General features: G+C 52.7%; 1 protein-coding gene across 3 annotated transcripts; it reads left to right on the forward strand.

The window, feature by feature from the left end:
- The first annotated feature begins 41,691 nt into the window (after nucleotides 1–41,691).
- On the forward strand, nucleotides 41,692–102,708 carry KMT5B (lysine methyltransferase 5B). Of its 3 annotated transcripts, none has more exons than XM_058662716.1 (11): nucleotides 41,692–41,825; nucleotides 59,501–59,733; nucleotides 67,130–67,277; nucleotides 71,759–71,827; nucleotides 75,219–75,384; nucleotides 86,927–87,036; nucleotides 88,320–88,486; nucleotides 88,714–88,733; nucleotides 88,815–88,951; nucleotides 94,215–94,411; nucleotides 101,209–102,708. In XM_058662716.1, exons 2-11 carry the CDS (start codon nucleotides 59,577–59,579, stop codon nucleotides 102,687–102,689), a joined length of 2,652 nt encoding a protein of 883 aa, XP_058518699.1. In that variant the 5' UTR covers nucleotides 41,692–41,825; nucleotides 59,501–59,576; the 3' UTR covers nucleotides 102,690–102,708. The 3 variants fall into 3 exon arrangements, with proteins under 3 accessions (XP_058518699.1, XP_058518700.1, XP_058518702.1); XM_058662717.1 differs by lacking the exon at nucleotides 41,692–41,825 and adding an exon at nucleotides 43,412–43,507; XM_058662719.1 differs by lacking the exons at nucleotides 41,692–41,825; nucleotides 94,215–94,411; nucleotides 101,209–102,708 and having other exon boundaries at nucleotides 88,669–88,733; nucleotides 88,815–88,869.
- Nucleotides 102,709–116,411: the final 13,703 nt, after the last annotated feature.

Consider the following 116,411-nt stretch of genomic DNA (forward strand, 5'->3'; position numbering starts at 1 on the left):
TGACACCTGTGCAAGTGCAAAATGTTTCCCAAGCCCGGGAACTGCTGTCTGCTCATTGCTACTGAGCTAAAGATACTCCTAGCCATGCAACAGGGTTACCAGCCTCCCCAGTATGGTTTGTGCAGCTGCAGCAGGCAACACATTGAATGGCAGCCAGTGATGGGTAAGATGGACCGGGCACTGACCAACCTAAGACAGGGGCTCCGTCATGCTACGGAGATTCCCGATGACGGGTAAGGCTGATAACCTGAGAGTCCACAACAGAAGTCAGGCACATTCAAGTCTGCTTTAAAACAAAAAAAGGAGGACCTGTTGTGGGCTAAGGAGTTGATTAGGACTTGTTGGGCTGGGCAGGAACAGGAACTGGGCTTGTAGCTAAAAACACCTGGACTAATTGGACTCATCTGTACCCAATACTCTACTAAATGAGGATGTGGGGGAAGAATATATAAGGAGAGGTGAAGGAGCAATAGAGGCTTCGCAGGGACCTCCACCATCACTGGTCTCCTGTGGGTGCTTCATCCAGAGACCCTCTCTCTGTCCACGTTACTGGCTGTGCTGGCCATAGCAGATCACTATTACCTCCAGTGAACTGAGGCTCCATCACCAGCCTCTCTCCAGCAAAATGATAAAGTTGGCAGTAGCTGGGTGTTGTTTTAAAGTAAAATGGAAAAGCAGAGTGGATGCAAAGAAAACCATGATGTGGAAGCTATATTCTCTTGTTTCCAACAGGCTGCAAAAGCAGCCAGCCCCAGGGCCTTAGCACCATGTGTGCGTGGCTAGGACGGAGCTGGGAAGCTTCCCAGGTCCCCACAGCATTCGCTGCAGACTTGGGCGACACAACTCCCTTGTCAGAAAGCAGCTAGGAAACAGCCCAGAGCCTGCAGAGTGGCCATTTGACACCACTTCCTTCACAGGACCAGGACCGTGGGGAAGAGCTTGGTTCCCAAACTGCAGTTCTGTGCCTTTAAGGCAAGTCTGCTCCCATGGTCTCTGCATCTCTGCCTGGACACTTTGCCTCCAGGGTGCAGGTGGAATGTCCTGGATCCCACATGCTTGTGGCCAAGAGTGTTTCTTACTACAGTTCACATTTTATTGTGGGGTCCTCGCCCACAAGTCAGAGATATCTTGGTAGCTTTGTTTCATGCGGTGGTACTCTGCAGGACACAAGCATGGGAGCCGAGCAGGAGCCTATTAGCCAAGCATGGCAACAGCAGCCGCAGCTACACTCCAGGAGCCACTGCACTGCCTTGTCGAGAGGCGGAGCGTAACCCATTTGGTTACTTCAGAAATAAGACAAAATGGGGGCTGCCATGGTGGCACAGCACGTTAGGCTGCTGCTCTACTTCCGATCCAACTCCCTCTTAACATCACACACTGGGAAAGCAGTGCAAGGTGCCCCAAGTCCCTGGGCCCCTGCGCCCACAGGGGAGACCCAGAAGCAGCTCCTGGCTGCTGAGCAGCTGCTGATCAGCTCAGCTCTGGCCTTTGCAGCCTTTCCAGGAACAAGACGAAGACCTCTCTTTTCCTTCTCTGTGAAATCTACTTTTCAAATAAATAAAATTTTTTAAAGATTTGTTTTTATTGGAAAGTCATATATACAGAGAGGAGGAGAGATAGATTCACTCCAGGTGGCCGCAATGGCCAGAGCTGAGCCAATCCAAAGCCAGGAGCCAGCTCTTCCTGGTCTCCCGTGTGGGTGCAGGGTCCCAAGGCTTTGGGCCGTCCTCCACTGCTTTCCCAGGGCACAAGCAGGGAGCTGGGTGGGAAGCATGGCCACTAGGATAAGAACTGGCACCCATATGGGATCCTGGCGCATACAAGGCAAGGACTTTGGCTGCTGGATTACTGCGCCAGTGCCTCAGAAAATTTTTTTTCTTAAACCTCCAAGTTGTGTGCATGCGAGGAAACATGCTGACCATAGGTGACTGAAGAGTCCCTGGATTGTCTCCCGGAATCCCCAAGGCCCTGTCCCACTGCCCCCCACTCCTTGTGGCTTAGCAGTCCTGAAGCCAGCACTGCTGGCTGAATCCCCAAGCCCCTGTCCCACTGCCCCCCCCCCCCCACTGCAACCTCTACAGGTTTTGGCATCTCAAGAAATACACATCTCACTAATGTAAGCAAAAAAACCCCTTGGGGTCTTTTTATTGAAATGGAAAAATTAGGAAAAAAAAAAAGAAAAAAAGAAAAAAGTGCCCATGGAGTCTGTAGCCTGGATTGGTCCATTTCTTGCTCTGACTTCATAAGGGCCCACTGTGAGGGATTTCCGGGCTGGGCTGTGATGGGTCCATCTCTCGCACTGACCCCATAAGGCCCCTCTGTTATGCATCACAAAGATGGGCGAGGCCCAGGCTGGGCAGTGATAGGTATGTTTGTTGCCACAACTTCATGGCGTGCCACTCTTGTGATATTCTTGTGATACAATCCCCAAAGTGATGGCTGCTGTGTGGGGCTGGCTGCCGTCCGCCTCGTCAGCAAGCTGCTTTCAGTGACCTGTGCAGCAAGGACTCGCCAAACTGCAAGTTAACCCGCTGCTGCCAGTGCCTGGTTTGTTTCTTGTTTTATTTGGTTTATGCTTGTCCTCAATTTTGTCTTTTTTCCCCCTCTTGGTTTTGTCCCATTGGTATTCTTTTGCAGTTATGTTGGTTTCAAAGCACACAGGAGGGAATGAGTAGCGTTAGCAAAGTGGGGCTGGCTTCTCCTTTCTCTCGCTTTGCTCGGGGTCGACCTGCAGTGGTCAGTGCCCTGGAGTGTTCCTTCTGTGTTGCTAGTTAGTGCAGTAACGGCCCAGCAGGTAGTTAACACGCATTCTGAGCATTGAGGGAAATGTCACCATGTCAGGCCGTCACGACTATGAACCAGGATACATAGGACTTCCGGGAGGACACAGCCCAGGGCACCTACGGTGTCATGAAGCTGGCTGCCACTTCACCACAGACAAGCAGGTGACTTAACATCATGATGAGAGACAGTGATGCGAGGAGATGGCGGCCTCCGCGGTCTGGGGCATAAACGCGTCCTTCGTCCCATAAAGCGAAGGCCCAAGAGACAAGCGCTCGCCGACACGCTCACCCTGTGTGAGTATGTGCTGAACAAAGGCCAGGAGGCTTTTCGGAGAAATCCTATCAGCCATAAGTTACTGTCATGGTCGATGGATAGCTCACAGAGACTTGAAGCAACATGCTTCTAGACAGCCACTTGAATTGCGATTCAGGCAGATTTGGGGCTGAGTTGCCACCTGTAGGAAGGAGAACTAACGGAGGGCTTCGGTGGGACCCCTGAGAACGGTGCCCCCAGAGCTCTTCCCCGAGCCCTGTGATGTCTTTAAGGCCGACACATGGAGCTTAGGAATGAGGCTTTTTGCCATGCTAACTGCCACACCACCATTCTGTGAGAAGACGCAGGCGAAATCCTAGACAACATACACTGTGGTTGCCACACCTTGCCCTGAGAGCTACTGTCGTGGCTACTCACACTGGACGCCGAACAAAGGTCCACCGCTCACACCGCCTACAATCAGTGGTGGTTTGGTCCCCAGCCTCAGGATGCAAGGAGGGCCAGGTCTCCCGGGTGCAGCCACTGAGTGTTCCCCAGGACATAGAAGCTAGTCAATACCTCTTAGGCCTAGATGTGCTGCAAAGCACAGTTGTGTTTCTGCTATCAGAGACCTCTGAACCAGAGCAGGATGTGGGTTTGTTGTCGTCCTCTGCCCAAGACAGCCTAAATGCTGGCTGCAGATCCTCTGGGTCCAGGGGATGTGGTAGGCTGGCAGTTAGGGTCACAAGCGTGGAAGCCACACTTGCCCCATCTGTGTGCTACTCTTCAGCTGCCCGGGCGGCCGTTTTGGCAGTTGGTGCCTACCCATCATCACCTGGGACTTGGGTGAGGGGCGGGCTGCACTGTGATTGGTCACTCCCCGCTCAAGCCCTGCCTATCACAAAGCCCTTTGGGGTTTTCAGCCCTTTGGGTACAGCTTGTCCCTTGGGCTTTTTCTTTCCCCTCCTCCGCCTCACTGCCCAAGTCCCAGGTAATGATGGGTAGGCACCAACTGACAAAACAGACACATGGGTGGTTGAAAAACTGTTACACAGTGGGGGAAGTGTAGCTTCCAGGCTTCTGCTGACCCTAGCTAACCACCTGCCTGCCTGGGCCAGATCACAGCGGCCACTGCCAGCAGGGCAGAGAAGCGGCGGGAACAGCAGAGTCTCCCTGCAGGCCTTTCGTGTCATGCTGGCCCAAAGGGCAGCGTTGGCCCCATGACAGAAAAGAGTGGCCACTCCCCACTCCCGCCCAGAGCCTGAGCAGCTTCTGTTCTGTTGTTTTTTTTTGAAGATGTACTTACTTTTCTGTTTTTTCAAAGATTTATTTTTTTTTATTTTTTAAGGATTTGATTTTTTATTTTCAAGCGTTCCTAAGTGTTTCGTGAATAAAGATCATGATTGTGTGCGTGGATTGGGTCCCTTGTGAGATGACGGTGTTAAATGGAATTGGTCCTTTCAAACGAGCATCATTGTGGGAAGATAAATGGTGCCGATCTGCCCTGGGTGGGAGGTTCCAGATGGGTCACAAGTAGCGAATAGGGGGTGGGAGAGGAGGGAAGTGGTGGGGAGGAGAGGAGGGGAGGGAGGGGTGGGGAGGAAGACAGGGAGGGGTGGGGGAAGACGGGCCTGAAGCCCATGCAGCCGTGTGTCTCACAGCCCATTCAAGAAGCCTGAGTTTGGCCGAGGAAGGAGGTGAGGCCGAGCACCTGGGGGTTCTGTGCAAGGGGTTCAGGACACTGGGGCTCCTGGCAGCTCCCTGGGCTGCCAGAGCGAGCTGAACCCAAGGCTGGGGTGGCCGCTTGGAGAGGAGAGAGTGCCTCAGGCCCTGCGTGGGGGAAGCTGGAGAGATGGGGCCCTTCCCCTACCCGGTTCATCTTGAGCACTTCGCGGGGCTGTGGATTGCTGAGCAACATTACGGAGAGGAGTGACTTCTGAGGGACTTGCACTAGGCTGCTGCACTTGCAAGTAAATGAGGGGCTGAGACCGAGTGGCTTACAAGAGGGAAACCGGAGGAACTTTCTGGATCAGGTCAGTGAATCTGCCCATGTGGGACACCTGAACTGGCCTAGTTATCATCAACTACACCTGCCTGTGCGCACAAAAGCTAGAGCTGGGGGCCTGCCTGGCAGGACTAGGTGACCTGTCAGTAAGTGTTGAGGTAGTGGGTGGACCACCATGAGCTGGGCCATGTCACTAGCCAGCATGTGACAGAGCTGAATCTGGGAGAAGATTCTGTGTGGGGTCTGTGGGCTGACCCCTGTGGGACTGCAATATCCACTCATTTGCTGAAGAGCTGGGGGTGGTGACTGGCCTAGCTAGGCATGACCATGGAATCCCCTGACACTCATGGGTCCTGGGGTTGGGACCCCAGGTTGGGTTTGTCCAGGCTGCAGCACCTTTAGGTGCACCCAAGAATTCGGTGAGAAGTGGGATAGACTGCAATTTTCATCGGAACACGTGCAAGCTAACTGGGGGCAGACAATGCCGGGCGGAGGCCAGTATCCACTGACCTGCGTGCAATTCCTTTCTTCTCTTTTCTCCCAGTCCCAAGCCAGCAGCCCGGAATTTGGTCCAGCTATCCTTGATGAGTGTTCAGAGCCCAGGACTTGAGCCTCCTTATGCTGCTTTCCAGGCCATTAGCAGGTGGCTGAGTCGACAGCAGAACAGCCAGACTCATAACCAGCACTCCAGTGTGGGACGCCAGAGTCCTAGGCAGAGGCTTAACCTGGCCTCTAGACTTCAGAGTTGATCATTCTAAAAGATGGATGATCTCCATGTCACAAGGGCCAACATTTCTAACTTCAAATGGTGCTTTCAGTGACTTTGGCACATTTTTCTCCTAAACCTAAGAAATGGCCCCAAATGTCTATGTTTAAATAAATCCTCACCTTGCATCCACCAGGATCCCATATGGGTACTGGTTCATGTCCCGGCTGCTCCACTTCCCACTCAGCTCCCTCATTGTGGCTTGGAAAAGCAGTAGACATGGCCCAAAGCCTTGGGACCCTGCTCCACATGGGAGACCCAGAAGAAGCTCCTGGCTCTTGGCATTTAATAAGCTTAGCTCCAGCCATTATGGCCACATAGGGAGTGAACCAGTGGATGGGAGATCTTTCTGTCTCTCTTTCTCTCTGTATATCTACATTTCCAATAAAAAAATTAATCTTAAAAATCTTTTAAAAAGATAGAAGAAATGACCCCAGATCGGATTTCCCTAAGACATGGTTAATAAAGGCAGGTTTGCCCTACAAGCCAGGTGGTAACAGAACAACACACTGACAACCCTTATGTCCACCCCCAAGGTGGGTCAGGCTCAGGTTAGGGCACAAAGCAAGGTTCTCCTTATGCAAGTGAGGGGAAGGACTGTCTCCATGGCTGTATCTTCCAGGGGGCTGTAGCTTTGCTGCTTCCTGGGGAAGTGAAATGGGAGAATCACGAGAGCTGGGTGTAAAAGTTGTAGCTCTGATGCAGGTCAGAAGCGGAAGCACAGATGGCTCTGTCCTCCTCAGAGAACTACCGGAAAGAATCTTTGTCCCCCCGGACATAGCACAGGCCACCTCTGAACAACAGTGCTCTGCACATTCCCAGAAATGCCCCTGGCCCCCTGACCTGTCCCTGGGGAGCCCAGCTGCTACCTCTCACCCTACACTCAGTGACAGCCAGGGCTCTGCTGCCTCCCAGGATGCCCCTTCTGGGGATGGACACCGAGCCCCTGGGAGTCCCCAGGTCCACATCTGGATGTTTTTCAGCTCCCTGTACTGTTGACACCGTGGGTGCTCAGGCCATGCACGCAGAGCGGAGGGAACAACGGATGAGCTGGGTAGGGAAGCGCAGCCTGGCTCTGGGACCCCGCGAGCTCCTCACTGGGCAAATGTCCTCCTGTGGAACTGACTTTGTTTATAGTGGGGTCTTTTGCCTAGAAATGTCTCCTATACCCAGCCAAGCTGTCAGGACCCAAGCCTGCCCCCTGCCCCCTGCCCCCAAGCACCCCTTTTGCTGGTCCCCGCTACTTGATTCCATGCGAATGCATGCTTGAGCCAAGGAACAATGGGCACGAGGTCTGCTACAAGTTGTGCATTTGTGACGGACACACAGCAGTAGCAGGTGCCCGATGGGATGACGAAGATGATGAAGTTACATGTTTCCTGATATTTCCTCTGGTCCCGTAGGAGGGAACGCGTGCACTCCAGTTCAACCTCAGCTTGATCTTTTTTCATGGAAAACAGGCACACGGGTGTGGCCTCCGCAGCGTTTGCCCAGCCCTCGGACAGCAGGGGAGTGGATGGATGGGGGAGAGAAAGTGCACAAAGTTGCACTCGGGTCAGAACGACTCAGCTGGAGCTGTACGGTACACGTGGGCGCTGTCCCGGAGGTGGCCTGAGGAGCTCCTAGACACTGCTACAAACACAGAACCAGGTGAGTATGTAGATGGCTGAGCGCCTTTGCTGGACTGCAAACCACTTTAGTCTTGCTATGTCTCAAATTATCATGTTGGCTCTTTCAAACACAGGCACTGCAGTTGCATTAAAATCAGAAACATTCTATACAAACAAAAAAAGCCTTCTGAATTTCCCTTTTATTATTTTTTAGAGAATTATTTTTATTGGAAAGTCAGATATACAGAGAGGAGAGACAGGAAGGAGGAAAATCTTCCATCCGATGATTCACTCCCCAAGTGACCACAATAGCCAGTGCTGCGCCGATCAGCAGCCAGGAGCCAGGAGCCTCCTCCAGTTTTCCCACAACAGCGGAGGGTCCCAAGGCTTTGGGCCATTCTCGACTGTTTTCTCAGGTCACAAGCAGGGAGCTGAATGGGAAGCAGGGCTGCTGGGATTAGAACTAGCGCCCATATGGGATCCTGGCGCGTTCAAGGTGAGGACTTTAGCCGCTAGGCCAGACCGCTGGGCACCCCTTTTATTATTTTAAACTCTAAGAGAAGTCATCTTGCCAGAATGCATGCCTACCTGTGTGCACTTCTCAGGAAACAACTGGAGAAATGACTTTTCCAGTAACACGAGAGACCAGAACATAGACAAGTTAATAAACAGCAAAAGGGAGTCTCCAATTCAGAAAAATGTGGTGTCTGGAGCTCATAAGACAGGTCCCATCCTGCCCCAGGACCAGCAGAGAACGAGCAGGTGACCAGGAGCGAACAGAAAGTCACATCCAGCCAGGGCAGCCCCGACCAGTTCAGACTAAGGTTTCTCGCCTCCTACGGGGTGGGACATGGAAGCCTGCCATGGATGGAAATGTTTGCATGGGTTCAACAGGAGCTGCAAGGATCCCTAGCAAAGATCTCACCAACTAGTCCTCCCATGAGCTTCAGTTAGTCCCCAAACTGAAGAACTCCAGACTTGGCAGTCTCTGATTTAATTATTACAGCGCAGATTCCAGAGCCATTGCTGGAGAGTTCTAGACTCATCGTGCAAGCTCTGCAATGCCTTTATGTATCCAGGTGGAGACTTCCCACTAGGAAGCAAGCTTTAGACTTCTTCCAGAGATCTTTCAGGGACATAAGGGCTGTGGATGCGCCCTCTGTATCCGAATCGAGAAACCAGCTGGGTGGTAGAGCAGCCAGGACTGGGGTATGCTGTTCCAGGTCACGGGCCGCAAGCTAACCTGTTGCTATGGCAACACGAGGCCCTACTATGAGAATGTTAGTAGTTACATGTGAATTTAAAACATTCCAATTTTTAACAAGCAACCTGGTCTGGGCCTTAATTCATCAGAACATGCTACAGGACAGGGGTGCTGGCTTCAGGACTGCTAAGCCACAGGGAGTGGGGGCAGTGGGACAGGGCCTTGGGGAGTCCGGGGACTCTTCAGTCACCTAGGGTCAGCATGTTTCCTTGCCTGCACACAGAAGATCTCAAATAACTTGGAGGGTTTTTTGTTTGTTTGTGTTAAGATTTATTTATTTATTTATTTGAAAAGTAGATTTCACAGAGAGAAGGAAATACAGAGAGGTCTTCATCCGCTGACTTGTTCCTGGAAAGGCTGCAAAGGCCAGAGCTGAGCTGATCAGCAGCTGCTCAGCAGCCAGGAGCTGCTTCTGGGTCTCCCCTGTGGGTGCAGGGGCCCAGGGACTTGGGGCGCCTTGCACTGCTTTCCCAGGTGTGTGATGTTAGGAGGGAGTTGGATCGAAAGTAGAGCAGCAACCTAACGTGCTGTGCCACCATGGCAGCCCCCGTTTTGTCTTATTTCTGAAGTAACCAAATGGGTCACACTTTGTCCTGATGGGACAGCCATCTCAACCTGTGATAACTCATTGTGTTTAGTTTCCCCAAAGTGAGTCCTAGGATAGTCCTAGGATAGTAGCGAAAGTAGTGAATTAAGGAAGATGGGACAGGGCCTGGCACATTAGTGCAGCAGTTAAAGTTCTCACCTTGTATGCACCAGGATCCCATATGGGCACCATTTCTAATCCCAGCAATCCCTCCCCATCCAGCTCCCTGCTTGTGGCCTGGGAAAGCAGTCGAGGACGGCCTAAACCCTGGGACCCTGCACCTGCATGGGAGTCCTGGAAGAAGTTCCTGACTCCTGGCTTCAGACTGGCTCAGCTCCAGCCGTTGCGACCACTTGGGGAGTGAACCATCGTACGGAAGATCTTCCTCCTTCTTGTCTCTCCTCCTCTCTGTATATCTGCCTTCCCAATAAAAATGAAGAAAAGAAAATGAAAGAAAATCCCAAAGGTTACAGAAAATTGTAAGGAAGGGAAGGAAGGAAGGAAGGAAGGAAGGAGAGAAAGAAACAAAAAGGAAAAAAAAGAAAAGAGTTGAAAAATCCTGGAGAAGGCCGGGGCAGCCGGGGCAGCCGGTGCAGCAGGTGGTTTACCCACCCTGTGCAGTACGTAAGGACTGTTTGTAGAGGTCCTCTTCAGACAAGAAAGTGGTAGGAGGGAAGGAAGTTCGCCAGACATAAGCAAAATATCTGTGATGACCAGGCCCTGCCGTGCCTCCAAGGCTGAATCCTCACACTGGTGTCTCACGTGGGTGTTTGTTCATGTCCTGGCTGCCCCACTTCTGAATACAGCTCCCTGCCTGTGGCTGGGAAAACAGTAGAGGATGACCCAATGCCTTGGGACCTGGAAGACCCGTAAGAAACTCCCGGCTCCTGACTTCAGATGGGCTCAACTCCAGCCATTGTGGCCCTTTGGGAAGTGAACCAGCAGATGGAAGATGGTTTTCTCCTTCTTTCTGTTAATCTTATCTGCTTTTCCAATATAAATAAATAAATCTTTAAAAAAAAAAAATTGTGAGAGTTTTCCACGCCCTGCCCGTCTTACCTTGGCTGGATCCATTCAAGTTAATTGAATGCATGCTAAATCAACTAGGAGGTCCCGCCCCTCCTGCCTCCTCCTGTTACTCTACTTAAGTTAATTGACCACGTGGAAACTTTGGGCTCCCACAGCTCCCTTACTGTCACTTAGTTAATTGAATGCGTGGAAACTTTGTTCTACAGGCCTCTCAACTGAGGGAGGATGAAGTTGAAAAGTCCCTGACTTCCTGGAGTGTAGCAGGAGCTGCTGTCACCAAGCTGGAGTCAGTAAGCACTGCTCCTAATACCCTACTGTGTTGGGTGGGCTCTCGCACTCAGCAACACTCTGCAGGCCCCTGCAAGATGGAGGTCCCCAGTCATAGGGCAGCCAGGATTTGATGTAGGTAGATAGTCCACCATTCAGTTCTGCCTTGAGGACCCACTGAGACTGTAAGGAGGCTGGATGGAGCCCCACCTCGTGAGTCAGGGGCCGTACGAGACGTCACTTGGGTCCATCAGGTTGGGCTCCTGTTGGGTTTGGGTCGTGTGAGTGTTATTGGGCCTGATGCCGAGTTCTTGGGTCTATGATTCATAACCTTCCACTGCTTCTGAAAAACTTCTAGGACACTATTTTTTTTTTTTAATCCATCTGTCCAGTTCTCCACTTCTGGGTTTCTCTTTACACACACACCAGATGGAACAAAGTGTTTAACTACAGCAAGCTGACTTAGGAAACATACATCAGACAAACACATCTACCCTTTTAAATAAGCTTGCCGTTACAGGAAAACTCTGAAAGCAAGTTCACAATAAGCAAAGGATGTAACATTTGCTGACAGGCAAACACAGGCAATAATGCATGCTAACAATTTTTGAAATTTTCCTAAATCCACCCTGGATGTGAAAGTGTGGCGTACAAGTAAGTTCTATTTGGGGCCATTCCTCACTTAGTCTCAAGGGGCTGAGGCCAAGCACTGTTACCGTAAAACAGCACCTTGATTTTGCAAAAGACACCCTAGGGGGTTGTTAGAATAGAACTCGGACTAGCAGTTGCTGTCTTGTAACTGGACCAGTTGCACCAGATTGGTGGTGGTTGTTTTTAAACATTTAATTTTTTTCATTGGAAAGTCATTTACATAGTGAAGGAGAGACAAAGATCTTCCATCCACTGGTTCACTCCCCAAATAGCTGCAATGGCTGGAGCTGAGCTGATCCTAAGCCAAGAGCCAGGGGCTTCTTCCAGGTCTCCCACACGGGTACAGGGTCCCAAGGCTTTGGGCCATCCTCGACTGCTTTCCCAGGCCACAGGCAGGGAGCTGGATGGGAAGCAGGGCTGCCGGGATTAGAACCGGTTGACCATACGGGATCCGGGCGTTCAAGGTGAGGAGTTCAGCCACTACACTATGGCACTGGACCTAAACCATGTAGTTTTTTTTAAGATAATGAACAGAATAGACATGACAAGTGGCTGCCACACTCTCTCAATCCAGGACCATGTCAGGAACCCAGATGTGACAAACAAAACCCAAACCTGACAGGCGGGCCGGTGGGAGGCAGGGCCAAGGGCAGGATGCCACGGGCCATCCCAGCAGCCCAGCGCAGGCACTGCAGCCATCCAGGAACTGTGGCAGGCAGTGACAGGGGGTCTACCCAGAGAAGGCCAGGGCCTTAGGGATGTGACCGGGGAACCCCACAGCAGTGGCCAGCAGGGCGGCGCTGGGGGGGATTGGGACAATCATGGGAAGAAGGTGCAAGAGGTGGGATTTCCCAGTGCATGCAAGCAGGGGCTGCTGGAGCTGGGCGGGTTGGGAAGGAGTGGTTACAGGGAGACAACATGATCCACTCAGCAGATAGGTTTCTTACCTGGGAGAATCGGGGTACCAGTCCAGCCTGAAGGAGGTTTAGAAGGCGTGCTGGGGTGGCGCCAAAGGCCCTGAGGTGAAACACCAACGTTCTGTCCACTCACGCCTCTGCAGTTCATCTGTCACGCCGCACCGTCGCTTCTTTTCATGGTAGAGAAATCTGTTTTAGATTAAGAGGAGAAACATCTGTTGCGTCTGACTCCAGCCGTTGCCAAAAGCGCCTCTCCAGAGTCCCCTCCAGTGTTTCCTGGCACGCAGGTCTGCTAGCAGAACCTCCCTATTCCCGGACTTTACGAGAGGTCTTCACCATGAACGATGCAGTCTTACCGATGTCATTTTTATCAATGTTCCTGATAGCAGACGTGTCTTTTTTCCCCTATACTGTGGTCAGGATTTTTTCTTCCCTGTGATTGGCTTTTTGGTAGTGTGAGTATGATGTGCCCAGGGAAGGGTATGTGTAGTGTGTGTGTGTGTGTGTGTGTGTGCATGGGTGTGTGATGCAGCCTGATTCTGAGCCCCTTGGATCTATGGTCCACTGCCCCTTCCACTGCTTCTGAAAACCTTCTAGAACGCTATCTCTAAGCCTCAATCCGTGAGCTCTCCCCTTTCGCAGCTCCCGTCCTACGTGTGTTAGACCGCCCCACACTTCTGCTCTCTCCCACGCTGGTTTCTCTCTTCAAGTTTCACTTCGTCATTTCTGGGGCCAGTTCTTCAAGTTTGCCGGTTCTCCCCGAAGGACAAGGAAATCTTCCTGCGTGGGACCATTGGTCCCCGTTCGGTGCCTACTGTTTTCACTCATTGACGTGTTTGTGTTTTATCTGAAAATGCAGAGAAGATGTTACATCCCAAAAAGCCCACAGCAGCCAAGACTAGAGCAGCCAAAGCCAGAAGCCGGGAGCTTCATCCGGGGCTCCTGCTCGGCGCCACCTGCTGCCTCCCAACACATATGTTCGTGGGAAGCTGGGATGAAGAGCAGAGCTGGGGTCCAGTGAAGGCCCTGCCATGTGGGATGCGGCAATCCTAAGCAGCATCTTCCCCCGCCCCAAAAAAATTAATCTATTTGAAAGGCAGAATTGAGAGAGACCTCCCGGGCCCGGCAGCGTGGCCTAGCTGCCAAATCCTCGCCTTGAATGCACCCGGATCCCATATGGGCGCCGGTTCTAGTCCTGGTAGCTCCACTTCCCATCCAGCTCCCTGCTTGTGGCCTGGGAAAGCAGTTGAGGACGGCCCAATGCCTTGGGACCCTGCACCCGCGTGGGAGACCCAGAAGAAGTTCCTGGTTCCTGGTTTCGGATCGGCATAGCATCGGCCGTTGCACTCATTGCGGCTCACTTGGGGAGTGAATCATTGGACAGAAGATCTTCCTCTCTGTCTCTCCTCCTCTCTGTATATCTGACTTTCCAATAAAAATAAATAAATCTTTAAAAAAAAGAGAGAGAGAGACCTCCCATCTGCTGATTTACTCTCCCAAGTGGCTACCACAGCCAGGGCCAACCATCTGAGCCATCTGCTGCTGCTTTTGCATGCACATTAGCAGGGAGCTGGGAAGTAGAGCAGCTGGGGCTTGAACTGGTGCCCATACGGGATGCCAGCACTGCAAACGGTAGCTTGACCCACTTTACCACAGCACTGTCACCTAAGCAACATTTTTACCACTGGGCCAAACGCTCACCCTTAAAAATATATATTTATTTTTATTGTTTTTTTTTAAAGATTTGTTTTTATTACAAAGTCAGATATACAGAGGAGGAGACACAGAGAGGAAGATCTTCCGTCCGATGAGTCACTCCCCAAGTGAGCCACAATGGGCCGATGCGTGCCAATCTGAAGCCAGAAACCAGGAACCTCTTCCGGGTCTCCCACACGGGTGCAGGGTCCCAATGCACTGGGCCGTCCTCGACTGCTTTCCCAGGCCACAAGCAGGGAGCTGGATGGGAAGTGGAGCTGCTGGGATTAGAACCGGCGCCCATATGGGATCCCAGGGTGTTCAAGGTGAGGACTTTAGCTGCTAGGCCACTCTGCTGGGCCCTATTTATTTTTATTGTAACAGCAGATTTTAGAGAGAGAGAGATATCTTCTATCTGTTAGTTCACTCTGAATGGTCACAATGACCAGAGCTGAGCCAAGCTAAGCCAGGAACCAGGAGCTTCTTCTGGGTCTTCCACATGGATGCAGGGTCCCAAAGACTCCAGCCATCCTCTGTTTCCTAAGCCATAAGCAGGGAATTGGACGGGAAGTAGAGCAGCTGGGACATGAACTGGTGCCCGTACGGGATGCCAACGGTAGCAGACAGACAGTGAGCCTGCTACGGCATCACAGGAATAAACGCTGGAGGCCGAGCAGTACTTCCTGTGCGTGGTTGGAGTGTCTTGTCTCCTCCCGTGGGCCTGCAAGTGCGGTAAAGCAGCGTGCTTCTGTGTTGTTAGATCCGGCTGGCATTCCTGGAGTAACATGACCTGGTGGTTTCTTATCCACCTAGTTTACCATCGAGCTCCATTCCCCCGCGCCTGTTGAGAGTGCGTTTTCTGGGGGATACAGGAGTCCAGTGGTGGCTTTGCCCTCATACGATCACTCTCTGAGTGGACTCTGGGGCCTCATTTTCTTCCTCCCACTGCATCATCACCTGACCTGACGGCCAGCAGCTGTGTGAGACCTTGACCTCTTCCTGAGGGAGTCTTGGTGTTGCCAACTACGTCCACCCACTCCTGTGACCCTGAGGGTCACGCGTGGTGTCCCCCCTCGTTCCCAATGAGAACACTCAGAGGCCATCAGGCTACTCTTGAATTCCTTGCTTCTTCTCTACTGTTTTTGTTTTCCGTTTCATTGGCTGCCCATTTGGTCTGCATCCTTTTCCTGCCTTATAGGGGAGTCCTCAGATGGGGAGAGACCCCAGTATTGGGTGGTTGGTCCGTCCGAAGTTGCAAAGCCAGCAACGAAGCCAAAGCTGAACCTCCACAGCACACGCTTTATTCAGTGGCTGAAGAGTGAAGTGGAGCCTGACGCGCAAGTCACTGTCTCCACCTGCTGGGGTCGGGGGGCCCAGACAGCACTAGAACGAGGCAAGGGGAATAGTGATTTTTCTGGGAAAGGGGCTAGGCTGTTATTGGATCTGCAAGCTGCCTTCCTCTGGCCTTTTTTTTTTCCAACCTTCTTTTTAAAAAAGAGAGATTTATTTATTTTTGTTGGAAAGTCAGATTTACAGAAAGGAGAGATAGAAACAAAGATCTTCCATCCACTGGTTCACTCCCCAGGTGGCCACAATGGCCAGAGCTGAGCTGATCTGAAGCAAAGAGCCAGGAGCCTCTTCTGGGTTTCCCACGTGTGTGCAGGATCCCAAGGCTTTGAGCTGTCCTGCTTTCCCAGGCCACAAGTAGGGAGCTGGAAGGCAGGTGGAGCAGGCAGGACATGAACCAGTGCCCGTATGGGAAAGCAGCGCATGCAAGACAAGGACTTAGCCACTAAGCTACCATGCTGGGCTCTCTTCTGGTCCTTTTGTGGTGTATTCTCAGAGTTGTCAAGGTGATTGTCACAGCATCGGCGGGAGGGCACTGAGCAAGGTATCTGCAGGTGGCTTAGGCAGCCATGTTTCATCTACTTAGCTTGAGGGGCAGTACTGACCGCCTGGTCCCCTGTTCTGCACGGGAGATAATACAAAGCTGGGAGACAAATTTCACTTTCCAGGCAGGCATTGCCATAGGTAACATTGTGCTTACCTTTATCGCTTTAGAACAATATTTATTTGAAAGGTAGAGTGATCAAAAGAGAGAGAGAGAATTTTCCATCTGTGGATTCATTCCACCAAACGACTGTAACAGCTACAGTGATGGTAACAGCGACTAACTCAAAGCTGGTAGCCGGAAGCGCCATGCAGGTCTCCCAGCGTGTAGCAAGAGCTCACACCGAGAAGCCAGAAGCAGGAGGTGTGATGCAAGGCAGCGGTGGGGCCCAAGCCCAGGGCCCTGCATGGGACTGTGGCTGCGCCACGGCGCCAGCCGCCTCCGGGCCCCTCCAGGACTAGCATAGGACACTTTCTTCTTTGCTTTAGCTTACATGTTTTTATATTTCAAGTTAATTTCACAGCAAATGGGCAGTTGGATCACTTTTGCAAGTTTTTATTTGTTTGTTTTCACTTAATTTGGAAGGCAGAGAGAGAGATTAACAAACATCTTCCGTTAGCAGTTTGCTCCATAGAACGACCAAAGCCAGTAGCTGAAATTCGCCTGGGTTTCCCGTTGAGAGCTGACCACTTCCATCCCCAAATGAAGCAGAGGCAGACTTTTTTTTTAAGATACTTATTTTTATTTTGATGATTTTTACATAGTTGGTCAGAGTGAGAAGAGTCGGGGCTGCAGGAAGGGGGTGAGACCGTTATTTCCACATTCTCTTATTTACTTCCTGTGTCTGGAGGAAGGGAGGAGGAAGGGGAGAAGCCACACCCAGCCTCCCAACTGCCTCTGTACCCTGGGGTGCAGGACAGCCCCAGGGTCCCCGATGCGGGGCATGCTCTGAGGGTCCTGCTCATGAGGCTTCAATAGTTCAACGGTTCTGAATTGCTGCCGATCTTGCTGCTCCAAGCGCGATGAAATCTCTCCAGAGTCCACTGGCTGACATAGTCCATCTTAAGAGTGTCCGTTCGCCCAGATACGCACTGCCAATATCTGGCTGGGGTAGGTGATCAATTTGGTCCTCTGCTATGGTACCAGGTGTCCTCTGCAGGCTCCAGTGTGCTGCCATGTCCTCCGTGTGCACCTGGACATGCTGTCCACTGCTCCGTCTGAGCCACTGAGGAGGCCCAGCTTCGACACATGCACTCCACGGTCAGACCATGGAACCTGTAATTATCTCCGTGTTTGGAATAGAATATGACTTTCAGAGGCCCTGCCTGACAAAGAAAAGTAAGATCCCTTCCTGGAATGAGAAGTTTTCTTGAAATAATACACTTTCACCCTTGCAAGGAACTCCTCTAGAACGTGAGGTCATGGCAAGAGTCAAGTTATGGATGCGTCAGAATATTTTTAGAAGGTCCGGCTTGACTGTCACCCAGGGTTGCCACATTTCCCACATGGTTGGCAGGGATCCAAGCACTTGGACCCATTATCTGCCACCTGCTATGGCTGCACATCAGCAGGGAGCTGGATTAGACATGGAAGAACTAGGCACAGGATGTGGCTATCCCAACTGTCACTTCACCACTGCACTCAGGACCCACCTCCAGTTGGCTCACTTTAAAGAGTATGATTGAGGGGCTGGCATTGTGGCATAGCATGTAAGCCATGGCGACAGCAGCAGCAACCCACATGGACTCCAGTTCGTGTCCCAGCTGCTCCACTTCTAATCCAGCTCCCACCTAACAGGTTGGGAAGAGCAATGGAGGGTAGCCAAAGAACTTTGTGCCCCTGCCACCCAGATGGGAGACCCAGATGAAAGGCCTGGTTCCTGGCTCTCGCTTGGCTCAGCTCTGGCCATTGCAGCCGCTTGAGGAGTGAACCAGCAGGTGTAAGATCTCTCTCCCTCCTTTCTCACTCACACTTTCAAATAAACAAATACCTCGTTTTAAAAATATGGTTGAATAATTTCTACCTTTTAGTTGTAGTGTTTAGGCCACTTCAATTTAATATAGTTATTGGTAGAAGTCCTAAAATACTACTGTCTGCGTCCTTCTTGGCCAAACTTTTGGGGTAGTTATTTTTGAGAGTTTCACTGCATCTCTTCTGTTGGCTTATGAACTGAAACTCTTTGGGTTTGGACTAGAGGCTTTCTTTAGAGTACACACCTGTAACCTGCCCGGGTCTGTCCCCGTGTACTCCAACACCAGCTGGGCAGTGTGCAAGAACCGCACACACACTGGCCTTTCGCCCATCCAGTGCTGACACAACCACTGGCATACGCTTGCTTCCACGTACATTTCACAAGAGGCTCTGATTGCCTGTTTTAAAAAAGATTTAATTTTATCGGCAAAGCAGATTTACAGAGAGAAGGAAACACAGGGAGGGAGCTCTTTAGCCCATTGGTTCACTCCAGTGGCTCCAACATCCAGGACTGAGCCGATCCTAAGCCAGGAGCTTCCTCTGGGTCCCCCGTGTGGGTGCAGGCACCTAAGGACTTGGGCCATTTTCTGCTGCGTTCCTAGGTGCATTAGCAGGGAGCTAGATGGGAAGTAGGGAAGCCAACCCATGCACCGGCGCCCATACGGGATGCCGGCCTTCCAGGTAGCGACTTGACGCACTAGAGCCCCCGCCCAGCCCCCGTGTCAGGCCTTCAGCACCTTGAGGTTCAGTGTGTGTCTTGGCGTGGCAGCACAGCCGTGACAGCCGCCACAGCTGCCTTGTCTGCAGTCATGCCTGGCTTGTCACTTTGACTCAGTCTCTCCCACTGAGCTGTTTTGCACGCCTGGCGACAACATCTCCTAGGCAACCGGTGGTAAAATCGCATGAGCGTGCTAGCTTCCTGTTCGCCTATCTATTCCTGAACTTGGTTCGGGGACACAGCCACAGCCCTTGGAAACAGTTTTGCTCTCTCTTGTCTGGCTTTGGTAGGCAGGACCAGGGCAATGTTGTCCACAGCGCCAAACCTAGTGTAGTGCTCAGTCCCCCAGCTCGATACGCGCGTGCGCACACATGCACGTACGTGTCCTAGATGTCTTCCTTTATTTATAGGCCCCGTGTGATCGTTCTGTTGGCTAAATCCTCCCCTTGCAAGCACCAGGATCCCATACGGGTACTGGCTCATGTCCTGGCTCCTCCACTTCCCACCCAGCTCCCTCATTGTGGCCTGGGAAAGCAGTCAAGGACAGCCCAAAGCCTCGGGAGCCTGTACCCATGTGGGAGGCCCAGAAGAAGCTCCTGACTCCTGTCTTTGGATCAGCTCAGCTTTGGCCATGGTTGCCACTTGGGAAGTGAACTATTGGACTGAGATCTTTATCTCTGTCTCATTTTTGTAAATCTAATCTGCCTTTTCAATAAAAACAAATATTTTTAAAGATTTATTTATTTACTTTTATTGCAAAGTCGGATATACAGAGAGGAGGAGAAACAGAGAGGAAGATCTTCTGTCCGATGATTCACTCCCCAAGTGGCTGCAACGAACGGAGCTGTGCTGAGCTGAAGTCAGGAGCCAGGAGCTTCCTTCAGGTCTCCCACGCAGGTGCAGGGTCCCAAGGCCACAGAGAGAGAGCTGGGTGGGAAGTGGAGCTGCTGGGATTAGAAATGGTGCCCATATGGGATCCCGGCACAGTCAAGGTGAGGACTTTAGTTGCTAGGCCACGGCGCCAGGCCCTAAATCTTTTTTTTTTTTTTAAGACTTATTTATTTGAAACAGGCAGACAGAAATCTTCCATCTGCTGGTTTGTTCTGTCATAGCTTTAGCTGTGGCTTCCCAGGCTAAAGCCAGGAGATTCACCCAGGTCACCCACATGCGTGCAGGGACCCAAGCATTGGGCTGTCTTCCACTGCTTTCCCAGGCACATTAGCAGGGAGCTGGATTAGAAGCACAGAGTATCCAATGGTGTGGGCAGCGAATATTCCATTCGTAAAACCAGAGATCTTGTCTCCTCCTGAGACAGAAGTACCAGGTGGACTGGTATTGCCTGCAAACGGAACCAGTCCCCAGGGAGGGAATAAATGTTCATTCAAGCAGGAGTGTCGACTGCCCTGTCCAGAGAACTACTCAGCGTGAGTGGGCCAGGAACAAGAGATGAGGGGAGACATGAAAGGGCAACCATAACCAGGCAGCTCAGCCAGGAGCGTGCACCTGCAGTGCGGGGGACTGACTCCCGCTGCTCCCTCTTCCCACGAGGGACGGGGAGGGCGGCCTTCCTGGGAAGGCAGGTGTGTCGGATCAACAGACACAGCGTTAGGATCTCACGATGCACGGTTGCCTATACTTCCTCTAACTAGTCACACCGATCACCGGGACTTGAATCAGACACTCTGAATCCGGATGGGGGACCCCAAGTTGTACCTTTAGCTGCTGAACCATGCCCACCCAACACATACATGTATCATAAGATGAAAATTCTCTCCAAACTGATTTGTAGAATTCACTGAATTCTAAAATACTAGCAGAATATTTCTAGAGATATCTATAAGCTGATTTTCAATTTCATATATTTTTACAATTTTTAAAGATTGATTTATTATTTGAAAGGAAGATTTACAGGGAGAGATCTTCCATCTGCTGGTTCACTCCCCACCAGAGCTAAGCTGGTCTGAAGCCAGGAGCCAGGAGCTTCCTCCAGGTCTCCCACGTGGGTGCAGAGTCCCAAGGACTTGGGCCGTCTCCTGCTGCTTTCCCAGGCATGTTAGAGGGAGCTGGATCAGAAACGGAACAGCTGGGACTCAAACTGGTACCATATGGGATGCCGACACTACAGGCAGAGGCGTAACTTATGCCATAGTGCCAGAAGAAGAAATAAACAAGATGTAACGCATGAAAGTTACCAATGATATACAGAAACACACCAACGTCCAGTGAGCTCCCAGAGACCTGCACATATTATAACTTCTGGAATACAGAGTGAATAAAAGCAACAAGAGAGTCATCATGTACAGGGGCGTCTCAGTAAGACTGTCAGAATAGTTCTCATCAGACTGTAAGATCATAGACAGTGTTCTCCATCGACAACCCTATAGCCAGAGGCAGCAAAACTCCCCCTCAAAAGTGAGGGAGAGGGCCCGGCAGTGTGGCCTAGCTCCTAAAGTCCTCGCCTTGAACGCACCGGGATCCCATATGGGTGCCAGTTCAAATCCCAGCAGCTCCACTTCCCATCCAGCTCCCTGCTTGTGGCCTGGGAAGGCAGTCGAGGATGGCCCAAAGCCTTGGGACCCTGCACCCACCTGGGAGGCCTGGAGGAAGAGACTCTGGGCTCCTGGCTTCAGATTGGCATAGCACTGGGCATTGCAGTCACTTGGGGAGTGAATCATTGGATGGAAGATCTTCCTCTCTGTGTCTCCTCCTCTCTGTATATCTGACTTTGTAATAAAAATAAATAAATCTTAAAAAAAAAGATTTATTTTTATTGCAAAGTCAGATATACAGAGAGAGGAGGAAAGAGAGAGAGGAAGATCTTCCGTCCGATGATTCACTCCCCAAGTGAGCCACAACGGGCCGATGCGCGCCGATCTGAAGCCGGGAACCTGGAACCTCTTCCCCGTCTCCCGCACGGGCGCAGTGTCCCAATGCATTGGGCCGTCCTCGACTGCTTTCCCAGGCCACAAGCAGGGAGCTGGATGGGAAGTGGAGCTGCTGGGATTAGAACCGGCGCCCATATGGGATCCCAGGGCGTTCAAGGCGAGGACTTTAGCCACTAGGCCACACCGCCGGGCCTGCAATAAAAATAAATCTTAAAAAAAAAGTGAGGGACCTTAATTTAAGATGATATGATGTTATGTATAACATGTTATGTTTTGAATGTTATATGTTGTGTATAAACTAAAATTGAAGTGTAGGTGAGGTGGTCACAGAAGGTGGCTGGGAACTCGCATTTATCTTTAACATATTGGTTACTCATTACTATGTCAATTAATTCCATAATGATGTAAATTTTTGCTGATGGTATGTTGAAGCTTTCAATTGACTGGGATGATACTCTGCTGGCTCTGTCTTCAGACCAGAGAGGGTATACCTAAGAAGCCGTTGAACTTGACTGGACAATAAGATGCTGGACTCTATGTTTGGTATACGCTTGCAATGGGGGAATCTCAACTGAACTTGAGCTGTGGTTATGCAACAAGGTGGAGGAATCCACCATGGTGGGAGGGTTTGGGGAGGGGTGGGAGAACCCAAGTATCTATGTAACTGTGTCACATAATAAGATGTAATTAATGAAGTTAAATAATAAATAATTAAAAAAAAAAGTGAGGGAGAAATTGGGGCTGGCACAGTGGCGTAGTGGATGAAATCCCACCCCACAGCACTGGCATCCCAAACAGGCACCAGTGCCTGGCAAAAACAGTAGAAAATGGCAGAGGCCTTCTGCACCCACATGAGAGACCCAAAGACACTCCTGACCCCTGGCTTTGGAACTGACCACCTGGCCATTGCAACCATTTTGGCAATGAACCAAAAGATAGAAAATCTCTCTGTTTCTGCTTTTTCCATAAATCTGCCCTTTCAAATAAAAATAATTTTTTAAAAAGTGAGGGATAAGGCCCGGCACAATAGCCTAGTGGCTAAAGTCCTCACCTTGCAACCACTGGGATCCCAAATATGTGCCTGTTTGAGTCCCAGCTGCTCCACTTCCCATCCAGCTCCCTGCCTGTGGCCTGGGAAAGCAGTCGAGGACGGCCCAAAGCCTTTGGACCCTCATCTGCTTTTGGGAGACCTGGAAGAAGCTCCTGGTTCCCGGCTTCGGATCGGCGCGGCTCTGGCCATTGTGGCCACCTGGGGAGTGAATCATTGGATGGAAGATTTTTTTCTCTGTATCTCCTTCTTTCTGTGAATCTGTTTTTGCAATTAAGAAAAAAAGTGAGGGAGAAATTAAGACGTTACCAAAATACACAAAAGTTGAGTTATTCCACTCCTGCTATGCCTGGCCTGAAAGGTATGCAGAGAGCAGTCCTGGGAAGTGACACAAGAGGGCGCTAGACTGCATCGTGAAGGCACCTGAAGACATCAAGCTCCAGGAGGCGGTGTTGTGACTCTGAGCTGAGCCACACCTGCCATGGCAGAGCACCAGTTGGAGTCCCGGCTGCTCCGCTTCCGATCCGCTCCCTGCTCCCTGCTCGTGCGCCTGCCTAGGCAGCAGGAGGATGGCCCACCTGCCTGGACTCCCTGGCCTCTGCCTCGAGCAGCCCTGGATCGTGTGACCATTTGAAGAAGTAAGCAGCGCACGGGAAATTTCTGCTCTTTCTTCCTGCTCCCTCCCTCCCTTTTTCTTGTTCTTCCTTTCAAATAAATACTTTTTTTCTTAAAACATAAGTGAAGACCCCATGGTAGGCAGTGGGGCACAGTGGGTGAACCCACAGCTTGGGACACCCTCACCCTGTTGGGGAGGACCGTTGGAGTCCTGCAATCTTCTGCTTGGGCTCCAGCTTCGTGCTAACGCGTCCTGGGAGGCAGCAGATGGCGGCTCAGGTGCACAGGCCCCCCGACGCCCAGGTGGGAAACCCGGATGGAGTTCTGGGCACCTCCTTGCTTCAGCCTGGCCGTTGTGTGTTTCAGGGAAAATCGGTGCGTGAAAAGATAATCTCTCTTTCTGCCTTTCAAGCAGATATAATTTCTTAAAAGACTGATCCATTTGCATTGGAAAATCTATACAGAGAGAGGAGGAGAGACAGAGAGGAAGATCTTCCATCTGCTGGTTCACTCCCCAAGTGACCACAAGGCCAGAGCTGCGCCGATCAGGAGCCAGGAGCTTCCTCCAGGTCTGCCACACTTGTGCAGGGTCCCAAGGCCTTGGTCAGCTCCACTGCTTTCCCAGGCCACAAGCAGGGAGCTGGATGGGAAGTGGAGCAACTGGGATACAATCTGGCACCCTTATGGGATCCCGGGGATTAAAGGTGAGAGATCTTTCTCTCTGTATCTCCTCATCTCTGTATATATGCCTTTCAAATAAAAACAAATAAATCTTAAAAGAGTTGTCAATGGCCAGTCATGGTAGCCTAATGGCTAAAGTCGTCACCTTGCACAAACCAGGATCCCATATAGGCACCAGTTCATGTCCTGACAGCCACACTTCCCATCCTGCTTCCTGCTTGTGGCCTGGGAAAGCAGTCGAGGACGGCCCAAGGCCTTGGGACCCTGCACCCGTGTGGGAGGCCTGGAAGAAGCTCCTAGCTGCTGCCTTCGGATTTCCTTAGCTCCAGTTGCTGAGGCCACATGGGGAGTGAAGCAGCAGATGGAAGATCTCTCTCCTCCTTTCCACTTATTTCTGCAAATATGACTTACCAATAAAAATATATTTAAAATTATTTTATTTTTATAATCTTTAAATAGTTGATTGGTGCACAAAGTGTCAAGGATTACAGGAAAGTAGGTAAGACCATTGTTTCCACATTTGTGTGTGTGTATCTGGGCTAAGGAGGGAGATAAAGCAAGAAGCCCCATCTGGCCCCCCACCCCATCCCAGGGTCCCCATGTGGGGAATGCTCCGAGGGCACTGCTCAAAACTATCACTGTATCAATAGTTCAGCAGTTCTGAGTCGCTGCCAATCTCACCACTCCAAGCATGATGAAATCTCCAGAATCCGCTGGCTGCCGTGGTCCACCTTAGAGTCTCCACTTGCCCAGATCTTCACTGCCGACAATGGCTGGGGTAGTTGATTGATTTGTTCTGTCTTCAGTCCTCTGTTGTAGTACCAGGTGTCCTCTGCAGGTTCTGATGGTCTGCCATATCCTCCATGTGCACCTGGACATGCTGTCTGCTGCTCCGTCTGAGCCTCTGAGGAGGCTCAGCTTTGACACATGCACTCCACGGTCAGACCATGGAGCCTGCACTTCTCTTCATGGCTGGGGTTCTGAGTCCAGCAGTTCAGTTGGGGGGATTCCCAAAGAAACTTCGTCTGAGGTGATCCCAGACCTGATTCTTGTGTGTGCATGCCAGTACAGGGTCCAGCACAGTCCGTCACCCCAATCAGCTCATGCACATGCTGGTGGTCGCATTTGCTGGGTCAGTTCTGTTTCCAGCCCTGTCTTCCACATGTACTAATGGGTGTTGAAGTCAAGCCTGATCCTGCCTACCACACACTTGGCCCTCTCGCAAACCAGTGGAAGCTACAGCTTAATTGGGGCGACTCCCAATAACCCCCACCAGTTCTGCCCCCTACCCTGGTTTCCATGCTTGCCAGTATGTACAGCAGACTTGTTCAGTCCGTCCCACATCCCATTCAGCTCTCATACATGTCAATGGGCATTGAAGCCTACTTCAACCAACCAGCCCTACTTTCCAGCCCACACATGTGCTGGCGGGTGCCATTCTGTCTAGTCACCCTTGCCCCAGTCCTGGTTTTCATGCTGTCCAGTGGGAGTGGTAACCCAAGAGAGAGGTATCCATTTTTCCCTACAAGGCCACTCCCACTCCTGGATCATGCGCTCTCCAGGTGGTTCTGCAGTTCAACTTGACAGAATTAGCCCCCAGTGCCAGCCTCTGCCAGCTGATGGTGCGGCTAAGCCCAACCATCCCTCACCCACTCTGATTTATGCTTGCGCCAGTAGGAACAGTCAGCCCAGCCTGGCTTTTCCCTGATCTGGTCCGCATGTGGCGCACAGATGTTGTAGCCCTTCCTGGTCTGTTCTGCCCCCATCCCAACTCACGCTCTCCAGTGGGAGTGGTGGTCCAACAGGGGAGTTCTCCCTATTCCCCCTACCAGCTGTTCCCCCTCCCCTGCTAGTTCTCACGTGTGCTGGTTGGGTGCTGCGGCCCAGTCTCGCATGGCCCCCCTCACCTCGGCATTTGCCAGTGAGTGCCGTAGCTTGGCCCGGCCCACCCCCAATTCCAGCTCTTGCTGGTGGGGCTTACAGCCTAGCCCAGCCCAGCCAGCACCTCATCCTAGCCGTAATGTGTACTGGTATGTGTTGCGACCAAGCCTGGCATGACCCACACCCTGTTCTGGTGCTCGGATTCACCAGCGGATGATGTGAACTGGTTCAGCCTTGTCTGCCCCCAACCTATGTCAAATGTATGCTGGTGAGTACCATTCACTGGCCTGGTCTGGGATGCTCCCTACCATGTTTCTAGCGCTCACCTGCAGGGACTGTGTCGTGACAAAGGAGTTTTCCAAGCTCCTCCATCAGAATCTCTCCTTATGCCAGATCTTGCACACACTGGTGGGTCCATGGGCCAGCCCTACTTAGTCCACCTCCTGTTCTGGCAGGAACAGTGGCCATTCCTGACTGGTTCTTACTGTTGGATGTTTCAGCCCAGCCAAGGCTCATCCATACCCAGACACTACTCACTCATGGCTCAGTAGGGACAGAGACCTAGCCTCGTCCATCCTACAACTACCCTGGTCCTCCAGAGCACCAGGTGGTGCTGGAGTGTAGCCCGGTTTGGTGCACCCAGCCCCAGTCCATACTTTTGCTAAGGGACATTGCACCCATATCCAGACAAGAAAACAGCCCCCACTCCAGCCATTGCACTCACCAGTGGGAACCCCAACCCAACCAGGTGTCCTCTTAGCTCCCAAACTGGGCCTGTTCCCAGCCATAGGTCATGTGCATGCCAGTTGTTGCTCCAATCCAGCTTGGCACAGCCCTTCACCTGTCTTGGCCTTTGCCTTCAGTGCTGTGGCCTAGCATCCCTGGCTCACGCAGACCAGTAGGTGTGAGAGCCTAGTTCGGCATGACCTGTGCTCCATCCTGATTTCTGTTCTTGCTTGTGAGCTAAGGCCTGCTTGGCCCTGCCCAGTCTGCCCCCTTCCATAACCAATCCACACATTAACCAGACATTGGACCTACTTTGCCCAGCTTGCCCGACCCCTAGACTCAGACCATGTGATCATCAATGAGAGTTGTAACCCACTAGGGGAGTTTCCCAAGTTCCCCCAGTTGACCCACGCCCAGACCCAGATCTGACACATGCCAGTGGGTGTTATGGTTAGGGCATAGTCTGGGTTAGGTTCAGCATAGTCTGCCCTTCTGTTTTGGCTTTATATGAGCTGCTGAAGATTACAGCCAGGCATACCCCACACCCTGTTTTAGGATGCACATTGGGGTGCTGCTGCCTTGACCTGCCCAGACTATTCTTGGTCCCGGTACCTGTGAGTGATGGCCGGTTCCATGGTCACACCTAGCTCAGCCCATCAACAGCCTGACTCTTGAGCAAACGAGTAGGACTTGTATTTCCACAGGGTTTGGCCCACACATCCCCCACAGAATCCACCCCCGGACCTGGTTCTCTCACGTGCTGGTTAGTGTCATGGCCCTGCCTAATGTGAGCCGTCCCCTGTTCCAACACTCAGTCAGGTACTGGTACCTAGCCCTGCCAGACGGGCCCCCAGCCATAGCTTTCATGTGGACTGGCGTGTGGCAGTCAGTGATGCTCTATGCTAACAGCCCATCTCAGGAGTCCCATGTGGGCTGCTGAATCAGTCTGGCCCAAATAGATCTTATGGACTCTCCACTCCAAACCACCAGGTCTCGGTCCCCATGCTAACCCTAGCCATCAATTACATACCCTAAAAACCCTAGAGCTCGCCACCGGGTGGCCCGCAGGCAAAGTGTGGCACACAATGGGCGCACTGGCCCCCCAAAGCCTAGAACTCGCTCACTGTGCCAGCAGTGACCATGGCCTGAGTCCCAAGCATTGCAGGGGACTCCATTCACCCCAGCCAAAAATAAACATGTTTAAAATATGTTGGTCAAGGGACCGGCACGATATCATAGTGGTTAAAGTCCTCGACTTGCACGCACCAGGATCCCATATGGCTGCAGGTTCTAATCCTGGCGGCCACACTTTCCATCCAGCTCCCTGCTTGTGGCCTGGGAAAGCAATCAAGGGCGACCCAACGCCCTAGGACCCTGCACCCACTTGGGTGACCCGGAAGAGCTCCTGGCTGCTTGCTTCAGATTGGTTCAGCTCCAGCTGTTGTGGCTGATTGGGGAGTGAGCCATTGGACGAAAGATCTTCCTCTCTGTCTCTCCTCCTCTTTGTATATCCTCCTTTCCGATAAAAATTGATAAATCTTTAAAAATATATGTTTGTCTAGCAAACTGATTGGAATTATATACTACCATAGTTTTAATGACTTTGTGACCGCCTTGAGCTTTCTATGCGTACAGTGCAACATCTTCCATTGGATTATGGCTTACAGGTCCTGCCTGTTTTCCTGTTGGGACGTTATCTTCTTACTTTTTGTTTGTTGAATTCTTTATGTAACAGAGCTCTGAGTCCTTTGACTATAATGTAAATAAAAAATATATTATCTTGGGGCTGCATGCAAGGTGCAGTAGCCTAGTGGCTAAAGTCCTTGCCTTGCATGCACTGGGATCCCCTTATGGGCACCAATTTGTTATCCTGGCTCTTCCACTTCCCATCCAGCTCCCTGCTTGTGGCCTGGGGAAGCATTCAAGGACAGCCCAAAGGCTTGGGACCTGCACCCGCGTGGGAGATGTGGAAGAAACTCCTGACTCCTGGCTTCAGAGTGGCTCAGTTCCAGCCGTTGCGGCCACCTGGGAATTGAGTCAGCAGATGGAAGATGTTTTTCTCTGTAAAATCTGACTTTCCAATAAAAGTAATAAATATATATATATATGTGTGTGTATATATATACGTACACACAGACACACACACACTCATAAATAAATATAAAATCTTGTAGCCGGCACCGTGGTGTCGTTGAATAAACCTCTGCATCCCACACGGGCACCAGTTTGTGCTCCAACTGATTCAGCTGCTACCCAGCTCCCTGCCTATGGCAGCTTAGAACGGCTCACGTCCTTTGGATCAGCTGTGGCCATTGAGGCAATCTGGGGAGTGAACAAGTGAATAGATCTGTGCCTCTCCTTCTCTTTGTTCATCTACATTTCAAATAAAAATAAGTCTTTTAAAAATATATGCGTTATTTTGGGGGCTGGCACTGTGGCCTGAGCGTGTAAAGCTGGCAACCGTGGTGATTGCATGCCATATGGAAGAAGTTCCCAGCTCCTGCCTGCAGCCCCGCCCCACTGCTGGCGGTGACGGCCACCCCAGACCTGCCTGCAGCCCCGCCCCACTGCTGGCACTGACGGCCATCCCAGTCCTGCCTGCAGCCCCGCCCCACTGCTGGCGGTGACGACATTCCCAGTGCTGCCTGCAGCCCCGCCCCACTGCTGGCGGTGACGGCCACCCCAGACCTGCCTGCAGCCCCGCCCCACTGCTGGCACTGACGGCCATCCCAGTGCTGCCTGCAGCCCCGCCCCACTGCTGGCGGTGACGGCCACCCCAGACCTGCCTGCAGCCCCGCCCCACTGCTGGCAGTGTGGCCATCTGAGGAGTGAACCAGCAAAACGATGCTCCCTCTGTCTCTGTTTCTTTTTCAAGCTCCTTCGCTCTTTCTTTTTAAGTTGCATTCCGTTAATCTTTTCTTCCCTCATTAGTTGAAAGGGACAGAGACAGAGCTTCCATTTCCACATGCCTGCCACAAGCTAGGGCTGGACCAAGCTGAAGCCAGGCTGGGAACTCCGTCTGGCTGGAGCCCCAGCCACTGCTGCCTCCCCAGTGAACACTGGCAGGAAGCTTGACTTGGCAGCAGGGCAGGGATTGGAATGCCAGCACCTCAGGCAGTGTCCTCAGCCCGACCCGAGCCCTGCAGTTCTTACAGGTGGAGAAACACACCACTTGGGGCCTGGCTATTCCGCTTCTGTGGCATTCTAGAAGCAACAGAACTTGGCTCACTGATGGGCATGGGTTGGCAGAGGGGCGGCTGGGTGGGCTGGGTATCAAAGGAAGCTTGGGGGGTGTGAAAAGGCTTTTGTGTATAGCCACAGCGGCAGTGGTGGCCTGTATGGGTGAATGCTAAACTTAGACATGTCTGCAAAAAAAAAAAAAAAAAAGCTACGTTTTTAGAATCTAATGTTTTAGAATCTCAGCTATGCATGGAAATGACTTTTGATTTATTTTTATTTTATTTGAAAGGGAGAGAGATTTTTTTTCCCATTCCCCAAACCTACAAACAGCCCAGAGTTGGGGCAGGTCTAAACTAAGAGTAAATAACTCCATCTCCTAAAATAAGAGTAACTTGGGCCTCCCACGTGGGTGGCAAGGATCCAGGTATGTGAGCTGCCCTGCTGCCTCCCAGGGTGGGCACCACCAGGAAGGCCTGGGCGTGAAACTGGGCGCTGCCAAAGGGATGCTGGTGCCCCCAGCGGTGTCTCGGGCGCTGTGCCAAAGGCCTGTGTAGAACAGGTGTTTTTATTGTGCTTTTTTTTTTTTTTTCTGCATTCCTGGCAAGCTAGCAGAGGAGTTGTTAGGGTTTTGGACCCTGCCCCCTTAGCTGGAGTTGGGTAATCAGGGGGAACTTTGACCTTTGTCTCCAGGGACCTCCTCCTCCCTCCAGGTTCAGCTACCCACACCCGCATGCGCACCCCAGGCTCTTCTGCTGCCAGGAAGTGCCCAAACTCAGAAACCCGTCCCCATTCGCACTAACCACTGGGCCAGTGTGATGTCGGCCCCACCTGACGGGCCACGTGGCCAGGTCTGCGGACATTTAAGGAGGGACCAGGTGAGGGAGGGCTGTGCTGCAGGCCTCCGCTGGCTGCAAGCCAGGGACACCCAGGCAGTAGGCAGGACGGCCCCCACGCCCAAGGCGTGTCTTGGACTGTGGCAGGCTGAGCTGCTGTTTGCAGTGGAGTTCCAGATGCTGTACTTCCAACCCTGCGCCGCCATGCTGGGCCCTAGAGCAGCTTTACGGAGAGCCAGGAGCTGGCAGGGCAGCGCTCACGCCCCTACGCTTCCCTCATCCCGGGTGAGTGAGCTACTCCAGGTTCCAGCTGGTGGACCAACAGCAACACAGAGGCGTGAGCTGAAGCCCTAAGTTCCCTGGGAACACTCACTGCTTGGGACGGCCCGGGTTTATGAACCCCTGCTACAGTGCCCGCCGACTTCCCAGCCCCCAAACCCTCCAGGCTCACCTGCCCATCCCGCCTCTCCCCCAGTCGTCTGCACATGAGCCTGCACCGTCTTCCTAGCATGTCATAGGACAGGCTGGGCAGTGCAGCCTTCCCACACAGCTGTTGTCTCCTTAGCGGTAAGCCTTTCAAGTTCATCCACGTTTATTTGGGACTTGGTAGCCACGTTTCAAAAACAAAAACAAAAACTCCTGAAGGACATCCGTGATGCAGTGGTACCCGACTTGATTTATTCTCATTCATCAAGGGATATCTCGGTTGCTTCCCATGTTGGCCCTCATGAATAAAGCTTCAAGTGTTTTTTGTAGAATTTCTTTTAATTTGAAAGGCAGAGAGACCAAGAGCAACACTCCTCGACCGCTCCCAACAGCCAGGTCTTTCATAGGTATGTGACAGGTCTCAGTATTCACACACAAATCCTTAAGGACACACCATGTCGCGTTTCCCCCGCGTGCAGAGCTGCCATCTGCGTATCGTTCCGCAGTGCTATCGGTGTTATTTGCCAATGTCACAGCTAGGTTGAGGGGCCAGCACCAGGGCCCCGCAGTTAAGCCTGTAATGCCAGTGTCCCACAGTGAACCACTGGTGTGGGGCTACTTTTTTTTTTTTTTAATTGAAGGCGGACGAGCAGTATCAGAAAGTCAGAGTAGAAGGGGATTGCCCAGTTTTTAAAAAGTCATCTGCAAAGGAACACAGGTTCCATTCTGCTCCACAATGACAGGTGGTGTGTTCTTGTCCCAACGTCGGAGCAAGCGAGACTGACCACAGCCTTCTTACTCAGCATGACTCAGTGGCCCAACTCCCTCCAAAACAGAAGACAAACACTGTCAAAATTGGAGCGGAGGCAAAGCTCTCCCTACTGAGCCACAACGTGATTGTTCCGGCCAAAAACAACACATCTCAGAGTCCACACCTGCAGATAGCAAAACCGTGGCATGCAAGGTCAGGTCACAGTGCCATCGGCAAGGCTCTACATGAGCAACAAACGGGAAAGGTCAGGGCCTGGTGCGGCAGCCTAGTGGCTAAAGTCCTCACCTTGCACGCTCCGGAATCCCGTATGGGTGCCAGTTCATGTCCTGGCTGTTCCACTTCCCATCCAGCTCCCTGCTTGTGGCCTGGGAAAGCAGTCGAGGATAGCCCAAAGCCTTGGGACCCTGCACCTGTGTGGGAGACCTGGAGGAGACTCTGGGCTCCTGGCTTCGGATTGGCTCAGCTCTGGCTGTTGTGGCCACTTGGGAAGTGAGCTAGTGAATGGAAGATCTTTCTCTCTGTCCCTCCTCCTCTCTGTATGTCTACCTTCCCAATAAGAATAATATAATAAAATAAATATTTATAAAAGGAAAGTACGTTTTGATTAATGTCATCTACAGTAGCATTAAATACATTATTCAGGACCACATTTAACATGAGCCATGCAAAACTCCTATAGTGAAAATATCCAAACATAGCTATGAGAAATCAAAGACACAGATGGAGAGATCTACCACATTAACAGACTGCAAGAAAATGACCCATTAAAAAAAGTTACCTGAAAGGCAGAGTAAGAGAGAAGAGAACAAATGGCTCTTCTGTCTACGGTTTCGCTCCCAATTGGCTGCAACAGCAAGGGCTGGGCCAGGCTGCAGGCAGGGGCCAGCAAGTCCATTTGGGTCTCCCGTGTGAGTGGCAGGGTCCCAAGCACTTGTACAGCACCTGTTGCGCGCACGCGCGCACACACACAGGTGTGTTAGCAGGAAGCCGGAAGCTGCATGGGAAGCAGAGTAGCAAACCTAACATGGCACACAGAGACAGTCTGTCGTACCTCAACGCTGCCTGGGTTCCGGGGTGAACCACCTTGTTATCACACAGCTTTATCCTGACCTCACTGCCAGCCTCCATCTGCTAACATTCCATGGAGGACTGCGGTATATCTGCCACGAGAGACGCTGCTCCATAATCTCGCTTTCCTGTAGTATCATCTTCAGATTTGGCAAGGTGAGGCGAACCTGGCAGAGTTGGGAAGTGTCCCCTCCACTTGTGTTTACTGAGAGAGCTTGTATAAGACTCGGATGACTTTTCCTTTCTATTTTTGTTAAAGATTTATTTATTAATGCATCAGAAGTAAGGGAGCCAGGACTAGCACCACCCATGGGATCCCAGTACTGCAGGTGGAGGATTAGCCTACTATGCTATAGCACAGATCTCAGTTCTTCCTTCAGCAGCCAAGCTTCCAGGAGTGTGCGCACATGTGGGAATCGCCGCGTGTGAGAACGAAGGTGCTTCCAGGATGGATTCTAGCCGCGTCCTGGACGGTCACCAAACAGATATGCCAACATGCGCCTGCACGGAGGCCGGGACTGTCAGGTTCACAACCGTGGGCAGCGTGAGCCACACTCCACAGGGGACCGCGGCCGTGAGCCCGTCAGGTGGCGCTGCAGAGGAGGGCGATCCCCGGCGAGGAGGCAGCCAGGTAGGCGCGGCTGCGTGGAAGTAATGTAGGCATTTGTGTGTGCAATCCATCGCGCGTGGGTGTGCTATGTGTGTCCCATCTACTCCCGTGCCTGACTACCAAGGCAGTCGGGCAGCAAAAGGCGCCCCATGGAGATGGCCGCACCTGGCACCAAGGTCTTCCTTCCAGAAGAAGGAAGACGACTCAGAGATGTGAAAGATGCCAGAGTGGGCCAGGGCCCTGCCGAGAGTTCGCATGGCTTCAGAAAGTAAGAAATGTTCGGAGAATCAGAGGAACACGTCCAAAGGACAGAGAATTGCACTGGAACATCTGAGCACCAAAATGAGTCAAAGTTGGAGCCGCCACGATGGCTCGACTGGCCAATCCTCCGCATGGAGTCACTGGCGTCCTACATGGGTGCTGCTCCGGTCCTGCGCCACCTCTGGTAAGCTGGAAAACCTGGAAGGAGCTCCTGGCTCCTGGCCTCGCATTGCTGTCTCCCCATCTATAGCCAGTCTGAAGCCAGGAGCTTTTTCTGGGTCTCCCGCACAAGCGCAGCGTCCCGAGGCTCCAGGCCGTCCTCCACTGCTTTCCCAGGCCACAGGCAGGGAGCTGGATGGGAAGTGGAGCTGCCAGGACATGAACTGACACCCACATGGGATCCCAGAATGTGAAAGACGAGGATTTCAGCCACTAGGCTACTGTGCTGGGCCCATAAATAAATTTTTTTTCTACTTTTTTTATTATATTTTGGACAATCTTTACATAGTTAATTAGGGTTAAAAAGGTTCAATGGTTATAGGAAAGTGGGTAAGACTATCACTTCCATATTGTTTCCCTCATGTTTAAACGGGGGTATCAAGGGAGAAGGCCCACCCAATTTCCTACCCTCCCCAGGTCCCGGATGTAGGGCATGCTCCAAGATTCTTGCTCAAGTGGTTCTGATGGTTCACCAGTTATGAATCGCTGCCAGTCTCGCCACTCCAAGCACGATGAGGTCGTTGAAGAATCCACTGATTGACATAGTCCATCTTAGAGTCTCCGTTTGCCCAGTATTTCACTGCCAACATAGCTGAGGTGGTTGATTGACCTATTCTGTCTTCTGTCTTTTCTTGGTTAGGGTTCTGAGTCCAGCATTTCGATTGGGGAGATCCCCAAAGAAACTTTGTCTGAGGTGTTCCCAGACCAGATTCTTGTATGTACTAGCAAGTACAGGGCCCGGCACAGTCCATCGCCCCAATCAGCTGGTGGTTGCAATTGCTGGGTTGGTTCTGTTTTCAGCACCAACTTCCACTAGAACCAATGGGTGTTGCAGTCCAGCCTGGTTCTGCCCAGCACATACTCGGCCCTCACATCAACCAGTGGGTGCTGCAGCCCAGTTGGAGCGACCCACAATATCCCCCACCAGGCCTGCCCCCTACCCTGGTTTGCCAGTATGTGTAGCAGTAGTCCAGTCTGTCCCACGCCCCGTTCGGCTCTCGTACATGTCAATGGGTATTAAAGCTTTGTTCCATCTAACCAGCTCCACTATGCAGCCCACACAGATGCTGTTGGGTGTCTGTCTAGCCACCTCAGCCCCTGTCCTGTTTTCTTGCCCTCCTGTGGGAGTGGTAACCCAAGAGGGAGGAGCCCACTATTTCCCTCCCAGGCCTCTCCCACTCCCGGATCATGCACTCTCCAGGTGGTTCTGTGGTTTGACTTGACAGAATTAAACCCCAGTGCCAGCTTCTGCCAGCTGATGCTGTGGCTAAGCCCAAACAACCCTAACCCACTCTAATTTTGTTTGCACCAGTAGGAATAATCAGCCCAGCCTGGCTTTTCCCTGATCTGGTCCTCATGTGGCGCACAGGTGTTGTAGCCCTGTCCAGTAACAGTGGCTGAGAGCCTACCAAACAAATGAAGAATCCTTGACTACAGCAACACAGAGGTTACCGAGTGATGCACAGAGATACATAGACGAAACACAGAAATACATAAATACACAGACACATAGCTACACAGATGCTGGAAAGATGCAACCGATATGGGAAATGATAGAGGTGGTGATTATACAGTATAAGAAATTATAGTTAAAAAAATTATGTGATAAATACAAGTGTATAATAAATAGATGATAAATGCATGAAAATGAAATCTGAACTCAAAATATGTGGTGGTGGGAGCTGACTCTGATGTGCAGGTAACGTTGCTGTCTCATTTGGGCGCCAGTCAGGGCCCGGGCTGCTCCACTTCCTGTCCAGCTCCCTGCCCATGAGCCTAGGGAAGCAGCAGAGGACGGGCCACATGCTCGGGCATCCTGTACCCATGTGGGAGAGCAGCCCAGCTCTTGGCATTGATGCCATTTGGGGAGTGGGTCAGTGATGGAAGATCTCTCTCTGTCTCGCCCCTCTCCACCCGTTACTCTGCCTTTCAAATAAATAAAATATTAAAAAAAAAACACAATGTTTGTGGCAGTGTGCTGAATCCAATTAGAATGAGTCCAACAGATCCGAAAAGAATGATGAAGTTAGAAACCGGGCAGAGGATCTACAGCCAGGGGCCGAGAGCTTGATGAGAAATGGTACGTACATCCTCTCAGAGCGTTTGCCTGAGCCATGAACGTGTCTCCCAAAGTTCATGTGCTGGGCATGTTAGGTCCCAAACTCATGAGTTAATTGTGTTTCGAGTGGGACCTTTGGCCGGTAGGAGGGTGAGGAGGTCGTGGGGACCGCAGAGCCTTTACAAACCAAAGGTGCCCCCAAGCTGGCTCCACCTCGCCACCCTGCTCTCAGCCCAGGCCCTCGCTGGCACCACACTCAGGGCAGCAGCATGTTCTCAGGTTCCTAACTGTTGCGGGCTAAGGAGCTGATTAGTGCTCGTTAGCCTGGGCAGGAACAGGAACTGGGCTTGTGGCTAAAAACACCTAGACTATTGGACTCCTCTGTACCCAATCTCCTGCTAAATGAGGACGTGGGTGAAGAGTATATAAGGAGAGGAGAAGGAGCAATAGCGACTTCGCAGAGACTTCCACCATCGCTGGTCTCCTGTCGGTGCTTCTCCCCAGACCCTCTCCGTGTCCACGTTACTGGCTCTGCTGGCCGGAGCACCTAGCTGAATCCATTTCTCTTTGTGATGCATGGCCTCGCATGGGATAGCAAAGCCAAATGGACTCAGACACTCCCTCAGTGACTCGTGACTCATGGGGGACGTGGCACCTGTATCCACCATCGGAACCAAGTCGCCAAGCCTGACGCCGCCTGCTCTGGGGCAAGCAGCCTTGGGGGCCTGTTGAGAAGGCCACATCACTTCCGGATTTTCTTACCGTAACCGCTCACGTTTAATCACAGAGGGACATTAGGGAGTCCAAGTCGTAGCACCTTCGGCAAAACGGGGTCCCAGAAGACAAAGCATGGTTGAGACATGAGAGGTGGTGCAGCCACATACAAGGCAGGGCCTTGGAGCTTCGGCTAGGCTGGGGAGGGAGTTAAGTCAGTGCCTGCCCGTTCTAGATTTTTCCCTGGCTTCCACTGCGTGTTTTAAGACTATAGGATACACAGGTGCAGCGTTTCCAACAAAGCTTCCCATGTGTCAAAAACCAGACAGCCAAGTGGACAGAGGAGAGGGCTTCAGAACGCTTCTGGAAATGTGTATTTAACAAAAACAAAACAAGGGGCCTGGCGTAGTAGCCTAGCAGCTAAAGTCCTTGCCTTGTGTGCACTGGGATCCTATATGGGCACTGGTTTGTGTCACGGCTGTTCCACTTCCCATCCAGCTCCCTGCTTGTGGCCTGGGAAAGTAGTAAAGGATGGCCCAAAGCCTTGGGGCTCTGCACCCGTGTGGGAGACGCGGAAGAAGCTCCTGGCTCCTGATCAGCTCAACTCTGGCTGTGCAGCCAGCTATTTGGGAAATGAACCAGCGTTTGGAAGATCTCTCTGTCTCTCCTTCTGTGTGTGTATGTGCCTTTTCAATAAAATAAAACAAAACTTGAAGACAGAACAACAAAACCCTACACATTGGTGTCAGCGTTGGTCTTCAGCAAAGTACCTCTACCTTGTAAGTCAGTGTCTAACAATCGAAAGACCCACCCTGTGCACACACATAACTGATTCTCATTTTTCCTGAAATTTGTATTCAGCATTTGCCTCTAGCTAAATTTATTAAAAATATTTATTTATTTTTATTGGAAAGCCAGATATACATAGAGGAGGGAAGACAGAGAGGAAGATATTCCATGCACTGGTTCACTCTCCAGATGGTTGAAATGGCCAGAGCTGAGCTGAGCTGCAGCCAGGAGCCAGGAGTTCTTCCCAGTCTCCCACGTGGGTGCAGGGTCCCAAGGCTCCAGGCCGTCCTCGACTGCTTTCCCAGGCCACAGGCAGGGAGCTGGATGGGAAGCGGGGCTGCCGGGACTCAGGACTGGAACCAGCGCCGTGTGGAATCTCAACACCGCAGGCCGAGACTTAATCTACTTCAACTCAGTGCGGGCCCCCTCCCTCCTCCTTTTTTTTTTGTCGATTGCTGGTTTCTGCGTCCAGCCATCTCCCACCCCCATTCATGATGTCCCGGGTGTGGGGGAGGTCACTGAATGGTGCCCACCCTCATCGGCATGGGAACAGCCTCCTGCACCCAGTCCACTGGTCCAAATGCTAATCTCTTCCAGAAAGATCCTCACAGACAACTCAGAAAAACGTTCTGAGGGTAGGTGCTTGGGTCAGTGCTCAAGGTCACTACCAGCGGCCTGTACCCCATATTGGAGTGCCTGGGTTAAGTCCTGGCTCCTCTGGTTCTGATGCAGCTTCTTGTTAACCTGGGAAACAGCTCAAGTGCTTGGGCCCTGGCACCCACGTGGGAAATCAGCTCCTGGCTTTAACCTGTTCCAGCCCTGGCTCGCGTGCGGATCCGGGGCATGGAGCAGCAGAGTATCTCTGTCTCTGCTTTTTTTTTTTTTTTTTTAAGATTTACTTATTTTTATTGGAAAGTCAGATACACAGAGTGAAGCAGAGACAGACAGGGAGATCTTCATCTGTTGATTCACTCCCCAAATGGCTACAACAGCTGGAGCTGTGCCGAGCCGAAGCCAGGAGCCCAGAGCCTCTTCCAGGTCTCTCACGTGGATGCAGGAGCATACAAGGCGAGGACTTTAGCCGCTAGGCTACCGCACCTGGCTCTCTCTCTCTCTTTCTCTCTGTTTTTTTGAGTAGATTAAGAGAAATAGCATCCGGTGCAATGGCTCAGTGGCTAAATCTGCACTTTGCAAGTGGTGGGATCCCATATGGATGCCTGTTCTTATCCAGCTGCCCCACTTCCCTTCCAGCTCCCTGTTGTGGCCTGAGAAAGCAGTAGAGGACGGCCCAATGCCTTGGGACGCTGCACGCATGCGGGTGACCAGAAGCTCCTGGTTCCTTGCTTCAGATTGGCTCAGCTCCGGCTGTTGCAACCATTTGAGGAGTGAACCAGTGGATAGAAGATCTTTCTGTCTCTTCTCTCTGTAAATTTGTCTTTCCAATAAAAATGAATAATTTCTAAAAAGAGAAACACTGTTCAGCCAGCTGTCTGAGCTTCCTCGAACCAAAGCTGGCATCTTGCATGAGCCATCACATGGACAGAAATCAGCCCGAGACCCTCTCATCCTCCCCTGGCCAGCTCCTCAAGCCTGGCACCCAGGCTGCTGGGATGATGCCCCATCACTCTGCCTGGCCAAGCAGAATCATCTAGAGGAGAGGCAGGCTTCGTGGTACAGTGGACTAAGCCTCCACTCGTAGTGCCAGCATCCCACAAGGTGTCAGTTTAAGTCCCAGTTGCTCCTCTTGCGATCCACCTTCCAGCTAACGCACCTGGGGAAGCAGCGGACTATGCCTCACGTGCTTGGGTCCCTGCTGCTGCACGGGAGACCGAGGTGGTGCCACAACTCTGACCATTCAGCCACAACCACTCTGCCTTCCAAATAAATATATCTGTAGGGAAGAAGAGAATGCTGTGGAGGAAAACCATCTCGCCTTTCGACTCTGGAGACACTGCCCCTTGACATTCACCAGCCCAAGTCGGTCTAAGAGTCATGGCTCGGGGGAAGAGTGATTATGAAACAGAACAAAAAAGCTGACTCCACACCGTGCACACACGTGGACTCCACACCGTGCACACGCGTGGACCCCACACCATGCACACACGTGGACCCCACACCATGCACATATGTGAACTCCACACCGTGCACACACGTGAACTCCACACCGTGCACACACGTGGACTCCACACCATGCACACACGTGGACCCCACACCATGCACACACGTGGACCCCACACCATGCACACACGTGGACAAAAGAACGCGTCACTGATGCATCCTGGGAGAGAGATCTCCCCCACCACACAGTCCTGGAAGGCTGAGCTCACCCTGCTCCAGGGCTACAGGTCAGGGCCTCCAGCCAGGGTCCACGGGATGGGCCAGGGGCTGCAGGGACAGTGGCAGGAGCCAGGCCCACCCAAGCCTCTAGAGGAGGGTGCCCCAAGCCACACAGAAGTAGCAGCTGTGGGAGTCTATACGGTTCCTTCCTTCACCTTCCTGCTGCTACACCACTGAACGTCATGCATGCTAGACTAAGCCTGCACCTGTAGTGCTGGCATCACATGCGGGCTCTTGTTCAGGTCCCGGCTGCTCCAGTTCCCATCCGGCTCTCTGCTAATGGCCTGGGAAAGCAGTGAAGGACAGTCCAAGGCCTTGGGACCCTGCACCCACATGGGAGACCCAGAAGAGCTCCTGGCTTCGGATCAGCTCAGCTTGGGCTGTTGCCACCATCTGGGAGTGAACCAGCAGATGAAGAGGCCTCTCTGTAACTCTGCCTTTCAAATAAAAATAAACCTTAACAGAGAGAGAGAACTGACTTGGAAAGACACTGAAGAGACCATCAGTCCTAGAAGTTCAAGTTCAAGCGGGGCCCACGGCACGCCCCCCAACACACACACACTGGAGGACTTGGCATCGCCAGAGGGAGGGTGACGTCACGAGCCGAGGTGGGCTTTACAGCAACTTCCCCTCAGGCCCGTCTTCTGGGGGCCGCTTGCCTCCCCACAGTGCTGCCCTGCAGGTCACAGGCCTCTGGGGACCCCTGAAGCGGGATGTACACCCCCACTGTATTTTGTACTAATGGCAGGCAACGCAAAAGCCACTGTGGGGGAGGGCAGGAAGAGGCTCCCCCTGGAACACGAGGGAACAGTGTCTGTGTCCTCGATGTGGTTGTTTTGGGGGACATGACATTTCAAACAGCCAGTGAAGGCTGGAGTGGTCCCATTCAGACTGGCATAGGTTGGAGACAGGAGCTGGGGAGCACACAGCAGCAAAGCTGTGAGGAACACTCCTGGGGGCAGGTCCCGGGACAGGCGCCCGCATGTGGTCCAAGGCCCAGATCGCACAGCTGGGGAGCTGCAGAGCAGGGATTGAAATCCGGGTCAGACCTCCACGGGCACCTCGGGTGTGGCACCCCAGCGTGCCAAGACGGTCTCCTAGTCCATCAGAGGGTGGCACAGGGCTGGGCCTGCCAGCTGCGTGGAGTTGCCCCTGGAACGATCCAAGCCCGCCTCCTGTGTCCCCGCCCCAGGAGGTGAGAAGTGACCCATCTGGGTCTAGAATTTGGGGATTGGCATGACCTGTGGGCCCTCCTGGTAGGCACAGGATCCCAGCAAGCACACGGTGCCAGCAGGGCACTGGGGGAAGCAGGAATGGGAGCAGGGCAGTGTGGTGGCACCAGGCTGGGTAGCTGAGGCCTGGCTGAGGCCTCGGCCAGTGCCCTGCCAGAGGCACCTCATCTGGGATGGGCTGGCATGCACCTCCAATGACCAGCTTCCCTTACCATCATTCATCCCTTCCGATCTGGCCCCCAAGGTTTCAGCTCCCCTACCCCAGGCCATCCAGAGCCTCTCCAGGTAAATGCCTGGTGCTCCCATCAAGTGGGGATTGGCAGGTGCACTGGCCTACCTCTTCCTGTGTCCCTCCCCCATTTGCCAGCTGGCAGGAGTTCAGTTTCCCTCAGCGGTTCCTCCCCCCGCCCCCCCCGCCCGGCTCAGGCCCCCCACTAGGCATCCCTGCAGGAGCTGGAGAGGGCAGGATGGACCCGAATGGGGCTGGGGGAGGGGGTCTCAGCTCTCCCTTCTGCCCCCTCACAAGACAGAGCCCAGAACCCCGCGCCTGGCACTGGACAGTGTGAATGACCATGCCAGGCTACCAAGAGCCTGGGGGGTGGGGTCTGTGTGTCAGTCAAGGGGTCTGCGGGTAAGCACCGCTGGGTTGGGCGGGGTATAAAATGCTCCTAACGGGGTGTTAAGGGCTGCGTGCTCGCGCCTGGGCACCAAGTCCCCAGAGGTGCTCACGGAGTCAGGTGGTGTTTCCCAGGTGCGCCCACCGGCAGTCTCTGCTGAGATGCCAGCGGAGCCCTGGAACCCAGCCCTGTGGGATCCAAGCAGGAACTGGAGCGATAGACACGAGGGAGACAAGGCAGTCGTTTGTGAGCTCCACCTGCCTGGAGGAGGAGGAAGGACGGGCGGCCACAGGCTACCTGCCTCGGCCGGGCAGGCTCTGCCACCCCGCAAACCCTCATCGGCCGCAGGGGGAGGAGCCAGACCCAACAGGTGAAGGCCTTGGGAGGCGCCCTGCGCTGGAGGAGCCTGCAGCTGCCCCCACCCTCTGAGACGCACCGTGCCTCAGTTTCCCTCTCTGTGGATCAGGTAACGACTGTCCTGTCTCCCAGCCAAGGTCGGGGGTGGGGGCGCCTTCCCCTCTTTCCGTCACGGGTTCCGCGCACCTGCACACCCGGGGCGACCTCTCTTCATCCGACTGACGAGGTCACCTAACTTCCCCCTCCCTCACTTTGCCTAGGCGTAACCCGGGCCCCCACTGCTGTCCCCCGGCGCAGCCTGGGAACTGCAGGCACGGCCCTCTCTCAACTGTTATTTGGGGCTCTTGAGTAGCAGATGGGCAAGATCCGAAAGAATGGGGGCGACGGCCGGCCTCCGGGGCTCCCCGAAACACAACCGCGTGCCAGGCTGCCCAGCACGGAGCGCCAAGCCTCACCCTCACACGGTGGCTCGGGCCGCTCTCGCGACCCACCTGCCGCTCACCCTGTCCCAAAGCCAAGGCTGCCCGCACGGAGTACCAAGGGTGCTTGTGCCCACCCCCCGCACACACACACACACCCCGGCGACACCCAGCCCCACAACAAAGAAAACTCCCTGGCTGAGGCCACCACCCCCGGCGCGAGCGGGAGGCGCGTCCCTCGCCCCTCGCCGCCCCCTCAGCTCGGGGAGCTGTCCCTGGTAGGTGCAGGTGTCGCCGGGGGCCTGGGCGTGAGGGGCGGCCGGCCGGGGCCCCGCAGCGCCGCCGCCTCAGCCTCCCCGGCCGCCTCGGCCCCGGCCGAGCCTAGGTGGCGCCCGCGAGACGCCAAGCGGCGCCGCCTCCAGCCGCGATTTAAAGGGCAGCGAGGGGCGGAGGGATCCCGGCCCGTCGCCGTCCCGGCCGCGATCCCTCCGCCGCGAGCTGAAGCGACGGCAACGCCGCGGCCCCGTTCTCGCGTTCCTCCCACCCCCCCCCTCCCCGAAAAACAAAACAAAAAAAGAAAAAAGGCTGTTTGTCCCTGCGCCGTCGGGAGCGGCCGGTGCGGGACCCGTCGGCGGGGCCGCAGCCCGTGGGCGCCGGGCCGGGCGGCGGCGTGCGCGGCGGCCGCGGCGTGGTGTCCCTCCGCCGTCGGGTGTCCGCGCGCACTCCTTTTCGTATCCTTCCACCGATCCCGGGCGGCGTCCGGGCGGCTCACCGGGGGCGGCGACGCGCGTGCGGGGCGGCCGGCGGGGCTGCGGGGGGCGGGGGGCCCGGCGGGGAGGACGCCGCGGACAGCGGACGAGGCGCGGCGCGGCGCGGCAGCCCCCGGAGCGGCGGCGGCCCGAGAGCTTGGCGACGCCGCGGCCGCGCGCCGGCCGAGGAGGTGAGGGCTCGGGCGGGCGGGGGCGCGGCGGGGCGGGGGCGCCCGAGAGCCGCGGCCGGAGCGGGGGCCGAGCCCGCCGGGGAGCCGGGGGCGCGGGCGGGGGGCGCCGCGGCTTGGCGGGGGCCCCGGCGGCGGCTGGGACTTCTTTCCTTCCCCCCCCCGGCAGCGGATGGAACGGGCGGTACTGCGGCCTGCGCCGCCATCTTGGATTGTACTCTCCTTTTTTTTTTTTTCCCTCCCCTGTGGAAAAAAAAATTTTTTTTTTTTGGTGTGTGATTAATTCTTTTGGAGGGGGCGGGGGGCGCGGGAGAGCGCGGCCCGGCGGCGGCGGCGGCGGCGGCCCCGGCTGCCCGCCTGCCCGCCCGCCTCCCTGCCCCCGGCAGCCTCGGAGCGGCCGGACAGCGTCCTGAGGAGGAGCCGGGCGGCCGGGCGGTGAGTCGGGGCGGCCTTGCAGTGGTGGCCGCGGCCGGAAGGGAGCGGTAGCGGCCGGCGGGGCGAGCGGGCGGGCCGGGCCGCACGAGGGGAGCCAGCCCCGCCGCTCGCGATTGGGGGACTCTGTTTTCCCTCTTCTCCAATGGGCAGCCGTGCGCCGGCTCGGCCAATGTGCGGCGGCGGGCGCGCTCCACCGGGCGCCGTCGGTGTTGGGGCGAGAGCCTCGGTGCCGCTGGCCCTGCGTGATTCGGGGGGCGCCCGCGCGTCTGGGGACCCCGAGGTCCCCGCCGGCAGGCTAGGGGGCAGGAGGGAGGACGGCGTGGCCGTGAGTGACCTGTCGTGTCCCCGGGCTGTCGGGGCCGAAGGGGCGGCCGGCCGCGAGTGGCTGCGGTCAGCAGCGCGCCCCGCAGCTTGTGCTGAAGCGACGCGGGCTAATGACAGGTGACCTGCACCTGTTGGGCCGGCCGCGGAGCCACAGGTGTGGGCCGTCCCCGTCGCGGCTCCCCGGCTCGGTCAGCGCTCCGAGTGCCCGGTGCTCCGGGCCGCCGGCGGGTGCGGGCGCGCACGGCCTCGCGCACCGGGGTAGGGGGCCACCGTCCCCTTGGCCTTCCTGTGAGCCTGTTGCGTCTCCTGGCCACCAGGGTGGGGAGGTGACGGGCAGAGCCCTGGGGAGTGTTGGGCCCACGCTGTCCAGGTCGCAGCGCGTGCCTGCCCGTTCTGGTGGAGTGAAAGAACTGGCCCGCGGCCCTCGGAGGAGAGCTGGGCTTGGTGTGGGCACAGGCTCTGAGCCAGCCTGCTCACGCTGTCCTGCCCGTGCAGGTGCCGCGGGTGTGGGAGTTCTGCACTGGGTCCTGGAGTTCTGCGATTGCATCTGAGTTGCCTTTCTGTGGCTGCTCACTTGGGTTATAGGGCGGGAGTGTGTGGCCAGGGTGGTGTGACAGAGTGGTGGGGCGGCGTCTGCCCCATAGGTCGCTGGTCGCACTTCCGGGAGCTGCCCCTTGTTCTCCAGAAGGGCCGCCCCGTGTGAGCCCGGGCGCTGTGGCCAGGAGCCCTCGGTGCACACAGGGGCGCAGTGGCTGCCCGGACCCGTGGTGGCCTTGGCCATGGCACAGGTGTGAGGAGCAGGGGCGAGCCAGGCTGGCAGGGTCAGCTGCAGACAGCAGAAATCAGTGTTACTGCAGAGGTGTAACTTTACTGCCCTGGGTTTTGGTTTTTTGTTTTTTACTTTTTGGAAAAAATTACTGCTTCAGAGAGATAGCTTGGCATAGAGTGGCTGCAGTTGCTGCAGGAACCACAGAACTATTCTAAGTGTACGAATAGCCAGTGAATGTTAAGTTGCAAGCATTGGCACATTCAGAAGGAAGGCAGACTTCTACACAAATCCTCCCTTGGGCCACCTTGACCGCGACGTGTGCGGGGCTCTGGAGCAGAGAGGCCCTCCACGCAGTGCGGGCTCAGCCCGTCCGTGTCGGTGTCTCACGCGAGCAGTGGTTTCTGGTCACCGTGCTGTCGTGGAAGTGCTGTTCGTTGTTGAGGACGGAGCCAGGAGCCAGTTCCCTCCTGTATTGGCTGTCCTCTGTCTCCCAACAGGAAAGCCTTGGTTGACTAGGTCTCTTCTGCCGCTTCCCCTCTGGGTGCCGGAAGGCCTGGCCATTTGGCCTGGTCCCCCACTGTCCACGGCTGGGCAGCTGGGGTCCTGTGTCCGGCACAGGCAGTGCTGCCCGCTGTGTGTCCCCATGGTACCGGGGGTCTGGCTGTGGGAGCCAGACCTCACTGCTGCAGGCCACGCACAGGGCCACCTCTCGGGAACCAAGTGTTGGTCTCCCAGCCACTTCTGATCCTAAGTCCTTTGTCGTCTTTTGACCACACTGCTTTCTCACATGTAAGAGCTCTTCAAATGCTGTTTCGGCAGCCGATTGACTTAATCAGTTCATCTGAATGGATCCTGTAGTTTTGCCACTCCCCTTTTAAAATGGGCTTAAGTTAATGGGAGGTGGGGCACAGTTGGTTGGGTTCTAGAATTGAAAGACCAGGGTATATCCTTGGACCCTGAAGCTTGACTCCTGTGTTCCTGTTGGGTCTCTGCAGCGTGTTAGGTTTGGAGTTCACTAGGCACACTGCGTGGTTCGTGGAAGCCCCGTCTGTGGGCCAGGCGTTGCAGTGGGTTACAGTTCCCAGTTTACACATGGGGCTCTAGGCGGTGACTGGCCCCGCTGTCATTCTCAGACCTTAACCTTCTGGGTTGCGGTGATCATCCCCTCCTGCCTCACCGAGAGGTGGAGCTGCCCAGTCCTTAGTCTGCAGGGTGCAGGCAGGGTGAGGGCAGCTGCCTGCTGGGAGCCTGCGGTCAGGAGGCTCTGGCCTGGTGCTCCGCGCCTCCCCGGCTCCTGCCCTCACCTCACCACCCGCTTCCCTGGGTAAGGGCTCTCGGGCGCCCTCTGGTGCTCCCTGGACGCAGGCCACTTTCCAGCACCATGAACAGTGCCCTGGTTGCGAGGAGCTGCTGCTGAAGGCACAGTGAATCCAGGGTGCCGTGGCCTGCAGGTTGTCATCTCATCTGACTCCCATGGCAAGGCTGGGGTGTCGGTGTGTTTCCCGAGCTCTGAGGGTGTGTTTGGTTTCAAGAGGTTTGTTGTACGTCCTGTGGGGAAGCACACTGGTTTGCAGGAAGCCAGCCTGCTCTTGGCAAAAGGGAGCATCTGGGGGGCCAGTGGAGAAGTCTGAGCCGTGGAAGTTGGGGGGACCTCCTTGTTTCCCCCCTTAAAGAGCTGGACAGACCTCAATCCTGGTCCTGGCAAGCTCCCATGGCGCGCCCATGGCTGGTCACAAGTGCCAGCAGTGTGGACGGGCAGCAGTGGGCCTTTGGCGCTCATTTCGCCCGGTCATCTGGCTCATCTCTTACGCAAGACCCTGCTGGCGTGCTGCTGGGCTCCCTTAGCGTGTCTCAGCAGAATGGCTGCCTCTGTACCCGTGCCCCTCCCCAGCCCACGTTACGTTCAGAGCTCTGAGCTCAGGAGCTGCATGTCCCGTCCTGTTGCTCTTCAGCTTTGGAGCAGTCTGTTGGGGAGAGAACTGCATTGGTTGATGTATGTGCCGCTGCGCCTGCGGTCCCTGTCCCCGCTTCCTAAGACTGTTCTTGTGTGTGCTGGGCGGCGGCAGCGTGGCACGTGTGCTGCCGGGTGGCCATGCAGACTCCTGCCCGTCTCTGGTCACAGCGAGGCAGCAGTGGGCTTGGCCAGCAGCTGGCACTGCGGTGCCCAGGCAGGGTGCTCCCTTGGCAGACTCGTCCGTCCCCTACAGTGGTGCCCGTGCCTGCCTCCTGTCTTTTTCTTTGCTTCTCCGTTCCCTGCCTTTCCTCCTTTCATGTAAAGGCCCAGGGAAGAAGCGCAAAATGCTTTCTTGGTTCATGTGTTGATGTAGTCCCGTCTTGTCTGAGCGAGTGAGTTATCTTCCTGGGCTTGTTTCTTTTCAAAGTCTAAGAGTTTCTGCTGTGAGTGAAGCAGGCAGGGCCCTTTCATTGTGTGGCTCTCCTGCCAGCCCCTGGTTCCCTCCTGACGCCCCGCGCCCCGCTTTAGGGCCCGTCCAGGCTTCCTCCGACTCACTTCCCCGTGGTCTTGTTGTCTGGTCTGACCTTCATCTCTCCTCCTCCTTCTCGTCGGACAGTTTCGCTGTGCCTCTGCTTAACACCAGCGCTGCTCTCTGCCTCTCCCGCTCTGACTACGTTACTGTCCTAAGGCTTGCCTGGTCTCCAGCCGCCGGTCTTCCTATCACAGTTCAGGACGTTTTCCAGCCTATTTTATTTACAGCTTTTTTTTTTTTTAAGTAAAGTGTAAAAAAGCAAGGTGTGAGAATTAACTGACAGATGAGTACAGAAGGCACTAAGTTCACGGTGCTGTTACCTGTTGGTTTAAGACGATCAAGGTGTCCTGGCCGTGTCTGATCCGCAGAAGCATTTGATCTGTCCCTGCCAAGGGGCCTGCAGGGGGCGGGGGCTGGAGAGGCAGCAAGCTTGTGGCAGGCCAGGTGTTTTCTGGTTTTGTTTTTTAAGATTCATTTTCTTAATTTGAAAGAGTTCTGATGAGGGAGAGGTCTTTGCTGTGCCAGGTCGCCCTGCAGATGGCCACGGCAGCGAGGACGAAGACAGGAGCCCAAGAGGCCCCAGCACCCGAGCTGACTTCCTCTGCTTCCCCAGGCACATTAACAGGGAGCTAGATCCAAAATGAAGCAGCCAGCACTCCAACCGGCCCCCTGGCAGGGTGCCGCAGCTGCAGGGGCAGCTTTCTGTGCTGCGCCACAGTGCCAGTCCACAGCAGGCTGAGGATTCCGTGTGACCTGCTGCTGTACAGCCCCCAGATGGCCCACGGCAGAAGGCAGAATCCCCACAGCTGGCTCAGGTGGGCAGCATGGCAGTTAGCACCCCACAGCCAGTTGCCTGGGGTTCCTGTCTGGTCTCTGCTGGCAGTTCAGCTTCCTGCGGCTGGGCAGGCTCCCTACCTCCCACAGGGGACCTGGGGTGAGTCCCTGGCCCTTGGCCCCAGCCTGATCTGGGAGCTAGCAGGAGCACACGCTAGGTCCCCTTCCTTCCTCAAATGAATATTCATGGGAAAGAGAGCTAAAAGGGTTTTTTTTTGTTTGTTTTTTGAAAAAAGCATTGTCCTGTCAGCAGGCTGTTTGCCTCTGCAGGTTGGTGTGAGGTGTGGTGTGATGTGGTGTTTAGTAATACATGTTGTCAGAAATCACCTTTTAGGAGCAGGAGGAAAAGCCAGCACGCCCGAACTCTGTGGGGTCACTGACCCTCTTGTCCTTCCCATTTTCGTTTGCACGGATGGTACTATTCTTTGTCCCTCGTGGAGTTACAGGACTGCAAAGGACATCTCCACAGGGCAAGTGCCGCCTTCCTTTGCTTTAGTCACTTGGATAGAGGAGGCAGACCTTGTTAGTGAGTTTGGTAAGTTTCCAAGTGCGATGTTAGGAAGGTCAGGTGGTGAGTGCAAGGGATGCTGCCGCAGAGCCCTGGGGCAGCTGAAGGGCCTGGGCCTTGGCTCTGGTGCCACATCCTTAGCAGATGTGGGCTTAAAGATCCAGACCTAGGGCCTGGTACAATGGCTCAGTTGGCTAATCCTCTCCTAGCAAACGCCTGGATCTCATGTGGGTCCTGGTTCGTGTCCTGGCTGCTCCACTTCCCATCCAGCTCCCTGCTTGTGGCCTGGGAAAGCAGTAGAGGATGGCTCAAGCCTTTGGGACCCTGCACCCGCATGGGAGACGGAAGAAGCTCCTGGCTTCTGTTGACTCAGCTCTAGCCTTAATGCCCATTTGGAGAGAAAACCAGCGGATGGAAGATCTTTCTCTCCACCTCTCATCTCTCTCTGTTTTTCCAATAGAAAGAAAGAAATTGAGAAAAAGACCCAGACCTAGGCTCAGCCCCTTGAACGTCTCCCTTGCCGTGGCACAGGGAGATCACCCCAGTGGGCTGTGCTTAGGTCAGCGGGCACCCCTGGTGGGCTTGCACTCGGGCAGCATGTGCACAAGTATGCAGTAGGTTGTTTTGTTGCAGTTGGGGGAAGGTGTGATTTTTTTTGTGAAATTTTCCTCAGCTGTATCAGCTGGACTTTTGTCTTGTGAATTTCTGCAAAGATTTATATGCTTTTATATAAAATCCATTATTTTAATGTGTAGAGAGCATATATATATATATATAATAAACTATAAGGCAGTGGTTTCTTTAATGAAGCAGTCTTCCTTAGTGCAGGGTGAGGAGTTACCTTTGTGATTGACAGGCCAGGTTTCTTTGCAGCATCCGTGTGGCTCTGTACCTGTGTCCATGCCTGCATTTAAAATGGCAGAGCCCTTGTTGGGTTTATTTTTTAGTTTTTAATTTTCTGCTTACTGTTGTTTATGTAGTCAAGAGGGATGCACACCTCTTTGGCCCTTTTGTAGGGTGGGGGAGCATCAGCCCCAGAGGGAGGGAGGGGGGACAGATGTCTGTGGGGGGTCAGCCCCAGGGGGAGGGAGGGGGGACAGATGTCTGTGGGGGGTCAGCCCCAGGGGGAGGGAGGGGGGACAGATGTCTGTGGGGGGTCAGCCCCAGGGGGAGGGAGGGGGGACAGATGTCTGTGGGGGGTCAGCCCCAGGGGGAGGGAGGGGGGACAGATGTCTGTGGGGGGTCAGCCCCAGAGGGAGGGAGGGGGGACAGATGTCTGTGGGGGGTCAGCCCCAGAGGGAGGGAGGGGGGACAGATGTCTGTGGGGGGTCAGCCCCAGAGGGAGGGAGGGGGGACAGATGTCTGTGGGGGTCAGCCCCAGAGGGAGGGAGGGGGGGGACAGATGTCTGTGGGGGGTCAGCCCCAGAGGGAGGGAGGGGGGGACAGATGTCTGTGGGGGGGTCAGCCCCAGAGGGAGGGAGGGGGGGGACAGATGTCTGTGGGGGGTCAGCCCCAGAGGGAGGGAGGGGGGACAGATGTCTGTGGGGGGTCAGCCCCAGAGGGGGGGAGGGGGGACAGATGTCTGTGGGGGGTCAGCCCCAGAGGGAGGGAGGGGGGGACAGATGTCTGTGGGGGGTCAGCCCCAGAGGGAGGGAGGGGGGACAGATGTCTGTGGGGGGTCAGCCCCAGAGGGAGGGAGGGGGGACAGATGTCTGTGGGGGGTCAGCCCCAGGGGGAGGGAGGGGGGACAGATGTCTGTGGGGGGTCAGCCCCAGAGGGAGGGAGGGGGGACAGATGTCTGTGGGGGGTCAGCCCCAGAGGGAGGGAGGGGGGACAGATGTCTGTGGGGGGTCAGCCCCAGGGGGAGGGAGGGGGGACAGATGTCTGTGGGGGGTCAGCCCCAGGGGGAGGGAGGGGGGACAGATGTCTGTGGGGGGTCAGCCCCAGAGGGAGGGAGGGGGGACAGATGTCTGTGGGGGGTCAGCCCCAGGGGGAGGGAGGGGGGACAGATGTCTGTGGGGGGTCAGCCCCAGAGGGAGGGGGGACAGATGTCGGGGGGGGGGGTCAGCCCCAGAGGGAGGGAGGGGGGACAGATGTCTGTGGGGGGTCAGCCCCAGAGGGAGGGGGGACAGATGTCGGGGGGGGAGGAGGGGCGGAGATGCTGCTGTCCAGCTGTATTAGCACACAGGGATAGAGGACAGCCAGTGGATGAGGCCTTAGAAACCCAGTGAAGGAAAGAGTGCTCCAGGGCGTTACTTGAGTGGTTTTGATAGTTCTGAGAAGTTGTTGGTTTGTTGCTCTAAGACATGACCATGTCTACCCAAGTGCATCTGTAGATCCAGGAACATGCTGCCGAACTGGCCAGAACTGTCCAGCCTGTTCTCTCCAGCTTCTGATGAGGCAGTTGGCGCCCCCTGCTGACCTAGAGATCCCTTGTGTGCGTCTGGACATGTCAGTGCACAAGGATATCTTGTTTGCAAAGGTGACATAACAAGCCAAGCTGCCGCCTGCAACAGCAGTGTCCCATGTGTGAACTGGTTCGAGTCCCAGCTGCTCCACTCCTGATGCAGCTCCCTGCTGATGATAGCCTGGAAAGAAAGCAGAGATGGGTCCAGGTGCTTTGGACCCTGCTGCCCAAGTGGGAGACCTGGAAGAAGCACCTGGCTCCTCCCAGCTGGCAGCCTTCTAGGGAGCAAAGTAGCCATTGGAAGATCTGTCTGTTTCTGTGTGACCCTGGTTTTTGAATAAGCAAGTCTTGGCAGCAGAAACCTCTTAAGTATTTCTGGGCCCTGACAACCGAGAAGCCTGTCTGCCTCAGCTTTTTGTGGTCCCTATATTGATTTCCTGTGGCTGTGGGGAGGAATTGCTGCCCCTCAGTGTTTGCCAAAAAAGGGGCATGTATTCTCTCCCAGAGCCTAGGCACAGCAGTTCCTGCTGGGTCACAGTCAAGGTGTTGGCACAGCCTTGTTGTAGGAGAGGATCCATCCCTGGCCTCTGGCCTCTGGCAGCTACCACGTTCCTGACCTGTGGCCACGTCATGCCAGTCTCTCCTTCCCTCCCTCTGAGGCACAGGCTCCCTCGGCCTGTCTTTGGGAAAGGCTTCTGGTGGATAAGCCAGAACGGTCTCACCTCCGAGTCCTTACTGACAGCTAATGACGCCTGCAGAGCGTGTTGCCTGCAGAGTGGTGTGCATATTGCCGAGTGATTTGGAGCCTGCTAGTTAGCTGCCTGGAGAGCCATCGGCTCAGCAGACTCCACTTGATGGGCAGTGGCCATGTCTGTTGCTGGTGGCTGCAGGGGCATGCTGGCTACCGGTGTCTGCCTTGGCTGCCTGAGGGAGACACTGTAGCGGGTGGGTGCTGGGGCAGGCTGCTGAGTTGGGCAAGCTGGGCACTTCTGTGCTTGATCCTTTAAATGCTAGTAGGGTCGCAGATGGACCGGGAGCACTTGGCCTTTGCAGTGGCTTTGCGCAGGCAGAGACCTAACCTTTGCAGTGCAATCCATGAGCCAGTTCACTGGCCAGCCTTGGGATGCATGTGACAGCTCCAGGCTTGGGTGACGTGCTGTTGCCCCCGTCCTGCCTACGACTCCCAGAGAGAAGAATCGCCAAGTTACCTGGCTTCTGCAGTGAGATTGCAGTTCTGACAGCATCTGTAGGAGCCAGTGTAAGGCTACAGGTGTGAACATAAATTAATGGTGATGTTCTCGCGAATCAGTGAGGCGGTAATTACCCTGTCCGACTATTCTCATGTCCGCCAGGAGTTGCTGTTGTAGGAATCCAAGGGTTTTCAGAATCTGTTGGTTACAGATGGATTTGGAATTCTTTGATACGTTGCAGAATCCTTTAGTACTTTCAGGTTTTGAGGAAAGAACTAATAACCTGTCGGGCTTGTGGCATCTAGGTTAAGCTGCTGCCTGCAGTGCCAGCATCCAGTATGGCTGTTCTGCTTACGTTCTAGCTGATGATCTGGGGAAAGCAGCAGCAGATGACCAAGCGCTTGGACCAAATGCTTGGGAGACTCGGGGTGCATGGACCCTGTGCCCACGTGGGCGACTCGGGATGCATGGACCCTGTGCCCACGTGGGCGACTCGGGATGCATGGACCCTGTGCCCACGTGGGCGACTCGGGATGCATGGACCCTGCGCCCACGTGGGCGACTGAGGATGCATCTGGTTTCAGCCTTGGCTGTTGTGGTCATCTAGGGAGTGAACTATCAGCAGGTTCCATCTCTGTCTCCCTCCCTCTCATCCCTCCCCCTCCCCCGCATCTATCTTTCTCTCTGTACAGTGTTCTCGAATGAATGAATAAATGTTTTGGAAGAAGGAGGGAGCGTGGTTGGCAGGCATTGTCTTGCAGTGGTGCCTGGCTCAGGTCATGGATGTGCTGTTTCCACTGCAGCTTCCTGCCAACATGCTAACACCCCATTCCGACAGCAGATAGGGCCAGGCTCCGGGTCCCAGATGGAGTTCCTGGCTCATCTTCAACTGCTGAGGGAATTTGGGGAGCAAACCAGCTGAAGTTGTCTGTCTTTTCCCCTCTTTGTCACTGTCTTTCAAATAGAGAGGTCCAAAGCTGGGAGTGGGAGTGTGGTGAGGTGCGTGGGCCTGTCCTGCACCCCGGAGCGCACGGTGCTCCCCGCAGGGGTCGTTGTGACCCAGTGAGCAGGAGACCTTAGTGGTGGCACAAAGGAGGTGCAGTTGGGCTGGGTGATGTGGGGTGCAAGCGGTGCTGTGCCTGTGAGGAAGTCTGGGGGTGCGCAGGCTGCTGGGGCACAGCTGCCAGCTTGTGTGGTTGTCCTCGGTATTTGTAGCTGCAATTTTGTTACATATAATGGTAACTGCATGCTCATTTTTAAAAGTTACGCATTTAACAGGTAAGAATTCCTTAGAATTTTATTTTCTTTCAAAATTATAGCAGAATCACTTGGGCTTTGTGGGTGTGTGCATCACGTTTCTGAAGGAATGTTTCCAAAAGCCTGACACGCTCGGGCCTACTGTTGAACCTGTGTATTGGCGTTTTCGGTCTCATAGAGTGTTTCTCTGCTACTGGACAGTTCTCTTAGATAACTGTCAGCAGACAGATCCAGTGTGTAAGCCGGGCAGGGTTCTTGGTGGTGTCACGGGAATGATGGGAACATTCTTGATAGTCTTTCAGTGTTTTTGTTTTTTTTTTTTTTTTTTTTTAACAAATTTGGAAAATCCTTGTTTGTGCAAGATGTTAGCAAGAACAAAACAAAACTCTTCAAAAGATGCTAATGAGGGACAGTGTTGTGGCGCAGCAGATTAACCTGCCATCTACACTGCTCCAGGTCCAGCCCCTGCTAGTGTGCCTGGGAATGCAGTGGAGACTGGCCACTGCCCCTGTGAGGGAGTGTACCGGCTCAGGAAAGCTCTTCCACCCTCCTTCTTTTAACTCTGCCCTTCAAATACTGGAAAAAGAGGGGGATGGATATTTGGATTAGAGTTCTGAAATTGGGCACAATTGTTAAAAGTCACCAAAAAAAGAAAATGTCGCATAGGGAAGGGGCTGTGAGACATGGAAGGGCACTGAGGTTGGTGGAGCAGCCGTCTGCCTAGCACAGAGTGGGGGCTTCAAGGAGCCAGCACCTTTCTGTAAAACGACTCTGCCTTTAAAACATTGCTCTGTGATGCGGAGAGTTCACCTCGCAGATACTGGGGGAGGCCAGGCGAGGCCAGGGAGGCCAGGCGAGGCCAGGCGAGGCCAGGAGCCCAGGTCCCCGGGGCTGGATCCGTTGGCAGGCAGCCACAGAAGAGCAAGCCCCAAACCGCAGCTCTCCGCTGTGGAGTGGGCGTCCAAAGTTGTGTCATAACCATCGTAGCAAATGCCTATCCCTGTAAAACTGTTGAGATATGAATAGTGTCCCCTTTAATTGCATTTAAAGACTTCTCTTTTTTCTTTTTTTTTTTTAAGATTTATTTATTTTATTGCAAAGTCAGATATACAGAGAGGAAGATCTTCCGTCCGATGATTCACTCCCCAAGTGAGCCGCAACGGGCCGGTGCACGCCGATCCGAAGCCGGGAACCAGGAACCTCTTCCAGGTCTCCCACACGGGTGCAGGGTCCCAATGCACTGGGCCGTCCTCGACTGCTTTCCCAGGCCACAAGCAGGGAGCTGGACGGGAAGTGGAGCTGCCGGGATTAGAACTGGCGCCCATATGGGATCCCGGTGCGTTCAAGGCGAGGACTTAGGCCGCTAGGCCACGCCGCCGGGCCCAAAGATTTCTTTATCTGTTGGAAATACAAAGTTGTTGGTGGGGAGTGGGTAGTAAGAAGGAGAAGAGATCTTCTATCCACTGGTTCACCTCCAGATGGCCACGTGGCAGACTAGCCCAGGCCCAACCCAGGGGCATAGAACTCGGGCTGCGTCTCCCACGAGGTAGCAGAGGCCCAGGCAAAGGAGCAATGAGGATTCAAACCAGCACTCGTGGGTGACTGCAGTGTCTCCGGTGGTGGCTTGACCCTGCGCCATAATGCCAGCCCTAGTTACGGTCCATGTTTTAGCATCTTTCCAGTGTTTTATGCTGATGCAAACTTGTCCTGCCCATTTTTGGGAATTGTTCATTTTCTTATACTTGAAAGGCAGAGAGATTTTGCTTCAGCTGGTCCCTTCCCCAGGTGTCCACAAAGGCCAGGGCCACGCTGAAGCCAGCTCAGAACACCACCCACATGTCCCACCTGGGTGGTCAGGGGCCACGCCTGGGAAACTGAACTGAAGCGCAGGGGCTGGGCCTTGAAGCAGCACTCTGCCTTGGGACGCAGGTCCCACCTGTTGTGTCCCAACATTTCTGTTTCATTCTAGACTCTGCGGTGGGAACTGGTTTCCCCACCTGTTGACCCACTGAGCCGGTGGGAACTGTGAGTCTTACTCCTGTTTCCTTGGAGGTTGATAAACCTCTCAGAAGTGGTGCTGTTCAGGCTGGGGCAGGAGGAGTGTGTCCCTGGAGCCAGCAGGGGGAGGCTCCCTTCCTTCCTTTGTCACCTTTCTAGTACTGGAAGACATTTAAGAATGATTTAGCATCGGTGTAACAAATTGGAAGGGTGCTAAAGTAAGAATTGTAATTCAGAGGGAGATTGTGAGGGTTCAGAAGCCCCGGGAAAGGCCATGCACACAGCGCCTGCTGAAGTCCCACCTCGTCAGACTCCAGTGAGCTGTGCTGCTCACATCCAGAGAATTAACTGATCAGTTACTTACTTGAGAGGCAGTGAGACAGGCAGGAAGCTCTTCCGTCCTATGGTTGCCTTCCCGAATGGTCAGATCCCGGACTCGGTCCAGGTCTCCCACAGGGGCGGCAGGGCCCAAGTGCTGCTCTCCCAGGCTCCTTAGCAAGGAGTGAGGTCAGAAGCGGAGCGGGTGGCACGTGAACTGGCATTGTAGTGTAGGACGCCAGTGCTGCCAGCAGTGTTGTAACCTTTGTCACCACAGGGCTGGCCCTGCCATCTATTTCCTGAGCAAAGCCACATGTCATTTCTGCGCAGAGGTCGTGGGTCATGGTGGCCCTGGCCTCAGCGGCCTCGACACAGGGTGGTCGTTTCCGCGAGCCCTGTGCTGCTTTCTCCTCGCCTGCACCTCCAGATAGCAGAGTGCCCCTCCGTCCTGAGAGCCACCTCAGCCATGTTCGTTCCCAGATGGTTTAATGTGGCCCGTGTCCCACTTAGGACCTGTCCTGCAGGCTCTGGGCTGCGTCACCTCATCCAGGACTCATCCTAGCCCTCTGTTTGGAGCACCTGTTGGAGTCCTGCTTGCTCACACCCACGGTCAGCCTGTAAGCGGGCCCTGTTGTCCACCAAAGCCTGCCAGTTCTGCAGGCTGCTGGTTCTCTTCTGGCCATTGCAGTCATCTCTTAACTGATCTCATCTTGTTCCCAGACTAAGCTCCTGCCTGCTGCTCACTCCCCACATGCCTGCAGCGGCTGGGCGCTTGGGTCAGGTCTCCATGGGCTGCAGGAACACAGTTACTTGAGCTGACGCCACTGCTTCCCAGGAAATGCACTGGTAAAAAGCTGAAGACAGGAGCCAATGCTGGGAATTGAACCTAGGTATTCCATTGCATGGTGGCCAGGAGCCTTTTTCACCGTTGCAAAAACTGTATAAAATATTTTGGGACTAAGTTATGGTTAGATATGTTAGTTCTTCACCACGAAGAAATGATATTTAAGGGGACAGATGTGCTGGCTTTGGTTTGAGTGTTATGTATGCAAGTGTGCAAACATCAGATGGCTCCCCACCAACACACAGCTAGTGTATGTATGTTGGCTTAAAGCAGTCGTTAAATTTAAATTACCTTCCCAGTGTGTGGATAAGGTGCATGTGAAACAAGTCAGTTTGGTGGTTGACTTTGGTCTTGTCTCCAAGATCTGTCATTATGCATGTTCCAGTGTCCCTGCATCAGCGTTTGGGTGAGGGACCCTGAGCCTGTGAGCACAGGGAAGCGCAGAGCTTGTTGGGCTCTGGGCTGTGGTGGGTGTCCAGTGGCTCTCCGATACATACCTGCCGGGAAGCCAGAACAGAGCAAGCCTTGTGCCTGTTGATCCTCTCCTCCTCTCCTCTCCTCTCCTCTCCTCTCCTCTCCTCTCCTCTCCTCTCCTCTCCTCTCTCCTCTCTCCTCTCCTCTCCTCTCCTCTCCTCTCCTCTCCTCTCTCCTCTCTCCTCTCTCCTCTCTCCTCTCCTCTCCTCTCCTCTCCTCTCCTCTCCTCTCTCCTCTCTCCTCTCTCCTCTCCCCTCCTCTCCTCTCCTCTCCTCTCCTCTCCTCTCCTCTCCTCTCCTCTCTCCTCTCTCCTCTCTCCTCTCCTCTCCTCTCCTCTCCTCTCCTCTCCTCTCTCCTCTCTCCTCTCTCCTCTCCCCTCCTCTCCTCTCCTCTCCTCTCCTCTCCTCTCCTCTCCTCTCCTCTCCCCTCCCCTCCCCTCCCCTCCCCTCCTCTCCCCTCCCCTCCCCTCCCCTCCCCCTCCCCTCCCCTCCCCTCCTCTCCTCTCCTCTCCTCTCCTCTCCCCTCCCCTCCCCTCCCCTCCCCTCCCCTATGGCGTTATGGCATAGTGGATAAAGCCCCTGCGTGCAGCACCAACATTCCATCTGAGTTCCAGTTCAAAGCTCAGCTGCGACAAGGGCCAGGACTGGGTGCGATTCATGTCAAGCTGGACCATACTGCCTCCTGGCAGACGCAAGGTCCAGGGCTGGGAACATGCCTGGTGGGGGAGCTGCGGCATGCCCCTGCTGGGCTGTAACTACACTGTGAGCACAAGAACCAGGGTTGGAGGCAGGGCCAGGTTGCACAAGGCAGTGGCACCTGTCGGCATATGTGACAGCTGGTTCCAGGGAGTGGGGCAGGCTGGGCTAAGCTGCAGCAGCCATGGGTGTGCATGAAAATAAGATGGCATCTGGGCTGTGGCAGAGGCTGACACGTGCAAAACCCAGGTCTGGGGGTGGGTCTGGTGAGGTTACTGGGGATCACCCCGACTAGGCCACGAGGCTCACTCGTACTGCTGAGGACTGGGTCTGTGGCAGACCCTATGGGCCGCGCCAAAATACCTGGTCAGCGGGACTGACGAGGCAGCTGCTTCCGCTGGGGTGTGCCTTGCCTGGTGCAGGGACAGATGAACCTGAGCCTGCACTGGCTGGCGCACACAAGAATCAAACCTGAGGTCACCCGAGGTGAGGTTTCCTGGGGACACTCCCCTAACTAACCTGTTGTCCTCAGACCCTGACCACAGGGCGGATCACAGGATGTGTAGTCTGACCTTAGAGTGCCTGTGTTGGGACTGGGCCTCCGTCATGCCTGTAGACAGCATGTCCACTTGCATACAGAGGACATGATGGCCAGCTCATTTAGACCAGCAGGGCACGTTAACGGCTACATCGGAGAATGGAAAGCAGAACAGATTGGACAGTTCTCCTGGCCAAGTTTTGCAGTGTGTTCTGTGTTTGTGGATGCGCTAAAGTGGACTTGGTCAGCCTATAGACCTTGGAAAGATTTTCTCAACCCTGGAGGTCCAAAAACTGACAACAACAGCTCAAAACTAACAAAACCACTTAACACCTTTGGAATACTCTTCCCACATTGGGGTCTTTAGGATCAAAGGATCTTCCCTCCTCTCCAGGTGTTGATGTGGTTTGACAGCAAGGAGTGGCCCTCTCCCTCCGTCCCCTGTGGATCCAAGAGGAAAGGACTGAAACCTTTGTCCCACCCACCTTCCTTCGTACTGGACCCTCCCCACCCTAATCAGAGGCCCACATGGATATTAAAAATAAAAATAATAAATCTCAGCTGTTTCACTTTTGATCCAGCTAGGCTAATGTGCCTGGAAAAGCAGTGGACTAAGGCTCAGGTGGTTGGGCTGCTTGAACCCGCATGGGACACAGCTCCTGACCCGGGCCAGCTGTCGCAGCCATCTGGGACGAGAACCAGTGGTTGGAAGATTGTTCTCTGTGTAACTCTGCCTTTCAATAAAGTCTTTACCAAAAACAACAACCACCTGTGATCTGAGCATAGTATAGACCTATAGACCTGTATATAAGCAAAGATTATTAGTAACTAAAAGACAAATATTTAGTACCCAGTATTTGTCACTTTTTTTTTTTTTTACTTGAAAGAGGTTCAGAGAGTGAGAGGAAGAAAGATCCCATCTCCTGGTTTCGTCCTGCAGTTACTGCAGCGACCAGAGCTTGACTGGGGTGGAGCTGGAGCCAGGAGCTGCTTCTGGGTCTCCGACATGGGTGCAGGGGCCCAGGTATGCGCTGTCCCCCACTGCTTTCCCAGGTCACAAGCAGGGAGCTGGATCAGAAGTGGAGCGCATGTGGGGTGACAGTGCCCAGAGGGGGCACTCGCTATGGCTCTAAGTGGGTCCAAGTTACTGTCAAAGGATAGAGTCCTGTCTTGTCTGGTTTCTATTCTGATCAGTCTCAGGGCACTGTAGTCTTGACCATGATGGGGGGGGGGGGCGGCAAAATAGTCCCTAGAGTGGGGCTTTTATAGTTTATTATTTGTTTTGCTAATGCTTTGTGAAGTGGGTCTCTCAGGGGTCTGTTAAATGTGGTCTTTGTTTTGTTTTTCTTAGGAGAGAGCGTTGCCGTTATCCTCTGGGCTGTTTGGAGAGAGTGACTAAATGCACCTTGGGCAGGCTGTCTGCGGGGATGAAGTGGTTGGGAGAGTCCAAGAACATGGTGCTGAATGGCCGCAGGAACGGAGGCAAGGTGTCTGAGCATCAGCAGAGCCCGTCCAAAGCACAGCCCGCAGGCAAGGACACCTTGAAGGCCGGCCGGAGTGCAGGCGAGCGCAAGGCCGGCAGATGTACGTACACGCTCCAGCTCGCACGGCTCCCGCTGTGCTGCGGGGTCGCCTCTGTCCACAGTGGACCACGTGTTCTACAAGACAGTTATGCTGTTGTAGTTAACAATATAGGTTTTACCAGAGTATGGAAAACCTAAATTTAGTGCTGAAGATTAGATAGATAGATAGATAGATAGATAGGTAATTTTAATCATAGTTTTTATCTTTGTTCTCTATGTTTAAAGTACTGTTGCTGAAGTTTTGTAAGTTTAAACTGTATTTCTTGTGATGTGAATCTGTATTTGATAACTTCTATAACTAATGCAGAATAATAGGAATAATAAAGTCAACTCAGATGTAGAGGTTATAGGTAAAGCTGTGTTAGAGCAGCTCCACATCCGTAACTGTCCAGTCACAGAGCGCGACTGTTCCGGCTGGCAGCTAAGCACTGTTCACAGCGTCACTTTATGACTTCTGTGCCTCCCAGTGGGAACAAGTTGACTTTCTCAGAGTCTGAGCTTTGGTTTGGTATATATTTTTATTTCCTAGTGCCTCTCAGTAGTAGAACAAAATGTCCACGCCTCAGTGTGTAAACTCTGGAGGCTGCTCAGCAGTGGGTGCCACTGCAAGGACTGCATTTTCAGTCTCTGCTCTAACAGTGATCTTGATGCTAGTGGATTTAAAAAAAATACACACACATATATATAAAGGGCCTGGCGTGGTAACCTAGTGGCTAAAGTCCTTGCCTTGAAAGCGCCAGGATCCCATATGGGCGCCGGTTCTAGTCCCAGTAGCTCCACTTCCCATCCAGCTCCCTGCTTGTGGCCTGGGAAAGCAGTCGAGGACGGCCCAAAGCCTTGGGACCCTGCACCCATGTGGGAGACCTGGAAGAGGTTCGAGGCTCCTGGCTTCGGACCAGCTCAGCTCTGGCTGTTGTAACCACTTGGGGAGTGAGCCAGCAGATGGAAGATCTTCCTCCTCTCTCCTTTTCTTTGTAAATCTGACTTTACAATAAAATTAGTAAATAAATCTTTAAAGAAAATTTAAAGATATATTTTATTTATTTGCAAGACTTCCGAGAGCTTCTATCTGCTGATTCACACTCCCCAGATGGCCTCAGTGGCTGGAGTTGGGCCCATCCAAAGCCAGGAACTGCTTCTGGGTCTGCCACATGGGTGTAGGGCCCAAGTCCTTAGACCATCTTCTGCTGCTTTCCCAGGCCCTTCACTTAACAGGGAACTGTATTGGAAATGGAGCAGCCAGGACTCAAACTGGTTCCCATAGGGGATGCTGGCACTGCAAGCTGTGGCTCTTACTGTGCCACAGTATCAGCCCCTGGATTTTCTCAGCTTGTGTTGGAATTGACTGTTCCAGTGGTTTGGATTAGTGGGGGGTTGTTTTTGGAGTTTTAGATAGATTATACCAGTTCTGATTAATTTCCTTCTTATCTTCCAGGGGGTTTCTGCTATTCATCGGGCCCAGGATGGCCTTAACCTAGTTCTGTGGCAGATGACTGTTTCTGTAAAACACTAGCTAGAATTCCTGCTTGGGATGAAGGTAGACGGGGAGTTGCGGTGGAAGGAATTCCCACGTGAGTCGGTGCCGGCCACCCCCTGCAGCTGTGGTGGGCCTGCACCTTGACTCTTGTCGCGTTTTTTCATGAGAATTGAAAGGTTTTTTTGTTTTTTTTTTTTAAGATTTATTCATTTTATTACAGCCAGATATACACAGAGGAGGAGAGACAGAGAGGAAGATCCTCCGTCCGATGATTCACTCCCCAAATGAGCCGCAACGGGCCGATGCACGCCGATCTGAAGCCGGGAACCTGGAACCTCTTCCGGGTCTCCCACACGGGTGCAGGGTCCCAATGCATTGGGCCGTCCTCGACTGCTTTCCCAGGCCACAAGCAGGGAGCTGGATGGGAAGTGGAGCTGCCGGGATTAGAACCGGTGTCCATATGGGCTCCCGGGGCTTTCAAGGTGAGGACTTTAGCCGCTAGGCCACTCTGCTGGGCCCGAGAATTGAAAGGTTTTTAAAAATGATAATAACCAGATAAGTGTTACTGGTTCTGGTCCATAAATTACCCATCTTTTACGCCTTTTAATGAATTGTTGTTGGCTTCCTTTGTATATCACAGTACGAAAAAAGTTTTTATTTGTTTTAATTGTTGGGGATCACTAAGAATTTAGAAATTACTTTGCTGAGAGTAGACAGGTGTAGAGGTGTTGTAGAGTGCGAGAGAGATCACACCGGACTCAGCTGTAGGATGTTCAGGAGGAGTCTTTATTGCCCAAGCCTGGGGACAGCAGCTCCCGCTACACTCTAGGAACTGCTGCACCGCATGTCAGGAGCCAGGGGTTTTAAGCCCTCACCTTCCAATTAGTTTGGAAGGTACACAGCACAGCCTATTAGCAGGAAGGAGGAAGGGAAGGTCCGCAGGCACTAAGTACTTCCCACGAAGGATATAATTACCATTTCAGGGCTGTTAGCCCCGCCCCTTTCAGGAGCTCTTTGTAAGTACACAGTTAGCTTCACAGACCCCACCAAGCTGTGAACAGAAGGGGGGGGCACAACCATGTTCCATTTGCCCAGATGTCAAGGGGTGCTGGCTATCACTGGCTGCACCTCTTAACAGAGGAGTAGATTAGAGAAAGGTGTGCTGTGAGGATGGCAGCGTGATGGTGAGCACTGGGCAGGACGGGCGCCGAGGGCCAGGGACGAAGAGAACCTGGTGCGCACAGCCAGTGCTTGTCTGGGTAGGAGGCTGCAGCTTCCCCTGAGGCAGAGCTCCAAGACACAGCACGTGGGCGTCACACTGGGACGGAAGGTGGGCAGCTCAGCAGAGGCATTGTGCTCAACATAGGCAGAGGATGGGCTGGGAAGGAGAACTGCAGGTATGCTGTCAACCAGCTGAATCTGGCACATGGCTTGAGAGTTCTGCCCAGTAGCCGGCATGCTCATTCTTCTCGGATGTACACGGAACATTCCCTTCCGTAGAATGCACAGTCCAGGCCATTCCAAAGGGCATCATCCAATATGCATTCTTGAGCCATGGGGCGTCTCATGTTTGTTGGTGGAGATACCTGCTGTTGTTAGGACAGCAAACTTGCGCAGTGAGCTGCAGATTTGGTGTAGTCCCTACAGACCAAGGTGGCTTTGCAGGAGAGGACTACCTGATGCTACCGTTTGTGTGGAACCGTAAGCACCCACAGCAGCCAGTCTGGAAAAACAACAGAATGGGGGTGACATTTAGCCTACAGTGAGGAGGCCCACGACCTGGACCACAGTACATGGGTTCATTTTCTGACTCCAGCTTGCCACCATTGCACACCCTGGAAAGAGCTGTGATGGCTCAAGGAAAGGGGTTCCTGCCTGCCCTGCAGTTCCTGACTTTGGATCAGCCCCTGGGGGGCATCTGGCAGTGAACCCTGAGAGGAAGGTGCACCTCTGGTGCTTAAATCAATACAGCAGGAGGAGCATCTAGCTGGGAAACTGCTGCTTTATAACTTAGTACATAAATGCATTGTTCAAATCAGTGATTTTCTGGCATGTGTTTGTTAATGTGTAGATTGATAGAATACAATTATGAGTCCAGAAATCCTACATTTTCAGTCACTTGATTTTTTTGGCAAGAGTGCAAGGGAAATTCAGTGGGAAAGAGATAGTTTTTTCAGGGGTTTGGTGCGGTGGTGCACTAGGCTAACCCTCTGCTTTGCAGTACCAGGATTCCATATGGGAACTGGCCAGTTTGTCCAGCTATTCCACTTCCCATCCAGATCCCTGCTTCTGGCTTAGGAAAACAGCAGAAGATGGCGCAAGTGCTTGGGACTGTGCACTCACGGGGACCCTGAGGAAGCTACTCGCTCCCAGCTTTGAATCAGCCCAACTCTGGCTGTTGCAGCTCCATGGATAGTAAACCAGAGGATTGAAGATCTTTATCTCTCTGTCTCTGTAAAATCCACCTTTCAAATAGTAATAAAATCTTGAAAAAAAAAGTCTTTTCAACAAAGGGTGCCTTTCTTTTTTCAACAGAAGAAAACAAATAATCTTTTCCACATACAAAAGAAACTCCTGTATCACATCATATGTAAAAGTTAAAATGGATCAATGACCTAAAAATGAAAGTAAAACCTTGCAAAACCTCTACAGGCATAAATTTTCTTGACATTGTATGAGGCAATGTAATACTAAAAACACAAGGAGAAACAACAGAAAAGCAGGGCTTCATTGAAACTGCACACCATCAACCCATAGAAGCAAGAAAATACATAAACATTCCCAAATCATGCATGTGAGGGGCTAATTCCTAGAATATATATACACATGTGAAATTTTCATAGAAACGATACAAAAAGATGTTGAGTTTTTGAGAGGGAAGCACAAGGCAAACCCCTGTCTGCTCTTTACTGCTGAATGTGTGTCATAGCTGAGGAGGCGGGGAGCTCCATCAAGGTCTGTGTGGAGGCAGAGACCCAGCACTTGAACCTGCCTCCTGCTGTCTGCCAGGCTCAGGGAACTGGGAGCTGGAGCAGAGCCCGACCTGAGCCTCGGCCTTCTAAGCTAGGGTGCTGGGGTCTGAGCAGGTGTCTGAGCCACCACACAAGATGCCTGTGCTCAAAGTCCAGGTTTAAAATGGCCACAGACTCCTTCAAAGATATAGTCAGTACACACAAGAGAAGTCATTGAGGTGCAAAGCACCTCTTCATATTCCTAGTGCTGTAGTCTCGTGGCTAAAGTCCTTGCCTTGAAAGCACCAGGATCCCATATGGGAATCAGTTCTAATCCCGGCAGCCCCACTTCCCATCCAGCTCCCTGCTTGTGGCCTGGGAAGGCAGTCAAGGTTAACCTAAGTCCTTGGGACCCTGCACCTGTGTGGGAGACCCAGAAGAGGCTCTGGGCTCCTGGCTGTTGAGGCCACTTGGCGAGAGAATCAGCAGATGGAAGATCTTTCTCCTGTCTATAGCTCTTTCTAATAAAAAATATGTAACTCTTAAAAAAAAAAAAAAAAAAGACCTCTAATCCGAAAGAGAAGTGTTGGCCAGTGTGTGAGAATTTAAAACATCCTGGTGGTGGAATGTGTGAGGATGAAGCCGCCTGGCCACTCTCCAGTGGTCACTCGGTGAGCTGCCAGGAAGCCCAGCACTTCCACCGTCCAGTGTGTAAGAGAAGGGAAGTACAGGCGTACACAGTCACTGTTTGATGCAAGCGCTCCGGGTGGTGGTATTCCCACTGAGTAGTAACAACCCATGTGGATACACAAGGGGCGTGTCCTTACATAGTGTGGTTAGGCGGAAGAAGGAATGAAGTTGAGCCCTGAGACAAAGTGGGTTGGGGGTGCTTCGGGCTTGCGGAGGAAGGGAGATGGGGCAGCTGCTCACGGATGGGGGTGTCTTTCTGGGGTGATGGTTGCATGCGCTGGATGTGTGTGAAGATACTGGACTGCATATGTAAAGTGGGAGAATTGTATCTGAGAAAAGCAGTTACAGAAGACAGCATCAGTGCTTCACGTCCATGGACGTCGTGGGCCATCTGTCCGCTTCGACCTCGTGTGCCTGTCGTGTTCTGGGAGAGAACCCCTCAGTGGCATGCTGCTTGTCTGACTCTTCATCGTGGAAACCTTGACATGTTGCTGTTGACCTTTGTGAATGAGAGGACCAGTTCCTTGAGAAGAACACTCACTGAGATCCATGTGCGTCAGACTCAATCACCGTCGCTGGAACTTCACAGAAATGCGGTGTCCTTGTCCTTTGCACTGCGCTTCTTCCACAATTAAATCCATTTATTTTCAGTTCCATATTTTGGTCTGTGTTCTTATTTGTTGAAACCGATATCAATTAGAAATAAGTGTAACGTTCTGTCTTCTTTGCCATCTAGAGGTTCTTTTTTTTCTAATTTAATAGATTTACAGAGAAGGAAAGACAGGTTTTTTTTTAATCATTGATTTTTTTTATTGCAAAAATATACAGAGAGAAGGAGAGGCAGAGAGAATAATCTTCCATCCGATGATTCACTCCCCAAATGACCACAACAGCTGGAGCTGTGCCAATGTGAAGACAGGAGCTCTTCCAGGTCTCCCATGCGGGTACAGGGTCGCAAGGCTTTGGGCCATCCTCGACTGCTTTCCCAGGCCACAAGCAGGGAGCTGGATGGGAAGCAGGGCTGCTGGGATTAGAACCCGTAACCATATGGGATCCTGGCGCTTTCAAGGTGAGGACTTTAGCCACTAGGCCACCGCGCCAGGCCCCAGAAAGATCTGTCTGATGCTTCACTCCCTAAATGGCTGTAACAGCCAGAGCTGAGCTGAGCCAGAGCCAGGAGCTTCCTCCTGGTCGTTCACGCGGGTACAGGGTCGCAAGGCTTTGGGCCATCCTCTACTGCCTTCCCAGGCAGGCAGGGAGCTGCAAGAGAAGTGAAACAGCCAGGATTAGAACTGGCACCCATAATGGGATGCCGTCAGATGCAAGGCGAGGACTTAGGCACTAGGCTGTCACGCCATGCTGAGATTCAAGGTTCCTAAACTCTGAGCCTCAGCTGCTGATACAGAGCAAGTAAAATCCCTCATCCGCCCAGAAGCATGAGGCTGAACTGTGTGCACCTTTAGTCTTTTGGGGGGACATACTGGAGCCAAATTCAGCAGCTCTGTGCTGCCAGCATCCCATGTCCAAGTGCCAGCTCAACTTCCAGCTGCTCTGTTTCTGATTCAGGTTGCTGCCAGTGTGCCTCAGAAGGCCACAAAAGGTAAACCTTCTTGGGCCTGGTGTGGTGGCCTAGTAGCTAAAGTCCTCGCTTTAAACGCGCTGGGATCCCATATGGGAGACCTGGAAGAAGAGCTCCTGGCTCCTGGCTTTGGATCGGTGCAGCACTGGCTGTTGCAGTCACTTGGGGAGTAAATCATTGGACGACAGATATTTCTCTCTGTATGTCCTCCTCTCTCTATATATATATAACTGCAATAAAAATAAATTTTACAAAAAAAAGGTGACCCTTCTGTCCATGTGGGAGATCAGGGTGGGGTTCTGGTTCCTGGCCTCAGCCTGGCCCAGCTCAGACTTTGCAGACATTGGGAGAGTGAGCCAGCAGATAAAAGAGCTCTGTTTGTGTCCCTCAGGGCATGCCCTTTAGAGTTGGGATGCTGCGTGCTGCTCTGGGTGGCCTCTGACCTCAGTCCTGTCTGCCTTGGCTTCTGTCATTGCTGAGGCACCCTCTTGCAGCCACTGTTTTCTCAGCTGTTACCTGGAGGGGAGAGGAAAGCTTTGAACCAAAGCCGGCCACACTCGGTTCCCGGAACTGGTGTTCCTTGCTTACCAGCTCCCCAGGCGTACTGAATTCTTAGGTTAAGTGGTTTCTGTTCACTAAAGATGTTAGAAAAGTCTGGTGATTTCCAGTTGGAGCTAACTTTGCTCTCTGTTTCTCACAGGCCATGGGAACTCAGGGTTTGAAGGGCAGAGCCGCTACGTGCCGTCTTCTGGAATGTCTGCCAAGGAGCTCTGTGAAAATGATGACCTCGCCACCAGCTTGGTTCTTGATCCTTATTTAGGTTTTCAAACACACAAAATGAATACTAGGTAATTTAAAGTCTTTATCCTGAGTGGAATAGATGATGATGTCGAATTTAAGAAAAATAGATGGCTAATTTTATCTCTGGTCAAAAGTTAAAATGCCTTGGAAGGAAAAGTGGTTGGTCTCTGCAGAGTTCGGTGTGAGGAGCCGAGAGGAGCAGCAGAGCCCTGTGCGTGGCACGGCAGTTCACCTCTGTGTTCACATGCAGAGCCGCAGCAGGCCTTCATGTTATGCTTGAAATACTGGTGGCAACTGTCTAACCAGACAGATCTCAGCAGCGTCCGTAAGACCGTGAAGGCTGTGGTTGCGTTTTCCTATGTAAAGTAGGTTATCAGTCTGTTTTTATGAATTGGTTAACATAATGTTCTGTTTTTGTTCCTCCCCTCTCCCTTAAGAAATTTATTTATTTGAAAGGCAGAGTTAGAAGGAGATCGTCCGCCTGCTGGCTCAGCCCGTGTGGCCACAGTGACTAGGCCTTGCTGGGCTGAAGCTGGGCGCCAGGAGCTGCCTCAGGCTCTCTTGAGCCAGTGCCCGTATGGGATGCAGCTGACCTCCTCCATGAGCCCAGCTGGCTTTCTACTGCATAACTCCCTTTGCAGGAAGGAAATTCTGCCACCATAGTTCAGCTTTGAGGTTCTAAGTCATTTTTAATGACGTTATATTCAGTATACATGTAAGTAAGAAAATAGACGTGGGACCTGCGCTGTGGCGGGCAGACTTAGCCTCCACCCTTGGGCTCTGGCATCCCATGTGGACACCAGTTTGAGGCCCAGCTGCACCACTTCCAGTCCAGTTCTCTGTTAGTGTGCCTGTGAAGGCAGCAGAGAATGGTCCAAGTGCTTGGGCCCTGCACCCGTGTGGGAGACCTGGAGGAGGCTCCTGGCTCCTGACTTCAGGTTGGCTTGACTTCAGCCCGTGTTGCACTCTGGGAAGTGAACCAGAGGGTAGATGATCTTGCACTCTCTGTCTCTCCTCCCTCTGTAATTCTTTCAAATAAAATAAATAAATAAATAAATGCCCAGCCTACTTTCTGCTGAGTTTTTTGTTGTCACTCTGTCTTGCTGAGTTGAGACATGTGTCTGACTCACTGCCACGTAGAACCGTGCAGTGTCATCGGTGCATTGCCATGGAGGCACATGGCTTTCCCCTTGAGTCAGTCAGAGGGATTGTATACATTATGTGTTTTGTACTGAGACAGAGATGTGCATGAAGGTGTAACATTTAGAAAGGAGTAGGTGTGAGCGTCTCCTACTGTGCCTTGCAAACAGAAATACCTTCAACCAGGGTATCCCAGCCAGAGCTGTGGTGGCTTGTGAAGGAGTATCCTGTGTCCCAAGCCAGTGCTCTGCCTAGGGCTGGACCGTCACCTGCCTCCGGCCTGTGCAGCAGAAAGCACTCCTCTCCTGCAGAGCGCCTCCCAGACCACTGCTGCCCGCAGCTGCTGGCAGGCCCCTCAGTCCAGTGAACTACAGGTTTTGACCTGCTACCTTTGTGCTAGGACCTGGATTTGGACTGTGCTATTGTTTTATTTGTTTTGGGTGTTTTGGTTTGTTTTAAGATGTTTTCATTTTTACTGAAAGGGAGAATCAACAGGAGACAGGTAGAGCCTCCATCCACTGGGTCACTCCCTAGTGGTGTAATGCCGGGACTGGTCCAGCCCAAAGCCAGGATGCAGGAGCTTCCTGCAGGTCTCCCGCATGGGTACCCTAGGACCTGGACCTGGACCATCCTCCACTGTCCTGCAGGCCATAGCAGGAACTGGCTCTGAATTGGAGCGGTCAGGACATGAACTGGGGCCCCTATGGGATGCTAGCACCACAGGTGGAGGTTTCAGCCCACCATGCCACCACACTGGCTGCTGGGATTCAGTCTCTAACAAACTGCCCTAACCTACCAGGCCCAAAGTGATGAGACGAAATTCTTTTCTGGAAGTTTCCTAGGGCTCTTTTGAAACTGTGTGGTCAGAGTGGGTGTTGTGGTGGTGGCAGTTTAAACTGCTGCCATGTGGAGCTGGCATCCCATATGGGAACCATTTCCTGTCCCAACTGCTCCACTTTCCATCCAGCTCCTTGCTGATTGCCTGTGACAGCAGCCTCAGATGCCCCCAGCCCTCAGGCCCCTCACCCCTGTGGAAGGGCCGGCCAAAGCTCCTGGCTCAGCGTGGTCCAGTCCAGGCCGTGGCAGTCATTTGAGCAGTGGCTGTTTCTCTTGGACATTCCTCCCTGTAAGTCTTTTGAAATAAATAGGTCTATGAAAAACAAACCTATAGTCATAAAATGTAAGATTCGGGATTCCCCTATCAGTGCTGTTAAAACTCAGTGCTTTACCATATCTGATGAAAGTTTCCCCACAGGAACTGAAGCATCTGAAACCAGTTAGGCCATTTGTACTTTTCAGTGCAGCTTGTGACCATAAGCTGTGAAGGTGTGGTAGCCCTGGGGGCCTGGCAGTACCATGCTGCCAGCCACCCTGCCCTCCAGCCCAAGCAGTGGTGGCAAACTCACGGCTACTGCCATTTAGCAAAACTGACGTTTGTTACTGAAGTTTGTTCTTAATGAAAAGCACATGTTTTCATTAAACCATCATATGTTTGAAAATGAGATGTCTCTTCTAGCTTCTCATCTTTTGAGCAAGAATTTAGCAGGTTATTAACCAAAGTCATTCTTAGAGATAGTATTTTATGGAAAACAAGAAAAGTCTGTAGTCTTTACTGGAGTAATAAATGACCAGAGATCCTTTCCAGCACGCTGGCTTGCAGCCCTCTGTCTCTCCAGTGCAGAAGTGACTGGAAGGTGTCATGATCTGGGCTTTTCCTTCTCCAAGCTATAAGTGTATATATGTGGTGTTTCTATAGTGTTCTGTCCCTGTGTATGCATCTATAATTTGATAATTTTTTGTAATTTTTCTTTACCTTGTTCACTTCCTTCTGCTACATTCAGTGCACCACACCAAAAATAGTATTGATTTGTTTTGTTTTGTTTTATTCCGTTTTATTTTTGAAAGGCAGATTTACAGAGAGCTTTTATTCACTGGCTCATTTCCTAAATGGTCATAGTGGCCAAAGCTGAGCCATTCCAAAACCAGGAGCTTCTTCCTGGTCTCCTTCATGGGTGGCAGGGGCCCAAGCACTTGGGTCATTCTTTGCTGCCTGCCCAGGCACATTAGCTGAGAGCTGGATAGAGGTGAGACATCCAGGACTCCCAGCCAGCACCCAGAGAGAATGCTGGGACTCCCAGCCAGCACCCAGGGAGAATGCTGGGACTCCCAGCCAGCACCCAGGGAGAATGCTGGGACTCCCAGCCAGCACCCAGGGAGAATGCTGGGACTCCCAGCCAGCACCCAGGGAGAATGCTGGGACTGCCAGCCAGCACCCAGGGAGAATGCTGGGACTGCCAGCCAGCACCCAGGGAGAATGCTGGGACTGCCAGCCAGCACCCAGGGAGAATGCTGGGACTGCCAGCCAGCACCCAGGGAGAATGCTGGGACTCCTAGCCAGCACCCAGGGAGAATGCTGGGACTCCTAGCCAGCACCCAGGGAGAATGCTGGTATCACAGGTGACGGCTTTGACTAACATTCTGCTGTGCCACAATGTATTTATGTGTCCCCAGTACTTATGTTTCTGTTTTAAAATGACCATATTTCCTAACAAGTCAGAGTTGTAGCATGAGTGCTTCGAAATCATGAGGACAGTACTCATTGTAATTCTAGAAGATTTCTGGTCTGACTTTTCAGTTATGAAACCCTTGTTTTCGTAGGAACAGAGCTCTCTCTGATTTGCAGAGGGTTGTGAAGAAGGGCTGGGTGCTCCCTTGCTCAGTCATTAGGACCCTCAGATGTCAGTGACCCGAGGAGGGGAGACGCCAGCAAGCAGAGAGTTGAGCATTTTAAAGAAATCGGGGTGGGGGTGGCGTGGAGGTGTGCTGTGTTAAGCCTCTGCCTGCAGCTCTGGCAAGCCCTGTGGAATCTCGTTTGAGTCCTGGCTGCGCCTCTAAATCCAGCTCGCTGCGCATGTGCCTGGGGAGGCAGTGAAAGGTGCCCCAAGTCTATAACTCTGCCTTTCAAATGAAAATAAACAAGAGTCATCTCCAGGCACTTTTACTGTGAAACTGCTTGGTTTGTCTAAACTAAGCGTGCACAGTTCTTGGTCACCCTTCCGCCACAAAAACATCTAGTTTTAACACTACTACATACGTCCTTGACTGTTTATGTCCACTGTTGCGTAGAAATGTGTGAATGACTTTAAAAATGGTGCCTGACTAGAATATGGAAAGACGTCTTTCAGGCCTTTTGACTCAATCAGATGTGAGATGTGTGTTATGGAAAAGAAGGAATTTGGCGGCCTGGCATTGTGATTTCTGCTGGTGCTACCACAGCTTCGCGGTTCTCAGTACTAACAGTGAAGGATGATGCTACGTTCAATATAGTTAGATCTGTTTTGAAATTATGCAAAGTTGCTTATTGTCCTTTGTTTTTGCATTTATATAGCGCCTTTCCTTCGAGGAGCTCAAGGCATTTTTCAAAATCTGACACTTTTCCTCACAACAACCCCGTGAGGTAGGTGGAACGCCTTACCCGTGGGAATCAGGTGCCGCTGCCCTGGGTCAGCTCGGGCAATGTTCTTCAGTGCTATGTGACTCAGAATTCCAGTGGAAACACGGAGTCTAGAATGCTTTGCAAATCTTAAAAAAAAATAGTTGGGTCTTGATTGTGGGTTTTCTTTTTAGTTTGTTTAAAAGATTATTTATTTATTTATTTATTTTAATTGGAAAGTCAAATCTTCAGAGAGAAGGAGAGGCAGGAAAATCTTCCATCTGCTGCTTTATTTGCCAAGTAACCGCAACAGCTGGAACTGAGCTGATCAGAAGCCAAGAGCTTTTTTCAGATCTTCCCAAGGCTTTGGGCCATCCTTCAGTGCTTTCCCAGGCCACAGGCAGGGAGCTGGAAGGGGAATGGAGCAGGCAGGACACGAATTGGCGCCCATATGGGATCCCAGTGCATGCAAGACAAGAATTTAGCCATTAGGCTATCATGCTGGGTACAGTTGTAATTTTTTTTTTTTAAGATTTATTCAGTTTATTACAAAGTCAGATATACAGAGAGGAGGAGAGAGAGAGAGGAAGATCTTCCTTCCATTGATTCATTCCCCAAGTGAGCCGCAACGGGCCGATGCACGCCGATCCGAAGCCTGGAACCAGGAACCTCGAACCTCTTCCGGGTCTCCCACACGGGTGCAAGGTCCCAAGGCTTTGGGCCGTCCTCGACTGCTTTCCCAGGCCACAAGCAGGGAGCTGGATGGGAAGTGGAGCTGCCGGGATTAGAACCGGCGCCCATATGGGATCCTGGCAAGTTCAAGGCGAGGACTTTAGCCGCTAGGCCACGCCGCCGGGCCCCCAGTTGTAATTTTTTAAAGATGTATTTATTTTTATTGCAAAGTCAGATACATAGAGAGGAGGAGAGACAGAGAGAAAGAGCTTCTGTCCTTTGATTTGCTCCCCAAGAGGCCTCAATAGCCGGAGCTGCACCAATCTGAAGACAGGAGCCTGGAGCCTCTTTGGGTCTCCCACGCAGATGCAGGGTCCCAAGGCTTTGGGGCCGTCCTCGACTGCTTTCCCAGGCCACAAGCAGGGAGCGGGATGGGAAGCAGAGTTGCTGGGATTAGAACCGGCGCCCATATGGGATCCTGGCGCATTCAAGATGAGCACTTTAGCTACTAGGCCACCATGTCAGGCCCCCAGTTGTATTTTTCAAAACCACTTGTGCTCCATAGCAGGGTAACTGAAAGAAAACAAGCCCTCATCCAGGTCAGGGGTCATTGCCCAGGGCTGGCGGGCACAGGTGGCAGGCTCCACCAGGGCTGCCCTGGGTGGTGTTTGCTGGTCGTCAGTCTGCAGCCACCGTTTATTTATCCAGAGGGGACGGTGCTCCCTGTATTGCCTCAAGGCTCGAGCATTTCTCTGCTCTCATGTTTTGCTCGCCTGCCCTGCTCCACCCTCTAGCAGCTATGGGTTGAACATCCCCACAGAGGGAGCGGTAGCAGAGCTCGTGGGACTCGGCCAGCTTGCTTCATGGCCACAGCGGTCTCTGAGGTTGGAGACAGACAGGACAGCAAGGAAGCCTGGGGATTCACTCTGGAAAGACGGAGGACCAAGTGTGTGGGGAAGTGAACTCATATGTTTTTTCTCCTAAATTTTTAATAACTGATCATAAATAACATTTAACAGTTACTAATCAGGCATTGATCAGAACATTGGGAAGGGGAAAATGGTTTATTTACAGTATAAAACTTTGTGTTAAGACAGAGGAAAGAAAGGGAGATACTGATGTGAAAATTTCAGAACTGGAGGCCGATGTCACGGCTTGGTAGGTTAATCCTCCACCCTCCAGGTCTGACCTTTCACATCTCGGCTGCTCCGCTTCCCGTCCAGGTCCTTGATAGCCTGCAAACACTTGTGAGTCCGGGAGGAAGCTTCTAGCTCTTTCCTTTGGATTAACTCAGTTCCAGCAAGTGTCCCCAGTTGGGAAGTAAACCGGATAGGAAGATATCAATCTCTGCCTCTCCTTCTGTTTGTAAATCTGCCTCCAGTGCAGACAGAGAGAGAGAGAAAGGAAACAAGAGAAAAGGAAAGGTTAGAACTGGCGCTGTGTATCATGCATAAGGCTGGCGGCTGCGGTACCAGCATCCCTCACGGCACTGGTTCACATCCTGGCTGCTAAACGTGCAATCTAGCTTCTTGCTTGTGATCTGCGAAACCTAGTGGAAGCTGGCGCAGCGCTTGGGGTCTTGTCACCTGCTTGGGAGCCCCAGAAGAGGCTCCTGGCTTCAGTCTGGCCCAGCTCCAGCCATCTTTGGAGTCAGTCAGTGGATGAAACATGTTTCCTTTTCCTCCCTAGCTGTAACTTTGAGTTTCAAATCAATAAGCAAACCTTTTTTTAAAAGATCTGTTTGTTTTTATTGGAAAGGCAGATCCACAGAAGGAGAGACAGAAAGAAATATCTTCCAGTCACTAGTTCACTCCCCAAATGGCTACAACAGCCAGAGCTGAGCCCTACATCAACTTTTTTTTTTTTTTTAATCGGAAGTCAGAGAGACAGAAAGATCTTCCATCTGATGATTCACTCAAGTGGCCGCAACAGCTGGAGCTGAGCCCATCTGAAGCCAGGAGCCAGGAGCTTCCTCCTGGTCTCCCATGTGGGTGCAGGATCCCAAGGCTTTGGGCCATCCTCAGTTGCTTTCCCAGACCACAAGCAGGGAGCTGGATGGGAAGTGGGGCTGCCAGGATTAGAACCAGCGCCCATATGGGATCTCGGCTTGTTCAAGGCAAGGACTTTAGCCACTAGGTCACCGTGCCGGGCTCCAGAAAGCAATTTTTAAATACAATTCTACCTCAACGTTTTTTCCTTTATCACCAATATGGGAGTTGCCTGCCAGAATTCTACTTTTCCCATTTTTCTATTCACAAAGTGTGGTTATTAAAGACAGTTTGACCAGAGTATTTGGTGTTGAGCACAAGAATGTGTTTCAGGAGCTGTGGGCTTCCTTTGTTGGGAGTTTTCCAACTGCATACTAGAAGATACTTCAGTGTCATTTAGTTTTGTTCTTTGTACTGAAACTCTGCATTGCAGTCTTCCAGCTTGGCTCTGCATCTTTGATTTTATACCTGGCAAAGTAAATGACTAGTGTAAGCCTGAGTATGAGTTTTTGTTGGAATTATCTGTTCCTTTCAGAGTTAAAACTCACAATGAAATAAAAATGTTGAAGTTTAAAGGGGGAGAAGTGCCCTCTCCAGGGATCAGCGTTGCTTGCCTGGAGATGCTCACGGGTCAGGCAATGTTCTCTGCTTCTGAGTGCTTTGCTCTGTGCCCGTGGCTGTGGTAACCTCTTCAGATGGGTCTGAGGGCCCACAGTCACTGTCCATAATGGAACTGGCTGTTTGATTTCTTTCAGATTTAGGCCTATTAAAGGAAGACAAGAAGAACTGAAAGAAGTGATTGAACGTTTTAAGAAGGATGAGCACTTGGAAAAAGCCTTCAAATGTCTGACGTCAGGCGAGTGGGCACGGCACTATTTCCTCAACAAGAACAAAGTGCAGGAAAAATTATTCAAGGAACACGTGAGTGTACTGGGATTCATCCTGTTAGCCCCAGGCGTCCCTCAGGAAAGGCTCAGTAGTGAGTGAGAGGACAGGGGGACAGCACACCGGGGACGGCTCCTAGGTCGGCGCTCCGCAGCTTGTGGGCCTGAGTGCTGTGAGGCCATGTGCGTCCAGTGCCCTCCTGATGCCCTAGGCCCTGTCCTGGCGGCAGTGTGTCAGCCAGTGTAGGGCAGCCTTGGTTTCCTGGAGTGCCGTGAGCCTGGTGCACACATAGGATCCGTCTGCCGGGCAAAAACACCGCCCCTGCTGCATAGGCCTGGCCACACAAGCCGCCCGGCGCTCACCTGCGTCCTTTGCCCCTGCTACGTAGGCCTGGCCACACGAGCCGCCCGGCGCTCACCTGCGTCCTTTGCCTCCCTGTCTCATCCCACCTCAGAGCATTGTGAGCCTTAAGGGCTTGTCAGCTGTCACTCCCTTAGAACTGTGTTTAGGCTCATCGTCATGAGCCACCCAGGGCAGGGCTGTCCTGGCCACCAGCCTAAGGGTCAGCAGTAGAGCTGGGTCCAGCATCAGCACCAGCAGCCAGAGTTCTTTCAGGACCATCATCTTGATGTGGAAATGCTGCATTCTAAAGATAAGCCCAACGGGAGGTTGAACAAGTGTAGAGTTGAAGCCAGTAGCACAGAGCTGCGAGGAGGCCTAAGAGTGATGAAGTCCAGATCACAGTGTAATCTGACTGGGGAGAGTGTCCTTTACTGCTCGCCAGGCACAGTTGGCTGTTGGGATCCCTTGTCCGAAGGCATGTAGCAGTTTAGTTTGATCCTAAATGCTCTTACAACCTAATCCCACTGCACCCTGGTTGTTGCTGCAGGTACAGCTTTGTTCCTTACAGCACCTGCTCCACCTTTCTCAGTTAAGAGGGGCAAGCCTGCAAGTAGGACTGCTCCTGCCAAGGAGCCAGGAATGGTCTGGGGGCTGCAGTGTGGGCTCGGCCCTTCAGGGCCACAGCGAGATGGAAGAGCTCATGCGGAGGCTGCAGAGGCTATGCCCGTGCCCACCCAGTTCACAGCCCAGCAGCACGCGATGCCTTTAGAGCTGCACTTCCCAGGACACCCTCACCTTGTGTAGACAGCCATCTGCGTGTTAGGGGAGGTCTGAGCACAGTGCAAGCTACTGATGTGCCCGGTTGGGTGTGTGGGTTAGGCAGTATCCAGCTAGGGCAGTGTTGGGTGTGGCTGAATGTCCACATCTCGTGGTCTGTGTTACCCTGTGCTGGGAGAGCAGCCTCCCTCGGCGTCTAGCAGGTGTAGGGAGGGTTTGGCTCGCCAGGTGCTGACGGGAGTGAGTGTGGTTTGGGTTGCAGTGAGAAGAAGCAGTTGGCTTAAGAGTGATAGTTGAGAAAAACCTTCATGGTCCCAACCTGGAGTCTCATTGTGATTTCCTTGAGAGCTTGTTTGGAGATTCTAGCAGGGGAGTGCAGCTACTCGTGTACCCTTGACCGAAGACCAGTCCTCCTCTAGTGGGGATGGTCGTCCTCTTCGAGCCCGCAGCTTCGGGAGGGACACACATGGAACAGTGAGGGAGGAAGGGGACACCCGCCTAGCCAGCCAGATCAGCCAAATCAACCCTGGTGATCAATGGGGTGACAGATGTCACAGCCAGATCGCCTTCACATCCTCATTGTGATTGCTTTGAGGGAGTAAACAGGGCAAGAAAAGCACTACACTGAATCAGAAATAAGGTGTTAGGGGAAGACAAAGTGTGGAACTGGACTGGTTGATGTTGCCACGGGTGCAGTGGGTTCCTAGGTGGGACCTGACAGAGGTCCTTGCTGGCGGGGGCCTTATTCGCATGTGGCAGATCCAGCAGGATGTTAGGCTTTGCTGTGAAGTTACGATCTGTGCAACAGCAGTCGTGCTGTTGGTGTTGCATTCGCCTTGGTAGGAGGTTAATGGAACTCCCAGAATAGTGGTAACACTGTTTGTAGCAACTGTGGCTATATAACAGTTTGTAAGGAAATAATTAGCAAACAACAGGAGCTTGAATTAGAGCATTACAAAGGCAAGAACAACACCCTAATTGTAGCTATAATGAAGGGGAGGCCTGTTACTTGGGCCTAAGACTGTTGGAGTTGAGGATGAAACCTCTGGGGGCCTACGATGTACCAGGTAAAGCTGCCTATTACAGCGCCCGCAGTCCTGTATGGGCACAGGTTCATGGTCAGCCTGCTCCACCTCCAGTGCAGCTCCTGGCCCTTGAGGCCATCTGGGAAGTGGAGCAGCAGATCACACATAACATGGTCTCCCTCGGCTTCCCTCCCTCCCTTTCCCCTCTCCCCTCCTCCTTCTCCTCTGTTGTATTTTCAAATAATTGTTTTAAAGAAGACCCAGCATGGTAGCCTAGTGGCTAAAGTCCTTGTCTTTCACTTGCTGGGATCCCATGTGGGTACCAGTTCATGTCCCGGCTGCTCCACTTCCCATCCAGCTCCCTGCTTGTGGCCTGGAAAAGCTGTAGAGGACGGCCCAAAGCCTTGGGACCCTGCTTCTGGTTCCTGGCTTCGGACCAGCTCAACTCCTGCTGTTGTGGCCACTTGGGGAGTGAACCAGCAGGCACAAGATCTGTCTCCTCTCTGAAAATGTGCCTTTCCAATAAGAAATAAATCTTGAAGAGGAAACATTGTAGCAGAATAGCAGCTTTAGGGCCTCTGCAGACTCACAGGGGTGTTTTGACAGGGGAGCAGGAGCTCCACTCCAGTGCTCCTTGGCAGTTGTGCAGCAGCGTAGGGAGCCCTCGACAGGGTCTGTTCCAGGTGGGTTGCTCTTAGAGATTCAGCCTTTTATGTCTTGAACATTGCTGGCGCCCCTTGTTAGATTGGGCGTTTAAAGGGCACCTGTATCGGGGCAAATCACACGTTTGCATAGTTTCATAGTGCCTGTGGTACCTTGACTCAGTGATAATGTGGCTGACCAGTTGGTGGCTGACCAGTTGATGGCTGAATCTCACAGCAAGTTGGTAAGTGAACAATCTTGATATAAAGCCTTCAGAAGGGCTGAGTTGTTGAAGATTTGTTTTATGGGCCAGTACAGTAGCCTGGAAGCTAAAGCCCTTGCCTTGCATGTATTGGGATGCCATATGGGCACGATCCTGGTGGCCCTTCTTCTCATCCAGCTCCTTGCTTGTGGCCTGGGAAAGCAGTGGAGGACAGCCCAAAGCCTTGGGACCCTGCACCCGTGTGGGAGACCTGGAAGAGCTCCTGGCCTCTGGCTTCAGATTGGTTCAGCTCTGGCCACTGCAACCACTTGGAGAGTGAACCAGCAGATGGAAGATCTTTGTCTCTCCTTCTCTCCGTAAATCTGCCTTTCTGATAAAAATAAATCTTTTTTTTAAAGGAAATAATTAAAAATTTTAAAAGATTATTTATGTTAAAGTGTTATAGAAAGGGAGAAAGATCTGTCTGCTGGTTCAATCCTTAGATGGCTACAACATCTGAAGCTAGGCCAGGCCAGAGCTGGGAGCCAGGGGCTCAAGGACTTGGCCTGTCCTCTGCTGCTGTCCCCGAAGAACCAGCAGGGAGCTGGATGGGAAGTGGAGCTGCTGGGACTGAAGCTAGCAGCCAGATGGCATTCAGCATTGTAACTGGTGCACTGACCCGTCACACCCCAGAGCCAGCCCCGAAGGACAGAGTTTGAAGAGCAGCTTTAGGAAATGGTGTTACTCTCTGGAGTGCTATGGGTCATGGGCTTACCTGGCTCTCAGTGGTTTTTTGTTGTTTTGGGTTTGTTTTTTTAATTGGAAAGTCAGATATATAGAGGAGAGGAGAGACAGAGAGGAAGATCTTCCTTCTGTTGATTCGCTCCCCAAGTGGCTGCAAAAAGCTGAGCTGATCAGGAGCCTGGAACCACTTCCAGGTCTCCCACGAGGATGCAGGGTCCCAAGGCTTTGGGCTGACCTCGACTGCTTTCCCAGGCCACAAGCAGGAGCTGGATGGGAATCAAGGCTGCTAGAATTAGAACCGGTTCCCGTATGGGATCCTGGCACGTGCAAGGCTAGGACTTTAGCCATTAGGCTAACCACGCCAGGCCCTCTCAGAAGGTTCTTAGCATATTTCTTTAGATCTGTTTTGCTTTTGTTGAGGAACATGGCTTTCAAGAAGGTAGCCTGAATCTAAATTCCTAAGGTCTTAGATATTGGCTGTTCCATCATTGAGGAAAGGGCCAGTTCTTTTAGGGTATGTGGTAACCCCTGTGTGGGGTAGTGCCTTTTAGTAGGAAATCAGCCATTTCTAGTCAAGGTGGGAAGGCTTCTAACCCCCAGGGAAGGTTATCTGTTAAGACCAAGAGGAGTGGGGAGGGGTTGGGAGAATCCAAGTATCTGTGAAACTGTGTCACATAATACAATGTAATTAATGAATTAATAATAATAAAAAAAAGAGTGAAAAAAAAGACCAAGAGGAGTCCAGAGCTCCTGCAGGGGCAAATGGGTAGTCTGTGTGCTGGTGTCCTCTGGTAAGTACCCAGATGTTGTAGGAATGGGACACAGAGGGTGCAGTTAGGTGCTGACCTGGCTTGTTGGGAAGCATCATCTGGAATTCCTGGTTCGAGCACCCCTGCAGATAGCTGTGTCACAGGTCTAGTTAGGGCTCTCCCCCGAGGGAGGAGTGTTGTAACCCATGAAGACTTCCCCTCACTGCAGGGTCAGCAGTGGGCCTGGTGGATCCACTAGTGGTTTTTTTTTCTTTTAAATAACCAATTGATTTTATTTTTGATGATGTTTGCATACTTAAGGATATATGCCCATGTAGACCACCAGTTAGGGTGGGAATGGTCAAGGAATGGGGGAGAGTGGATTACAAAGCTTGCCCCCAGCCTCCTGTTTTCTCCCTGTATCTGGGGAAAGTAGAGCAAAAGAGGAGAGGGCTTCTCAGCACCCAGGAATGAGGGACAACCGCCTGATGTCATACCAGGGTCCCCACTGTGACAGGTTTCGAGGACACTGCGTAAGTGGTTTTGCTCGTTCTGAGATGCTGTTGATTCCGTAGCTCCAAGGTTAAGGAAATCCTTCCAAGGTCCATTGGCTGACATAGTCCACCTTGGTCTCAATTCTCCCAGATACTCACTGTCAAAGCTTGACCAGCAGAGCTGTCCAGTTTGTGCTGCCCTCCATGGTATTAGACATCCTCTGCAGGCCTCAATTAACTGGTTGTCATGCCCCCCTTGAACATCTGGGCATGCCATCCACTGCATAGGCCTCAGTAACCATGGAGACCCAGTTCTGACACATGTACTCCATGGTCAGACCACAAATCCTGTGATTTTCACCATGGTTGGAGTTTTGCATCCAGTGATCCAGTTGGGTTCTCCTAAGAAACCTTGCCAGAGGTAACCTCAACATGACTCCCATATGTGCCAGCCAGTGTGGGGTCCGGCTCAGTCCATCACCCACATCAGCTTACACACACATTGGTGGTTGCAGTCACTGGGTCGATTTTGTCCCCAGCCCCATCTCATATGCAAACCAGTGAATGTTATGGCCCAGCATAACCCTGCCCACCACACACACCAGCACACTGTAGCCTAGTTGGAGCAACCCACTATAACCCCCATCTAGCCCTCCCCCAGCCCTGGTTCCTGTGTATGTGTAGTAGACTGGTTCAGTTTGTCTCGCATTAATTTGGCTCAAGTACCCATTACTGGTCATTGAAGCCTGGCTCAACTCAACCAACTCCACTATCCAGCCCATACTCCTGCTGGCGGGTGCCACCACCTATCTAGCCAGGCCTGCCTACAGCCCTGGTTCTCATGCTCCCCAATGGGAGTTGCAGCCCATCAGAGGGATGCCCACAGTTTCCCTACTAGGCATACGCTCAGCCCTGGATCTTACACTTGCCAGGTGGTTCTGTGGTCTAGCCTGACATCACTTGCCCCTAGTCCCAGCACTTGCCAGCTGATGCTGCAGCAGAGCCTGACCAGCCTGCGCTTACTCTGGTTCATGCATGAGCAGTGAATATAGTCGCTTAGTCCAGCCTAGCTCTCCCACATCCCAGCTCACTTGCAAGCCAACAGGTGCTGTAGCCCTGCCTGGCCAGGTCTGCCCCCAGTCCCAGCTTTCATGCTCACCAGCAGGGGCAGTGACCCAGCAGGGGATCTCCTATAGCCAGTCTCCCTGCTGCCCACCATCCCAGGTCTTAAATGTACTGGTGGGAGCTGTGAACTGTGGTCCAAACTGGCATTGCTTGCCTTACCTTGGCTTTCAGCAGATACTGCATCCTGGCTTGGTACAACCTGCCACCAGTTCCAACTCATATTACTGGGTGCTGCAGCCCAGCCTAGACTAGATGGCCCCAGTGCCAGCTGTTATGTGAACTGGCTGATGTCAAACAACCCAGCCTGTCCTGTACCTCATCATGGTTCTCACATCTGCCAGTGGGTGTTATGAGCTGGCCCAGCCTGGCCCACCCCCAGTCCTGACCCACACATATGCCAGTGGGTACTGTAACCTGGCCTGGTCTGAGCTGCCCCCAGCCTTGGTTCTTGTGCTCACCCGCAGGGACTGCATCCTGACAGAGGAGTTCCCCAAGCTCCTCTTATCAGGTCACCTCCCAGTCAACAGATCTCACGCTTACTGGTAGGTTCTTGGCCCAGCCTGACTTGGCCCACCTCCTGTCCTGACAGGTATAGTGTCCTTGCCTGACCAGCCCAGACCCATTCTGATCCTTACTATTGGGTGCTATAGCCCAGCCACACCCAGTCCACCCCCAGATCCAGTTCTAACATGGTTCATCAGGTACAGACACCTTAGCCCAGCCTGTCCTATGTCCATTCTGGCTCTTGTGAGCACCAGTGGGTGCTGGAGCCAAGCCCAGTCTGGCACACCTCAGACCCAGTTCACTCCCAATCTGGCTCTCAGTCACTGGGAACCACAGCCCAGCAAGGACATTCTCTTAACTCCCCAACCAAGCTCACTCCCAGCCACAGATTTTGAGTAGAGTGGTTGCTCCAACTCAGCTTGGCATATCCCATCACCCAGCTTGACCTTTGCCATCAGATGCTGCAGCCCAGTCTGGTCTGGCCCACCCCCAGTCCCAGCTCTCGCTGGTGGGTGCTGCAGCCTAGCCTGCCCAGCCTATGCCCATCCCTGGCTTTCATGCAGGTTGGTAGATATATAGCCTACCCTCGTTCACCATGCCCATACCCCATCCTGGCTCATGCACATGCATGCCAGTGTGCTACATTTGGCCTGACCCTGCCCAGTCTGTCTCCCCTGCCCCACAACCATCTTGCACACTTGCCAACAAGTGAAGCAGTCCTGCCCAATCCGACCAACACCCAGCCCTGGGTGCTCACTAGCAGGAGCGACAGCCCCACCAGGGGAATTCCCCAAGTTTCCCCAGCAGGCCTACTCAGACACAAATCTCAAGTATGCCACTGGATGCTAGGCCCTTACTCAGCAGTCTCCCCACCCCCAACCTCAGCCTTTGTACTCGTGGATGTTGCAGCCCAGCGCAGCCCCAGTACCCATGAGTGTTGTTGAGTTCCATTGGTCATGCATAGTTCAGCCTGTCACCACCCGAGCCCTTGAGCAAATCAGCTGGTATGGCAATTCCATAGGGGTGAGCCCACGATCCCCCACAGAATCTGCTCCCAGACCCAGTTCCCTTGCATGCCAGTTAGTGTCATGGCCCAGCATGACATGGTCCACCCCCTACCCCAACAGTCACTGGTAAGTAATGTGTTCAAGCCCTGCCAGGAAGGCCCTCCAGCTATGGCTTTTGTGTGTGCCAGTAGGCAGTGGTTGATACCAACCATCCCAGTTCAGAGTATATTAGTTTGAACTCTGAAAGGTCCTCCTGCGCCTCCGCTAAACTGCCTGCTCTACCTGCAGGTGCCATAGGCAGGTTGGAGGACGTGCTCCAGGAGTCACTCCTTACCTCTCATGTCCTCCCTTGTAGTCTCCCTCCCACACGTCTCCAGCCCTGCTCTTCTGAGCAATCCACAATCCCCCATGCCCAGATCCCAAGTCTAGTCCTCTGGCAGAATGCTGTGCCAGCCTGGGGTCCTGCCTGCCCACCCCAGGCCCCATCTGCCAACATGCCGGCATCTGTCCTACCATATGTCTTTTTTTTTTTTTTTTAAGATTTATTTATTTTTATTACAAAGTCAGTTATACAGGGAGGAGAGACAGAGAGGAAGATCTTCCATCCAATGATTCACTCCCCAAGTGAGCCGCAACGGCCGGTGCTACACCAATCTGAAGCCGGGAACCTGGAATCTCTTCCAGGTCGCCCACGCGGGTGCAGGGTCCCAAGGCTTTGGGCTGTCCTCGACTGCTTTCCCAGGCCACAAGCAGGGAGCTGGATGGGAAGTGGAGCTACTGGGATTAGAACCGGCGCCCATATGGGATCCCGGGGCATTCAAGGCGAGGATTTTAGTCACTAGGCCACCGTGCCGGGTCCCCATATGTGTTCAAAAAGAGGGGGGAGGATAGGCAACCATGCCGGCACCCTGGTATATTTAACAGAAATTTGGCATGAATCAGGCCCAGGATGCCCAGCTGTATGTTACCTCTCCCCTGGCAGTGCAGCACTTCCTGGGTCGTCGCCCACAGCTAGGGTCACTGTCCCTTCTGACTTGCTCATGCCTCTTTCTTGCAGGCACTTAGTGGTCAGTCTCCCAGGGTGGGATGGAGGTCATCGGAGTTGCTGCACTCTCTTACATTGTCCCTTAGTTATCTGAGTGTTCTCCTTTTGTTGTCCCTGACCGTGAATGACTGCAGTCTCCTTGGGTATCAACACTGCTTATACTCATTTTCATATCAGGAACTTGAAGTAAGTTGAGCTTTCTCCTTCCAGATGGCCTCAGGGGTACGTAGGGTCAGGAGAGCATGTTTGAAGTTGATGTGTATTCCATCTCAGTCCCTTCCCTAGTTGGAGAGCCTGAAAAGGGCAGTAGGTCCATGGGGTAAGCTGCCACCTGTCACACCTACATGCCATTTAAGCAGTAGTTCAAGTTGCAGCCGCCCTCACCATGCTCACACCAGGCACTGGAGGGTGACGACCCTGTCCCTCCAGGCTGATATCGGTCTAGGTGTCCCTGAGGTGACAGTGAACTAGGGCCTCTGTGGATCCCAGCCTTGTGTCCCCATCTGAGCCCTGCCTGCCTCCCCAGTGCCGTCTGCCATGAAGATGGAAGGCTGTCTGCTGGTGGGCTTAGTGGAGGCTGAGGCCCATTAGGTAATACTGTCATTTCCTACTAAGAGCACCTGTCCAGCCTGGCACTTAAGGTCTTGTGCATTCTCTGAAGCCACTTGCTCCTGGAGGCGAACTGGGTTTTCATTTGGTCCTGAGTTTACCGGATTTTACTGGTTATACAGACCATTTCTTTCTCTTTTTTTAAAAGATTTATTTTATTTCCATTGCAAACTCAGATATACACAAAGGAGGAGGAGAGAGAGAGGAAGATCTTCCATCTGCTGGTTCACTCCCCAAGTGACTGCAATGGCCGGTGCTGTGCCAGTCCGAAGCCAGGAGCCAGGGACCTCCTCCAGGTCTCCCATGCGGGTGCAGGGTCCCAAGGCCTTGGACCATCCTAAGCTGCCCTCCCAGGCCACAAGCAAGGAGCTTGTTGGGACGTGGAGCTGCTGGGACTAGAACTTGCACCCATATGGGATCCCAGCATGTTCAAGGCAAGGACTTTAGCCGCTAGGCCACCGTATCAGACCCCTATACAGAGCATTTCTTATTCCCTCTGAAAGGCCAGTGGTGAGATAATTCCTGTTCTCCAGATTAGAGGCATCCCTGTAGCAGCTGCAGCCGAGATGGGTGTGGGTACAGCAGGGGATCCCTGACTGCTTCCTCTCAGGCAGCCCTCCACTTCTCCCCTGGGCGGCCGTGGGCAGTAGCACCTCTAGGCTTGCAAAGTTAGATTTAATGTCTTAGTCATTTTAGTAAATTACGATACTCACTTTCTTAGGAAAATAACCAGACTTGAGTGAATCATCGGATGGAAGATCTTCCTCTCTGTCTCTCGTCCTCTCTGTATATCTGACTTTGCAATAAAAATAAATCTTAAATAAATAAATAAAATAACCCAGACTTAGCCCTTGTGTAAGGACAAGTCAGACGTTAGTGGTGTGCTTCATGAATAAGCTGCTGCCGGCAGCATTTTTGCACTAGTTTGAGTCCTGGCTGCTGCACTTGCTGTCCAGGTCTCTGCTCATGTGCCTGAGAAAGCAGCAGCACGTGGTCCAGATACGTGGGACTCTGTACTCATGTGAGAAACTGGGCTACCAGCCTGTGCTGAGCTGTCGAGCCATCGAGGGCAGCCTTAGTCTCCTGAACTGGCGTGGGCTTGGTCCACACACAGGGCAGGGCAAGGGAACCAAGCCCATATGCGGATGGGACTTGAGATATGCCAGGGTGGCTCACCCGGGTCACCTGAAGGGTGGCCTGACCTATTGTGAAGGAGCTGAGGCTCCTGAATGCCTCTTCAAAAGAAACAGCTACATTCCATGGCTCATCAAGAATAGGGGTCAGAAATCTGAGGGTCAATGAAGTGGGACAGGCAGGTGGCCAGCTTAGACTCAGGCACCAGAAGCCGTACCTCCCCTGCCCTATGTTACACAGTCTGCTCACCTGTCCATCACATGACCCAGGTGGTACTCCCCCTCTTCTGGGTCTTGGGGTGCTATCATGTACCCACTCTTCCAGGCTCAAGAGAAGCCAGCAAGGGGCAGGGGTGCCCCCTCTCTCCCCGTGGGCACAAGATGAAAGCAAACATGTCTCCCACCTGTCTGCCCACTGTATCTCGCAATGTGTTTCTGGAAGTTCCCTCCACCTCCCTTCTTCTTTTATTATTTTACTTTTTGCTAAGTTTATTGTAAAGGCGTGTGTAATCAGCCCACTCCCAGACTGGTGACCCCAGCCGGGCCCCTGGCCAGCTGCTCCCAGATTGGCGTGGTGGTCCACCACAGGTGTGATCTGCCCTGGATAGTGGAGTCAGGCCCCTGGCCACCACTCCCTGACCGGCACATATTGATTCTAAGGCCTGTCAGTTGTCTGTGACTGCCTTAGACAGTGTCTGCAGACTCGCTGAAGTGTAAGACACACTGCCTAAAGCCCTAGTCCAGTTTCTAAGATGAGTGCATGTGACCCCCGAGATCCAAGAGCAGTCTCCAGAGGGGATCAGGAGAAACGGCTGGCGAAACATGTCGGCCTTCAAGTGCCGCAGCCCCGTGGGGAGAGCCGAGGCTGTGCCTCACTGTCTTGCCTTTTGAAGAGGTTTGAGGTCTGCGACTGGTTTGCAGGGCCCACTCAATGCAGCTCCAACCGTGGGCACTCTTACCCCTTGTCTGGTGCAGTTCCAGCAACGGGCTCCTGCCTTGGCCCCCACAAAGGACCCTACGCACATTGACTCAAGCCCTAGGCCATCCCCCAGGTGGAGGTTAGGGGAGAGGAAATTTTAAGTAACAAAGTTTGTTACTTAGTAACCTTCCCCCCCCTTACTGCTGTTGTATTTCTGATAAAGCCATTGAGTCATTATCTTTTTTTTTTTTCCTGTTTTAGGTGTTTATTTACTTGCGAATGTTTGCAACTGACAGTGGATTTGAAATACTACCTTGTAATAGATACTCATCAGAACGAAATGGAGCCAAAATAGTTGCAACAAAAGAGTGGTAATTATTATACTAGTATAAATCCATAAAGTAATTTTATTTAAGTTAGTGTTGAAGTGCCAAGAAGTGGATGGTGAGATATGAAGCCCCTATCTGGCCAATCAGGCAGTGACAGAAAAGGGCTGAGTGGAACAGCGTCCCCTCTGGACAGCAGGGCCCTCCTCTGGACCAGGGAGTCCTCTGGATCACAGGGTCCTCTGGACCACAGGGCCCTCCTCTGGATCACAGGGTCCTTTGGACCACAGGGCCCTCCTCTGGATCACGGGGTTCTCTGGACCGCAGGGTCTTTGGCTCCTCACTGAGCCTGAATGGCCGCTCAGTGGGGAGGAATGGATAACCTGGCTGCCCTGGCCTAGAAGATTCTCATGACCTCAGAACTTGCGTGGAGCAGCAACATCCTGACCTGTTACCTTCTTAAAAATGCATGTCCAGCTTAAGTAAGCATCCAGTCAAGCTCAGCTAGGAAGGAGACCCAGTGGAGTCTGGCTCTGTGCTGTCCTATAAGACCTGCCCTACTTCATCTCCCCGGAGAAGCAGGTGGCCCCTTCTAACTCTACCCCCAGTACTTTTCATAGCAAGACATTGGGGGTGGGGAGGAAAAGCATTCGCTCCAGGTGGTTAATGGACTTTGTTGCTTCGGAGCTGAGGCGCCTGCTGACTGAGACCTGCAGCTCCCCGCCCTGCAGTTGGTGCGTAGGTTAGGGGGCTATGTTCTCAGGGCTGCGCCAGCCAGGCCAGTGGCCAGAGGCCACATTGGACGTGCTGTGTAAAACACCAGATTTCATATTTTGTTTTGTCATGATTGTTCTTATGTTGATTAGGATTTTTGGGTATATTGGGTTTAAATATATTATTAAAGTAATTTCACCTGATTTTCTAGTGTGGCTGCTGGAGAAAGCAAATTTGGCCTATGTTATATAACTGGTGGCTGGTCTGCCCAGGTGGGCAGCATTGCCGGGCTTGGTCCTTGGGGCCCTTCCTGTGTCAGGATGTATGGCTAGGACAGCAAGAACTTGGGTAGGTGCTGCAGAGCCAGGGATTTGGAGACACGGTGCCTGGATCCTGTGCTGGAGGAGTGTCCCTTGTGGCGTTGAGACAGATGCACAGGTCCCCAGGGGATCCGGCTGTGGGGCTCCAAGGCCGGAGTGGGGATCCCGGCAGCGAAAACACCCACTGTGCAGCTTCTCGGTGTTAGGTGTTTATTGGGCAGGCTGGTTTTATTTTTAAAAAGTCTTATTATTTATAATTACTGGTAACTTTAACACATCACATATTTTAAATAGGAAACGAAATGACAAAATAGAATTACTGGTGGGTTGTATTGCCGAACTTTCAGAAATTGAGGAGAACATGCTGCTTAGACATGGAGAGAACGACTTCAGTGTCATGTATTCCACAAGGAAAAATTGTGCTCAACTCTGGCTCGGTCCTGCTGCGTTTATTAACCATGGTAAGCTGCATTTCTAGGGTGGTAGCACACTGTCGGGGCAGCTCTTCCCTTTAAAGCAGTGTTGAAAATAGGAATTGTTTTTTCACAAACTTATTGTTTAACCTGAGACCTGAACTGCCGTCTGAACTTGTAAAGTGACCTGGAAAGTTGATTTCAGATTTCTGTAATTGTTCGTGTTTCAGATCTTATCAACAGTTAATTGACTTTATCTTTTGGACATTTTTCAGATTGCCGACCTAACTGTAAGGTAAGCATACCAACAGATTATCTCAAGAATTTTGTTTCTGCCTCAGGTATGAGCTTCTTAAAAGAGTTCCTTTCATTTCAGTTTGTGTCGACTGGTCGGGATACAGCTTGTGTGAAGGCACTTCGAGATATTGAACCTGGAGAAGAAATTTCCTGTTATTATGGAGATGGTTTTTTTGGAGAAAACAATGAGTTCTGCGAGTGTTACACTTGTGAAAGGTAAAATACTAAGATTTTTTAGCTATTTTTAATGTTGTTTTAGTGACCTGTTGATTACAGACATCAACACATTTCTTTCCTGCTCTTAGCAGAATACCTAACGAAACACACATACACAAAATGAGATGTGATGCAGCTGTTCAGGGAAGTCCTGGCGTGTGAGTGGTCAGAACACGTCATCATGGCAGGATTGGCCACGTCCTGTGTCAGAGCGCCTGGCTCCAGTCCCGGCTGATCCAGCTCATGGTCCGCCTTCCCACTAGGGTGCACACTCTGGGAGGAGCAGATGGCGGCTCCGGGGTTTGAATCTCTGGCGCACACACATGCGCACACACACAAAACCCAGAAGCAATCCTGGGCTCTTGACTTGGGCCAGCCAAACCGTAGCCATTGCAGGCTTTTGTGGAATGAACCAGCAGGTAGAAGATCTCTGTCTCTTTTAAATAAGGTGAAAGTAAATGAAAAAGGGTGCTTGCCCACAGACACGCACAGACATCATACCAAAATAAGCTTCCCCTCGAGCTGGCCAGCCACGTTCTTCACGGATAGTCCTGGAAAACTGCACAGTCTTGAAAGTCACTGGGCTGTGCCTTCTGTTGTTTTGTTCGGATATTTGTGTGTTCCTGCTGAGGAGCCCGGGTCCTCCCAGGGACCCCCAGGCCCACCTTGGCAGTACTGCTGGGGCTCCTTGTGGAGACTCTGCAGGCGAGCCTCTGTGGAAGGAGCTTTCTGAACTTTTGCAGACAGGGACTGCAAGGAGACGCCGTGGGCAAGCAACGCAGACAACAGAAGAAAGGCAGGCTTGTTTGGCACACCTTGTTCCCTTCTGAGCTCACTCAGTCCTCATCACTGCCCCGTGTGCCTGCCCAGCGTGCGCAGAAGTGTCTGGACCCTCAGCCTAATGCCAGCCTCCTCAACTTGACACTGCTTGAGTGGGTGCGGCTGCTCTGGGAATACCTGAGCGACAAGCAACCTTGGGGACAGGAGGCCCACGGCCCAGGCAGTGTTTCGCTCCTTCCTGGGTAGCAGTGGGAGAAGGCAGAGGCGTGGCGCCACCTCACTGCTTCTCCTGGCCGTGGGCCTCTTGCTAAGAAAGGGAGGCAGAAGACCTTGCAACTCACCTGGCTGAGTGTTCGCCTTGAGTGTGAGGGCATGAAATTCGTGTTTATTTTTGAAAACATATTTAAATGTTGAGTAGATCTTAGGTCAGTCTACAAAAAGAACTTTTACTTTCTTTTTATAGATTTGTTTATTTATTTGGCAGGCAGTATTACAGAGAGGGGGAGAGAGACAGAGGTCTTCCATCTGCTGGTTCACTCCTCAAATGACTTCAGTGGCTGGAACTGAGCCGATCCGAAGCCAGGAGCCAAGAGCTTCTCCCAGATCTTCCACATGAGTGCAGAAGCCCAAGAACTTGGGTTTCCTTTGCTGCTCTCCCAGGTACATTAGCAAGGAGCGGAATCAGAAATAGAGCACCTAGGACTCGAACAGACATCCATATGGGATGCTAATCCTGCAGACAGCAGCTTTCTCTATATGTCACAGCACTGGCCCCCTCCAGGAGGATCTAATCCATGAAGTAGCTTGAGTTATAGTTCAGTAATTCTTTAAAACCATTTCGTAGAGAAAATTTAATGTGACAGCTTAAGTGCCTGTAACCTGGAGTCAGACTGCCTGAGTTGGAATGCTAAGACTCACATCTCATCAGTTCTGTGATGATGAGCAGATTTCTTACCTGTTTTCTGTGAAGTGGGGATAATATTAGAAACTACTTCATGAAATTAAGATACATAAGGCATGTGGAGCTGCACACATGGCACACAAATGTTTGCTGTAAAACTGTTGTGGAGTTCTGGTTATTCTCCCTTTTGAACATACGCCCCAGTTACTGCTGTAAAACCAACACACAGGTAACACCTGGCATGGTCACTGCGTGCTGCGGATTTTGCAGATGAGTGAATAAACGGAATGACTGGGGTTGTGTACGTAACCACTCAGGACCCTGCATCGGCTTGAGCGCCTGTGTCCTCACGCCGTTCTGGCAGAGTCCTTCCCTGTGCAGCCTGTTTCTCACTGTTCGATGAGCCTGAGTGCAAATGTGGAAGAGCTGGACCAACTGCAGTGTACAAACATGGCTGTGGTAGACCGAGTGGTTTGATTTAAAGGTTCGCTGCATAGACAGGTTTAACAGTTGTTTATGTTAAAGGAGAGACAGAAATCTTCCACATGCTGCTTCACTCTGCAGATGATCACAGTGGCCAGGGCTGGGCCAGGTCAAAGCCAGGAGCCAGGGGCTGCCTCTGGGTCTCCCACGTGGGTGCAGGGCCCAAGGCCTTGTGTGACCCTGCGCTGGTTTTCCATATACATTAATTGGAAACTGGGTTGGAAATGAAGCAGCTGGTTCTGAAACTGGCACCTATTGGATGCTGGAGTTTTCCGTGCTGTGCCACCACTGTGGCCCTGTGTGTGTTCTTAGTTCCTGCCTAGAGCACAGTTGGTGGTGACCCAGCGTGAGAGCAGGCAGAGGAGCGCAGGCAGCTGTTTGTCAGGAGTGAACTGAGCAGTTCCCTGTCTCGGACCCAGCGTGCATACGGGAGGAGGGAGATGAGCGCAACACCACCTCTGGTGGTCGTGCCAGGAAACGGACATGGACATGCCTGGAGTGCTGGGACCTGCCTCAGAGCCGAGGGGCTCCTGGGCCGTCACTGCCCCGTGCAGTTCCTGGGTGGCGGTAATCATGATGTGCTCACATTTCCCTTGACAAAGCTGGGAGGATCAAGTGTGATGAAGGACCAAAAAAATTAAAAGGAACCGTGGTCTTGGCTGTAAACTGCTAAAATCATTAAAATATTAATTGTTCCTCTGATTATTTTACAAACTGTTTGTTCATGGCTTCTGTTTTTTGAACTGGTTGAAGTGTTGTTGCACTGTGGGTCAGGCTGGTGCCTGTAAGACCCGCATCGGAACACTGCTGAGCGCATGGCTGCAGGGGCCATAGGTCCAGTGAGGCCTCGGACGGGGCGGCAGGATCCTAACTGCGCGCACTGTGGCCGCTGTCTCTAGAGTGTTCAGTAGCTGGGAGCTGCAGCCAGGAGCCAGGTAGTACTCAACCCTCAACCAGTAGGCCAGAATCCCACCCCCAAGGGTGAGTGTAGTAGATGTTTGCTGTTTAACAACACTGTTAATTCACACTCATTTCAGAGGCATTAGAAGAATCATTTCCATTGTTGCAGAAATAAAATTCAGCCTTTTTTTTTTCTTAAAAGATTGATTTGTTTGTTTAAAATGCAGTTGGAGAGGCAGACAGAGAGATTGTCCATCTGCTTGTGTTCGCACTCCAGGTGGCCATGACATCCAGAGCGGGCCCAGGCCGAAGCCAGGAGCCAGGAGCTCGGAGCTCCTTCTTGGTCTCTTTCAAGTGGCCATGTTCTGCTTTCCTGGGCACATTCACAGGGAGCTGGGTCAGGAGTGGAATGACCCAGATTCCAGCCCTCACCCAGACCAGATGCACTGCAGACAACAGCTTTACTCACTGTGCCACAGTGCAGCCCCTGTCCTCACTTTTTTAAACAGAATCTTAATTAGATTTTTATTCATTTTTTAAATTTTCTTTATTTGAAAGGCAGAGTGACACACACAAAGGGATTCTCGTCCTGCTGGTTCCCAAATGACTGCAGAGCCGGGTGTGGGCCAAGCTGAAGCCAGAAGGCACGGGTTCCTGTCCAGTCCTTCCATGTGGGCTGCAGGAACTCGGACAGCTGAGCTGCTCTCGGTCCCCAAGCGTGCCAGCAGGGAGCTGGGTTGATAGCAGAGCAGCCTGTGCTGCTGCCATCGCGCTCAGAATGGAGTGTGGGCGTCCCACACAGTGGCTGAGTGTGCTGCACGCGTCCCACACAGCGGCTGAGTGTGCTGCACGCGTCCCACACAGCGGCTGAGTGTGCTGCACGCGTCCCACACAGCGGCTGAGTGTGCTGCACGCGTCCCACACAGCGGCTGAGTGTGCTGCACGCGTCCCACACAGCGGCTGAGTGTGCTGCACGCGTCCCACACAGCGGCTGAGTGTGCTGCACGCACAATGCCCATGCCTGTGCTTGTGTCTGGCATTCGTTTACACAAAGTGGATTTCTTGGTTAGTCCCTAATTTCCAGTATCAATAACATTAAACTGTGCAGAGCACAGGGCCTGGCGTGGTAGCCTAGCAGATTAAGTCCTCGCCTTACACACTCCAGGATCCCATATAGGTGCCAGATCTAATCTTAGCAGCCCCTCTTCCCATCCAACTCCCTGCTTGTGGGCTGGGAAAGCAATAGAGAACAACACAAAGCCTGGGAACCTACACCCACGTGGGAGACCCAGAAGAGGCTCCTGGCTCCTGGCTTCAGATTGGCGCAGTTCCAACTGTGGGGCAGCTTGGGGAGTGAGTCAGCAGATGGAAGCTCTTCTTCTCTGTCTCTCCTCCTCTGTTTATATCTGACTTTCTAATAAAAATAAAATAACTTTAAAAAATTGTACAGAGCACAACTGGAATGTAATACACAGGTATTATTTGTTTGTTTTTGTGGTGGTGGTGTTTTTGTTTGTTTTGAGAAGCAGGGAGAGTCTCGTGCTGGTTTGCTGGCTGGGCTGAGCTGAAGCTGTGGCCTCAGTCAGGGTTGCCACATGGCAGCAGGGCTTGCCTGAGCACTCAGGAACTCCACTGAGGGGGACAGGCACCGTAACCGCCAGCCCGGATCCCCGCCAGTACTGACAGCAGAAAGAGTTATGGAGAGGTCTTGCATCTATGCTTTTCTCGCCCAAGTGGTCGCTGTGGCCAGCGCAAAGCCAGGAACCTAAAGCTGCTTCCAGATCCCCCATGTAGGTGGCAGAGGCCCAAGACCAGAGCCATCATCTTTTCCCAATGGAGCAGCCAAGACATGAACCAGTGCCCATATGGGATGCTGGCTTTGCAGGATGGTAGTTTTACCTGCCACTGCACAATGCCAGCCCCAATAGATTTAACTACATTTTAACCTTGTTTTGACAAGTACTTTTTTTTAATGAAGATTTTTTTTTTATTTACCTGTGAAATTGTACAGGCTCCAGTCAAATTTCTCATAGTCATAGGTCACTGAGAGCTGATGGGCAGAGGTGCTAAGAAGCTGTTGTGTTAAGGGCGGTGTTTTCGAGTTGATTCTGTGGGCGTGAGGTGGACACGCCTGCCCGCAGCAGGGTGCTGTCAGTACGCATTCCCTGCCGGTCTAACCTGTCCCATTTTCTCTTTCAGACGGGGAACTGGTGCTTTTAAATCCAGAGTGGGACTGCCTGCGCCTGCTCCTGTTATCAATAGCAAATACGGACTCAGAGAAACAGATAAGCGTTTAAATAGGCTTAAAAAGTTAGGGGACAGCAGCAAAAACTCAGACAGCCAATCTGTGAGCTCTAACACTGATGCAGACACCACTCAGGAAAAAAACAATGCAAGTAAGTAAGAGAGGTTGGATCAGCATTTCTGGTTTTTAAATATTTTTAAAATATTTTTTAAAAATATTTTCACACAGATTGCTTCCAAAAGCATGTCAATGGTTTTAAGTATTGAGAGAAATTGGGACTCATGAATACCACTTTGCACAGCAGAGTTCTAGAAGTAACTGTCCCACCTCCAAGTTCAGTGTAAAATTCTGTAGACTGTTTGACTGGATACTTGGCATCTTCACACAGAATTCTCCATCATATATTCCCAGGTCATAAATTTGAGGGAAAATTTTTAGAGTATAAGTGACCCCATAATAATGTCATTAAGCCCTGCGAGAGGACCAAGGACTGGGGAGAATCCTGGCACCTCGGGTGTGCCCACTGTGCAGACACTGCCAAGAAAATGTAATGGATTTGGGAGTTCCTAGTTTCTGGCCTCAAGAATTTTAACTACTTTCTAACCTCTTTGAAAATGAACTGACCCAGTTTTCCAATCTACCAGTTAGCCAACTTGGCAATGTGACTGGGTCATAGTGGGTGTCGCTGTGTTAGACATGGTAGAGGAGGAAGCAAGCTTTGAGCTCCTGTTGGGGTGTGGGCAGGAGGAAGTAGCAGCTAGAGAAATGGTGAACAAACAAAAGAAAACCCAGACAGGGCCAAGTGCCGTGCTTGTGGGGTTCTGAAATGTGGCACGTGCTAGGTGCCCCAGGTCTTCAATAGAGCGATCCTCATTTGCTGCAGTTGTACCAACGACATTGGGCTGTTCCTTCTGCTCGGGCTTTGACACAGAGCTGGAGCGGTTCCACTCGGGGATCCCCTCAGTCTGCCCAGACTTGGAGCACTGTCCAGTGCTGACCACCACCTTCAGGGTTGCTTCACCCACCACTGGGTGTCCCATTCCCCTGCAGGAAACCCTGTGTCACCACAGGGATGAATGACACTGCCAGGAGTTCCTGAATCGGCCTGCCAGTCTTAGCTGAAGTGCAGTCGACCAAGAGGAGTCCATCATTCCCTGCTGACCGTGGGCTCTTGTCATAGGTGCAGAGTCTGGCCCCTGCCTCCAGGAAACAGTCCCTATGCTGCCATCCCTACATGGGGCAGTGCCAGAGCTGCCCGTATGGAGGGATGCGTGATAGGAGAAGCGGGTTTCATGTTTTCATGGCGTTGATTTTATTACTAATGTGTGGGTACTGAACTTGATACACCACTTTGGAAAGAGGTTGCATTTACTAATATAACGGTCTGGGGAGTGTTATTGGTAAACCAAACACTTATCAACACCCTGTTAGTTCTTAGAGATACGCAGGGATATGCCAGCCTCAGGTCTCTCGACTGGGAGCCTGTGGCTGAGCTCCAGTGCGGGCCCTGACATGGCTCTTTGTCCCTGTTAGAGGGGCTAGGGACCTGTGTGCAGGGGGACTCAACATTCCAGCATAGAAAGCACTTCCCAGCACGCCCTCCAGTCGGGGGCTTATTTGATTCTAGTTGTCCCTGTGCAGCGTGATGAGGGGGAACCAAGAGCTGGTATGACCACGTCGTGGACAGAGGGGACAGGCGAGACTCAGCACTCCAAGCAGACCCACGGCCACTGTACACCAAACTACGTTTCCGAGAATTTTCTCTGGTCCTTAGGTATATTCTTTCAGACTGTTCTGCTATGATACTTCCTACCCTTTTTTTTTTTTAGATTTTATTTGAATTTTATTGGAAATGCAGATTTAAAAAGAGGAGAAACAGAAAGATCTTCCATCTGCTAGTTCCCTCCCCAAATGAGCCACAACAGCCAGAACTGAGCCAGTCTGAAGCCAGAAGCTTCTTCCAGGTCTCTCACATGGGTGCAGGGTCCTAAGGCCTTGGGCCCTCCATGACTGGTTTCTCAGGCCACAAGCAGGGAGCTGGAAAGGAAATGGAGCAGCCGGGATACAAACTAGTGCCCAGATGGGATCCTAGCACACACAAGGCGAGAATTTAACCACTAGGCTATCACACAGGGGCTGTCGTCCTACCCACTTGAAAGGAAGTGTTTTAATAGGCTCTTCCCAAGGCCAGTGGACATCCCATGTGCAACACAGGGGCTTCTGCCTCAGTGGCTGCTCGTCTTTGTCCCTCAGCCTCCCGCTTGTGATTTGTTGACTAGGCTGCTCCTGCAGTTAAAGTTGTAACCCCAGGCTCTCAGGGCCACGTGTGTAGATGGAAGCATCGTCAGTGGCAGTGCCGCAGTTTGGCACAGGCCCCGGAGAAGTGGTCAGCAGAGGTACTGTTACTGTTTTGTTTTTCATCCTTATTGGAAAAGCAGATTTACAAAATGAAGGCAAGACAGAGGGAACAATCTTCTGTCCGCTAGCTCACACTCCAAACAATTGTCCGCAGTGCTGGAGCTGAGCCAATGCACAGCCAGGAGCTTCGTCTGGGTCCCCCACGCGGATACAGGATCCCAAGGCTTTGGGTCGTCCTTGACTGCTTTCCCAGGCCACAAGCAGGGAGCTGGATGGCAATTGGAGCAGCCAGGATGCCCTGGAAGGAGCTGATCTTAGTGGAGGTGCCCCTGGGCTAAGTGTGGGACTTCTACCTTGCTACTGAGCCCTTGGGCTGCCTCCATGTCCTTCCCACACGCTGTCCCTGTAGCCGCTGCCAGTCTGTCAGCCTCATCAGTTTGCCTGGGACACTCCTGGCCTGAGGTGGTTAATCTGATCAGGGCACACTGCCATCTGATGCTCTGAAGGTGCAGGGCTGCATGTGGCCCTGTGATTCTCGGCTCACGCGGGGGTGGGGTGAACATTTCCAGAGCAGCCCAAGTGCCAAGGATGGCTTCAGAGCCAATCAGTGGTCTGCCACACTGTCCTCTTAGGGGCACCTTGCAGTCTCCATTTGCCCTGTGGTTTACCTTATACAGTGCACACAGGGTGATTAAAACTGGGAGTCTAGGGCCCAGCGTGGTACCTAGCAGATAAAATCCTTGCCTTGCATGAGCCAGGGTCCCATATGGGCGCCGGTTCTAGTCCCAGCAGTCCCACTTGCCATCCAGCTCCCTGCCTGTGGCCTGGGAAAGCAGTTGAGGATGGCCCAATGCTTTGGGACCCTGTACCCATGTGGGAGACCTGGAAGAAGCTCCTGGCTCCTGGCTCCTGGCTTCGGATCGGCTCTGCGACGTTGCAGCCTCTTGGGGAGTGAACCAGAGGATAGAGGATCTTTCTCTCCGTATCCTTCTCTCTTTAAATCTGACTTTCCAATAAAAATAAATATAAATCTTTCGGGCCCAGCAGCGTGGCCTAGCAACTAAAGTCCTCACCCTGAATGCACCCTGATGCCCATGTGGGCATTGTTCTAATCCCGTCTGCCCCACTTCCCATCCAGCTCCCTGCTTGTGGCCTGGGAAAGCAGTCAAGGACGACCCAAAGCCTTGGGACGCAGCACCCACATGGGAGACCTGGAGGAGGATCCGGGCTCCTGGTTTCAGCTCAGCTCAGCTCAGCTCAGCTCAGCTCTGGCCCTTGCGACCACTTGGGGAGTGAATCATCAGATAGTACCCTAAGTGCTGAGTGAGGAGTCCTGGCCGCCACAAAGCTACATAGAGAGGACACCGCATGCTGTCAGTGACACAGGGAGGCTCACGAGGGGTGGGTGTGGTGCAAAGCCAGGAGGCTCAAGGTGCTGACTGACTGTTCAGAGGACTTTGAATGGGGATATGGCTGCTGGGAGGCAGTGTTTCCATGACTGCAGGGCTAGGTGAGAAGGGAGGTTTATCCTTAGATCGTGAGACCGACACGTGTACCAGGCAGGTTACTGGCTGATGCAAGAATTGTAAGAGCAGTCCCTGAGGGAGCTGTGACATTCAGGGTGGGACTTCAGCAGCAGGTTCCGGTGGAACTGTGGGTACGCCTCAGTCTCCTGCCCCAGGGTGTGGAGATTGGTGTTCTGCGTGGAGCACTAGGAGGAGGAGCTCTCTGGCCCTAGGTAGTGGATGAGGGCTTTAGGGAAAATCTAGCCAGGGCAGTGCTCGGGGTGAACTATCAGCTTGTCATGGGACAGCAGTAGGACAGGGTGTGGGGCATGCTGTTACCCAGGAAGTCTGTATACATCTCAGGAGACGAGTGCTGACCATGAGGTGAAGGAGAGCTGCCTCGGGCAGCAGAGTCGGGCAAAGACTCAGGTGGAAGGGGTTGGTGGAGCCTAGATGCACCGGCACTGAGCGTAGTCCTGGCCCTCTGGTGACTGAGCAGAGCTCCTCTGGTGTAATTCACCCCAATCCTTGGAGCCTCAAAAGGCATTCTGTGAGAGCAGAACTCACTCACGGGGGGCCTTTGCAATCCAGTTCCCAAGAAAACAGACACTCTTGGCCCAGATAGCATCTGGATACACTCCTGTGCTTCCAGAGCGAGCCAAGCTGCTGGCCTGAGGACAGCACCGCGTGGAAGTAGATCTTGGTTTGTGCAGATGCTGCTGGTGTGGGCGAAGCCAAATGTGAGCCAGCCTGCAAACAGCCATCGGTTCCTGGGAGCTTCGCGTGTGTCAGGGATACTGAAGGGTAACTCACCTGCCCGGTGCACAGAAGCAGTGGTGGTAGCCCCCGACAACCCTTGGGCATGCCAAAGCAGCAAACTTAGTTTGTGGGGTCCCAGTCCGCATTTGGGTGAGCAGATAGTCGTGTGCTGGGCCTCTTGTGTTTGGGTATCACAAATCCCCTAGTGAATTGTTGTAAAGAGGTGCTTTGAGGAAGGAGGTTTTGAACTTGAGGGGTGAGGGGACTAAGTGAACTGTGGAATCAGTTGTGTAGGACTCCACCAAGAACATCCCAGAACAGAATCCAGTGAAGATCCAGTCAGAGGCTACCTGCAGCCTGAGAAGTCTTTGGCCTGGCCTCAGCCTCCCGTCACTGCCACTAGGTGTCCCTGAGCCGGGAGTGTGTGACTGCCCAGAGTGGCGGTTGCTGTCAGGCAGTCAGTGCAATGCCAGGGCACCTGACCACAGCTCTCCTGAATGGACAGGCCCCTCTCCGCCACCTCAGCTCGCTGGTTCTCAGAACTAAGAGAGCAGCAGTGCCGCTCGTCTGTCGGGGGTGACACTGCAGACTTCAGAAAATGCAGGCAGAATGCGCAGTATGAGAAACCATGAATTTTTTAAAATTTTGCACCAAAATAATTTATTTTATTAAAAAGACAGATTTACAGAAAAAAGAGAAACAGAAAGGTCTTCCATCTGCTGGCTTCTTCCCCAAACGGCCACAAGGACCAGAGGTGAGCTGATGCAAAGCCAGAAGCCAGGAGCCTCCTCTGGGTCTCCCACACAGGTGCAGAATCCCAAGGCTTTGGGCCGTCCTCTGCTGCTTTCCCAAGCCAAAAACAAGGGCACAAACTGTTGCCCGTATGGGATGCTGGCACTTGGAAGTGGAGTAGTAAGAGCTGAGCCAACACACTGTGCCCCCCCAAACAAATTTTTTTAAGCATTTATTTAGGGGACAACACTGTGGAGTAGCAGATAAAGCTACTGCCTGTCATACTAGCATTCCACACGGGCACCGGTTCAAATGCTAGCAGCAGCTTTTCTTATCCAGCTCCCTGCTTGAGGCCTTGTACCCTTGGCTCCTAGCTTTGGACTTGCCCGGTTTTAGCAGGCATCTGGGGGATGAACCAACAAGTGAAAGATCTGTCTCTAATTCTTTCAAACAAATAAAAATATTTAAAAAGATCTGTTTGATAATGCAAAGTGATTAGAAATATTTTCCTCTTATACCATAGCATTGGCCTCTAAATTTTTCTAATGCTATTTTCCATGAACTTTTTTTTTAAGATCTGTGTATTTTTTTTATTGGGAAGGCAGATTTAAAGAGGAGATACAGAAAAAGATCCTCTGTCTGCTGGCTCACCCCTCAAATGGCCACAGGTGGCCAGAGCTGAGCCAATCCCATGTGAGTGCAGGGTCCCAAGGCTTTGGACCATCCTCCACTGCCCTCCCAGGTGGCCAGCAGGGAGCTGGACGGAAGTGGGGCAGTCGGGACAGGCTGCCATGCCAGGTCCCTTCTGTGAACTTTTGAAAGTAATTTCATTGGTTAGGTACTGCTTAGGGCTTGTTTGGTTTTTTGTTCTGTTTTTTTAAGATTTTATTTAGAGAAGCAACACGTCTGTTTGCTGGTTCACTCCACAGATATCTGCACTGCCAGAACTGGGCCAGTGAGGCCCAAGAGCCAGAGCTGGACTTAGGTCTCCCCTGGGAAGTCCCAGGGCCGTCCCGTGCTCTGCCAGACACTGGCGTACGAATGCCGGCGTGAATTCCCCTGGCTCTCTGGCGCCAACGCTGGTGCTGCGCACACCCACCTTCAGCGCTACTCCACGGCTCTGGCCGGAAGCGCTGCCTTGAAACCATTGTGGTCAATTTTCCCTCATACAGCCCGCTGGTAATGTATTTTTGTTGTTTGCTACTAGCCAAATAATGTGCTTACTCTGTATTAATAAGTCATGAATTTTACAAACATAATTAAGAGATTTTTTTTTAAGAGAAGTTGGTAAAGAAAAAAAGATGGTTTTGACTTGACTTGGCTCAGTTCTTCTGTGGGAACACAGTAGAGCAGGAGGAGGAGTGCTTGGTGAGACTGGCCCCCAGGGGCTGGAGAGACGCCTCCGACGGCGCAGGCCCTGGCTGCGCTCGGTCACTGCCCGCGAGGACAGAGTGCTCCGTGTGGCCGAGCCCGGGGCGCAGCCCTCAGGCCCCTGGACATCACTTGTTTTCTGGGTTTGGGCATGGATTGGTTGAGCCTGTTTTGTGTTAGCAGGGCTATTTTTCATTCTTTCTTCCTTTTTTAAACCTTGTAGCTTCTACACGAAAATCTTCAGTTGGTGTAAAAACGAGCAGCAAGAACAGAGCATTGACCAGGCAGTCGGCGTCAAGAATTCCAGCTCCTCCCAGCACTACCTCATCGAAGCTAACTCCCATCAGTGATTCCAGGGTACCAAAGAAACTGAAAAAGCCTGCCAAGCCTTTACTGTCAAAGATCAAATTAAGAAATCACTGCAAGCGGCTGGAGCAGAAGAATACTTCGAGAAAGCTTGAGATGGGCGACCTAGTACTTAAAGAGCCCAAAGTCGTTCTGTATAAAAATTTGCCCATTAAAAAAGAAAAGGAGCCAGAGGGACCAGCAGAGGTGACAGGTGCTGGCGGGTGCATGACCAGGCACGCGGCACGGGAGCACAGACCGAGTCCTGGGAGAGGTGCTGGCGCGCAGGGGGACGGCTCGCCCTGCGCCTACACGACCAGGCGGTCGGTGCGGACGAGGACCAGTCTGAAGGACGCCTCGGACAGCAAGTTGGACCCCAGCCCACTGGACAGCTGTACCAGTGGTGAGGCCAAGCCTCAGACAGACTGTGCCGAGCAGCCAGCAGAGCCACCCGGGGTGCCACCAGAGGAACCGGCTCCTGACGTGGCACCAGAGGGCGAAGCCAGGTATCACGGGAACACCGACAGCCCATCCAAAAGAAAGTCGCGGCAGGGGAAGCTGGTGAAACCGTTGGGAAGTACTGAGGAGTCCCCTCCAGTGCACAGCCCCCCTGAAAACGACAGTGTGCCCCTGACTCCAGTGGAGCCACGGCCCGAGCAGGGCGAGTTCAACGGCCCCGCTGGCGTCCCTGCGAGTCACACGGCCTGTGCCTCCCCACCAGCCAGCTGCCCGGTTGTCACAGCAGATAGCTTCAAAGTCAAAGACAGCTTCAGAACTGCCAAGAGCAAGAAAAGGAGGCGGACCACGCGGTACGACGCACAGCTGGTGCTAGAGGACAGCTCCGGGATCCCCAAGCTGACTCTGCGCCGGCGCCACGACAGCAGCAGCAAGGCGGCCGAGCCGGAGGGCGACGCAGTGAGCGCCTCCAAGCTCAGCATCAAGCTGAGCAAGGACCACGACAAGGACAGCAACCTCTACGTGGCCAAGCTCAACAACGGCTTCAGCTCGGGGTCCGGCAGCAGCTCGACAAAGCTCAAGATCCAGCTAAAGCGGGACGAGGACGGCAAGGGGCCCTACGCCGAGGGGCTGCACGAAAACGGGCTATGCTGCAGCGACCCCCTGTCCCTGCTGGCCCCCCGCATGGAGGTGGACGACTACAGCCAGTACGAGGATGAGAGCGCGGAGGACGACTCCTCCTCCTGCGCCGAGGAAGAGGAGGACGACGAGGATGAGTTCGAGGACGATTTCATCCCTCTGCCGCCAGCCAAGCGCTTGAGGCTGATAGTCGGGAAAGACTCGATAGATATTGACATTTCCTCCAGGAGAAGGGAGGATCAGTCTTTAAGGCTAAACGCGTGAGCTCTTGGTCAGAGCGTGACCAGGGGTAACGACCCTAAAGAGGTAAACATCGCAGCCGCTGGCTCCTGGCCGGCGCTCCGGCCTCCCCTCTGTAACACTGTAGGGATGTGCAGTGGGCCGGCCCTGGCCTGCTGGGAGCTGCGCACACTTTTCAGTACTTTTTCAAAAGCCTTCTATGTGCAATTCTGAATGGGTGGGAAAGCCCCAGTGTAAAATAAAGGCTCAAGCAAAATTGTACAGTGACAGCAACTTTCTGCACAGGACATTGAAAACAATAATGTGGCTACACAATTTTTTAACTTTAAGAGCATCCGCTAACTGTAATATATGACTAAACAGTAACTTAAATCATAGTAGCAGCATAGTAGGATTTCTAGCATATGCTCGGATCACCAGCAGTGACCTTGGCTTCTGGGTTTCTTTGCTCCGTGTTTCCTGGTTGGAGTTTGGTCAGTTTCACACTGTTTGGGGGCCCCTTTGTTAGTGTAGCAAGCCATTGGTTAGAAGTCAAATTGATTTCTTTAAAAACCAAAAAAGAAAAAGAATTGCCCGCAGGACAACTTACTGGACCGCACGTGGCGTGTGCTGGCATGGCGGCATTGGGGATGAGTTTCAGTGCGGCGTATTTATTGCTTGTCATGTAAATTAAAGACCTTGTATTTAACACTTTTCAGTCCTTTTAGATAAAATTGTTCTTGGCAAGAATGATTGGTGCTTATTTTTTCAAAAATTTGCTGTGAACAATGTGACAACAAGCAACATTGACCTAATGAACTACAGCTGTCTTGGTTCTTTGAGTTTTCTGTTGCACTTGTAAAATGCTACAAGGAATATTAAAAAAAATCTATTCACTTTAACTTATAATAGTTTATGAAATAAAACCATGAGTCACAGCTTTTGTTCTGTGGTAACCTATAAAAATGTTTGTCTGAAATTCAATGTAAAGAACTGAAAACAATGTATATGTTGTAAATATTTGTGTGTTGTGAGAAATTTTTGTCATAAGAAATTAAAAAGAACTTACCAGGAAGGTTTTTAAGTTTAGAAATATTCATGCCAATAAAATAGGAAATTATAAATATATATAGTTTTAAGCACTGCATCAGTGGGAGTTCTTTGCTTATGTTAGTTTATTATGAAAATATCAACTTTTTTTTACTGTCTTGTCAGACAAAAAGAAGAGTCAGATTTGTGGGTTTTGGTTTTGTTTGGTTTTTTTTTTTTTTTTTTTTTGAAGCACTTTGAGAAATTTTAAGTAACTTAATGAGCAAATTTTGGCTACTACTTGTGTTCAACACCCAGCTCTCGTGTCTCTGGTTTTATTTTACAAATCCTTGGATAAAGAATTTGGGAACATTAATCTGTAGAGGCAGTTGGACACCAGTGGCTCTCCTGATCGCCTGGACATGCAGGCATGAACTCTGAGGTGGACCGCCTTCATCAGAGACCTTGGCCAGCCGCCCACAGGGCCGTGGGCAGCACCCTGTGGTCCAGCGTTGGAGCTCACTGATGGCTGCTGGCCACCTGGGGAGGGGAACTGTTCTTTAAATGAATTCCTTCAAGCTGGCTGTGTTGGCAGGCTCCAAACAAAGTCTAAGATTCAGAAACATTTTTGCAAGATTGTTCTGCCCCTGTGTGCCCGAAGGAGTGACTTTGCAGCCTCCCTGGCGGTCAAGGTGCAGCCGATTCCTCAGGTATCACTCCGGGACGCGCGGTAGAGGCAGCCCCCCCACACTCAGGCACCCCTTGCCCTGGCTGGAGGTCACCCCCATGAGGGAGGGCAGCCCTGGAGCACTTTACAGGCCAGGCTTTCTGCCTAGAGGTGAGCCCACACCAAGCCGCAGGGCAGCAGGCTGTCCCTCTCCCACAGTGGCCAAGGCCACAGCGGCAGGCTCAGAGACTTAACCCTGAAACTGCTGGGAGAGCAACAAAAGCCGTTTCAGGAATTTTTGAATCTTGAGGAAAAAAAAAATAACCCATTTCCCAATTTTCTCCATTTCTAATATCCGTAACTTATTCATGACGTTTGTTGTAGTGTTACTGTGGCCTCCGTCTTGCAAGGCTGACCTTCCCGTGGTTGCAGAGCAGTGACCTTGGGGGACGAAGCACCGTCTCCGGCCGCGGTGGACACCCTCTAGGGAAACCTCATTTCCGTTCTTAGCGGCAGGGGCCTCGCACCTGTCCGCCATCTGCTGTGTGACTTCCCCGCGCGGACTGTGAAATCCACACTGTTGAGCAGTTTGGAAGAGGTTGGGTTCAATAAAACTTTCTGAGCTTGAGCTTATGCAATGATCAGTAAAGATTTTGACATTGTAAAGAGTTAGTCATGATCATAGAAATAATCTATGTAAAGTATTCAACTTTCAATCATTTTTCAAATTACTGTTTTAAATTGTTTTTGCTGAGTTGTAATACTTTTGAGATACAATGTATTCCTTGTACTGAAAGAATGAAAAAGGACTTTTTGAGCATTTGAGGTAAGTTCTTTAACGTTTCATTAAAAACATTTTTTACAACTATTTTGTACATGCACCTGCAGTATTGAGGTTAATCATTTTAATAAATTCGGAAATTAAATTGATGTGGCCGGTGTACACTGTATGAGAATTAAGGGGCACAGCGGGACTTCCCCGTGAGTTCTCCAAGCTTCACAGGCAGCACCTGATGTCGCCCACCTTGCTAGGAGAGGGCAAGCAAACACTCCCCTCTGTGCGACCTCAGGCTGAAGCCTGGCACCAGGAGCTCCGTCGTGGCAGCAGAGTCTTCAACACTTGGGCCTTAGGTGAGGAAGATTAGGGGATAGAGCAGCGGGGAGTAGAGCCTGTGCTCTGACCTGGCTACCAGCCTCACAAGCCGCCGCATAGCCTGCTCTGCTGCAATGCCAGACCCCAAAAGAGGGTGTGAGTCCAGAAGGCGCATCAGGCTTGGCAGGCAGAGGCAGGCATTTGAATGGCTGGGCTGGAGACAGCGGCCTCACCCCTCCCTGTCTTGTCCTTTGCTTCTATCCGTCGCTAGGTTTACGGGTCCCTCTAGAAGGAAGACAGCTCAGGTGTGAAAAGCAGGCCTGACCACGTCCTGTATCTGTCAGATTCCTGAGTTTCCTTGGGTAGAGGGTAGAATTTGTCTTTGGGGGCAGAACCCACCCTGCTGGGACTGTTGCATTAAGAGGAAGCAGAACTCTACCAACCTACCAGGACGCCGCAGCCATGGTCCGTGAACGGGCAGGTCTGCACCACATCTGTAATGTCTCCCCATTTGCTGTTAGGGCTCTCTGCAAGTGAGCGCTGCAGTCAGGCCTGCGAAAAGCCAGGAGCTCCATCCTGTTCTCCCTCACGTGAGCAGGAACCCAAGGGGGAAGGCCGTTACTTCCCGTCCCTTTGCGCTGGGTCAGAAGCAGAGGAGGGGAGGAACTGCCCCAGGGACTGAGACGGCGACCAGGTGAGCATCCTGAGTGGCTGCCATGAGGTCTGCCCCACCACCTAAGGGACCGAGGCAGTGGGCTTGAGGTCACATGGCTATGGCAGGTGCCAGAGCCAGCCACCGGGCACTCCCAGCCCATAGGCCCAACTCCACCAGAGCAGTTCTGCAAGTCTTGTTCCCGAAGCATTTCCCCAGGATGACCACAGAAATTGCTCCTAGGCAATTCCTAGGGCCTGGGAGAAGTTTGCCTAAGGCTCGCGGTGCAGATAAGTGGGTTTGCCCACACCCACTTGTCAAATACACACAGGGTGCCCGGCAAGTGGAAGAGGGAGCTGCGTGTTGGTACAGCCTGAGACGGCACGACCTCCCTCCCTGTGGCCTCTGCCTGCACAGGGACAGCTGGAGAGGCCAGGCTTCCCTGCTGCCTGGCAACGGCACCCAGCCTCATTGCCCGTGATGGCTTGGCACCATGTAAGTCAAAGGCAGAGAATTAGCCCTGCCAGGGAGAAGTCTTAGGTTGTCCTAAAGATTACAGCTTGTGGCCAGCTGGTGGAGAGGCAGGAAGACACCTGCAAGTCTGCAGCACCACATCCCATATGTGTGTTCAAGTCCCAGCTGCTCCAATTCCAGTGCAGCTCCATGCTTACTGATCTGGGGAAGCAGCCTAGCCCAGTCCTGGAGGGTGATTTCTGCAAGGAGCGTTGAGCCAGTCTAGGAGGTTTGGAAGGAGGGTGGAGCCCAGCCTGGGGTCCTGGTGAGACTGTGTGAGGGTTGCTGGCAGATGGGTGTACCCACTTTACAGGCAATTGTTTGGTTCAGGCATCCGGTCAGTCGCCATCACCTCCTAACATGGCAGTCTCTCCCCTCCAAACCTGTGGAAGATGCTGCTCGCGTACGCCGGCCTGCTTGCAGTGGAGACTCAACACTGGTGTTTAATTCCCTCCTGAACTCAGCTCCAAAGCCCAGAGCCCATTCCTGTCTTCACCTGAGCAAACCAGCCCCAGCCCAGGCCTACCCCTCTGTTCCCTCTCTCCCTCCCTCCCTGGGAGGCAGAGCTGGCAGGGCTAGGATGCTCACTGCACACGCGGGGACAGGGACATTGACTTGCCAGGGATCCCCCAGCCAACAAAAGGTGGTGGTGGACCAGAAAGCAGGCCAAGACTGGAGCTGCTAGGCAAGGTGGCTGGAGCCCAGCCCCGCAGTGCCTGCCCGGGTAGGCAGTGCCAGGCGACAACTCGGGGGGTCTGACTCAGCAGGCGGCCCCACCAGCTGCGTGATAAGGGGTGTTGGTTTGGCTGCGATCATTCACCCAGGGTTAACGTTCAACTTCCTACAGCCCACGCCAGCAGCTTCAGCAAGGGGCAGAGAGGCCAGTAACTCCACCCCCACCTCCCTCCCCCCTTCCAGCTCAGACAGGAGGGCACCATACAGGATACTGGCATTGCAGGCCTAGCCTAACCCACTGTGCCACCTTGCTGGGCCCTGGTGCTCCGGTTCCCATCCAGCTCCCTGTTAGTGCACCTGCAGATGGTGTCACACATGGAGCCACCCACGTGGGAGACCTGGGTGGAGCTCCTGGCTCCTGGCTCTAGCTTGGCCTAGCCCTGGCTACTGCGGCCATTTGGGGAAGGAATCAGCAGAAGGAATGATTTTTTGTTCATCCTCCTCTCTCTGTGTAGCTCTGCCTTTCAAACATATACATAAATCTTTAAAAAGAAAAAAACCCAAGAATGGGACCAGTGTACTGAAGCAGCAGCTTAGGCCAGCACCTGCAACACCAGCCTCTCCTGTGAGCGTTTGTTGGAATCCTGGCTGCTCCGCTTCTGATGGCCTGGGAAAGCAGTGGGGAGCACCTGAAAGTGCTTGGGTCCCTGCACCCATGTGGGAGACTTGGAAGAAGCTCCTGGCTCCTGTCTTCAGCTTGGCCAAGCACATTTGGGCAGTTAATCAATGAATGAAAAATCTGTCTCCCCTTCTCTATGTAAGCCTGCCTTCACACAAAAAAAATCTAGGTCTGACACAAAGGCTCAGTCAGTGCTTAAATCCTCACCTTGCATGCGCCAGGATCCCAGGTGGGTGCCAATTCATGTCCTGACTGCTCTACGTCCCACCTAGCTCCCCACTTGTGGTCTGGGAGGATAGCGGAAGATGGCCCACATTCTTGGGACCCTAAATTCACATAGGAGACCAAAAGGAGTCTCCTAGCTCCTGGCTCCTGGCTCCTGGCTCAGCTTGGCTCAGTTCAGCTCCAGCTGTGGTGGCCGTTTGGGAAGTGAACCAGCTGATGGACGATCTCTCTCCCTTTGTCTCTCTCCTCTCTCTCTAATGGCCTCTCAAATAAATATAAATCATTAGACATAAATAAAGAAGAAAGTAAGAGAAGGTACAGCTGTGGGCTCTGTCAGTGGGCAAAGAAAAGCGGGGGGAACAGTGTCCAATACCCCGCGCCAGGCGGTACTGCCCCCGGGGCCACTCTGGAGGCGCCAGGGCACTAGGTCAGATAAACAGACAGTGGCAAGTGAGGCAAAGGGCAATTGGCCACGTGGCTTCCAAAGGCCTTGGAGTCGGCTGCGTTGAGGAGGGCCACATTCCCTCAACCTGACCTTGGACTCTGGCCACTGTGCCTGTCCAGCTTCAGCCAGATCCGGAGAGCAGAGGGCCCGGGGGCTGGTGCCCTGAGCCCTGCCTCACTTTCTCCCAGCAGCCCTTGGCCTTGTGTCCCAGGGCACTGATGTTTCAACAAGCAGAGGAGAACTCCCGGGGCAGGTGTTTTGCAGACAGTAGTTGAGACCCCAGCATCCCATTTGGGAGCGCCTGGGCTCACTCCCCAGCTCTGGTTCCAAACCCAGCTTTCTATCAACACGCACCCTGGTGGGGATTGGCCTCAGGGTGGGGGTGAGGAGGGTCCAGATTTGGCCCTGCCCAGTCCTGGCTGTTGTAGAAATCTAGGGATTGGGCTCGGCAGCGTGGCCTAGTGGCTAAGGTCCTCGCCTTGATCCCATATGGCCGCTGGTTCTAATCCCGGCAGCTCCACTTCCTCTCTATCTCTCTCCTCCTCTCAGTATATCTGACTTTGTAATAAAAATAAAATAAATCTTTAAAAAAAAAAAAAAAAGAAATCTAGGGATTGACTCAGTACCTGAGAGTCCTTTGTCTCTTTCTCTGTGTCTCTGATTGTCAACTTGATAATTAATGTTAAAAAGGGGGGGGGACGACAATGTGGAATGGGACTGCAGGATCTGGACTGGGATTGGACAGATCCAGGCATTTACATATGCATATGCATATACATGTACATATGCATATGCATATACATATACATATACGTATACATATATAGATGTAAAGATTTCTTTATTTTACTTGGAAAGTCAGAGTTACAGAGAGAGGAGGAGAGAGATTTTCCACCTGCTGGTTCACTCCCCAAATAGTCACAAAGGCCAGAGCTGGCTCAGTCTTTACCCAGGAGCCAAGAGCCTCTTTCGGGTCTCCCACGTGGGTGCAGGGTCCCAAGGCTTTGAGCCTTTCTCTACTGCTTTCCCAAGCAGCACCCACAGGTGCTGGCAGGTGTTCCTGGGCACCCCCTCCCTGCAACATGACCGTTTTTAATCACGGACTGCAGAGAACAGAGAGGCATCCCAGCGGTTTTGCCTCCGTGGACCCAAAGGGTCGTACACCCCTTCCTGTCATCTGGTGGGCAGGTGGTCTTCCATGGGGGGATTCAGGAATGCTGCTTCTCCCATCAGCTCCTTCACCACTAGCAGGACACAAGGGGAGGGAGTAGGCAATGAGGACCCCCCAGAGACAGAAAGTGGCCTGCATCAGGTCACACAGGGCAGGGAGGTGGAGGGGAGCTAGCTGCCTGCAGGGAGGACCAGGGAAGATCTGCGAGGGGCCTGGGCTCCAAGGAGACTTGGGCTGACGGAGGTGCTGGACGCCATGCTGAGCAAGTGCAGGACGCTGCCCTGTAGGAAGGAACACCTCCAGTGAAGTCCCCAGAGTGAGAAGGCACTGGCTACAAGCCCCAGCCAGCAGCAAACCCAGAAGGTAATCCACTGGGCGGCAGCGGGCGGCTCCCAGCTGGCCCAGGTGCCTGCAGCTGCCTGGCAGCAGAAACTGATAAAGCTAAATGTGTTCCTGGGCTCTGCCTCCCGCGTCCAGGCCTGCGACCACACTGGCCTCCATGGGCTACTTCCCACCCCACCGAGGTGTCCAGGGATCAAGGTGACAGGAGCAGGTGCCATGTGATTGACCGGGGCGATCAATGTTGACCTCTCTGGGAGCCTGGCACTGTTTTCTACCTTTGCCTTTTAACACTGGCTGCGTCTTACTGTGCTTTTAAAATATATATTTGAAAGATGGAGTTAGAAGCTCTGCATGCAGGTTCACTCTCCTGAATGTTTGTTACTAGGCCAGGCTGCAGGCTGGGAGCTCCCTCCAGGTCTCCCATGTGGGTGCAGGGCCCAGGCACTTGGGCCGTCCTCCACTGCTTTCCCAGGCGCATTAGCAGGGAGCTGAACTCTAAGTGCGGCAACAGGGACTGAACAGGTGCCCAGATGAAAGGGCCAGCACAGTGGGCGGTCCGACCAGGGCTCCAGCAGCAGGTGCCAGCAGTTTCCACCTGACTGGCGGGTAACAGGCACACACCCAGAGCAATCACGCGTCTCTGCCACAGCTGATAAGAGGCTTGTAGGGGAGCTCAGGCGGGGAAGGTCCCGACCTCTGCAATCATTCATTTACTTATTCATACAGCATCGGCAGCGTAAAGGCCCAAAGTTGAAACAGGGACTTGAGGGACTTGGGGGCAGGGAGCTGGTCAAAGAGTGTCTGTGCAGGCCCAGGTGGGGGCTCGCGGACCACAGCGAGGCAAAGGACACAGGGGCAGCTTCACCTGCCCTCCCCTGCTTCAACCTCCTTGGTGGCCCTGGCCGCTCCAGGGCTAGGTCCCTAGCTCCACAGGGCAGCACTTTCCCCAGGGCCCTTGGTGGTGTGATTCAGAAAATAATCCTGTTGGGCTGGATTCCTTCGCCTCCAGTACTCAGGTTCCCCCACATTCCCTCCCGACCCAGAAGGCTTGGGGGTGGGGGACGGTCTGGCCATTGTGCCCCAGGATGATTCCCCTCTGTGCTCTGGGCCCCTCAGACTTGGCCTTCGGGGCTTCAGGTTGTCATAGAATACAGGTGTCGCGCTGGAGGCTGCTTTGCCAATGCTACTCTTGCTATTTAAGTTTCATCCCTCTGTTTGCTGGAGGAGAACAAAACCATCCTGCCAGGGCCCCACCCTGATCAGTTCCAGCAAGCACTTCCAATGCAGCCACTCTTGAAGTCCTATGGGCGCCGGTTCTAATCCCAGCAACCCCGCTTCCCATCCAGCTCCCTGTTTGTGGCCTGGGAAAGCAGCGGAGGATGGCTGAAAGCCTTGGGATCCTGCACCTGCGTGGGAAACCTGGAAGAAATTCCTGGCTCCTGGCTTCAGATTGACACAGCTCCAGTTAGGAAATGAATCATCATTGGACAGAAGCTCTTCCGCTCTGTCTCTCCTCCTCTCTATATATCTGAGTTTTTAATACAAATAAATAAATCTTAAAAAAAAATGTTCTGGAACTCCATGAAATGGGAAAGGCAGGACAGGCCTTGTAGCGGCAGACGCTGATGAAGCCCCAGGTGGGCCCTCCCCCACGGTCTTGCCTCCTGTGGGTGTTGAGTGCAGGACACAGTCCTGGCTACTTCATTTCCTGTCCAGCCTCTTTGTAATGAACCCGCAAGGGCAGAGGCTGTTGGCATGAAAAGTTGGGTGTCGCACACATACCAGGGACCCACCTACTCAGGAGCCAGGAGCTTCCTTGGCTTCTCCCCCTTGGTGCACAGAACTTTCAGAACATTTTCTTGTTTTATCCCAGGAGAAAAGATTTTGTAATAGGGGGGCAGTGTTGACGGAGTGGCATATTGACTTCAGCTGCCACCTCCCGGCTGCTGTACTGCTGCTCTGGCTTCCTGCTAATGTGCCTGCAAAAGCATAGGAAATTGGCTCCAATGCTTGGGTCCCTGCCACCCACATGGGAGACATGGCCGGAGCTCCTGGCTCCTGCCTGGCTTAACCTGGTCGTTGTGGGCATTTGGGGAGTGAACTAGCAAATGGAAGATCTCTCTCTCTCATCTAAATAAACCTTTTTAAAAAAACTAAAATAATTGGGCTGGCACTGTGGTGTATCAGGCTAATCCTTCATCTGCAGTGTTGCATCCCATCCGGCAGCAGTTCAGTTCCGCCTGCCTCACCTCTGATCCAGCTCTCTGCCTGAGGCCTGGAAAGTCAGCACAGAATGACTTTGGATCCCTGGCTTCAGATCAGCTCAGCTGCAGCTGTTGCAGCCATTTGGGGAGTAAAACAGTGCGTACAAAATTTTTGGGGGACCCGGCTCCGTGGCCTAGCGGCTAAAGTCCTCGCCTTGAAAGCCCCGGGATCTCATATGGGTGCCGGTTCTAATCCCGGCAGCTCCACTTCCCATCCAGCTCCCTGCTTGTGGCCTGGGAAAGCAGTTGAGGACGGCCCAAACCTTTGGGACTCTGGACCCGCGTGGGAGACCTGGAAGAGGCTCCTGGTTCCCGGCTTCGGATTGGTGCGCACCAGCCCGTTGCGGCTTACCTGGGGAGTGAATCATCGGATGGAAGATTTTCCTCTCTGTCTCTCCTCCTCTCTGTATATCTGGCTTTCCAATAATAATAAAAAATCTTAAAAAAAAAAAAAAGAAGAAACTCTAATGCAAGTAAACATGTTAAAAAAACAAGTTCTGGTAAAAACGATAAAAGAAAAATATGTTTTGACAAAAATGTAAAAAAACATATTTTGCAGAATTAAGAAAAAGCAAAGAGTTTTACTGATAGATAAGTTATAACCAATTAAAAATAAGTAAACATGTTTGTGAAGTGAAAGTAACCAATGGAAATACTTTGTAAACAAGTAATAACCAACCAAAAACATTGTAAACAACTAATGGCTTGACCCCCTGAATTGTATATAAACCCATGCCTTGGTCCCAGTCACCTGAAGCCCACAGGCTCCCACTAGATCCGTGCCAAACCCCCTTTGGCTTCCACCCTAAGTCAACAGGCTCACACCAGACCGGAGCCAACCTGTTGGGCTTTCACAGAAGCTAGCAGGCTCCCACCAGACCCGAGCCAACGCCCAGCAGGCTTCCAGGACAGATAAGCTAAGAAGCACTCTTGGTGGCTTCCCCCATCCTGTTTGGTGTGTGCTCGCTGAATAAAGCTCTGATTGCAAGCATACATTCTCTCGACTGGTGGCATTGTTTGAGTGACCGGGCTCGGTGCTCGCGACAGGGAGCTGGATGGGAAGTGGAGCTGGATGGGAATTAGATGGCGTCCATATGGGATCCCGGCGTGTTCAAGGCGAGGACTTTAGCCACTAGGCCACCGCGCCGGGCCCAAATAAATACATCTTTTAAAAAAAAGTAAATATAAAAAAAAAAACAAAAACAAAATTAAGCCTGCCTCTTAAAAAATAAAGAAAAGCCTTTATACCTGGAAAAAGCTCCTCCCGGGATGAGTGCCACCCCAGACTTCGTCCACGCGGGCCCAGTTTTGGGTGCCCATGTGTGTGCTGTGCTCCTCGACTGTATGCTGCTACAGTGTGCGCAAGGTTCATCTGTGACTGCCACCCGGCACAGAGCTGTGCCAGGCAGCCCCCTGCCTGCCATCTAGATGTGGGTGGTTCCTGGCGCCATGTACTTGGCACCCACCCTCCTATTTGGCCCACACAAGCATCTCGTGCCCTGAGGAACGAACATTAATCTCCTGGCTAACTCTGTGCCACAGTGGGTGAAAACAGCATTGTGATGATGGCAGTCCCACATGGGAGCTGGTTCGAGACCTAGCTGCTGCACTTCTAATCCAGGTTCCTACTGGTGTGCCTGGGAAGGCAGCTGAAGCGGTGGAAGATCTTTTCCTTTCCCTGTAACTTTGCCTTGCAAATAGATCAATAAACCTTAAAAAAAAAAAAAGGCGGTGCCCATAGTCAAAGGTTATACAAAGTAATCCCCGAAATGTTCACAGGAAATGTGGGCCATGCAAAAACTATTAATGTTTTAAATATTTGCTTTTATTGGAAAGGCAGATTTGCGGAGAGGAGAGAAAGACCTTTGATCTGCCGGTTCACTTCCCAAGTGGCTGCAACAGCCAGAGCTGTCAATCCGAGGCCAGGAGCCAGGCGCTTCTTCCTAGTCTCACAGGCAGGTGCAGGGTCCCAAGCCTTTGGGACATGCTCTACTATTTTCCTAGGCCACAAGCAGGGAGCTGGATGGGAAGTGGAGCACGCGGGACTTGAATTAGCACTTATATGGGATCCCTGTGCTTAGAGGTGGAAGATTAGCCGACTGAACCACGGTGCCGGGTCCAGATAGCAAAAACACTTTGCACCAAGGCAAATATGCTTTATAACTCATTTTCCCAACAACTTATTATTGTTATTTTATTAATTTAATGAGAGGCTGGAGGCGGGGTGGGAGGTGCTGGGAAGAGAGCACTTTGATCTGCTACTTCATTCCCCAAATGACTGCCAGTGCGGGACCCCAGCCAATTTCCCTGGGGAATGGCAGGGGCCCAAACTCTTGCACCATCCCCTACTGTCCCCAATGATTGCATCATAAGGGCTGGATAGGAAGTGGAGTATCCGGGAATTGAACCAAGGCTCCAATACAGGATGCAGGCAGTCCATGCCCCCAGGGCTTAACTGCTGTGCCAAAGGTTTGCCTCTCAATGAGCTAGCTCAAGTCTCCCTGAGGGCAGAGCTGTATGGGTGTGTGTGTGTGTGTGTGTGTGTGTTCGGGGTGGGCCTATATCAAACACTTCATCTGCTTTATCACTTCTGCGTTCACCTGTCCGCAAGGGGCCTCTTGTCAAACCCTTTTGCAGAGAAGGGCTGAGGTCATTGAAAGCGGCACAGAGCCAGGATGTAGCAACAGGCCACGGCTCCTCCAGCTGAACCCAAGGTTCAGAGTGGGGAGAAGGAGACAGGAGTGGACACCGAATTGGAGCTGAGTCCCAGCCTTAGCATTCAGCCTGGCGGGATTTGGCTGTGAAGGAAAGGTGAGCCATGGGCCAGGGCCAGAAGCTGCTCCCATGCCCACCCCAGAGCAGTCCCAGAGCCCTGGGCGCAATGTCGGACTGCATGCCGCTATCCTATTTTTGTTTTGTTTCCCAATGTTTGGGTCCAAGAGTTTGGATACGGAGTGCCATCTCCCGGAGGCGGGCCTGGCGTAGCCTGGACCAGAGCCTGAAACGAGGCAAGGCCATTTCTAACCAACTACAGTTGCCACTCCCTTCTGGGTGCCCCTTTCCCCAGCCAGATTAGGACATTGCTGAGATGACCAGCCTGGGGCCCTGGGATGACCAATGCCTGTCCCCTAGGAGGCCCCACTCCTCCCCTGGCTGGGGGATGGTATTTATAGCAGCAAAGTCCTTGGCTCGCTTATCTGACCAGAAGCCTTGAATTCTGACCTCTGCACACAACCAGTGCACACCACCCCAGAGCCCCGGTATCTCTGCCTGCTTGTTAAAGATTTGTTTATTTTTATTGGAAAGGCAGATCAGATCCACAGAGAGGAGGACAGGCAGAATTAGAACCCCCCATTGGTGGGTTCATTTCCAAAGTGGCCTCAACCGCGGGTGCTGAGTGTATCTGAAACCAGGAATTTCTTCTGGGTCTCCCACATGGGTGCAGGGTCCTAAGGCTTTCTGTCATCCAGTAGCTTTCCCAGGACACAAGCAGAGAGCTGGATGGAAGTGGAGCAGCCGGGACAAAAACTGATGACCACATGGGATCCCGGTGCTTACAAAGTGAGGATTTAGCCACTGAGCCATCACACCGGGCCTCCATTTTTTTTAAACCCTTCGTTAAGAATGATCATGGGGCCCGGCGGCGTGGCCTAGCAGCTAAAGTCCTCACCTTGAGAGCCCCGGGATCCCATATGGGCGCCGCTTCTAATCCTGGCAGCTCCACTTCCCATCCAGCTCCCTGCTTGTGGCCTGGGAAAGCAGTTGAGGACGGCCCAATGCTTTGGGACCCTGCACCTGCGTGGGAGACCCGGAAGAGGTTCCAGGTTCCCGGCTTCGGATTGGCGCGCATCGGCCCATTGCGGCTCACTTGGGGAGTGAATCATCGGACGGAAGATCTTCCTCTCTGTCTCTCCTCCTCTCTGTATATCTGGCTGTAATAAAATGAATAAATCTTTAAAAAAAAATGATCATGGTTCTTGGAGTAGAACAGTAGTTCTAGAAGAAATGTTTG

Source organism: Ochotona princeps, chromosome 4, assembly GCF_030435755.1.
Source record: "Ochotona princeps isolate mOchPri1 chromosome 4, mOchPri1.hap1, whole genome shotgun sequence".
Lineage (NCBI taxonomy): Eukaryota > Metazoa > Chordata > Mammalia > Lagomorpha > Ochotonidae > Ochotona > Ochotona princeps.

Bases quoted from the DNA above. Each gene is read 5' to 3' on its own strand.
- KMT5B (XM_058662716.1), top strand. From the start codon at position 59,577: ATGAAGTGGTTGGGAGAGTCCAAGAACATGGTGCTGAATGGCCGCAGG. The intron at 59,734-67,129 runs GTACGTACACGC...TGTTTCTCACAG, and splicing joins CGAGCGCAAGGCCGGCAGAT to GCCATGGGAACTCAGGGTTT. The intron at 88,487-88,713 runs GTAAGCTGCATT...GACATTTTTCAG, and splicing joins TGCTGCGTTTATTAACCATG to ATTGCCGACCTAACTGTAAG.